Below are 144,179 nucleotides of genomic sequence, written 5' to 3'. Positions count from 1 at the left end.
AACATTAATGGCAGTGCTCGATGTTGCTCATCAAAACCCTCTACAAAGCTTGCATTATTATCACAGCATGTCCCTTATCATGGTTGAGCTCTATGAGTAGTTACAGAGTGGTTCTTGAGTGTAGTGGAAGAAATTATACGCCGACAAATGATCCCTCAACAGAAATATAATAGAAGTGAGAGCCAGCTCAATGAACGTTTCCCTAGATATGATCTACATCCATAAATGTCATAGATCATTGAAGCAAATGGCCTTCAATGGGTGGACTATTCGCCGACATTCTCATCTTGTGTTTGCTCTTCAATACCATGCCTGAAAAATTACAATCAAGTTGGAACAATGACAATGGAATTTTCTGAAAGTGATGGAGCAGTCTACGCACGTGTGGGTGGTCCCACCCTATCTGCCAACTGGCATACGCTAGGATGTCGACCTGTCAGCAAGAGGTTTGACGTCAGGCTGAGATGGAGTAGTAAGATGCTGCTAAATCCTTTTATGGGGCCTTCTTTGGAATTTTGTTCCATACCCGACCCCATATAGGTGCAACAATGCTTAGTTAGTCTATGCCTTTCATGTGATGGAATGACGTCTCTGCATACATCGTTGCACAGTCCACACAACCTCCACATTTATGTCCATTCGTCCCTAGTTCTTCAACTTGTTCTAACATGATGGCAATGTAATGGGGAATTGAAGTGACCAAATCAACAAAAAGGCATGGGAACAGCACTCTGATTGCAAAGATCATGACTTGGAATTTCGAAACAGCATGCATGTAGGAATCCGAGGATTTGAGAGAATGGACCACTTTACTCAGCTTGTAAGTCAAATAAGGAATTACAGTTCAAATTTTACCTCGGTCGGTAATAGATGAGCACTGGCCTTTTATTCATATCCCGTCATCCTCGATAATTTTAATTTGATGCCTTTCGATATGTTGATTAACCTTCTTCTGCTTCTGTCTTCGCAATACGAGACCCACCAACTGTTTTATGAGCATTGTTGCAGTTTATAGAAAAAGATGTTCCATTGAACCTCGATGCCGCATTGTCTGATCAGAAGGCCATGATGTCAATTTATCTTTTTTTCTTTTACTTTTTTATAATGAGGGAAGATATTTAGGCGCAAAGCGCCAAATCAAATTCATCACGATGTGTATATATGATGCTTAGAGTTTATAAATGTCATATGAATACAAAGTTTTTCATAACGACAGCTTGACTTTGTGCCCCAAAGTGATCCAAATTGTCCTACTAGTATTTGTCTTTGCAGTTCTTTTACAGATTCAGCATTGCTGTTTTGCATTTGTTAGAAAACTTAGGCAGGTGAAGAAGGAGCTGTTGCCTATCTTGAGTTCCTATGGTACGTTCTCATCTAATAGTTGAAGTGCATATCAGGTTGGACTCAGGCCAAGATAAATCTTATGGTTCCCAATCAACCAGACACTCTATGCCTATCATGTAGGAACCCTGGATATGCCATCACTTCGTTTTGGGCCTTTTTCCTTAATGTTAGATGGTAATCTTCAGTTAGTGATATTTGTACAGGAGTCAGGTGACTTCAGGTACGTAGAAGTGAGATCATTCCTTTTTTGAGATGTAACCTGAAATCCAGATTTTCCCAGGGATCTAATGATAATAGCTTTTTATGACAATGTTTGCGCAAGTTGTACTAAAGAAATTTTAGAAGAAAAAAAAATGTTGTTAACAATTCGTTTTCATTAATTAGCATGAGTTTTCCATGAATCGCATTTTCCATTGAAAAGGTGAATTACTTTTTCTATGCTTGTTTTGGTGGTGATATAAGTTGCAAGGTTGAACCCCTAAAGCATTTCAGGTATCTTGGACTTGACCTCAAAGAAAGGAAACGGTAACGAGAGCATGCATGCATGTATCCGACATCCAACGGACGTACTAAGTGAAATCTGAAAAAGATTTATAGAAAATCTCAAACGTATGAGTGTGCTATTATATGTGAGTATACGTGCATGGGTGTGGTGTGTCCACTGATTTGGATAATAGATATATAGCAAGATACTAGAACTATATCCTATCACTACAGTCCACAAAATTCACATTTTATTAGGAAGTCATTGTGGGTGCTCAAGTCTTTCGAGTCAAATGGTGGGGTTAGTTGAAACTCCACTATATTACGGGAGAAAAAACCATGGTTATAGTCTTTGATTTCATTGGTTTGCTTACAACAAACAGATTGCATTGATTGGCTAAATATATGCTACGCAATTGTACTTGACTATGGAGTTGTCCATATAAAATAAAAATCCCAACCAAGATAACTAAAAAGTGAACATAATAATGTTAGTCCAAAGAGTTGCATACTAGCTAGGGTATCTTGAGTAATTGGAGGAAGGCATGTTTGGTAATAACAATTCTTTTCCATGCAATAAACTAAGGACAAAAGAGGCATCCACTTTGTCAAGAGTACAATTCTCAAAGTGAAGGGAAAGGGTGGTGGTCTTGGCAACCATAATATGACGAAAGATTCTCGTGGGCTACTTGGAAATCAAATATCAGCAGAGATGTGCATTGGATTAGCAAGGCCACCTACTGCTTTTTTTCATTTGATGATATCAATGATACTGGCAACGACTAAAGTATCTACTCTATAAGATCTTTAATTATTTTCCCTCTTGATAGGCAAAAGCGGAGGACTTTAATCATGATATGATCTTCTAAAACTTTATGCCATCATGAGTAGCGAGGAAAAGGGAGAATCAGTATGCTCTGCAGGATATCTCGTAGGCCAGTGCTGCAAATATCTCATATCTTTCTATCAGCAACCATGGTGCCCGGTTTGTGGTGCAACCAAGGCATGGTTAGGGCATGAGGTTGGACCAATGCAGGTTAAACAAGCATAATTAACTGACATGAATATGCATGGCATATAGTGCAGCATGGCCATGAAGCTATTATGGATTGATGAAAAACAGAAAAAATGCAGAAGAGTCCCTGCTGCAAAAATCATAATGGTTTAATTCATTGTGACTTTATTAAAAATTGAAGTCATGGACCTTATTTGAGTAGGAATTAATTAATTATCATTTATGATAATGTATATTGTTGTTTTAGAGATAATTTAAACTATACAAAATTAATTAACAAAGCTCAATCGGTACTTTAGCCTCATATCAAGTGGAAATATATGAGTATATACTATTTTATATAGCTCAAGATAATATGAACCAAGCTATCAATTATATTGTATCTCCAAGTAGCCAGCAGTAGTAACACAATCCAATATCTTAGTTATGGTTTTAAATGATGGCGTCGTAACATTAATATTGATTTTGACCACATGTTTTAAGTTATCGTGGTAAATATCATAAGCAAATGTAATAGCTATTATTTCTCATTATTTTCCATTATTTCTCATTATAATAGATCATTATAACACAATATCATAAGCAAAAAATCCATTCAAAAATGATTGTATTGTCCAAACATATATGTTAATGTATCTAACAGGAAATATAAACCATTATTTTTTATTATTGCTTGTTATTTCCCATTATAACAACGCTATAGTAGCCATATAGAATTCATATTTTGAAATAAATAATGCCTATTAAAAATATTATAATTCTCAATAGCTGTTTTGAACCATCATTAATTATTCTTAGTAAAACTGGCGGAGATACAACTCAAACACGCTCAGTGTAAATATATCTGGCAAAATCAAAAAATAGTCTAAATTGTAAATAACAGTTGATTATAAAATTTTATAGACGGCCTGTAAATTTTTACTATGATGAGTCACATAAGATGCCATCTAATTAAGACTAATATTTTTGAATATATCCTATACATAAAAATTGAATCAACTAACAAGGCATCCACGAAATAATAATCCCCGACCCATTATTATTTTAAATCTTGTCATTGCTATTTATAATAGTGTGTCAATCATGTTGACATGAAGCAAAGAAAGTAGAGAACAAAAGAAAGTTCCTTCTCTCTATATTCAATGCAGAAAGCTAACTCAGAAATACACTACCGTCATCTCACCGCGAGAAATCAACCAACTACCTCTACAACTATGGAGCGGGTCCCACGAGCCAGAATAGAAATTATCTCTCCAGACGGAGGCGGGGCCGAATCTGACGGCCCAGCTTTTCCCTCTTGACTCGTAAGGGCCCAAGTACCGGCCCTGGGACCCACCCATCTCTGGAGTGGGCCCCGCTGAATCTCTTGACAAACTATTCCTGACAGGTGGCGCTTCCCCACTGCCCTTAACCACCCTCTTGGCTTTTAGCTGCCTTTGCGTTAATGTAATGCATGGAGTCCTACGTGTTTATCAAAACTTATGTCCCAGCCTAAGATTCTTCTACTCCAAGTTGCACCTCCACAGTCCAAAAAACGCTTATTAAACGTCAGTGGGGTTCGACGTACCAAAAAAAAGAAAAAGAGAAAAGAAAACGTCAATCAGGTTCGATGATAATAGAAGATATATATTGTCAATATATTTTTTTTTCTAAGGCTGAAACCTAGAAAAGGTTATCCCGTTAGAAGTCTTAGTTTGGCTTGCATTCTTATTTCCTATTCCAAGAAATAAGCACGAACTCAAAAACATAAAAAAAAAAAAGGAAGAAAGAAAGGTTGCAAAGCTAATATGGAGCTTTTTTCGTATTGCTTCACTGACTAACAACCCATACAGTGCAGATACAAGCTGTTAGTCAAAGGAACAATTGAAAAGTTACATTTGTTTAATTATAGTGCTCTTTGTTGAAGTCTTTAGGGTTTTCAAAGGATGTGAGAAATTAACATTCTTCTCTCCTGGTGGAAACCAGGAAAGAGTAGCAAGTAATTGGAAGGAATTATAATAATATATGGATATCAGATAGCAATCCACATCTGTCTAGGTTCATGAACTTGAATCACTTCCACATATACTATATTTTAAGACATCTGCTGATTGTCATTCCTAATTGAATGGTAGCTATCCAATCACCAAAGAAGCTGCCTTTAGATTAAAAATAGACCTAGCAAGTGCTAATGGTCTCACTTAGGGTTAGGGTTTGTATATATGCTTCTTTAAGATGGTGCGAGCTTTGAGAGGTGAGAAGAGGCGTTTTATCTTTTGAGTTGGAAGTTCCAGAGACTGATGGTGAAACCCACTCTCTTGCTTGAGAGTGAGAGCTCTTGGTGGGGCGGCATGTGCATGAAACATTGGTTTCCTGAGAGTCTCCCCTTTTCATGTTAAAAGAAGGGATAGGATAGCATTTTGGCGCTTGTAAGCTTTTATTTTATAGGCCTTGAAATGACCAGGACCATCTTTCCACTCTTGGCCTAGGCAAAAGCCACCAAGTGCAACACACTAAGTTGATATGAGAATATTGGTACCATCCTTCCACGTATGTGATATATAGGAGTGTGTGCAATCGGGGAGCCTGGTGTCCCTTGGCTACAGACGGCGGACGAACGCCATGGCCACGTATTAGAACGCGTCTTAACCTTGTTTTTTAAACGATAAACCTCCATGTCTCTCGAGGCACTCCTCCCTGTGGTCGGTGGGCGGCTTCGTTAGCACTCCCAAAGCAAGCTTATTAGCAGTACTTCCCTTGTGCAATACCACCTTTTAACTTAGACTAAGAGAGTGAAGGAAAAGTGTTTTAATTAATCACGCGTGGGGAGGCCATGAAAAGTCGAAATCATGGGACGATGAGCTACGCCGACCAGCTTCGGAGAGCTTCTTTGTGGCTTCCTAGGGACTTTTTGAGGCTCTTGGGCGTGCCAAACCTATGGTATGCTTTTCGGAAAGAGAGTTCAAAAGGAGGAATGAGAGGGAGGATTAGTTGTTAAACACTTTGGTGGGGGCCCAATCTCAAAAGAGGGGCTCCTCACAAGTCTTTGTAAGCTTGGATTTCCTTAAAAACCTATGGACATGACTCTTTATTATGCTCATGAACTAGGCGTACAAACTACAAAGTATAGTTCTGGATTCTAATTGATGATTAGAGGGGTCCCACTAGATTTCCGAGGGTTGGTAGGGTGTGTATTTTTTTTTTGTTCATTGAGCCTCGTATCCCTTGGAAGCGTATATTTTATCTTATACCCAAGTTGTTGCCTGCACATGAAGGTTGACGGCGCCATGTGAGTACAAATATTTAACTAGTAGTCATAATTGAGTCAACATTAGAAAGTGACAGTCATATGTTTAATAACTTGCACCAGGAACGTGGTAGGGAACCTTAATCACAACCATTCAACCAAGGCTGCATGGTTGTCATGTACTACTACTACAAGTGTAAGGATGCGAGCTGGTTCCACCACATAATGGAATCCTAAACCCATAAGCTATATAATGATGAAAGAAAATCTGAATCCAAAGGAAAAGTATAGGATCCAAGCAAAATTCGATTTGCATGCAACTTGAATTGATGGTATATCCCCACCCTGTAAATCATGCTAGATATTGGTCAAATGCTTTGATGGTTAAAGTTAGTTATGGTGGCAGCTTGAGGGTTAGCTGTTAGTTCGGCAGCTTTGTTTGGTATCGTGGTCCTATGCTGTCCTCATTTTTGTTTGGTATCTTGCAAGCATCAACCAACTCCTAAAACATCGCAAAATCTACCAACTCTACTTTTCTAGTTTATATTCTGAGATCCATAGATCTTGTCCATGCTAGGGAGAAAGGGGGGGCAATCGAGTACTCCAACCAGAAAGAGGTCTTGATATAGAAATCAGAACCCAATTCAACTTCAAAACTCAAGTCATTGAGTTTTTGGACCCAATCATAATCCTCAATATAATTTTCTAACTAGAAATTTAAGGTGTTTAATTCATCAAATGGATTGATAGCCACTACAATGAATACAAAATATCAGATGGTTAGCCATATGCTCTCATCACATGGCACGTGAGAATACCGAGATTCAACTTATTTTTAGCACATTGCCTTGAGAAATATAGAAAACCGAAGCATAGATTTTTCACTCATTCCTCAACTTCTCCTCATTTGACTCATCCTAAACCCACATACGCCTTCCAGTATATGTTAAAAAATACAAGTGCATGAATGTGGGTGGCCTCACCCCCCACTCTATCACAGGATCGGGTTGTATCTTTCATGTGAAACAATGATTGATCTTCCTTCACGACGTCAACCATTGGATCACATCTCCCATAGCTCTCAAAGCATTCTGAACTCTTTCTTTCATCCATCTGTATTGATTTCAAAGCGACCGTCGTGCGATCCAATGATTAAAATCATGAAAAAAAAAAGGGTGAATCATTCTTTCACTTCATACCCTCTACTTTGACCATCTCCCGATGACCAGGCTCTCCTTATTTGGTCGGTTTATAACTGTTCAACTACCATGTGGCACAATATATCTTATTCTTATTCCCTTCTTTCTTTATTAAACTAAGTTTCTTGGAGTAAGAGATCGTTAATCTCAGACAGTTACAAGAGGGGAAGGGAAGGAGAGGCACGTGGTTGTTTTTAAGGGGATTTGTGCACATAGGAGCTCTCATTTTATCTAGGAGATCCATTACCGAGGTGCATCACATGGTAAGCAAAATATAATTTTGGAGAGATGAGAGGGCATATATAAATACGTGCATCCATTTCTATGTGCTATTCATTTATTTATTAACTTAGTGTCACTTGTTGGAGAAATTATTGCCTACAGTAGTGCATGCACCATGTGGCCGAGCATGCAGCCAATAAAAGCTACTAGTTCCTAAGAGCCTCGTTCATCAGGCACGCATCTCAATGCATCATTATAAGAATCAACAACGGTGATTAGCTGCGTACATAGCGATCAGAGTACATGCAATGTAGGCAATAATTTCTCCACTTGTTAACCATTCTCTAGCACACCCAGACACATGACCCATGTTAGGGCACTAATTCTCCTAGAATAGATACGGTGTCTATGATTTCAACATTTGAAATCAAGCATGCTTTGATTGGTTCATGCACTTCCTGCTAACCGAGGTTTGTGCTTAAATATTTTGATATAGTGGTAGGATCACGCTTGGATGGTCATGAGTCTCGATAGTGGAATTTATTTCCTATAAGGTCAATATATGGTTTACCTCCCGCCACGCATTTCTATTAATTATCTTTGATCATGATAAAGTGAGTCCACATGCCCCGCTGCATTTTACATCTAACGTGGTCAGACTATGACCATACATTTGTTTGCTTATAGGTTACTGAAAAACATTAGGGGGCGTTTGGTAACCCCAACATGATCACCACGGTGATCTAAGATCTCCGGTAATCCGAATGCTGGGGTGATTTGATTCCGGTGATCTAAGATCAATGTGTTTGGTATGCCATGATTCAGTGATTAAAAATCTTCGGATATCCATGAGTAACTTGTTTAGTATAGTATGGGGATCCAAGATTACTGACCACATAATACCATAAATACCCTTGATATATCTTAGATGGATTTTTTTATGTATTTTTAATTCTCATGAATTAAAAATGTAAGTCAATATACTAATTCTTATAATAACTCTATAATTTTGTCACATATTCTACTTTTAGTAGCCCTTATCATATATTTATTAATCATATAAAATATATTATAATAAAATATTAATATATTTATCAATATATTAATTATTAATATATCCTATAAAAATATATTTATTACTCCTATAAATTATTAATCTTATAAAAATATGTTATTTTTCATTATAGAATTAATATTTTTATTTATACTTATAATAGATTTTTTAATACTAATAATTATTTTGATTAGAAAAGTAAGGTAAATAGAAGTAATATAGTAATATATTAAATATTTTCATTACATAAATATAAAAAATAGTAATATATTTCTACTATAATTTAAAATTATCCTTCAATAATAATGGGATAATAATATGATTAGTAATATATTATAATATAATATATATCATTAATATAATTTATAATATCAATAATATATATATATATATATATTGATGGTATATTGATATATCAATTTTTTGCTAACTTGAGGGGTATTTTTGTCTTTAACTTTCAACCCAGGATCACTGCCCTGGGGTGATCTTGGATTCCCGACCTCAAGGACGGGTATCCCATCACCGAGTTGGAGGGTGATTTGAGGAGTGGAGGTGATTTAAGATCACTGCCATGTAGGATCACCATAGTGCAACGAAACACGGTGATCTCATCACCTCCACCCACATCACCCTTGATCCTAGGACGATCACCCCATACCAAACACCCCCTAGGGAGTGGTGTATGCTCTTGGAGCGGCTGTGGTGGAGTTACTTTAATTTTTGTGTGGTGGCTGCGAGATTTCATCGAACAAAAAGTAGGAGTCAGACCATGGGAGATCGTAGTGCCAATCTGGCAAAGGGGCCTTCCAGGGGCAAGGATCGTCCTCCGCTGGTGACATATGCGAGTGTGGTGCAAGGATCCTCCCAGCTCTAGACAAGCCACAAAATTTTGTAGGAGGAGCTAGAGAACCTCCAACACTATTTTATGGTAGTGTTGGAGTTGCCGAAGAAGAGGGTGGGGGCGTCAAGGCAGGCATGGGAGATATCGGCATTGATCATCAGATGTCTCGAGCGGAGGGTTCTAACCGATTGTGTCGCTCAGAACTTCAAACCCAAGGGGAAGCTGGATTATGAGGTGGAAGTCTTTCCAATGGTTGAGGACAACAGTGCATGCCGATTTAGGAGCGAGGATGACTGGAATGGAGCACTGGACGGTGGCCCTTAGCTAGTGGTCGGGCAACTACTAACGATGGAACCTTGGAAGCCAAATTTCGTCCCTGGCGTAGATATGATCAAGGTGGTGGTGGTGTGGCTCCAGTTACCCCGCCTTCTGCTGAAATAAAGGGAGAGAGACTCCATCCTCGACATCGCAGTGGTGGCCGGGCGACCCTTGGCCTTGGATGGCTTCACGGACCAACAGAGGAAGCTGGGTTATGCTAGAGTCAAGGTGGAGATAGATGCATTGGAGACATTGAAGCCGAAGACCCTCATTCAAGGCTCCTCTAAGGTTTTTGAATAGGTTTTTGTTTATGAGAATATCTCGTATTTTTGTTTCCAGTGTGGAAGGATTGGCCATGAGGAGGAGTGCAGATCCCCCTTGTCTTGGGTGTCGACAGAGGCCGGCAACCTGTGGAAGGGATCTTCGATGCCAATGGTGGAGGAGACAGAGCATGAGAACCCTTCTTATTTGGATCTGGAGCAATCTGACCAAGAGTGGCGACCGATGTTCAGCCCTTGGCTTACCACAGCAAGGATCCATCAGCTTAGGGCTACAAAGGGCTATGTGCGGCTAAGGAAGACAATTGAGCCTAACCCTGAGTCAGCATCGGGGCCGAATTTCTCACATTCGGGGATGGATTCTTCACACTCAGGGTCTAGTTCCTCCTAGAACTGACTGAGCTCGCCACCAGATTCTAGGGGTGCAAATGGGACGGGTCATGACTGACCCCGACCGAACTCAGTTTCTTGTTCGAGTTCTAATTTTGGACCCAAACCCAACCAAATAGAAGATCGAGTTAGATCGGATCCACTGCTAAAATTTTTGATCCAACGGGTCATTCGGATCGAGTTGGATCTATGTATGACCCGAATCCAACCCAAATTCTTACATACATAGATCCAACCTAAAAATATTTAGGTCCGGATCGAATCTGGGTCGAGTCAACCTATCCATGGCTTTAGAAATTGTTTGCACCCCCGCGAGCTGCGGCTCGCGGGCCCAAATAATTTTACAGATTTGGATTGGGTTGGGTTGGATCGTAGGATTAAAGATCCAAAATTATCCAAATTTAAATAGGTCAAGTCTGATCGGGTTAGGTCTGAATTCAGTAAATCCAGACCCAACCTAAAAAATGAAACAAGTCCAATTTTAGGACCTGACTCGACCCCATTGGTCCTCCAAAATAGGTTGGATCAGGTCTAAGCGAGTCGGATGGGGTCGGGTCATGGGTTAACCCAACCTATTTGCAGCCTTGCCAGACTCTGACGGCTAGCAGAAGCTGGCAAAAATCGCTTGGCAATAGTTGCCCCCAAAAGCTATAATTGTCGAAGATTCGCTGCAACCCGATGTGGAGGAGAGTCAGCCCATGTGTGAGTTGGATGCGAGCCCTAGGCCTTGGGCTAATGTGGGCCAAGCCCAAGGGTGACCAGATGGGCCGAGACTTCAAGCCCGGGAGCTCAGAGCTAGTGATGATTGAGTCAGACGCAAGCTCAGGCCGGCACAAAAGGGCTAGGAGCCTGTCGCCTTCACGAAGCTCGGCCGAGTCGGAGGGTAAGAGGCTGGAACTACTACCGACGATCTCCACCCAACCAGACTTCATTTCTAGCTCGGCGGTGAGGGGTAGCGAAGCGCCCCTAACTTTGACTTCAATGGCCGACAGTGATGGGCATGGGAGCCTAGCGGCGGTGACAACTAAAGGTGATGTCAATGGGCTACGTGGAGGGAAGGGAGGGTGCCGGGAGGATGATGCAACTAATTCGAGGAAGGGAGGGGGCTAGATGAAGGGCGGACATGTGATGGCTGTAGGGGGAATGAGGAATGCGGATTGGAGTTGAGGTGGGAAGTAGGGTCCATTTGGCCACTATTCAGAGGTTGAAGGCGGCAGTGTTTCGGGAGATGAGCAACAGGGAGGATCCACCGAGATTTTTCATGCCGAGGAAGGCTGAGGGTGGTGTCGAGCACCCACTGGATGGCCCATCTGTAGCATCATGAAACTCTTATTTTGGAATTATAGGAGGGTACAAAACCATCATTCCCAGGCTCCTTCAAAAGGCTGGTGTAGCTTCATAGCCCAGATGTATATGTGCTCCTTGAGATGCAGCTATCCAGAAGGAGCCTCAAGAGGGCTAAGCATCACTTTCTATCCTTCTAGAGATCTATGCTATTGAATCCAGAGGTTTGTTGGGTGTTATCCCTACAGTGTGGAGAATAGGATTTGCTAATGTAGATGTATTTCATAATTGCAATCAACAAATTATTATGGTGGTTTCTGAATGCAATGGAGATTCTTGGCTTTTGTCGGCTTTCTATGCTAGCACTGACTATAGAGAACGTCGAGGATTGGGGAGTGAGGTGACTAGCCTGATCCAACAGGGCATCACCACCCTGACGGCAGACGACTTTAATTGTATCAAGGGGGCCCAGGAGAAGGGGGCAAGGCATTTGCTGCTAAGACCAAGGTTAGAGAGTTTCAAAATTTTATAACCACCAATGGTCTAATTGATTTAGGATTCACTGGTCCAAGGTATAGTTGGTGCAACAACCACCAAGGCCAAGCTTGAGTATGAGAGAGGATTGATCATGCCTTCTCTACAACCAGGTGGATCCAATAGTTTTTGGACTATCATGTGTGTCATCTGCCCCACATTGCTTCGAATCATTATAGTTTTGGTGGAGGATTGATCAAGCCTTATCTATAGCCAGGTGGATCCAATAGTTTTTGAACTATCATGTGCGTCATCTGTCCTGCATTGCTTTGGATCACTGCCCAGTTTTGGTCGGCACTGAGTCTTCCCCTTCTTACTGCCCTACCTCCACTTTAAGAAGATATGGCTCACTTATTCTCAGTCTTCGGACATTGTGTGACCAATCTAGCGGACGACAGTTTGAGGTGACGCGATGTACCGCACATCCAAAAATTGGAGTTAACTAAATATCGCCTGCAAAAGTGGAACAAAGAGAAAGTGGAGAATATCTTTAGAAGATTGGAGGAAATAGAGGCCAATATTGCACACCTCCAGTCTGCAGAGGAACAGAATGGGGGCCTATCCTAGGAGGAGTTGCATGAGCTCAAGTCAAAGTTGGTGGTACACCATTCTCTCCTACGCAAATAGGAGACCCTATAGCGGCAGAAGTCTAGAATACAGTGGATCATAGACAGCGATCGGAACACTAGATTTTTTCCCCAATTTACTATCATTCGGAGACAGAGGAACCGGATCAAGAGGTTGAGGGACAATAGCTGTTGGATGGTAGATGATGATGATGCCTTAAGTCGGGAGCTTATGCAGTTCTTCAAGTCAGGGTAGACGGCACAATATGGGGTGGACGTCACAGTATGGATCTGGTGGGCAATCGTTTGGGCCATCACCTACAGTGAGGGTCTCTGCTTTGGAGAACACTGCCCTCACCAGTCCAGTTGAGACCAAGGAGATCCAGGAGGCCTTATGGTCACTAGCAGAGAACAAAGCACCTAACCTGGATGGTTTTCCTTCCTTCTTCAGGAGGTACTAGACTATTCTACGGTACGAGGTTATAGTACCCATCCAGCAGTTCTTCAGCACCTATTCGATGCCCAGAGCCTAGAAAAGGACTTTTGTTACCCTCATCCCGAAGAGACAAAATGCTTCTAAGCTAGGTTATTAGAGACCAATTAGCTTGTGCACCACTTTATACAAGATTATTGCGAAGATTTTGGCAATCAAATTGAGAGATATTATACCTCACTTTATCTATCCAGAGCAGGGGGCCTTTGTGGGAGGCCAGAGTATCTCAGACAATGTTATGATTGCTCGAGAGTTTCTGTATGATCTTTAGCGGGCATCGTGCTGACGAAACTCGATGGCGGTCAAATTGGACATGGAGCGTGCATATGACCAGATAAGCTGGACCTACATTAGGTGGGTCAAGAGTTGTGTACAAGCGCCATCCTTCTCTATTTTGGTGAATGGTACACTAATGGCTTTCTTTGAGTCCACTATTGGCCTACGACAAAGCTATCTCCTTTTGCCCTATATGTTTATTATTTGTGTTGACGCCATGTCTAGGGCCCTACGGGATGCCTCCCTAGCACAGGTTCTTGAGGCCTATAGGCCTACCCCCAGTGAAGAGCTAATATCTTATCTCCTTTTTGCTGATGACTGTATGATGCTTGCCTGTGCCATGAAATGGAACACCCTTACAATCCAGAGGACTACTGTATGGCATTGGGGCAGAAAGTCAACCTCACCAAATTCACAGTCTACTTCAACCCTAGGACGAAGCCCCAAATCAAAGTGTACATTAAGGAGTCCTTGGAAGTGGGTGAGCAGGAGGACGGATAGAGATTTGGGGGTGCCTACCAGGAAAACGACTGCAGAGGGGAAACTGCAACAATATGGAGCAGAGCATCCGGCAGAGGCTTGAGGGTTGGTTGTGGAAGGCATTATCGATGATAGGTAGAGTCACCCTAGTGATGGTTATCTTAAGCTCCATGCAAGGGAGGTGTAGATATTCAGAAATTTTCTCTGGGAGAGGCATGGGGGCAGGGGAGGTGTGCACTTAGTGGCATAAGGGACCGTCTATCAGTCTTACGAAGTGGGGGATTAGATATCCAGTCGCTCTTGATGAAGAGAGAGGTCTTGGTGGCTAGACATATGGCGAGGTACTTACTCAAATCGGAGGGATTGTAGAGCTCCATAATGAGGGGCAAGTATAGCTTGCGAACTACAGTTGTAGAGTTCCAGGCCGGTCGACGATGCTCTTCCATTTGGAGGGAGATGTGTTCTCAAGCACCATTGGTGCTCTCCAACATCATATGGTCACTCAGAGATGGGAGATCCATAGATGTGATGGATGATGCCTCGATGTTAGAACAACCAATGAGAGTCTGGCCTACTATGGTTGATCCGGAGTGTATGGAGGGCCTTAAGGTCTATGATCTGCTTCTCCCTAGGGAGAGGACATTAGATGTTGGGACTGCGCAGAAAATTTTTAAGGGCCAACTGGTGGAGAGAATCCTTGCAATGTCGATTCTTAGGTGGGGAGTCTCTAACAGGAGGGTTTAGAGATCGACCTACAGACTGAAGGTCAAAGCTAGTGATCTCTTTGATTTATATAGAGTGGAGTCCTCACAGAGGATAGAAAATAGTTGGATCTTGAAGCTTTGCATTCGTCCTAGGATGGCTTTATTCCTCTAGAAGGTGGCGCGAAGGTGTCTCTCAATTAGGAGTGTTTTGGGCAACAGAGGTTTGAGGATTCCTTTAGCCTATGATTCATGTCCGGATGAGGAGGAGATGGTGGAGCATGTTTTATTTGACTGCCCGAGTGCGAGGCAAGGATGGGGAATGTCGAGAGTTACCTAGAGCTTCATGCAAAACACAAGCTCCTTTGAGGCTTTCCTCAATTATTTGAAAGGAGCCATGATGAGAGCAACTACTATTCCTTGGGGAGTCGGAGCAACCTATCTTGCATACCATATATGGCTTGAGAGAAATGCTCGAGTATTCCAGAATAGAAGGTACGTAGCAGCTAAGGGTCATTATTGAGAGGGCTCTACTTTGGGCTACCGAGATCTTACAATATAATGTCACTGGAGATACTGTGATGGCGAGGGACATTAGAGACTCCTATTCAGCTCTTGCAGCAGCAATCCAAAAAATTTTATCTGCTGGGAACCCCCACCTTCAAGCTTTATCAAGGTTAACTTCAATGGTAGTGTATCGAGTGGCAGAAGTGAAAGCAGAGATGGCTTTGTGATTAGAGGACTTGACTTTAGATTGGTGGCAGCCAGAGGTTCTTGCAGTTTTGTTATATCCATGCCCGGTGCGGAGCTGAGGGCTGCATGGAAATATATCCCTATGCTAGGCGCAGCTTGGGGGCGGAATGCATTTATCTAGAAGGGGACTCTACCACTATTATCGAGTGGATCCAGGGTCAAGCCAGAAAGGACTATGGGCATCCACTACTGCAGGACATCCTCTGGTTGACGAGGGATTGCGCAGCATTCCGAGCAGTCTATGTGTGCAGGCAAAAGCAGCTGATTGGGTTGCATCCTTTGTTGCTCAGCATTCTGGCAACATTCTCTAGAACAACTAAGAGACCATTCCTCCACCCTTAGACCACATCTTGTTTTCTAATTTTATTACATGTATTTATACTAGAAGTCTATGATCCATCCATCATATTAAAAAAAAAATACAAGAGAATTTCTAGTAAAATTGAATTTTTACCAAAGAAAGGCTTTGAATTTACATGGCTTCAAAATCATGCATCATTAATTACTCAACCATTAAGTTGCTTAGTGTTGAGATTGATTGGTGTAGAGTAATAGTTCGAGCGTTATCAAGCAATTTGTACGTACAAATGATAGAAAAGTAATCCACAACAGACGCTTGGAAAAAGACCTACTTAGGTTTGCATATAGAACCTCCTATCAACGGAAGGTTGGTGCAATTACTAAGATATAGGTTTTTTTATTCATCTTTTGTTATGAAAATAGTCTTATATACAAATAACACTGATATTTTGAAGAGAAAGAAAAAGAACAATCATCATTTTTATCAAAAACCTAGGAATAATTACATATATGCCACCCATTTGGCTGTACCTACTTGAAACCAAAGTAAACTAAACATGCACTAAAATGTTCCATGAACGCATGCAAACATGCACTCAGTTGAAGACAACTAACTGTGCCACCTCTATTGTAATTTTGGAAAGGAAAAAAAATCAACCAAAACAGGGAAATAGCCCAATAATGGTCGTAACACTTCCTCATGTAGAAGAGGTTCCAGTTTTGAAATTTGGAAAGGTGTCCCTCCTAATATTTGGACCTCAATAATTTTACCCGTTGAGTATTCTCTCCCTTTCACCTAAATGAAAAACGAAGAAGAAAAATTAATTCCCATGCCTGCATCTCCTAATTAATTAACAATCCTAAAGTGAGGCATTTGGGTTAGTGATTATATAACGGACTGATTCGTGCTCAAAAATGTAATCCTCTATCTAACTTGATCCTCGATTCTTGTTTGGCTAAACTAAGTTCAGAGACTTTCATTTCGATCTTTCCATGGTTCGGCGCGCCGCGCATGGTTAGCAGCAAATCTACGCATGTTACCAAGAAATCTAAGAATCCCCTCTTCATATCTAAGATTCGTGGCCATGTTGGCGCTGTTGACCAAGTCTTGTTTCGTCCGATACGAACTAGAATGCATGAGCACCACATGGAATGCAACCGCTAATAATAGGAGGCACACACACACAGAGACAGACAGAGAGAGAGAGAGAGAGAGAGAGAGAGAGAGAGAGAGAGAGAGCCTCATCATGTGGTAGAACATGTAATTATGCGTTAGCTAGCTCAGAGTGTTCCATTCCCTTTTATGATGTTAGGCCACCTGGCCGCTGGCTTCTTTTACAATGAAGAGCTGGAAGATATGTTATGTATATAGTCAAGTTGAAACTTTGCCACTTGGATTGAAATAGCCTCAAGCACATAGGCAATCTTATCCAGTTAGGAGAACGAGATGGAGAAAATATCGAGTGCATTTGTATTCTGGGCTAAAGAAAGACATGAGATAATAGATTATATATTTACATTAAGGAATAAACTTTGTTCCACGGAAAAAAAAAAAGAAGAAGAAAAGATAAAGATGGCACATCGTATAATGTTGATACAACGCTGACTTCTTGAGATCAAAACTTCGTTTGTTGGCAAAACTGGAAACAGACTTCGACCGTTGCAAGCTAAGGTCTACAGTATCCATCTACGGTCTTCTTTTCCAACTCCCAAAAACCATGCTGCGGGACCTTGGGTGGGTGGGTATCTTTGATTAGTCCAAAGATATTTTTTGAATTTTTTAATCCGGTATCATCCAAAAAAGGTTAGCTGAAAGTATTTTTTTAGTCAATTAATCCTACTTAAATACCTAATATCTCTCCGGTGAATAACTGAATTGGGACTAAACACCCATCCATACGGATCCTCATAATGATATCCAAGCATCGAAATTGAGGCCGCCATCACAAAATCATGACGACTTAAAAAAATCTTACATACATGATTCAGCAAGCTAAACATCGAGAAACTTGAGGTTTTAGTCCTCTTGGTTGCCTCAATGGAAAGTGGGCAGGCACTTCTGTTCTAGCTTTCCTTCGGGCACCTTCGTCCCAAAACGGAAGCTCATTGGGCCCATGCTGTAACAACCCAGGACCTCATCCAAAATGTTTAGTCGGAAGGTATTATTTAGGTTCCTTGATCCTATATAAGTATCCAAGATCTACCCAACGAATAACCGATGTGGGGCTAAATACACGCCCGCATGGGTCCTTACATACTCTCCCTATTCAAGTCTTAATATTTTCGTCAAGCTAAGGGTTCAAATCCATTCAAATTTATTCACAAACACCACAATAGGCCTGTGGTCGGCTCCAAGAGATCCATGCTGCAGTGTCCCCTAGTCCACATAGGTTATGGGTTGGGTCCGCTGTGATACCATTTGTAACAACCCAGGACCTTACCCAAAATGGCTAGACGAAATGTATTATTTAGATTCCTTGATCCCGTATAAGTACCCAAGATCTACCTAGTGAATAACTGATGTGGGACGAAACACACACCCGCACGGATCCTCACATGAAATGTTAACCAAACATAGGTTCACATCACGCATGCTAGGACATGCTAAACATATGCATAACATAGCTAGCTAAGTCAAGTGAGCAAGCTCGCATACTATGGTTACCAACCCAAAACCTATGAAGACTCATAGGCCGATCATGGTATTTGTGATTAGAATTAAATGGATTTAAACCCTTAGCCTGACGAGAACGTCAGGACTTGAACGAAGGAAGTATGTGAGGATCTGTGCGGGCGTGTGTTTAATCCCACATCGGTTATTCACTAGGTAGATCTTGGGTACTTATACAGCATCAAGGAATCCCAATAATACCTTTCGGCTAGCCATTTTGAATGATGTCCTAATAAAATAGTATCAGAGCGGACTCAACCCATAACCTATGTAGACTAGGGGACACTGTGGTACGGATCTATTAGGGCTGACCACAAGCCAATCGTGGTGTTTGTGATTAGATTTGAATGGATTTGAATTTTTAGCCTGATGAAGACGTCGGGGCTTGAATGGGGGGAGCATGTGAGGATCCGTGCGAGCATATGTTTAGTCTCATATTAGTTATTCGCTGGGTAGATTTTGGATACTTATACAGGATCAAGAAATCCAAATAATACTTTTCAACTAGCCATTTTGGCTGAGGTCTTGAATTGTTACACATGCAGCGTGTTCTACCATACGAAACTTGTAACAGAGGCCATTGCAGAATCCTTCGAAATCCTGATTCAAGCTTAATAGGGTATTTGTACATCTGAGAGATCTCTCCAACCAGCTCCTAATGTAATGTAGTCTCGAACCTTTGGTTGGCACAAAAGAGAGGCCTCTCATAAAACGTAGTGTACCTGTACCTATTTTCTTGGTATTTATACAAGTTAATGACACACCATGGGGAGATTGATGCTGAAGATGGTAGCATCTGCACCAAACTTCTTTTATTCTTCCATATTTTCAGAAGCAATAACATTTTGCTGCCAAAAGCCATATAAGATTTTACAAGCAATTTTTTTTTAAAAAAAAAGTTTCATTATTTAGTCCAGTTCTCTTTTTTTTTTTTGGATATTTGGAAACAAAAATTTCAAGAATAGTGGAAAGGAGTACCAAACAAGCCCTAAACTTCATATTTTTTCCAAAGAGTCTAGAAAACAGGGGATAACATATTAATTAGTTATAGTATCACATCTATTTGTATGACACATTATAAAATAGTCAAATTGGATGCCACTAGCCAAATTTTATTTGCTGCATATCATCTCCCATGAGGAAAAAAATCAGGTGACGAGGAATGCATTAAAGGTCGTATGGCTCAAGATGTTATTTGCGTTCAATAAATTGGTCGGTTAAAGAGTGTGCCTATATTATGTGCATGGACATGCACATTAGACATGTCCATGCACACCCATGCATGCCCTTATTTGCTAACTAATCAATCCCAAAACCTTCAGCTAATATGAAAAAGGACAACAGTATATATTTTCCAGGCTTCACATCATTCACTATAATGGCAGATAATGACCTTTAAAATGGTCGCTTTTTATTTCTTAATATTTCCAGTTGATGCAGACCAGGCAAATGGAAGCCATTCTTTTTAAAAATTATACCAGTAAAATAATCATAGCATGGACCCTTTATTGGAGGGGTGCCAATTTCTTTTCTAGACCTTTCTCTTGATTCTCGTTCCTGATGCAGCAAAGGAAGATCCACCTGTCCTAAAACATGCATCAGCCAAAGGCAAAAATGTCTCTATCAAGTCCCACGTGGACATGGCGGCCATAGACATCAAAGTCTTCTCTTCTGAAAAATTCCAATGATTGCTCTAGAAATCTTCGAACCCCTAAAAGATTTATCTTTCTCTTTACAGTTTCAGATCATGTACATTCACCATGGATGCAAGACTAAAGAATAAGAACAAATTTACATGGCCCCATTCGCCAGAAGGACACTGGGTTTATTGAAAAGAACACGATATCACATGATTTTACCCATTTTCTGAATTACAAATTATAAGGTGCATGATTGGCTAGAAAACTTCATAAAAGCCTTTTTTTCTGGAGAAGAGATAGAAGCCTTAAATTTCCAAATTCACGTATTCCTTTCATGATCTTTTTTTTCCTGTGTTTTGATCTCCTTTTTACATCAATCATCAACTTTAAAACTTTACAAAATGAACAAAAGAAATAAAATTGTGTTTGAACTTAAAGCACCCTAAGCTTAGCGGGCCAGGCCTTCCTGCCTGCCTTTCCAAAAGTATTTCGGCAAAATTGCAAGGACTAAGCTGCAATAATAAGAACACATCTCAAGTAGAGAAGCAATGTAAGAATTGTATGAGCTTATAAATGGACAAGCAAGCAGACCTCAGATAAGCCGTGACATCCCATTTTAAAAGACCAGGATGCATCACATTTGTTATGGCCACAAGGCCCTCAAGCGGCCACACCTGTTAGGGCTTGCCGTGGTATATTACAATATCAGCATGCTGATTTTCTTTCTGGGAATAAAACTCCATGCAGGAACCTTCATGGCATGTAAGTTATGAACATCATGTACCAATTCACCGAGCAGCGGTAGTGTGTGCTCATGCAGCCCGACACATTCTGCAGCTTTTGGTCCTATAAAAGAGCTCTTGATCGATCATGCATTGTGTGGTATGTTCCCAAAGACTACGCATGCTCATAAGTGGAAAGCCGAGAATCTGACAGAACAGAAAACAGTTGTCTCCCTACAAAGAGCTGCAACAGTTGATATGTTGAGAGGTCAGAAAGCTGAAATAATAGTGGCTGCAACAAATGTAAGAGTTTGTTTATGCACTGCATGATGCAATGACTGCCATCCATGAGCAAGCTTTAGAGGGGAGGGGATGGGGGATTGGGTTGGGGGGGGGGGGGGTGCGACATGCAACCTCACAATGAATCAAGAGCTCGGCCTCAAGGTGCAACGAATAAGCCATGTGGATTTTCTTGAAAGGTTCATAAATGTTGGAGATGCATGTTAGAATCAGGTAAACAGAATTTGCTAAGATAACCTGCAATACCAAATATTTACTTACTGATTATTGTAAAGAAACATATGGATTCATACAATGGTGTGACATTTGAGCATAAACACAACAACGACATGCAAGAAAATTAGCTTGTGTATGCCTCTGATGTAAGGCATAATTTAACAAGCAAGGTGCATACATCACATTTGCTTCTCAAAACCTGCCTCATTCAACAGCCTCACATATAAACCTTACGGCATCATGAGAGTCTCTCACTCTTGAAGGGTAAGGGAAGCATCAACAAAGCCTTCCAACAGTGGCACAGAGTTAACCAAAAATTTCAAAAGCCGAGAAAGTCTCACCCTTCTATGTACATCCAAAACTTCTCAGCTCTTTCATTGCAACTCACCACCCAACAACAGCCACCCTCCCTGGGTCTAAGGTAATAGGGCTTGATGCCTAGCGGCTTCCTTTTACGGGTTTTCTACCGATCTCACAGGTTCACTCCCTTGAGGATTGTTCCTCGAGTCGTGATGCTTTGATTGTCGTCTTTCGAATTAAGGATTTTTCCGGCTAGTGTTCAGCCAATGGCTTTTGTCTTCGGGTGCCTCGCCTTTAAGGCTTCGTTCCACTCCTCTTCTTTCGCTCTCATCTCTGCCTTTCATCCACATCGATACCCCCGATATATCTCTTTTCCCACTCGTTAGGGCAGCGGTTGAGAGGTAAAAGCTCAAGTTGAGGCTGTTTTCCGAATCGTGCGCCGAAGCAAGGTAGTTCCTTTTTTCAGAGGAGCTAGGCAGGGAAGAGCCTTTAATTAAGGCTGAAGAATAAGAAGATGCCCATTTCTATTTAAGAAAGGGCGATAGGAATAAGAACACAAGCTTTTAAGGCTGAATAAGCCTACTTCCATGAAAGAAAGAAGGAAAGGGCTCATAGAGGGTTTGGCTCTACTCTACTTAGGTAGAGAAAGAAGATGAAAATAAATGCCATTCCAAAGAAAAAGAGGTGGTTAAAGAATGATTTAGATTTAAACCAGTAGCCAGGGCTGGCTGATAAATAAGAGGGCGACGGATAAGGTCGGAATGGCTAGCCAAGCAAGGACAGCATGGAAGCAGGTTTTTGTTGCCTTTGTCGCGAAGTTTGAAGTTTGTTCCTTATCTAGAGCTGATCTTTCCCGAAGGAATTTTTTCCTCGCCTATCTTTGGCTGCTTGTGAGGATGCTTCTGTTGGACCTAGTCGACCCCATGCCCGTTTCCCTTTCTCCCTTTCTTTATGTTAATTGAGGGCTCAAAAGACTAACCAAAATGTAATGAAATTGTTTCAAAGTCTTACTCTTTCTTGACGATATCATCCTGCAATTCCTTTTGAAACCTCTATAAATTCATCCAAGCATACCTGGAATCACCACAATTTGAAATAGTTCTTGGTCAGACAACTAACTAAGACGGTAACAGTCATAGGCTACCGCTCCCTTGCTTATGGTCAAGTTGGTGGTCCTTCTCAGGTATCATCGTCCCGTGTGTCCGAGAGGTCGCTAAGAGACTCATGGATAGTTTGAAAAGAACAACGCCTGTCTTCGCAAGTCATTCTCGACCTTATTAACTTCAAAAGAAATGATCTGGGAGGAGGACTAGGCGACGCAAGAATTCGTATGAGTGATAAGCTATATCACAAATTTGAGTAATATTCTCAACCATTGGTATAGGGATATAGTTGATTCCCCTTACGTATATAAAGGGTAGTGACTAGCGCATTCCGTAAACTAGTTTACGGCTCGGCTATTAACAAGATAAGCATACCAACAATATGCTTGCCATAGATGACCACAGTAGCTAGATGTATGAACCCAAGTTACATAAGAAAAGTGGCAGGCCAGTACTATCAAAGTCATCGTTGTTTGGCATTTGTGAACATCAACTAACCTTATAGAAGTCAAAATGTGTCAGGTCAGCTCTGCGTTGGGTTGTCAGATATGAGTCAGGCCAAAAAAATATTAAAAATAACCAGATTATAATCGGATTGCAGTAAGTAGATCCAAAACATGAGCTATTCTTGCAACAACCCATCATCCAAATAAGAATAACAGAATGGAAAAGAAACAGCCCTAATTCCATCTCTTCTGAAGCCCTTGAATCTTCTTGCTTTTTTCCTTCAAATCAGTGGATTTCCCAAGTCATTACCACAGCCAACGAGCCTACCATTTCTTCAAAAATAATGTTCTCAATTGCATCCATAGAATGTTAACCCAAAAAGCAAGGGTCTCACATGAGCAATGATTTTGGCTTTGATAAGGCAGTGGTAGAAGAGATTGAGAGGTGCAGTGACATCTTAGAATTCAGATGGGATCTTATAGAAAAGGAGAAGAGAGGGAGATCAGGAATGCCGGGTGAGGGTATCCATTATAGATGAGGCCAAGCATTGGTCATTTTTTTCATTCTTTCTTCTTTTGAAAAAGGGAGACAGAGGGAGGAGATTGGCAGATATGACATTCAAAAAAGAAAAGAAATAAAATTTGGAGAGGCAAACTTTTTCCCCTCCCCCTCCTCTACACAAGCCAAAAAGAGCATACGACACTAAGAGTTGGAAAGAAATGGAGGAGGACGTCAAATCTAACCCAGCATGAGGAAGAGACAAGATGTCTTCCCTTTTACCTCTTGGCTTTCTCCCTTTGCAATTCTAGGTTGAACAAAAGATCCAATCTAGACCACCTATGGTAGCCATTCTAGTATGAACAGAAGACCCAGTCAGACCACCCACGGTAGCCTTTTGACCGTCCAGCTCACCCCTCAAGACCCAACAGGTTGAAGAGAGGCAAACCAGAACCCAAGCTGATTTTAACTGGTTCCACTTTGCATAACCCAAAATCAACCCAACTATGAAAGGTTTTTAACCAAACCTGATTATCTGGGCCAAATGCAAGCAGATAGGCAAGTCCAGGACATAAATTGGTACCCCCTAAGTTCTGGTCCTCTAATATTAACTATGTTTTTTTTTCTGGTGGAACTCTAACAATAAGTATATAAGCTAATGATATTCAAGTATTTAATAAATAGAACTACTGTAAAAGATGAAAAAGTAGATAGAAGAACGGCAAATATGTGAAAAGAAAACGGGGAAAAGGAATGAAAATGAAAAATGCTGAGGCTAAAAAATCAACATCTAACATATTAGGTAGCTAGTATAAGAACATTTGCAGAACCTGTAACATTATTCATTTCCAAAAAAATTTTCTAAGTTTCCCTATAGGATTTATTGTAGTTTATATGACAATAATTTAACTCTCACTTACTTCGTACTACTCCAAGTAATAAAATATCCTGTACTTGAAGGCTTAATGTCCTAAGGTAGATAACCTGTCAAAAGACAATATGGCCTGAATAAGCATCTAAAAAACTTTAAGATGCTTAACGAATTCCTATAACAATCTTTCTCAAGACATCTCATAAAATAGCTCAAGGTAGCCCAATGCAAAATCAAAGGAGAGTACATCAACTAACTAGCAAAAGCAGGATGACTAATGTTATGCTTCGATTGGTGAAAGTTCAAAAAATTTTCCAAAGGCCAAGAGTTTAAATCTCGATAGTGGAAAAAATAAGAAAAAATAGGACAGACCAAGTTGGTAAGCTGCCAGGGTGGCATAGAATATACAAAGACCAAGCAGAACAACAATTAACAAGAATTAAGAGAAAAAATGAAAAAATAATAAACTAAAAATAGGCGTCTCAGGGCAACAGGCCATCCTAAGTGTCCGGATGCAAAGCTCCAAGTGGGTCCCGGTCTCTTCTGCCCAAGATGGACCAAGATGATGCAAAAGACCATAAGATCTAAAAGGAAGTAAAAAGATAAAAGTGTTAGAAATTAAGCTAGACCTTTTATTTTCCCAAGTCATTTATGATGTGTTGTTTCCCTATGTTTGTAATTCCTAAAAGTCAAATGTCTTTTGGTTTCCCAAGTGGCATGGGGAGATGGTTTTTCTCTTTATCAGGTGGTTATTTGATGCTTAAGGAATGCTAACGAGATTAATACTCTTAATCTCGGATTAGCTTTGGAGGGCCTATATAAGGGTCATGTAACTTGTTGTTTTAAATATATGAGAACCTGAGAAGAAAAGTTTATTTGTAGTACAACCCATTGGCTTGCTATTTTTTTCACTATTCATCAAGAGAACAAATTTCTTCTCTTGTTTTCTTCCCACAAAATTTGTTTGATTCCAATAAATTGGTATCAGAGCAAGGTTACAAGTTTATCTTGATGTCTTCCCATATGTTGCAACCACAACTTCCCAAATTCACCAGAAAGAATTATAGCCAATGGAGTATTCAAATGAAGGTTCTTTATGGATCCCAAGAATTATGGGATATTGTAGAGAAGGGTTTTGTCGACTTCGATAATGAAAACTCTCTTACTCAACAACAATTGCATGAGTTGAAGGACAATCGCAAGAAGGACAAAAAGGCGTTGTTTTTTATTTATCAAGCCGTTGATGAGGTTATCTTTGAGAGGATTTCTCAATCTACCACCGCAAAAGAAGCTTGAGAAATTCTATATGTTGCCTATAGAGGATCTGAAAAAGTTAAGATGGTTCGTTTGCAAACTCTAAGGAGTGAGTTTGATATGTTGCGAATGAAGGAGAATGAGACGGTTGAAGAATTCTTTAACCGTGTCACATCTATCGTCAATCAAATGAAGATAAATAGTGACCAAGTTGAAGAACAAACAGTTGTAGAGAAAATTCTACGAAGTATGACAAGAAAATTTGATCATGTTGTTGTGGCCATCGAAGAATCAAAAGACTTATCCACTCTAACCATGGAAAGTCTTTTAGGTTCTTTACAAGCTCATGAGCATCGTATTGTTCAAGCTACTCCACCCTCACTTGAGCAAGCCTTTCAAGCACAAACTTCAATTCGAGGTGGCCAACGTGGGGGGCGTGGAAATCTTGGAAGAGGAAGAAACATTAGAGAAAGAAATCAAGTACAAGAATATGGATCATCTTTCAACACAAGAGGAAGAGGAAGAGGAAGAGGCAGAGGTCGATCTTCTCTATCTCAAGTTCAATGCTATCATTGTCAAAAGTTTGGCCACACTATCAAGTTTTGTAGAAAGAAAATGACAGAAGAAAATAACAAGGAGACAAATTTCATGCAAGAGAAAGATCAAACTCAAGAAGAAGGTACTCTCTTTCTTGCCTGTTCGGCACAAGAATCTAATTCTCTTGATGTTTGGTATCTTGATAGTGGTTGTAGTAACCACATGACGGAGAATAGAAATGCTTTTGCAACTTTGGATGAATCTCTCCAAAGTGAAGTCAGAACGGGTGAAGATAATAAGCTTTTGGTGAAAGGAGGCGGAGATATTCTTGTCCATACCAAGAATGGTGACATTAAGCGTATGGCTAATGTCTTCTATGTTCCTGGCCTAAAACACAATCTCTTAAGTGTTGGGCAACTTTTAAAGAAGGGGCACAATATTCAATTCAAAGATGATTCATGTGAAATTAAAGACAAGAACAATGCTCTTATTGCCAAGGTGAAAATGACTCCAAACAAAATGTTTCCATTGAAGATGCAACATGGAGGTCTTCCTTGCTTCAACACCATCATCAAAGATTCATCATGGCTATGGCATCTGCGCTATGGGCACTTGAGTTTTTCCACTTTAACTCATATGTGTAAGAATCATATGGTGCGTGGCATGCCTAATCTCATTATGCATGATCAAGTTTGTGAAGGATGTGCACTTGGGAAACACCATCGACACTCTTTTCTGGTAGGAAAAGCATGGCGTGCATCAAAGCCTCTTGAATTGGTACACTCAGATCTCTGCGGACCTATGAGGACAACTTCTCTTGGAGGTAACCGATACTTTCTCACATTCATTGATGACTTCAGTAGAAAAACATGGGTGTATTTTCTCAAAGAAAAATCAGAAGTTCTTGATTTTTTCAAAACCTTTAAAGCCTTGGACGAGAAGCAAAGTGGTTTCATGCTAAAAACTTTGCGTTCCGATTGGGGTGGTGAGTACATTTCCCATGAGTTTGTGGATTATCTTTAAGCAAATGGCATTTGGCATCAACTCACAACTCGATACACTCCATAACAAAATGGCGTTGCCGAAAGAAAAAATAGAACCATCATGGAGATGGCTAGAAGCATGTTCAAATCAAAGAGAATAAGCAATCATTTTTGGGCGGAAGCTGTGGCATGTGTGGTTTATCTCTTGAACCGTGCTTCATCCAAAAGTGTTCAAGGGAAAACTCCTCAAGAAGCTTGGAGTGGTTTTAAACCTTGTGTTAGTCACTTACGAGTATTTGGTAGTATTGCTTATTCGCATGTGCCGGATGAGAAAAGAGGCAAGCTAGATGACAAATCTGAAAAGTGCATTCTTCTTGGTTATTGTGAAAATTCCAAAGCCTATAAGTTGTTCAATCCCATCACCAAGAAAATTATCATTAGTCAAGATGTCAACTTCAATGAAGAAGAATCTTGGGATTGGGATGGTGACCATAGGAATGAAGAATCAATCATGGTTGATGTTAATGAAGACAAAGAATTGAATGGTGGTGATGGTGCAAGAAATGAAGAGGATATAACCCCACTTTCCTCTTCATCTTCTTCTCCATCCTCATCATCATCCTCAAGTGATTCAAATGCTCCAAGAAAAACCAAAAGCATAAGGGACATTTATGAAATGTCTAGGAGACTCTCTGAAGAAGACATGACTAATTTTGCTTTATTTGCTGATGCCGATCATCTTACTTTTGAAGAAGCATCTCAAGAAGACAAGTGGAGGCATGCTATGGATCAAGAAATTGATTCTATTCAAAGAAATAACACTTGGGAACTCATGGAGCTTCCAAGTGGTAAGCATTCTATTGGTGTGAAATGGGTATACAAAACAAAGCTAAATGCAAACGGAGAAGTTGAAAAACACAAAGCACGACTTGTTGCAAAAGGGTACAAGCAAAAATATGGAATTGATTTCCATGAAGTCTTCGCTCCCGTTGCTCGCCTTGAAACAATCCGCATGGTTCTAGCTTTGGCGGCGCAAAGAAGTTGGAAAGTTTTTCAAATGGATGTCAAATCGGCATTTTTGAATGGAGTTCTAGAAGAGGAGATATACATTGACCAACCACCGGGTTATGTGAAGAAAGGTGAAGAGAACAAGGTTTGCCGGCTCAACAAAGCTTTATATGGCCTAAAACAAGCTCCAAGGTCTTGGTATAGTCGGATTGATGGGTATTTTCTAAAAAATGGCTTCAAAAGGTGTCCTTTTGAGCACACACTCTACTCAAAGGAGAACACTCAAGGTGATATTCTTATCATTTGCCTCTATGTTGATGACTTAATTTTTACCTGCAATAATCTTAGCATATGTGAAGATTTTAAAAGAAATATGATGCATGAGTTTGAGATGACCGACATGGGTCTTCTTCATTTCTTCCTTGGAATTGAGGTAAAGCAGAATAAAGATGGGATTCTTATATCTCAAAAGAAATATGCACGTGATTTGTTGAAGAAGTTTCATATGGAAAATGCTTCACCTGTAAGCACTCCAATGGAAGTTGGGTTGAAGCTAACTAAGGATGATGACAAAAGAATGATTGATGCAACTCTTTATAGAAGTCTTGTTGGTAGTCTTATGTACTTGACTGCAACAAGGCCGGATCTCATGTTTGTTGTAAGCCTAATAAGCAGATTCATGGAGTCACCAAGGAGAATCCATTGGGAGGTTGCTAAAAGAATCCTACGATATGTACGTGGAACAATTGATTATGGCATACACTATGCAAGAGTTTCAAATTCAAGCTTGGTTGGCTACAGTGATAGTGATTGGAGTGGAAGTATTGATGATAGCAAAAGCACTTCTGGCTTTGTCTTTCATATTGGTTTGGGTGCTATCTCATGGGCATCAAAAAAACAACCTATTGTGGCACTCTCTACGGCAGAAGCGGAGTATATTTCCTTAGCCTTGGCGGGTTGTCAAGCATTATGGCTAAGGTGGATTCTACAAGAACTCAAGCATTCTCAAAATGAAAGAACAAAGCTGTTTTGTGATAATAGTTCGGCTATTGCACTTACAAAAAATCCAGTCTTTCATGGAAAAAGCAAGCATATTCAAATCAAGTATCATTTTATTCGAGATTTGGTCAAAGATGGAGAGATTGAGATCAAGTATTGCAAAACGGAAGATCAAGTGGCGGATATTTTCACCAAGGCATTAAAAGTTGATGCATTTAACAAATTGAAGAAGAAACTTGGCATGGTCAAAGTTTAGCTTAAGGGGGGATGTTAGAAATTAAGCTAGACCTTTTATTTTCCCAAGTCATTTATGATGTGTTGTTTCCCTATGTTTGTAATTCCTAAAAGTCAAATGTCTTTTGGTTTCCCAAGTGGCATGGGGAGATGGTTTTTCTCTTTATCAGGTGGTTATTTGATGCTTAGGGAATGCTAACGAGATTAATACTCTTAATCTCGGATTAGCTTTGGAGGGCCTATATAAGGGTCATGTAACTTGTTGTTTTAAATATATGAGAACCTGAGAAGAAAAGTTTATTTGTAGTACAACCCATTGGCTTGCTATTTTTTTCACTATTCATCAAGAGAACAAATTTCTTCTCTTGTTTTCTTCCCACAAAATTTGCTTGTTTCCAACAAAAAGCAAGTGCAGTGTTACAGAAGATAGTTGTGAATGGCTCAAAATAAAGACAAGATAGGAAAGAATATAAGAAAGATAAAGAAAATAGAGCACCTTGATGAATGGCTGGTCCTTGATGGGGAATGCATCAATAAAACTGTCTTTAAGGAGCAGCAACACTTGAAAACATCATCAAATATTTTTCATGTCATACATAGAAAGATCTAAAGAATAATTTAAAAGGAAATTGCTGCTTACTAGCAGATGCATGATATGGTAAGTGTTTGCCAACCTTATCATTATTTGATTGCACATTAGTGATGGTATGAGACCGAAAATTAGAACAAAGGGATTCCTGGTAGCCTCTTATGACACCTAAGAAGTGACCAGCAGCTTCAGCCTGCACTTTCACCCATATTATTAGATTAGGAGCAAAGACATGAAGAATAAAGTGCAGTAAATACAAACTTGTAAAGAGAGGTGGCAGACCAATATAAAAATTTATAATAGGCCAAAACCCTCACCGTATAAAATCACACAGTACAAGAAACACAACATATGCACATAGAATTTATTTGACATAAGATAGCATCTCATCTGTCTTAAATTCATGGAATATCATAGACTGAGATTGCCTACTCAATCTCAAGTCTAAAAACAATAAGTGATGTCTCACTTTGGAAATAGATCTGCTAGTTCATCAAAAAATAGACTTACAAAAAGGAAGAGAGAAGTGGAAAGTGCATAGACAAAACATTCATAATTAAAATTGCAATCTCACTGTGCCTCATTTTACCAAGACAAACCATATTGCTAGCAATGTAGATAGCATACTCTTTCCATATAAGTGCCCTTAGCTGCAAACATCCGAAAGCTACAAATCTACAAGAAAACAACAAAGTTGGGAAAAACAGTCCACAGTACCAAAATATAGTGATGAACTCAGAGCCAACATCTTGCATCATGCTCTTCTAACTAATAAGAATCTAAGATGAAAAGCCATAATTCAGATTGCCAAGGTTCAAAGTTCATTAGCCCAATTAGCATCAAGAACCAGAAAAGTTCTGAAAAATCAGCACATAATGGATAAAGCAAGAACGAACACCTTGATTTATGATAAGAATGTCCAGTTCAATATTCAAATGAGATGGTTGATAATTAGAACTTAGGAGCCATCAATTAGTGAAAGAGATGGGGAATTGAGGGGCATTTCTGAAGCTACATGTAAAGGTTTGATTGTTAGCATTAAGAGTAATTGTAAGATAAGATGGGGCAATAGGGTTGGAGGTGTATTATATGAGAAAAAATACAAACAATATTCAAATCGATAAAAATTAAAAATGGACTCATGTCCACTATATCAATATAGTGTTAGTTGCTAGATGAAGAGGTGATGGTACAGATGACATTACGGGTGTTGATCATATAGGGCCACAAAATAGCAGTATAAGAGAGCCAAAGGGTGTCTGAGAGAAGAGAGCTCTTATTCAAACCAATATTAACAGAACATGAGATGAAGGCATTCAGATTGGTTGTAATGGCATGTGGGGAGTTTGAACGAAATAGTTGCACAACAAAGGTCAAAGGAATTGCAACCAGGCGCTTAAAGCTACAAGGTGTGCGTGTATATATATATATAAAGTACACACATACTAGCAATATCCTTTCAAGTTTCAATGACAAAATACAAGGACTATACATCTTTGAGGAAAGATACAAGGATTAAGGACTATGCTAGAATGTACAAAATGCATTCTCAACGGAAATAACAACGAAAAATAAGCCTAAAATGAACAGTCAAAGAGATACAGTACTGTCATACCATAAAATAGATACCAGAGTACGATCATTTTTGTATCTCTTGAATCAGTTATGCAATAGAATGAAGAAGGCAAACATAAAACTACTACAACTAGGAGGTTAGGGTGGAATAGTGCCATGAATCCATGCCTCACAGTTGCTGGTCTCCAGGATTGAAGAAAAAAAATTATGGTACTTAGTGAAACTTTGAATCTCACATCCACCTTGCTATGTCTGACGTGGTTGTGAATCAGGGGTGCATCAGAGACTTTAGATAAGTATCAAATTCTTTGGTTGAGCTAATAAAGAGTTTGGAGTATTCTAACCTAAGTTGCTAGAGAGAGGGTGCAGGAGTAGGTATGAGTGCAGGTGCGTGGAAGCGAATATATTCTAAAAACACTTTTAAGTAAGGAAGCACTAAAGAAATCCGTGTAGGCTCGAGTTTCCGAGGAGTTTCCAAAGCAGGTACAGTATCCTATGTGGAAGTTTCATGCTAATAAGGTTCTAACAATCCAACGATGACATGAGAACTTAGAAACAAACCTTTATTGTATCTAGAGATCAGTAAGGATGAAGGAATTTTAAAATAATTATCCAAATGTCATGTTTCCCATATTGCTGAGCTGACGTTGGAGTTGAGACGAAGATTATGTCCTAAACAACCCCTCGAATAATAATCTCTTAATGTTTTCAAATTTCAACAATACAATAATTTAGAAACTTATATAGTTAAAACTGTTCTTTTTTGTATGTGTCTCCTTATCTTCATATTTCCTGTTGCTGAGCCAAAGACTCAAATATGTGTCCACATCAATTCCTCATTCATGTCCATGAAACACTGATAGTTGTAATACTGAAAATAATGCAGTATTGATCAAAAGAGAAAGCCCATGCATAGAATATGAAAGTATGAGAGGTGAAAATTTTAAGGAGGATTTGTGACATCACAAGGATAGTTAGATATGAGCAGATCAGAGGAAGTGCTTATGTTTCACAAACAAAGATTTAGTAGTTAAGAACCCTAAATAGTATGGATACGTAAAATAAAAAATTACCAACACAGCACAAAAAGGACATAGACAGTTTTGTGTTTAAAGTTGACAGAGGGAAGGCAAGATCCAGACATCAAAGATAAAATCTAAGGATTGAAAAGACTAATTGATAGAGGAAGTAAACCCTTGATAAGTTTGTGGCAAGGAATGACTCATGATTCGGGCACTTAATTGTTTGAGATAAGTTTGAGAGGTCCATAATTTAAACTGAAGTACTTGAACTAAATCTCCTGATAGGCATTGGTTCCAAGTAATTTGCAAGCAAGCAGACACAGCATATCTTAAAAGAATTGAACATGTAAGATAGGAATGAAAGAATATTATGAGCTATATCTTGATTCAAAAGGGGAGGCAATCTGAAAAAATATGGTATGCTTACCTGTCCAAAAACAACTTCATTTAGATCACTCAAAGATAGTGTTCTCTCTATCAAGCGAGCCTGCATCATCCAGTTCAACAAATATGTGATACAATTTATATGGAAAAAAATTGCAGGAAAAAAGTCTGTTATATACTAAGAGACCAGGCATTCTTTTCTTGTTATGCATGAGATCCATTATATCATGTTAAAAAAGTTGAGCATTAGCTACAAGAATGTAGAACATTAAATGTATTCTGCACTTTAACTTTTCTTTTCCTTTTCAGCTGGGAATAGAATATAATTATAAGAACTAGCAGATACATCTAGAGCAAGAATATCAATAATAAATGATGACAAAAAGTTGTCCACCTCATTCATAATCAATGTCGTACATAGCATTACATTCATCTTTTACTTTTGGCACTCAGGAAAGCACAAAGAGATAGAACTGCAATAGCCTCCTTTAAAATGAACAGTGGATGAATTCAAGAAAACATTTTTTATGAGGGAAAAACTCATAGGTTAGTACCTATCATATTAATAAAGGCCCAGATGGAAAACCACAATTTCATTAAAAAAAATTCTGAAATAGGACATACTTCATCCTCAGCCAGTTTATCAACAGGGCGTACCAACCACTAGAATGTAGGCATCCTAACAAATTTGCTGTGTATCTTCATCCTAATTACAATAATCAATCTGCCAGTCTGGCACATTTTACCATAATAGCTATTGCAACTTAATAAGAATGACAATGTTTTTATACATGTAGAGTAACAAAAATAGAAGTGTATCATCTGGACAGGGTATAGCACAGTTAGAGAAGAGCACCTTGTCGCATGAGATTGCTTCCCACTCTTTTAGCTAATTTCTAAGAGTACATGTTCTATGGGAAGCCACAACAGCAAAACAATAGCCTCACTGCATTATCCTTACCGCATCAACATGGAAACAGCATCATGGATCCTGGTTTTGTTATGAACCTCTCAAGTTAGAATCCTGTCCCCCAACCCTCATCCAACTAGATCTTAAGTTTTGCCTGTTCTAATAATCCTGAATTAAGGAGTCATTGGCTTTAGAAGCCCTTCTTCTATTTCAGCACACATATAATAAACTTCTTAAAATATTTCCTACACATCACCTTTAAGTTATAGTGCCTCGACTTCTTATGAAATATAATCATATGCTGTCATCACAGAATTCATTTAATTACTCATGAATTTTCATGCAGTGACCACACCACAAAAATGATTGGACCAAAACAGACATAATCAACTACAGCACATGAACATTCTTCATCTTACCACTGCTTCTATCTCTGTATGGGAGGCTTCAGATTGTTCATCCTCTCCTTTATCTAAGGCTTCAAGGCTTCATCTTTGTCTCCACGCACTATAACAACACAAGACCTCACCCAAAAAAGCTAGCCAAAAGGTATTGTTTGGATTCAAATGTTGCAAGCCAGTTGTGGGCCAGCCCCTAGCACTGGCATTGTATGTTCTGTGTCAATAGGGGTGTAAATGATACTTGAAAACTCAGTAACCCGACCCAATTATTTTATAATAATCAGGTAAAGGTTCAAATTAAGTTTTTGATAACCTTATAGGATTGAATTCAAATTCTATATATAGGAACTTATTTCTTATTGGATCAAACTCAGATTTAACTATGTCAAATTTGAAAACATAATAACCTGAATACCGAAAACAAACTATGTATGTAGTATATATAAATGTAAAAATCTAAAGAAAATTTGCTACATTATTTGTGTTAATTCTTTTTCTTCATATTTGGAATTGCACCTTTCTCATGCATGCGCTCCTTAACTCACACTTGTTGCTATTTTAGTTCTAAAATCCCAACCAACATTTAGATTTTGATTAAGTTTCAATCAAACAAAACATACATAAAAATTTAAATCAGTTAGAAAAGTGATTAAATATTTTTAAAACCCAAGAATTTACTGCTCATATCGTGCTCCTTTTATATTGTAATATGGCACAAACTATTATGATAAGAGTCTTTGTAGTTTTGGAAACTGTTAACCCTTGGCTAGTTGGCCCATGAAAATCATGTGTCAGATTGAACCACAAAAAAACTTAATCCAAACTCGAATCAAATTACTAATCGAGTTTAGATGAGAGTTTGAAGCCCACTAATTTTGATGGATCCAAACCTAAATCAGAACTCGACTTTTCTTACCGGGTTTAGATAAGGATATAGCATAGATCCAACCCAAATCCAACCCGTTGACAGCCCCACGTGCTAATGCTTGGCACACTTGGCACACTCTAGCACAGCGATATGGTAGGTAATGGCACATAACCGGTACCATGCCGGTCTTGACCATACATATCATGTTCAAATCATGCCAAACAACATTTAAACCCCTGATGGCAAGTTAATTCTACTTATTGATGTGGAGGAGATGCCATCATTATGTTATAATATGCATACATTAAAATACCATTGGGCATTGTGTACATGTGATATGTTAGTGAAAATAAATATTTACATGCATCATGTGCTCATTTAGCATGTTCAGATGTTTCTGGTTTATATAATAAATGTAGTTTTAAGGAAGTGGACCATTTGTGAGCAAATTATAGGTACACTAGATCACTCCAAGTTATCCTCCTTAACCAATGTTTAAATATTTTAAGATGGCATACAGATGCAAATAAATAGATGAGTATAAAAGAATTATGCTCAAATCAATTAAGACAATAAAGCAACTCTCTGATCCTTCAAATCGTGTCAAGTGAAATATTATGATGATCCACAAATATATTCTACAAAAAGAAAATGAATGGTCAAAATTATCTTAATCCATTATTGGTGGCAGCTTAAGTAAGCCAAGTTGTCTTTGTTTTTTTGTTTTGATGACTATATCCCCAGATAGAGCAAGCATTTCAAAGTCCAACGTAGAAATTTGTTCAAGCTTTTCTAAGATTCCCTTCACCTTTCCTAAACTAGCACATATTACTAGGGCTTCCATATTCATTGTTGCAAATAACTATGTCATCCACAAATTCTCCATCTTTTCATCCTTTGTTGTTGCAATTACAAAAGTTCCTTTCCAATACCTGACCTCGCTTACTATTCTTTGTCCCACCTCATCCATTTCTTTTTTGTGGTTCATCAAGTCTCCATATCATCAACCTCATCAGTGCTAAGTACTTTGTACGGTACAATACCTTGAAGCGCACAAATTTTGTCTAGAATAATATTCCCTTCAGTCAACAGCATGTGTCAATCTTAAGGACACCAAGCACTCATGCCTAGTTCACCCACTCTTTGACAAGAATAGCATTATTAGATCATCTAAAAACCACAAACTTTGACTGAGACCTCGTGTTCCTAGCAACTCGAACAAAAATCGCACTCCATATAAACAACAAATCTCCAAACCTGCAATCCGAGCACTAAGGCCTTGAATTGTAATTAAATCTTCCCTAGTTCGCATCTCACACCACTTCGTTCTTTCAAGATTACAACCTAAAAATGGTTTCTTGGCAAATAAAGCAAAAAATAATAAAAAAAATAAAAAGAAAGGTAATTAAAAATGCCGACGCGTTTCAAAAAGAGAAACAATCAAAGGGTTTCCGACGGCACTTTAAAGCACTCAGGAGCCAGATCCGATACCACTGCTGCTTCTGATCAGCCATCACTTCCAAACTCAAAATCGTCTTGAAACCCTGCTCCCTACTACTGCTATTATTGTAGCTGTTGCTGTTGTTTGCCGCCGGGGCCCCACCTCCATGCCCGCTGCATCTGCCGACGTCACCGCTGGAAGCTGTTGCTCCGCACGTAACCCAGCTTCCGGAGCCGGGCGAGCGGCGACGAGCACTGGGACATCCCCGATAACGACGCGGCTCAGGTACGGGCTCTTCGCCATCGCCGCCGCCGCGCCATCCTCAATGGGGTGCTCCGGCGTTGCCTCTGGCGTCAAAGCGGTGGACAAGAAGGCCCGGTCGTTGGGCTGGTCCGGGACCGTCTCTTCCATCTCGATCCCTTTCAAAATCCCTCAAACGAGGCCTTCACGAGAGGAGGGTGGACAACTGGAGAATAAGGAATGGGGAAATTGGGAGCGGGCCTGAGAGGGAGATGTTATCCCGAGGCAATCATTCTAGGGATAGGAGGAATAGGGGAGGAATTGGAGAAGGAAATAAGGATGAGGAGGGACGTGGCGTTGAAGTGTGGGGGAGGTAGGGAGGCGGAGGGAGAGGAGAGGGGGTTTCTTGCATGTCTTGGCACGTGGTTTGAAGCGTATAAGACTAGGGGTGGCAAAATATGATCCGATCCGCCAATTCGATCCGTATTCGATCCGCCATAAACAGGTTTGGGTTTGGTCTAAACAGATTCAGATCGTAAACAGGTCGATCCGTTTAACCTATTTATTAATTGGATCGGATACGGGTTTTAGATGTCTGATCCGTTTAAACCGTTTAACCTGTTTAACTGTTGGCAGGTTAAACAGGTATAAACAGGTTAAACGGGTTAAATAGGTTAAATGGGTCTAAACAGGTCGGGTTGGACAGGTTAAACAGGTTGGGTTGGGCAGGTTAAACAGGTTGGGTTGGGCAGGTTAAACGGGTCAGGTTAGATAAACAGGTTAAACAGATTGGATCGGATTGGGTAAACAGGTAACCTGTTTATTAAACAGGTTAAACGGGTTGGGTCGGATTACCTCTTTAATAAACAGGTCAGGTTCAGGTTGTAATTTCTGACCTGTTTAATCAATAAGTCGGGCTTAGGTTTATGATTTTCTGACCCGATCCGTTTATAACCCGATCCGATCTGATTGCCACCCCTAGTATAAGTCCAAAATCTCTCTGATGGGGTTTGTTTCAATTGTAAATTTTATTATTGTCACACGCCGACTTGACAGAACTTGCTCTGTAGAAAGCTAAGGCAGGGGATATGGATAAATAAAGAAATAATGATATTTAAATTATTATTGATAAATTAATAATAAATAAAAAATAGATACATAAATTTGGGATTTTATGCCGATGTTTCTGTGAGCCACCAGTGGAATGTAAAAAATAATTTATGCATCCAACTGAAGAAAAAAAGAAAATAATAGTTACTTGCAGCAATATAAAAAAAATTTAAAAAAAATAGATATGCATACCTACCTTATTAATGGTCGACAATCTATGAAAAAAGAAAAAATGGCAGCAAAGATGTGGCTGTTTTTATTAGATCTTTTATTTAGTGATCGTAATACTCTTAATCATATCATGTTTTCATATATTTATGATATTTTTAGTTGAACAAATATTAGGGCGTGTTTTAAAAAGTATTTCTATATCATAAACCAAAAAAAAAATTATATATCTAACTCATCATATCCAAAAATATAGGGTGCGTTTCTTTTATATCCTCCCTTCTTTCCTTTTATAGATATAGCGGTAGGATAGTTGGATAATTTGTTTGCATTGTTTTCTTTTATGCAACAATAATACATAGACCCATTAAAGTCTCAGGTGCATGGGTAGTAATAAGTGTGATACTGTTATCCTAAATTATATTTTTCTGCATTGTTATCCCTTTTTTAAAATTTATACTCTTTACTTTTGAATAGTTACAATGATGAATATTTCTTTCCCCCACACTCTTCCATGAACATGTATTTACATTTTTATTTCATGTTATCATCATTCACCTAGATAGTTAGTCTTTGAAATTGATGATGTAACTACTTTACCACATCCTTTTGAAAAAACGTAAAAATAAAAATAGAGAACGCTCATCCATGTAGCTCATATTAAGCAAATCCAAATATATCTACAAGACCACAACCCATGTATATCTCATCTCAAGCAAATTTAGACATCTTTATATCCTTTCAAACAAATCTAAACACATCTACTATTAGAAGCATCTAAATTATTTAAACTATTTTAATATATTTTATTAAAAGTTTCTTAGTATATTTTAGACAAGTTGAATTTTTGTGGTTTAGACATGTATGTGCGGGTGCCATGCATGACTTGGTGTCGTGACTATAATATTATATTGTCACCATCTCTTGGGCATCCATGTACTTTATTTATATTCATATATTTTATATTTGTAATCATTTTTATTTTGAGTTCATTTGGCTTGATTTTATCAAATGCTTTTACCATTTCCACACCCAAGAGACTACCATATTTGATATTTGACTGTTGTAACTTTATTGGCACAATCAACAAGTCATTCTTCTATGTGGTGCTAATCATTCGTTTTGTGAGTGGCCTAGATCAACAATTGCAGAAGTTTATTTTACTAAGAGTTGGTTGTTTGTATGATTATTCAAACTTTGAGCAATCTCTCTCTTGTGTTTCTCTACTACTATTGAGTTCTAGGTGATTGCTACAATATTGTTCAGATTTGAGTATCACCTATTGCATGCACAGGTTATGAGAGAACTAATTTATCTTCAAAGGTCATCGATCAATAAATGCACCTTGTGGGGTGAATATGTCTTTTAGCACAATGTCCTAGGGGTATCTCGATCTAAAAGCCTTTCCTCTCCCTTTTATTTTACTACATGCTTACAAGCCTTTCCCTTAAATTTTGTCTATTATTTCCTACATCTACATAGTCATAGAAATAATTTTCCTTTGATAATCTAAACAACATGAAGGGCTATTTGTATTATTTGGCAGCTATTATGAATTCTACCTACATTCATTTTGTATCCTAGTATGTAGCCTAGTGTGTACCAAGGTTGTGTTTTTCCTAAACCATTAGAGAGAAAATAGGTCTTAATTAAGGCACCAAATGAAGTTCCTGGCCTCTATTTATTAAAATCCAGTTTGATTCTTTTTAGCATACATATTAGAGGATGCATAACAGTGTGCTCTCTCTCTCTCTCTCTCTCTCTCTCTCTCTCTCTCTCTCTCTCTCTCTCTCTCTCTCTATATATATATATATATATATATATATATATATATATATATATATTCTTTGTAGGATAGTAGTGGTGGTGTTGGTGTTGGCGAACTATCAAGTGATGCACTCCCAAACTATCAGCTCAAGTTTTAACATAAAGTGCAACAAGAAATTCAGAGGTAATCATCTCTTGTTGCAATATATAGACTAGGGCAGCCATGAGAATAGTAGCTTAATCACCTACTTGACAAGTATGTGAAGCCTCGAATCAACTTAAACTAACCATTGTACTTTGCATCAACAAGGTAGAGATGAGTCATAGCTTCGCTATTGATCCATGAGATAACGACGCTCTTTATATTTCAATTGGAAAGGAATTTCATGTGCATATGACATGCAGACCGTTTAATATATCATCAAATTAATGCACAAACGCAGATGGTCATTCGTAGCCTCTTCCATGGGACTAGCATCAGTAATTATGTGGTAGAAGGGTCATTCAAGAGCAGATTTCTGCGGCCACCTTAGCTATACATCAAAAATCCTTCCAAGATTGTGGCTCTTGCATCAAATCAGAGTGCATGGGACAGCCTTTTGGCTAAGCTTTCTGTTGTTTGATATTGACATTTAAAATCTCTCTCTTTTAAGGGCACTGATATCGTTTGATATTGATATATTATTATCGATCCATAATGATATGGTATGCCCTATACTGCTCAGTACGGTACAGCAAACCTTGATTCCATCTATATGACTTCACCCTCCATGTGAGAGTGGCGTGTTGGGCAAGTCCTTGAGTCTGGTTTCAAATCTTTCGCAATATTTAGAAACACAGATTTGACACTGGATGAAGTCTGGTAAATATAGAAGATAGAGTCGAAGATCTGGTGGGTGCAAACACACGGTCTAGATGACGTCTGCCGTAACTTTGTGACTCTTCACTCATTCATCATCTTTCTCTTGATCTCAACCAATTCCTAACTTACTGCCAATTGGTCTTCTATTAAGCTCTTTGGATGGTAAAAAGCGGAATAGTATTAAACTTTCTCTATAGCTTCTGATTGATATCTGGCAGGACTGCTTATCTTTTCTTGATAAGAATGCATTCCTACTTGATCCTTCCACAGCATCTGACATGGTAGCTGACTTCAACTATTAAGCTACTTCTATCTGAACTCATTTCAGATACTGGCTTGGATTTCAGCAATCATACCCAATGGAAATAAAACATAAAAGCAATCACACAAAATATATATCAGAGATGCCACTTCTTAAAGTAGCAACCAACATATTACAATGAATGATTGAAACAAGATCATACAGTATCCAGTTAAAAACCAGTTATAAAGAAATAGGACATAGCAATACTCTCACCACGACACAATTAAAGTCTTCAAGCAACAAGAAAATCTAGTTGTCTTGAACTTCTAGGCAGTTCTAGCATGATGTAGATGAAGCCGGTGCTGGCGGCAGCTCGAGGTAGTCGAACATGTCTGCTGGGAGGTCATCAAAGATATCAGGCGTTCCCGGGTGCCCGTCGACCCTCCTGATGCCGCTGTGTCCGGCTTCTAGCCCAAAGAACGGTAGCCCCTCAGGTGGCGCCATGCATGGACAGAGCTCTGGGCAAGCATGAACACCTGGGAAGTTCACATCCCCGAAAGCTGTTAAGAGTTCAGGTGGGTCCTCAGGCAGGACTGGAAGGTCAAGAAGCGAGTGTGGGAGATGCTCAAATGGCAGATGGGGCGGCGGAAGGGTGTTCGACAGGCACTGCTCCTTCTCCATGGCTGGTTCGAGCAGGGGCAAGGCTGTCTCGATGTCGAGTGGAACTGGGCTCATGATATCTGGCATTTGAGTAATCTTTGATGCATCCTGGCAGCATTGGCCATTGGAAGAATCTCCCTCAAACAAAATCAGATCCAAGGAGTGACCCTGATGACAAAAGGAGGATGAGATAAGCACTACTGGACTTTATATTAGCATCAATAGAGTCACATATTGCTGAAGATATATGCTAACCATAATTTTTTTTTGTTCGAGAGAGAGATAGAAGTATGATAACAATAGATATTGTATAGGATCAAAGCATTGCCAAAAAAACTTTCAACTAATATTGAATTATAAGACAGATATGTAGTATATATTTTACTGAGTTAAAGTTGATTCTGACATACTGAGGTTTTAAGAAAATGATCAATTTTTTTCGGGGTGCACCTTGGTCATGCAAAAAGACTAAAACAAGAAAACAGAACAGAAAATTCACCAAAAAAAATTGGAAGAATTTGAGAAGATTAGGATAGCAAAAATCGATTAGTAAGAAATGAACAATTAATGAATTGCTTTGTGAACTGTCTTGAATGGTAGAGAAACCATGGCCAATAAAAATTTCTGCATAATGAAAGACAATTAAGAAAACACAGGGTATCATTATTTGACCAAGCAAATAATTTCAGATTTATTGTTTCAATTCAAGAAAGAGAACAATTTGCGCAAATGCTCTACCAAGAAAAAGCCCATTATCATCTACTGTCTCTTCAGACTCAAATTAAGATTGTCAGCCACAATGCAGTCTTACCTCAAAATTGGACACTTCCTGAGACGAGATGGGCACCTTCCCATGATTCTTATTCGGCTTGGACGGCAGAGGCGCTCGCAGGATCCTCGCCAGCCTCTTCTGCCTGGTGCTCCAGAAATTCTTCACATCATTATCTGTCCTCCCCGGCAGATACGTCGCGATCCTCGCCCACTTGTTCCCGAACCGCGCCTGCAAGTCGATCACAATCCGCTCTTCCTCCGGCGAGAACTTGCACCCACTTCTCCATGCAGGCACCACCACCATCATCATCATTCAACAGCCAATCCAATTCAAAGCCCAACAACATCATCAAAATTAGCCATTGAAACCATTACGTAAGATTGCTTGTGCAGAAGAAAGAACTAAACAACCAAAGGCTATGATATTAAATGAAGAAAATGAAGTAGTTGTACGTTTTCAAGTCAGGTTTGAGTTTGTTGACCCAACGGAGGCGGCAGGACTTGCCGGTGCGAGGGAGGAGGCCTTTGGATCGAATGGAGCTCCAGTCGCGGGGGCCGTGCTTTCGAACGTACTCCATTAAAATTTCATCCTCCTCAGCCATCCATGGGCCTTTCCTCATCACCATTCCTCCTTCCTCTTTGCCGTTGCTCCTGCTGCCGCTACCAGAGTGACTGCTGCCGCCGGCAATACACCGGCCTCCTCCACAGGCTCCTTGCATTGCGTAGAATGGGAAAGAAACGATTAACAGACTAAACTTCTTTTTAGTCTTGTCTTCTTTTTTTTTTACTCTCTCTCAAATTCGTATCCCACTACCCCCAGTTACCCACTATCCCCTTAACTGCCAGCCTCTAACCGTCCCCCCAAAAGCACGGCCACATCTCTCTCCCCACTCTCCACCCCCCGGAAGAATGAAAGCACGGTTCCATGGCCATAAAACCCCTTGCGGTCATCATGCAATGGAGTTGTAATTTATATTCTTTTTGGAAGAAATGTGATGATTCGTTAATAAGAGATTGATTACTTATATTTTTCTGTTTGTTGATCTGGGTAGATGAAATCAAAGGCAATTTTGATCAATAAAATGGGATAGCCTCTCGAGCATTCCAAACTTGGTTGAGAGGTGGCCTTTCATACATGACACCTTTTAATTAATGTTCACTTCTATCGAGCAATCTAACAATTGTTATACTCATTAATCAAATGGTCATCATCAGATTATCCAACTACCAAGAGGAACTGAAAGTACAAGTACATATATATATGGGTGCATATTTATGTATGTATATAGAGAGAGGCATTGGCTTGACTTATTTATACTGAATCTTCACTTAAATTTGGCTGAGTCTTGATTGGACTATAAGATCTTATGTTGATGAACCGAGTTATTGGATATGCTTTATCATATTTAAAATATTTATACATAAAATTATGTGATTAGAGATTCTTAGCCTATGCATCAAGTGTTAAAAAAAAAAAATCCAAACCATTTGATAGGCTAAGATAGCTATATGTTCACCTTTTATATAGGTACCCGGAGAATTCAAATAATTTAAGCCAACCACCATATTGTTAACATTAATAGGGTAGAGATAATTAGTCATAGATTCAAAATTAGTTTAAGGGATGAAAATGCTCTTCTAAATTGAAATGCTTAAAATGAAATTTCAATAAAATAAAAAAAAGGAGTCTTTATGTCTCGTTAACGATTTCCTTTCAGCCAACTCAGGAACAATTAGTGGAAATACATTTATTAAGAGGATCACATTTATTAATTCTTTATCTTTGCAAGAGATTAGTGGTGGCATAAATGGTGATACATACAACTATGCTTGCAAAGTTGATTAGGTTAGGACTAAAGCAACGTGTCCTAATTTTGACCTAGTTTTTTTGTTTTGGATCATTATTTAGACCAATCTCTACCCATCTAATGAGTCCATGGAAAATTCTATGGACCTGTTGGGTCATTCATGCTAGGTAGGCAAAACATAACCCACACATAATTGGATGCATTTGTTGACAAGCTATGCCAAGTTTACAATCATATATAATATAAAATTAAATGAAAATACTATCCATCCATCTAGTACTAATACCAATAATAATATGGACAAGAAGTGGAGATGGCTAAAAAAAGAATTAATATCAACAAGAGCAAAAATCATTAATATTCAAACCTTCAATTTAAAAATAAATAACCTCGATATCCAAGTTTAAATCTAAACATCTAACCAAACGGGTTAAGTTGTGTCAAAAACCATCTAATATCTGATCCATTTAATACCTTGTTGGTACATGAGTTAGGTTTAGTTTAAGCAGGAAAAGAATGATACCTATCCAATCCATTCTCCCTAATAAGTTTTCTTTTTCATTTTTAAATTTTTATTTGACCCGGACCCAATCAATGGGCCTGAGGAATCTGATAAGGCTGGGCCTAGTTGGGTTGAGATCGGATGCGTTAATCCGATCCACTCTATGCGGGATGCGGGAGTGGATCGGCGCTTAGAAGCCGGGGGGATCCCCCGAGGGTGAAATTTCTCCAGCCGCGCGCCGTCTTTCCGGCAGCGCCCGATATGATACTCCCGTCGCGAAAATTCCTCCCAGTTTGCCCTTCTCGGACATGGCTCGGCCTCGCCGGGGCCTCGCCGCGCTCCGACTCCTGGCCCCTTCGCCCGCTCTCTACCCTTTTAAATCCTTCGCCAATACCCTCTCGCGCCTCAACTTCCTCTCTCTCCGGCCCCTCTTCTTGCCTTCTCCTTCCTTCTCCGACGGCGAATCCTCCACCTCCGAAGCCGAAACCTCCCCTTTCCTTCCGGTTTCTCTCCCGTCCGACAGCATCAACCCAACCAGCTATAGATTCCGCGCCGCCAATCCCACCGGAAGAAGGTACTCCTTCTCGAGAAAGTGGTTCAGTAAGACAGAGATGATCCAAAGGTTAACATCCATCCTTTCGAATCGAGGCTGGGATTTGAGTTTCTTGAATTCGCCGAACGTCGAATTGGATGAGCTGAATGTTATCAGGATGTTGAACGATCTGTTCGACGGGAGCTCGGATGCTGCCCTTGCTTTCTTTTTCTTCAGGTGGTCTCGGAGGTACAACGCATCGAATCATGGGCTCCGAACGGTTTGTTCAATGATCCATATTTCGGTTTCGGGGAATATGAATCACATAGCAGTGAGCTTCCTTTGCAGTATTGTTAGAAATGGCGATGGTGGAAAAGAATGGCACGAGTCGGTATTTGACATCTTAAGGGAGACTAGCAGGAACAGAAAAGTTTTGGAGATTGTTTATAGTATGCTCGTTAATTGTTATATTGATGAGGGCACGACGGAGATGGCGATTGGGTTGGTAAATTATATGAAAAAGTTTAGTTTATTCCCAACTATTGAGGTGTACAATTTTCTTATTCGGAATCTCCTACAGTCTAATCAATTAGAGTCTGCATGGGAGGTTTTTACAGAAATGCCAAGCAGTGGGGATGGATCAAACGAGTCGATCATAAGCTTGTTCATCCATGAATTCTGCGCCCGTGGTAGTTTTGGGTATGCATGTAAATTGCTTTCTGAAATGCAGAATTATGGTGGAAAAGCTGATATTGTTGTGTATACGATGGTAATCAATGCTTTTTGCAAATGGGGTCTTCTAAAAGAGGCAACTGCTATGCTTTATAAGTTGATTGAGATGGGCTTTTCTCTTGACTATGTTCTTATTGCTTCCGTTGTTGATGGTTATTGTAAAGCTGGAAGGCTGGTTGAGGTAGTAGGTCTTTTGAACTCTTTATCTTGTGTTCCTGATGTTTTTATATATAATAGTTTTATTTTAAAATTATGTAGAGATGGAAACATGGAAGAAGCCAATAAGCTTTTCAATGAGATGTTTGAAATAGGTGTAAATCCAGATGCTTTTAACTACACTACCATTATAAATGGCCATTGTAAAATATACCTGATAGATCAAGCTCTGAATACTTTCGGCCTGATGTTGAAAAGAGGGGTTAGGCCAACTATTTTAACTTATACGGTGTTGATTGATGGCTGTTGCAAGGTCGATGATCTTCAAGGGGCTGAACATATATTAGATGTGATGAAAAGAGAGGGTATCCAACCTGATGTTGTAGCGTATAACACATTGATCAATGGGTATAGTGAGAAAGGCCATATGCATAAGGCATATGAGCAGATAGATATGATGAAGAAGGATGGTATATTCCCAGATGTTGCTTCGTATAATATTCTTATGCATGGCCTTATCAAGAGAGGCTTTATAATGGAATCAAGAGAAATGTTTAATGAGCTTGTTAGGAGGGGTTTTGCTCCTGATAAAATTGCATTTACTAATGTTATCGATGGTTATTCTAAGGAGGGAAGCCTAGAAGAAGCATATCTGATATGGTGCAGCATGAATGATAGTGGGATAAAACCTGATGTTGTGACTTGTAGTGCTCTTCTTAGTGGTTTTTGCAAAATGCGTCGTATGCAAGATGCTAATGTTCTATTTCATAAGATGCTGGATTCTGGGTTGGAGCCTGACTTGATATTGTATAACACTCTTTTACACGGATATTGTAGGGAAGGCGATATTAATGAAGCTTGCCAATTGCTCATCATGATGAAGGAGAGCGGTATTGTTCCAAATGATATCACATTTCAAGCTCTAATTCATGGTCTTGAGAAAAATGGGGTAGAAAATCCTGTAGAAAGTGCTGCTATAAAAGTACGAGAGATTTTCTTGTTAAAATGTGCAGGCTGATGTTCTTGGGTTGATTAATGAAGCATTACAAAAATGTTTCCACCTTCAGCGTTCAAAACCTGGGAGACAAATTCTCTGCCAAGACTGCTGAGTTGCAGACATCTATGAGAATGTGATTCCCAAGGAACAGCTTGACCAGGATAATTCCCATGCCTTCTGAGGTTACCTAGAATGTAGGCCAAGTGATTCTTAGTTGAAAAGTAAGTACCAAAACTTGCAAAATAGTTTTCTACAATACTGCATGTAGCTAGATCTTATAAATTTGATTCCATGTATTGGACAGTCCATTTTTATCCTGTTAAGCTGAGTTTGACCTTATTATCTTCATAGTGTAAAACTTTATGATAATATAATTTAATATGCTTTGTCCATTTTCTCATATGATATAGTCTTATTTAGCTTCTCATGCCACTGCAAATCTGACCCATTAACTCGATTAAGTTTAGCTTTTCTTTTGCTTTTTATTACATGAGGAATTCTAAGACTTGTCTATTTTTGTTACTTCATCAGTTACTGTTGTGAAATGTTAGAAGAACCAATGATATTTAGTTACATACACCCAGGATTTTTTTTTTTATGGAAAAAAAGGAATAATAATTGGAAACTAATTTTTTCAATATTTTTGTTTTGAAAGTAGGATTTCGTTGTGTTGGTTGATCAAAAGGAAGCTTTTGTTGTTATATGATCATTAAATGAAAGTTGAAACTTGAACATTCTTCTTACGCATCTTATCCTCTTGTTGTCACCTTGCTGCTGGCTACTTGTGCATTAGCAGTGGTTATGGTTAACTATCGGATTTGTTCTTCTTCAGTTTTGCAATCAGCCATCCTTATTATTCCTCCCAACCAAACCTGCTGAGTTGATTGGACAATTTCTGTGAACGGGTCATGGGCAAATAATTTTCATGAGTGAAACTCTTCAAAAATCCGATGGTAGGTGCCTTTTTCACCATGCTTTGTAAGTTTAAAAAGTGTTATGCAGCATAGCGACAATCAGTGTCTTATTTGAGGTAGGATCACAGGTTTGGGTTGAGGATGTGGATGTCGCTTGGATAGATGGCGAGTTCATTGAGGTCAATGGCAATGAAATTAAGGTCAACTGTACTTGTGGAAGGATGGTTAATACACATAATCAAGGACTCTGTTTAGTTCTAAACTTCAGTTTTTTTGTTTATAAGGTTGATGCTGGGTCCTATATCTGCCTTGGTTGTTAGCTTGTGCAGTAAAGTTGATTCCCTATTTGTGGCAAGATGTTTCGTGTGCTAATCTTGTTAAAGGAATACATGAAAGCTTTTAATCTTGATTACTTGTATTCCTTAAAATAATCTCTGTTCTCCTTCATTATATCATAGATGTTGTTAATCATTGATAAGATGTTGGCTTTTCACTGCAGGTCACTGGTAATTTGTCCAATGTCTATCTGAAGGATGGTGAACCATCACCTTATGGTGTTGATGACATGGCAAAACAAACTTATTTGTGCTAACCAAGTTTTCTGCAGAACTCAAAATGAAGATACAACATTAACAAAATCTATGTAAGTACTGAATAATGCAGAAGGATTTTTTTTCGTTTCCCCCCAAATATGATCTTCTTTCATTCTAAAGTAAAGTAACCAGATAACTTGTTGTTCATGCTGTGTGCATGTGAAACATGTGCATTACTATTGTATGGTGGTGGTTCTCATATATTGGAGGATGTGTTTTTTCGGTTTTGGCATCCTCTATTAGATATCTAATAACAAATGCCAGTGGATAACTGTGCTACCAGACTTACATTGGAAATATATAGATTGCTGTGAACCCCTTTGAAGACCCCATCTCTGTGAACGTCATATAATGGAAGAATATAAAGGGGCAGCATTTGGTGAGCTAAGCCCCATCCTTTTGCTGTTGCGGATGCTGCATATAGTATATGCTCTTATGCTCCTTTTAGGTACATTAACAGCACCTCAAGAATATGTTCTACTATTGCAGACTTGTAAGGAATGAGGGAGTAATCCAATTAATTTTTCTATCAGAAAGCAACAGACTGCTTATGTGGCATCTTGCTCTTATGGGAGGTAGATCTGCGGCTGAAGGGCATACTGTGGACCAACAATTTCCGTAGGTGGGATATCATCCAGTTCCTTCTGCCTCTGATTTTGGAATTCAACTAAAATGGCTTTGTTTTCCTTGAAAGTGATATTATTCTCTGCATTGTGTGCATTTCTAATTTTTAAGGTATCTTGATTCCTTTCATACTGAATCATTTGAAGATGCAAAGACTGTCAGTAACAATAACTCAAGATTGGGAATCTCTTGTTCCGATCCTTCAGATTTATTTATTTGTAAATTTATATATCTTTCAGTGGCTTGATGTGCATTGTAAATTTCTTGCATTTATCAGTCATCTCAGCAAATTTTTTGAGATTCAATCTGATCAAAGGGGAAGGATTTCTCGACCTGCCATCACAACATACCTGCTCGAGAGGTCTTGTGACTATCAGATGTCTGATCCGGGAGAAATTACTACTCTTTTTGCATGCTTCGTTCAGCTCTACTGGAGGTATCTTTATCAAAATTCTTAATTTTTCTTATGCTACTTGGTTTTGTACCAAGACAGTTATATCTTTCAGACTATATATTTTGTCATGTAGATGCGAACATGACATGTTTGGCCAACAAGATATAGGCTCAAGGGTTGGCACTCCTTTCCTATGGGCTTGCTCTTGGGGAAGGTCCATGTTTTAAACCCTGGTGGTGATTATTACCATTTTTTCTCCAAAAGTAAGTGTAAATGTTTGAAACTTTATATGTATGCTTCAGAATTTAGTTTATAAACTGGTTGATTATAATATGAGCTTAAAAAAAAGGTGGTCCAGTGCACGAGACTCTCGCAACTGTGAGGTTTAGGGAGGGTCAGATGTATATAGCTTTACCCCCGTGTGCGGAGAGGTTGTTTTGTGTTTCAAATCTGTGACACCTAGGTTAGGATGAAGCAACCTTGCCGTTGCCTCAATGCAAACCTCAATATTGGCGATAGTACTCTGTGACATCGTGATGGCTTGTAACATGGTGACAAAATGGATGTAGATGATTCCAAAATTTCGCCAACATCACACCATCATTTGAAGGCAATAAAGTGGCAGGACATGAGATGCCTTTGGTCAAAAGACATTAAAACAACAACAGATTTAGGGGCTGTTTGGATGTTAGAATAGCTGATTGAGTAAAATGTTCCCTATAGAACCGCTATTCTTTGCTGTGAAGAAAATTGTTTAAAGATATCCTATCCCTAAAGAATAATGAGGATCACAAATATACCTTGTTAAAATATAGATAGCAACTTCATGAGACTTGATCTTTTAACCGTTGTCATCATCTGTTCAGGGATGGGGTCTCTTCCCCTTCTTCCGATCTCCTCCTTTTATGCTCCCAACTCCACCTTTGGCGACAATCCACCTCTGGTAGTGCCATCGCTGGTCAGAAGCCCCTCCCTGGCCTTCCCCATCTCCAACCAACCCCTTATCTTTTTGTCTTTCTCGCCGCACTTTCTGTGCTCCACCCTCAACTGTGGTGGTGTTTATGCTGGAATTTCCTTCTCCAGCAGCATTGTCTCCAGGAGTAGCCTATGATTCACCATAATGTCAGCCAGAGGTGCTGTGTGGAAGGGCAAGGACATGGCTGGAGCTTGCTGACCTACTTGGACTTCTCATCCATTGCACGGCCAAGCCATCTGGTTGTCCATTCTGATTATCCACGAGATAGACTTCCTTTTTGTTACTCATAGGCATGTAAACCCCAATCTTAATCCATTTACTTAAATGGGTTGCTCATTACTACCGATGAATTTCCCTCTCTCTTTTTGCCAACCTGAAGAACTTTTTTTTCTTCTGATGATGCTTTTATTCTATAGTAGTAAAATTCTTGAACTCTTGTAGTTTAATTCATGACTGGAATGAAGGCATATTACTTCTCCAATATCCTCAATACTTCTCTTACTCCTAAACACAAGGCCTTCGGCTATGTTCATACTATAATTCCTATACTTGTTTCCATGATAATTATGGAATCCTGTTTATTTTCCTATTCCTCTATATTCATGTTATCTAATGCAGTCTTAATTTTTTTCCCCTTTCATCTGGGTTATTGTTCCCTGATGATTTAATCAGGTGCCATACTTGAGCTAACTATCTTTGTAATGGCATAGTTGTATCTGATATCACACACCACTTAGATTTGCTTTCTTATATTGAACATATTTGATGTCTGATTTTTAGGATGCGAAGACTTGCCAAGATTTGTAGTATATGAACATATTTGATGTCTGACGTGATGTGCAGAAAGATATGAAGCTGAAGATTTTAGGCTGATCAGCAAAGTAGCTGCAATTGACTTTGATGGCTATTTGGGGAAGAATTGCAGCACTCAGTAGATGAAATTCTCATAGAGTTTAGGTCATCAGGTGGGAAGACCAGAAAATAACAAAATGTGAATATATTAATGATTGAAAGAAGTAAGTTCCATTGGTTGTACTCTGAAGAAACCTTCTATTTTGTGTAATGTTTGGGTTGATCGTTAATTGGAATGTCTAAGTACTTTGTCAAAATAGATGGTCGTTGTGGTGATTTTTATTCTATTTATGTGATTTATTTATTTTCCTCATTTATCCCTTTTGCGGTCACTGTTTTACCTTCTACATTCTCATTCTTTTTTCTCATCACATGCTAAAGATTTAGGTATGGAAATACAATGATTTTTGTTTTTTTGGGGGGGGGGGGGGGGGGGGGCTGCCGAATTTAGTCCCACATCGGCTAGTAGCGGAAAGGTTCTGTGCCTTAATTAGGGGGCAAAGCCCTTTCCTCTCGAAGCGCCTTTTGAAGGGCAAAACCGTGAGGGGCGGGGGACCAGGAATGGCCCATACCTCGGGAGGAACACGGTCCTCTTTCTCTGCTAGCTTAATGTGAGCTATGCTGTCGCGCGAGGCTCCGGCCAAAGCGCCGTCCCCGCAACAGATGGCGCACCAGGTAGGGGGTGCTCCCCGCCGCAGGCTACCCTCTAGGACTGGGAGGCGCACTGAACCTTCCCGCTAGGGGGGCTATATTGTGGGGTGGGGGGGGGCTGCCGAATTTAATCCCACATCGGCTAGTAACGGAAAGGTTTTGTGCCTTAATTGGGGGGGCAAAGCCCTTTCCTCTCGAGGCGCCTTTTGAAGGGCAAAACTGTGAGTGGCGGGGGACCAGGAATGGCCCGTACCCAAAGCGGACAATACCTCGGAAGAAACGTGGTCCTCTTTCTCTGCTAGCTTAATGTAGGCTATGCTGTTGCGCGAGGCTCCGGCCAAAGCGCCGTCCCTGCAACAATTTTTCTTAGCACATGGTCTAGAATCCAAAATACTACTAGCTCTTTAGATTACTTGGGTCACTTGATTGTCTCGCAAAAATAAATTTGGAATCAAATGTCAGTTCAAAGGCTGCATATAGTTGCTTCAGGTCACCAGCTTTGGTTTTTATCTAGCAAAAACATATCAAGGCAAATTTTCGGCGTGCTACGCTACAGTTGCTGCAGTTTTTACCTTGTTATATCTCCAAATGTCTGACATTTCGAGTAAATCTATAGATTTTCTACACTTTCGACATTTATTACTCCATTAAAATGTAAAAAAAAAAAAAAACTGACCTTGTTCGGGTTTCAGCCTGAGACTTTTATGATAAAATCATGTGATGCATCATCTCGGTTCTCTTTTAGTACTCCGAGAAACATGCAGTGTCTCCTGAAGGGAACTTTTTAAGGAGAATCCTGTCAGTTAGGCCACCTGCCTGGCATACAAATGGCTATTCTGGGCATAGCAAACTGCTTGATCTATCCCCTTTCTCTTTGCTTGTGTTTCCTGAATGATTCCTCAACACAATAAGTTAATTTATCATAACCTGAACTTCCATCTTTTCCCAAAGGCTGACAATGAGTATAGCCTTTGGAGGAAATAAAATAGTTTCTCAAAAGCTTTTGCCTTTTCTTTTCCTCCTCTTAAGTCTTCTGGATACTATTGCACTATGGTCTTGTTAAACTAATTCGGATTATGCTATTTAATAATGTTAAGGATGTCTTCAGTTTAAGATCATGGATGCATTTGTTTGTTTGTTTGTTGTTTTTTGGGGATGCAGGCACAGAGGCATGGGGAAAGGGTTGTGTGTAAATTATATGAAGCTTATTGTTAACAGAGAAATGGGATATTGAAAAATGATTTAGGAAGCTCAAAATTTTTATTTCGTGGCAACGCAAGGTAATCATACAAACTGTGTAACTTGTATGTGCAAAGAGTTTCAATGAAATTTTATGGCATCACTCTTATAATAATTGCTCAAGAACTTGAATATCTTGTACAAGCTTGCTATGTTTCATTCCCATCTCATTTATCTGTTAAGGCTTGTGAAAAAACCTTCTACTTGGAATTGTATTGGAGTCTTTCCCAGAGTTTTTCCTTGTTCTGGTAACTATATTTACCAATTCACTATTCTGGCATTTGTGTTACAAATAAGTATTCGAAGCTTCTGTACCAGGTGGTAATGATAACAAGCTTGTTACTCGTTTTGTAGTAAACATTACTCGGCGGCTGCTCTTTGCCTGCTGCAACCAACATTTAGTTGAATTAAATGAATTAAGACCAAAATTTATTCTCTTCTAAGAATAAAACCCCATCTAACAATGGGGTTCAGAACAATACTATTTCTCCTGCAGGAGCTGCTATGGCAATTGCTTCAACAAAGTTGATGTGGTTGCTTGATTATCTGACATTGTTGTGGGTATTTGTATTACATTATGAAAACATTTAATAAGGATTGAGAAGCTAGTATGACAGCACTTGACCTATCGCAGGTACTCCATTTATCTACTATGCAAAATAAGTGGTTTTTTTACTAATTTATTGCACTAGTTAAATGGCTATCAAACAGTTGATTTGTTATACTACTTTATGTTGAAATTTAGCACTTGAAAATTTATTAGCATGCATCCTTTTTAGTTAAAGAGTAGTCGATTATGTTTTGCTCTTGCATTGATACAAGAATGTACACTTTAGTTCGATCCCGTCCTCTAGGATTCAGTCAGGCTTTAATCCATCCTAATCCTTCAAAATAAATAAATAAATAACAAATAAAATAGTGAGTTAGTTATTTTCAAGAATTATATTATCAGATTTGTGTGATTAGAAATCTTATTGATATGGGTCCATCTATTTACAGGGCACCCTCAGCCCCACTTTCCCAATAAGGAATTTCATCTACCTTGGGTTATCTTTGGACTGAAATTATGAAATGGGAATAAAAAAAGGACAGCCAAAACTTTGGAAGACAAAACTCTGAAAATGGATTTGTAGAGGTTATCTTTTATTCCTCCAAATTGGGGGACCAAACAGATGTATTTAGGCCCTGTTTGGGGGAGCTGTGGGCAGTAGAGCTGTTGGAAGTAGAGCTGTTGAAAGTAGAGTTGTGTGAAGTATAGCTGTTATAAAAAGTTGTTGCTGTTTGATAACTATATTTGTAAAGTGCTGTGGCACTTTAACATATGTTTGGTAAACAAACTGAGAAAGTACTTTTGTATGACAAAATTACCATAAAAGACATTGCATAGTATTATACAACAGAACATAATAAAACATAACATATATTAATACATAAATATACGATATAGTATAATATTATTATAATATAAAATAATATTATTATAATATAGCATAATAGTAATATAATTATTAGAGTAAATTAATTTTGATCATATAACATAATATTAAATTATTTAACATAATATATTAATGTATTATGATATAATGTAATATATATTATATTTATAGTATAATACAATAATAAAGGTATAAAATATTATAATTATTAGTATAAATTAATTTTTCATAATATAATACAATATTAAATTATTTAAAATAACATATTAATGTATTATGATGTAATGTAATATAATATAATATTTATAGTATAATACAATAATAAAGGGAGTCTGACGGGTAGGGTTCTTGGCTCCAGCAGATTTTTAGGTTTATAAAGGGATAAACTATATAATTATTGTATTTTAATATGGGTATTTTTGTCAAAAATACAGTTTTCCGATAAAGCTGAAAACAGCATTTTCGGAAAACTTCCCGCAAAAGTTGAAACAGCTTTTCGGAAATTTAACCAAACGCCATTTTTTATCTAAAAGTATTTTTGGAGGGTCAGAAAGTGCTTTTTGGCCCTCCAAAAGCTCCCCCAAACAGTGCCTTAGTCCCATGTCAATTATGTACTGAGTAGATCTTGCGTACTTATACATGGTCAAGAAATCCAAATAATATCTTTTAACTAGCATTTTTAGATGAGGTCATGGGTCTTTATAAATGGTATCAGAGCAAATTCAGCCCATGATTTATGGGAACTAGGGGACACTGTAGTAAGTGTCCATTCGAGTTGACCACGACTCAATCATGGCATTTGCGATTAAATTTGAATGAATTTCGACTCTTAGACTTTCAAAAATGCTAGGGCTTAAATGAGGAAAATATACGAGGACCCATACCGATGTGTATTTAGTCCCACACCGACTATGCATTTGGTAATCTTGCAAGGATGCCAGAGCTTAAACGAGGAAAGTATAAGAGAATCGGTGTAGATATGTATTTACTATTTAGTCTTATATCGACTATACACTGGCTAGATTTTGAATACTTATACAGGGCTAAAAAAATCAAAATAATATTTTTTTGCGAATTTTTTTTTAGTGAAATCCTAAGTCTAACGCATTAAATTCTTGTAGATGGACATAGTCTTGATTCACCCAGTTGTCTTGTATTCTTTTCTCTGGGTTGTGGCTTCAATTATTTTATGAGCGGATGCGTAAGATGGGCTTTATTTTAAGCAGGCGAGAGACATCACAGTTTTATACGGTGGACCTGATTTTTTAAGGTATGTCTAGGTCAAGCTGGGTCCGATGGAGTCCACTAAAACTTTGTAAATTCCATAGTTTATTCACAAATCGGAATCGAACATGTTTTTGCTCAAATTTAAGCATTACCGTACGTATTTAGAACGAAACGTACCGGAAAAGAGCGTGACTTGTTGGCTCAATGAAACACATAACAAAAAATTAACAAAAGGTCCCAATATTTATGCAGTACCACAGCGTACAAGACATGGGCTATATTGAGCATTGGATGCCAACGCATAATGATCCTCGGATGCTCCATGGAATTAAGGCTGCAAATGGGTCGGGTCGGGTCCTGGGTGACCCCGATCCGACCCGGTTGCATGTCGGGTCCTAATTTTGGACCCAGACCCGACCCGGTTGAAAAACGGGTCGGGTCGGGTTGGGTCCATACCTACCCCGACGGGTCATTCGGGTCATGTCGGGTCCGGGTTTGGTCGGGTCCGGGTCTGGTCGGATCCGGATCGGGTCCAGGTCGGATTTGTATTTTTAATTCAATATTTTGTCAACTCCAATACGGCATCACCAATTCACCATCAGGTGAAGCCTTTTGCAAGCTCAACAATTCCTCCTGAAAGCATGAAAATAAAGGTTTCTCCTTTTTTTTCCAGAGTATAATTGATGCTAACCTTTTCCAGATCACATGCATTCATCAACAGAAATTTAGGAAGTATCTGCAATTCTGCACACACTTAGAAGGTTTCTGCCTCAACGATTTCTGTATATACTATACACATAGAACTTATCTATCTGTTACATTCAAAACAGGTTCAGAATACGTTTCACCAAAAAAATAGAAGGCAAACTGATCAACCAGGTTCAGATCTAGCTTCTTCAAAACACGTTTATCCATCTGTTACATTCAAAACCGGTTCAGAATAAGTTTCACCAAAAAAATGAAGGCAAACTGATCAACCAGGTTTAGATCTAGCTTCTTCAAAACACATTTATCCATCTGTTACATTCAAAACAGGTTCAGATCTCAAACAAAATCAACTTGTCCAACATTTAGACTGCAAGTACCTGCATCTAAAACATTTTAACAGGTGCAACTTCCCATCTAAAACATAAACATTTGAACAGTTGCAACTTGGAATTGCTATTCATAAAGAATCAAAGCTGGTTACAGCATTAGCATCACAGAATTTTTCAAAGCAAAATTCAACCCCATATGACAAAGGACAATCCAAACAACAGCATTACAACCTGGTCACAGTTTTAGGATCACAGCATTACAATTTACAACATCACAGCAAAATTCTACCCCATATAACAATCCAAAAGGATGCATCACAACATCAACATCATGTTCAGTGAAGATGACTTGTCCCATTAGTTAAGATAGATTACCACCATCCTGCATAAAGCAAAGAAGCAACATCAGTTTGCGATCATTATACTATAAAATTATAAAGTTTAAGTATCAATGAGTACACTTTTATGTTTGTGCGGGAGCTTCGAAGTTATGCTATCTTTGCTGGTTATGTAAACAGGTTTGTCATGCAATGTATACATCCTCCTGACTTGAACACATGGAATCATAAAACGAGTAGGCCCAAATGATGCTCCCCAAGTGTGGCACGCCCCTCCTCCAAATCTCCCGACTATCCCCGACGACCCCCACCTCTCCCTCTCCCTCTCCCTCTCCCTCAAGTCTGGCGTCGTTGCCCTGTTACAAGATAAGCCCCCTTCGCCGGAAGCTCCTCCCGGCCTATGCTAAAAAAAAATACGGAGGACTGGAGGAGGGACATACCTTGGGACGCCGAAGAATGGGAGAGGGAGATCCGCAATATGCGAAGCCGGGAGATCTAGGGCACCGAGCACGGAAGCGGTCTACTCTTCTCCAAATGATCCTCCGCCGCAGCTCAAGATCTAGGGCACAGCCGCACGGGAGATCTAGGGCACCGAGCACGAAAGCGGTCTACTCCTCGTCTCCTCCAGATGATCCTCCGCCGCAGCTCAAGAGTCAAGACCTAGGGCACGGCCGCACGGGAGCGAAAAAGGGAGGAAGGGGTCCAAGCGGTGATTCGGTGAAGTGGATGATTTATATATCATCCGTTTCTACTTTCCTTGCGGGCTGCGGGCCTAGCAATGCGGCCCAATGGCCCTGCTGCCCCTGCAGGCCTGCATGTCTTAAAAAAATGATCCAAAAAAATTGGGTCGGGTCGGGTCGGGGTGCGGGTCGAAATTGGGCGGACCCGACCCGACACGAAAAATAGAATGGGTCCAAATTTAGAACCCGACCGGGCCCCGCGGGTCCTAAAATTCGGGTCGGGTCGGGTCTTAAGCGGGTCGGGTCGGGTCGGGTCATGGGTCGACCCAACCCATTTGCAGCCCTACATGGAATAGAAAGTTGGAGTCAAATTATTGGTTCCATGATTAAGATTTTTAGAGGAACTCCATTTTCCACCATGTAAAAGAGAGAACAAATGATAAAAACCATAACCAAGGAGATGAATTCCAATTTGGTGATTAGTTTAGCATCTAATTTGCATGTTGCTCTCGAAATTTAGGTAGAAAAAATCTCATTACAATCTGTTTACCAGGCTACTATAACTAGTTTATATCTCATGCGGGAAGATAATATAATTTTGCTACTTCATGGGAGTCATCAATCAGACGGACCTGATTTATTGGAATCCACCAGCTTATGTTGTAACAAAGATTAGGCTTCTTTTTCTCTAAATTTTAGCTGACTAATTCGAAGTCAACATGTCATTCAACTCTGGATTCATAGCCCGAGGCACCTTTTCTGCGCGCGGACACCAACGGCTAAGATCGCGCCGTGCTCGAAACCCGTCGTATCTTGACCATCCACTGTCGAATGGCAGCGGACGCGCAAAACGTGCCAAGGCGAGCTTCAGCGCCCCCAAAAAGTCAGTCTATAATAATTAATTATCGGAATGCCCTTCTCTCACTATGCGGCTGGATTTGGCTTTTTTTTATTATTATTAGTATTTTTTTATTAAAGTTATCTCAATAGCTCACGGAATACCGGCTCTTCTTCTTCTGACCATAAGGTATACGGTATACCCTAAGGGCTCGTTTGGTTCGCGGGAAGCATTTTCCTTCCTAGGAATATGATTCCTAGAAAATAAATTCCTAGGAAGAGGATGCCTAGGAAAGTACTTTGACATGTTTGGTTGACCATGGGAAAGTGACAAATTTCCAAGATGCTTATGTTTGGTTGGCCATCCACTTTCCTAGGAAAGTTATATATAATTCCTATTATGCCCTTAATAAAAATTAGGTTTTTAATGCCTCTTTAATGCTTTTTAATGCTGAAGGGACTTTTTAGGAAAAAGTAAAAATGGAGCGATTCCCGCCTCATGGGAAAGTAACTTTCCCATGTTTCTCATGGGAAAGACTTTCCCATGAAATGTGGGAATCACATTCCCATGGGAATACAACTTTCCTTTCTCTCTCCTTTGAAAACTCCAACCAAACAAGAGGCATTTCATTACTTTCCCGTTGACCACACTTTTTCCCCTTCTTTTTCCGCGAACCAAACGAGCCCTAGATAGTTAGCCAGAAATTTGGTATATTTCAAAGCCATCTTATATTATTTTTTTTTAATAAACTTATTTACTGTCGTAAGATGGCTGTCTTGTCCTCCGTCTTCAAGAGATTAGTATCCATCGGCTACGGCTAAATTGATTAAAAAAAGTGGCAACTTTGTAGATTTTTGAAGTACAGTATATATATATATATATATATAGAGACCAATAGTGCTGCAGGTTAGATAGCATCATTATACCTAATTACACTGGGTCGATATTTTGCACGGGCGTGATATATATTCTGTCAGAGCTACTTGATATTTTCTTTTCGGCTTCATGTGAATGTATTTATTTGAGATTGGACAAAAAATCAAATTATTCGAATGCCCATCTCTCATGACACCTTGGCTTGGTTGTTAAGTATTCAATAGTGACAAACATAGCATGCAAGCTGCTAAAATAGTCAGACAGACTAGCGTTGGTGGCTACTATAAAGATGCGAGCCATTTGCACTCCTATGTGGCTTCATCAAGATCCATTGATTCTTGCACTTATGATGTTGTTGATCCTGCAATGGTCTGAGATGATCCAATTTTGAGATCACGATGTTGCTAATCGACCAATTGGTAGGCCACTGACCTGGGCATTGTTAGTGGAAGCATCACGAGGATGTGCGAGTTTATCAAATAATTGGATCTTTAAAACCTTCCTGTCTTTTTGGTGTAGACCAGTTTGTAAAGCTACATAAAAATTTAGAAAGCTACTAGAGAGAAGGGTGGCTTGTAGAATCATCGGAGGATCCAGTTAAATCACTTACAATATGATTCACAGAGCAACGAAGAATAGGAATGAAATACCACGGCAATTACTGGTCTTGTGCAGTGTACATGAAACTGGATCTCTTCAATTGGAGCACGAAAATAATTTAGACTTAGATGATCTTAGCTGTGGATATGTGGAAGAAGCTGAGAAAACTCTTCGAGATATATATTGACAATTTTGTGAATCTAGGAGATTTGAATAAAAAATACTGAATTTTGAAGAGGAGTTTAATTGTTGGAAGATCTATTTTATGTTATTATGAGAACTTCATCTAGCTACCTAGGATATTCGTCGAATGATTGCTCTCACTATTTATCTATATAATGTTTTTAACTTTGATATTTCAGCAAAAACAAATGGCGAGACTTCGTTTCGTGATTTACTTCCTACCCCAAAAACCCCAAACCATAATTCTAAAATAGAGAATGAATCCAAATGCAAAATACAAGCATCTCCCCCTGCTCCCAAATATTTTTATCTATATTTTATTTGGTCTTTTGATGCCACGGATACAAATAGATCGGGTCGGGTCAGGGTCAGGGTCAAGGGTTAGATTGGGTCATAAGTGATCCCGACCCAATCCAGTTTTTTGTTCAAATCTTAATTTTGGACCCAGACTCGATCGAATAGAAAATTTGGTCGGGCCCACCGCAACAATTTTTGACCCAACGGATCATTCGGATCTGGTTTGGGTCAATCTATCCATTGCTTCAGAACTTATGTTTGCACCTCGGTAGTCTGCAGTTCGCGAGCCCAAATAATTTTACAGATTCGGATTGGGTGGGGTCGGATCATAGGATTGAAAATCCAAAATTATCCAAATTTCAAATAAGTCGTGTTGGATCTGGTCTGAATTCAATAAACCCAGATCCGACCTAAAAAATGGAATAAGTCCAATTTTAAGATCCGATCCGGCCCCACGGATTCTTCAAAACAGGTCGGGTCGGATCTAAGCGGGACGGATTGGGTCACGGGTCAATCCGACCTATCTGTAGCCTTACATAATTATATAATTATCTTCTTGTCCCTTTTTTACATCATACTCCACAATCAGTTCTATAATGTGGATTATGCACAGTCTTGCTCAAAATTCTTCATTTTTGCCTTTCATTTATCAGTAAGTCCTGTTCTTGAGCCAACGGAATCTTTACTGTTTATGTGATCAATTAGTATGATTTGGATGATAATTTTAGTTAATTTGACTCGAACAAAAGCTGCTAGTTCTACACAACAATAGTATATACATCCCAATAAATAATATAGAAAATATTCAGAAAGAATAGTGAATAACACATATTATTTTAGGTGCGGAAGGAATACAAATATTTACCATTGGACTATTCTATCTTTTAATGGTTCTTGAGATTCCTAATCAACATGTATTGAGACTTCTAATAAAAAAATTAATCAATATATATTATTTTTTCTAATGAAGACTTAGGTTCTATTTGGGGAGCCTTTGGAGGGCCAAAAAGCACATTCTGACCCTCCAAAAGTACTTTTGGATGAAAAATAGTGTTTGATAAAAAATTTGGAGCTAGAAAGCTGACGAGAGAAGCTCCATTTTGAAGCTTTTCGAAAACACTATCTTTTCTTGGTTCTTGAGATTCTTAATCAACATGTATTGAGACTTTTAATAAAAAAATTAATCAATATATATTAATTTTTCGGGTGAAGACTTAATCAATGTATATCAATCTTTCTAATTACGCTCCCTTCCCAATGAAGGAAGCCTAGTGATACGAGAAAGGAATTGTCGGGCTACTTTTTATCTTTTCTTTTCTTTCTCAATTTGTAACTAATATATTTTAACATTCCCAATAAATTAATTTAATTGACATAATTAACTAATCTAATTAATGTGATGGAGAAGTCTTTTCTCTCCGTCTTTTCTATTTTCTTATTTCCAAATTAGAGTTTCAACTTTCATAAGAAAAATTAATCGAATCCACTGAAAACATGAAAAATTAAAGAATTTTTTTTATTTTAATATTTATAACAGATCTCCACTATTTGATCTCTTAGCAAATATTAATCAGGGCCTAATTTAGTTGCCAATTCTTTTGTGGCAATTGATCTATAAAACTATGTTCTGCTTTTCCAAAAGTCGTGAGCAATTGCTTTTCAAAGTTGACCTTTAAAGATACAGCTTAAAACTTTGGGTATGTGCACCTAAATAACATGTCAAGAATTATTATTATTTTTTATATAATTTTTTTTTCCATCTATTTCTTTAATAGATATATAGAAGATATATATCTTATTTGCTTATTATATCATTTATCTAAACTAAGATCGTCAACAACCTATGTCCGTGGTACTTCAAACCAAATCAATCTTGGCTCTTGACCATCCAAAACCTTCTTACCGAAGCAAAAATAAAATAAAATAAATTAAAATAAAAGGAGTCATAAGTGAATACAATATCCATTTATTATTAAAAAGATTTTCTACTTTTAATTTTTTATTACACCTTATTTGATTAAATCATACAAAAATTGAGAGATAAAATCACACCCTTTTATTTTATGCCATTCATGGTTTAGAATAACAACCATTGTAACATAATAATGCTCATAATGCTCTATAACAAGGATAATGACCACTGTTTAACTATTCTTTCTTGTGCATAGAAACATTATTTTTCTCAAATATTCATATTAATTGAAATAATAATTAAATATATAATATTATAATTAAATAATACTAATATTTGATCTTCCAAATATTGCCAATCTAGTATTTATTTCAATCTAATGACAAACGTTGCCGAACTTAAAAAATTAATTTGTAGCTACCAAGATGGTAGCCCGGTAGTAAGGGGGCTTGGACTCCATCTGAATTGTCCGGGTTTAAAATATGCGGGCGTCGATTAAATTAGGGGACCGCATGTCCTACAATCGGATGGCTCTATATGAATATGCTTTCTTTCCATTAGTATTGAGGTGGCGCTAGGGTGACGTACTCACATGTGGATGGCCTAGTGGAGTTTTCCACGAGTTGGGAAGGGTACGCGGAAATTTGCAACCCGCATCAAATATTTTTTTGATGGAAGAGGGCCCCAGTGGGGGCTCTGGTGGGATTACGCAGTTATGCCGCTCCCCCTCCCCTCCTATATTTTAACCCAAAAAAAAATAATTTATAAGAAAACAAGCGAATTTCTTGCCGCTGCCCAAAATGACCATTTTGACCCCTGACCAGCTTTACGACACCGCGTGCCCGCTCCCTTCCGCTTTCAACTCCCTAGATCACAGCAACGTATTTATCGGGCCGATTAGGTCCCAGGAGCCGCAATTCTCTCCTCCCAAAGGGCTAAAACGCCGGAATTGGACACCCTCGAAGATCCAGGGCGAGCCAAGGACGACCGCCGAGAATCCCCACTTTTTCGTTATTTAATGCCGTATCTTGTCGTCTCGTTCACGTGAGAAAGAGAGAAGCAGCGGAGAATGAGATACAGAGGGAAAGCGGAGGTCCGGGCGAAAAGGGTGCTTTGGCGGTGATCGAGGCCGCGGAACGGAAAAAGATCTCTTTTTTCCGAAGGCTGAGCTCTCTCCCACTCTCGAGCTATCGTCGCTAGCTCCGCAAGAAGAGAGGGAGGGGGTTTGGCTGTTCCGTTGATCGAATCCTCGGAGGTGGGGAGGTGGAGAAGCAGATATTGGGGGAGAAAGAAGGGATCTGAAAAGAAAACAAGGAGAAAGATTCGATCTTTTCTTGGATCTTGGGACTGTGAAAATCTTGTTTTGGTTCTCTGTTTAGTTGCGCTTTTTTTTTTTTTTTCTCTTTTAGTTTTTTGTTTGGATGGTGTTGGCGGAGGGCGGATTGAGAAGGTTATTGGGATCTTGACCTCTTAGGTCCCGAAATGGTATGGAATCTTCCATCATCTCCTGATCTGGTTGATTCTTGAATTTTACTTCTTTTAGTCGACTGGGTTTAATTTCTTGAGAACTTCAATGGATTTTGAAATGCTTTACGGTCTTTTGGGAGGATCGAGGAATTCAGTAGTGTATGATGAACCGACCGAACCTGAAAGAAAATTTATATGTAGAAGATATATGAACTTCACCTCACAATCGAGAATTCAATTTTGTACCATATCATTTGTTTTTTTAGTGCTTTCTATCAATCATCTTCTGCAAGTTTGGAGAATTCTCTTATTAATTCTAGAATTTTTTTTTAATCAGCTGTTAAATAGCTGGTTTTGCCAAGATCCACGACTGATGAAAGCTAATGTTTTATTAGATATATAATTAACAGTATATATCTTGCATATTTCCACAATGAGTGCTACCTATTGTTACTTCTTACTGGACAGGCTGCTGCAATTCATATTGAAGTAGGATCCCACGTTTGGGTAGAGGATCCAGATATAGCTTGGATAGATGGGGAGGTCGTTGAGGTCAATGGCGACCGGATTAAGGTCAACTGTACTTCCGGAAAGATGGTGAGTACTCATAAGTAAATTCTTCAAACACTTTCTTTTTTTTTTTGTTTATAAAGACAATGCTGGTTCCTATGTCAGCCTTCAGTATTTGCTTGTGCTATAAATCTGATTCCTTGTTTGTGAGAAAAGGCTTCCTGGGCTAATCTTTTTAGACAAATACATAAAACTTTTCATGTTTATGAATATTAATCCTTCAAATAATCTCCATTTTTCTCTATTAGATCATAGATTTTGGTAATTGTTAACAAAGAGGTTGGCTCTTCTCTGCAGGTCACTGCTAAATTGTCCAGTGTCTATCCCAAGGATGCTGAAGCATCCCCTTGCGGTGTTGATGACATGACAAAACTGGCTTACTTGCATGAACCAGGAGTTCTCCAGAACTTGAAATCAAGATATGATATGAATGAAATCTATGTAAGTAAATTTTGAATAATGTAAGTGAGATTACATTTTCTTTGATCTCTAATATGATCTTGCATCCTCCACCCCACATCCTAAAGTGAACCAAGTCTCGATGTCATGCATGCATCTGGTAGTGATTCTAGTACTGGGCCTCATATTAGAGCCCTTGTTTGTTTAGTTCTGGTATTCTCTATCCTCTATTAAATATTTAGCAACAAATGGTGATGGAAAACTGCAATACCAGACTTACACTGGAAACATATTGATTGCTGTGAACCCTTTTCGAAGACTCCCTCATCTTTATGACAGCCATATGATGGAACAATATAAAGGGGCAGCATTTGGTGAGCTAAGCCCCCATCCTTTTGCTGTTGCAGATGCTGCATATAGGTATCTCTTATGCTTCTTTTGGACATATTAAAAGTGTTAACTTCTCTTGTTTGCATCACGAGAGTGCGTTCTACCAATGCAGAATTATGATGAATGAGGGAGTAAGCCAATCAATTTTAGTAAGTGGAGAAAGTGGGGCTGGTAAAACAGAAAGCACCAAATTGCTTATGCGTTATCTTGCTTATATGGGAGGTAGAGCTGCAGCTGAAGGGCGGACTGTGGAGCAGCAAGTTCTGGAGGTGGGATATCAGCCAATTTTTTCTGCCTCTGATTTTGAAATTAGAGTACCAAGGCTGTTAATTTTTTCTTGAAAATTGCATTATTCTCTGCATTGTGCACGTACCAATTTTTAAGTATCTTCACTCCTTTTATACAGTCCAATCCTGTCCTTGAAGCATTTGGCAATGCAAAGACTGTGAGAAACAATAACTCAAGGTACAGTTTCTTTCTTCATGATGCTTCCCATCTATTTATTTGTAATTGTACATATCTTTACATGGCTTGTTGCCCACATTAAATTCCTTTCATGTATCAGTCGTTTCGGCAAATTTGTTGAGATTCAATTTGATCAGAGGGGAAGGATTTCAGGAGCTGCTGTCAGGACATACCTGCTTGAAAGATCTCGTGTCTGTCAAATATCCGATCCTGAGAGAAATTACCACTGTTTTTACATGCTTTGTTCTGCTCCACAAGAGGTATAGTCTCTTAGATCTTTATCAAATTCTTATTTTTCTCATTCTTATTGGCTTTATATCAAGATAATTATTTCTTTTGCACTATTTCTTTCTCCTATTTAATTTAGTTAAAAATAGATGGTAGTAGAATGCTGCAATCTCTGTGGCATGTGACACAAATCAGGCAGGTTGTAACAAATGCTGATGGAGCTATTAAGTGGCCATTGGATGAATGCTTCTATATGGAACTGAGAAACTGTAATCTGGCATAGCACATGTAGTTTCTTATTTAGGCTGTCAATATGCTGGGTCAGGTCTAGGCCAAAAGCAAGTTGGTTTTTAGAGTTCAAGCCCAAGCACAGCTCGGCCCGAATCAAGTTCAAGGGTCGGCCTGACCCAGCTGTGGCTGGGCCCAAGCTGGGTCCCTATTCATTTTAAGTTGAAAACTTGGCCTGGCACCATCCCAGAATAATTCGGGCCTCTTGATTTTGGTCTGAATTAGGATTTTTGGTTGAAATTTCTAGGCCAGGCTCATTTTTTCTTGGGCTGGGTCATTGGGCCATTCGGGCAAGTGTGGTCCATTCATAGCCCTATTCCCATTTTAAAAGGAAAGAGGTGAATATGTTCCTTTTTCTTTGTGCTATACAATATGTAGAATTCCAATGAAGGGCATGCATTTGCCTCTCTTTTAGCATCATGTTATAGCTGTGAATAGAAATATTAATGTGGATAAGAAAAAAATCTAGAATATGTTGAAAGAACGATGAATAATTTTCTTAGCTTCGATTTCTTTTGTTGTGCATGAAGATAAATGGATTCATTATTTGAAGTTTTTTATTGGATTTTTGGTGAAAATGAAATGAAGAGTTTTTTGATGTATCATTCATACTTAATACAATGCCTAGGTACTAAGTATTAATTATGGAGCTGTATTATCTATGTACCATTTTTCCTCAGCTAAGTAGCCTAACACTATATATAACATAGCATAGTATGTTATACTTTGTTATATGATAATATGATATAATATAGTCATTGCCACTGTGGAGATCAAAAACATCTGCCTATGGTATTCACTTTTCAAGAGTGGCTTGAGGCCAAGACAAATGAAAAGGTAGAGAATATAAGAGAAATATAGAAAAAACATGATACAGAGAAACAAAGGCAGAGGGAAGAAAGAATTCAGAGTGTTTTTGTCAGACTGTGTTCCGTTCTTTATATCTCAACTAGGGCATCCTCTTTGTAGTTGAATGAATAACAAGCATACTGCTAAGCGAGAGTTCAGTCACTTAGGGGGTATATTACATTGTACAATATGCTATTTGGTCAAATGATTCATGTATTAAGACCTAATAGAAGAATGACAAGTCCATGGTCCTGTTATGCTATGTTTTTCTGTTATGTGTTTTGTATTTACAGGATAGGCTGCTAAAAGGGCCTCTTTGGTCGGGCCTTCGGCCCAGAGCTGAGGCCTACTATGGGGACTAGATTTTTTGATGTGTCTGTACACGTATAGGTTTCCCCTTTCCTAGGGTTTTCGGGATTACACCTTTATATTTTGGGGTTTTCCGGTCGTTAGATTGAGGGATTTTGTATTAGTGTTCTCCTCTCTTTACTTCTTCGCCATTAGTGAGGCTTTCTTTGATTGTCTCTACCTGTGGACATAGACCATAGCAAGGTCCGCCGTACCGGTACTAGTCGGAATATCGGTGGCGGCTTGGACCGGTATGGTACCGATCCGGTCCAGTCGGTACCGGTACCGGTTGAATGGCCAGGTTTTGGGTTCCGGCGCTTTTTTTTTTTGAAGTTTTGTTTCTGTTGGATCTTATTTTGTAAAATTAAGTAAAGTTTGATGTTTTTTATTGTTTTTCTCATGATTTTTGATGTTTCTATATTTAGGTTTAGGGTTGAAGATAGATGATGCATCTTGTTGGGGGAAAACCCAAGTCATCCCGGAACGAAGGCGCCCGACCAGGGAGCGCCGACCTCGCGACGCTCGAGCTGAAGGCGCCCAACTGGGCAACTAGCTCGGCTCGGCACCCGGCCAGGTGCCGAGCCCTGAAATGCCTTGTCCAAATATTCGACCCCGGCCTGATTCCTTGAGGGAACCTGACCCTAGATATCCAACTCCACCGTACTCTGCTACCGTCGTTAAGCCATTAATGCGCGTGGCCTTTGCAGGCCTCCAGTGCACTCAACCATTAATGAACGCGGCTCAAGATGATCTCCGGATCGCTCGACCATCAAAGCGTATGGCTTTTCCTGATCACCGGTTCTCTCAACAATTAATGCGCTTGTTATCTACGGACCCCAGGCCCTCCACAGCGGGCGGTTGAACCACTCCACCAGGTCCGATCAACCACGACAATTCGCTGACTCCGGTCTGATCCGGTCTCATCCCCTACGACGCCATTAATGAACATGATCGTGCTCAATTATCACAAAGAGGACAATCTGCCCCGTCACATCACAGGTAACCCAACTCCCTCTATAAAAGGGGAATCCCTCCATTTGAGGAAAAAAAAGGAGGAAAACTCTAACTTCTTACTGCTATCTCCACTCTTATATTGGCCCCCTCTGACTTAAGCATCGGAGGGCCGGCGCCGGAAAGCCCGGCCACCGGCTTTTTGCAGGTCCTCCGGAGGACGCCACCAGCTGACGTACCGCCACCCATCGTTCCAACAGCAGGAGCTCCTCCCCCCTCAGCCGACGGTCACCCCCGGGTCCAATTTCCAGCAACACATCTTATTACTTCCTCCCATTCCAAATGATACAAATGATAAAATGATACACATAAAATATCTTCAAATTAAGATATAATCATTTACATATATTTAAAGCATTCTCGGATATCTAAAATCGGGACGAGTGCCAATGGCTCTTGTAATATCCGGATCATAAGTAATTAAGTATAGTCAGAAGGAGGCAGATCAAGCCAACCAGAAGGAACGCGCGCCAAGTTATGAGAATTGTCAGATCTCTCACTCATGCTCTGGGTCTGAGAGGTGTCTTCTGACTGCGTAGGAGCCCATCCGAATATGGCGGAAGCAAAATCCAACGCCCTCCCTGACTGAGGTTATCCTCAAAAACTCTGGATCTTGCCTGGTGCTCTCAGAACCGCCCCTCGACTCGTAGAAAAAGAGCCCAAATCGAGCCTTATACCTGGCCACCTTTTTCTGTTGGCACTGATCATCCAGGCTTGCTTGCATGATAGCCTGGATCTCTGCCTCCTTATCTAGATCCTCAACCTTCTCTGACTTTCTGGAGTGATAGAAAGGTGGCTCTGCCGCATGGTGTTCCACCTCCGCCTTCTTCTTGGAAGCCCTCTCCTTCGCTTCCAACGGCACCATTCCCTCCAGCCCCAGTTCAGCCGGTGTCTCCTGCAAGCGGATTCTCCCTCCGAGGTCAAGATCCCCAAGCTCAGGCCTCCCCCTGGAGGGAATACCCGGTGAGAGGTCCTGGTGACTGGCCACAACCGTCAGAAGCCGAGTCAGTCCCAGGGCAACCTGTGCCGGAACGGACCGCCGCGGCGATCCCCCAGAGTGATGAGCTCGATAAGAAGGTCGAGAAGCTGGAGTGCCAGATTTAGGCACTCCATGGAAGGAGGTCGGGACGCGATGGTGACTTCGAGTTCACCACGAGGTCCTCCTTCTCCCAACAAATTGAAGATGAGCCGGTCCCGCCAAGATTCAAGATGCCTCAGGTGGAGCCTTACAACGGTAGGACCGACCTTTTTGACCACATGGAAAGCTATCGGGCCCTAATGGCCCTGCAGGGAGCCTCGGAGGCCATGCTTTGCAAAGCCTTCCCAGCAACACTCCGAGGAGCAGCCCGGCTTTGGTTCACCGGGCTGAAGCCAAGCACCGTCTCCTCCTTCGAGCAGCTCGGCAGGCAATTCGCTAGCAACTTTGCTGCCAGCCGACCCCAGCGGCGGACCTCGGGCTCCCTCCTCGACATAAAACAAAAGGAGGGAGAGTCCCTTAGGGAATATTTGGACCGATTTACCGCCGCAACATGGGAAGTCCGGGAGCTTGACCAGTCAATCGCCATGTCAGCACTAAAGACTGGGGCCCGGTCTTATAGATTCCTCTTCTCCATCGAGAAGAACTTCCCTGCTGACCTCACTGAGATGTTGGTTCGGGCGCGGAAGTATGCGAAAGCCGAGGAAGCTGTCGCCGTTAGACGGAGCGGGGCCGAGCAGACTTCCAAGAAGCAGAAAAGACGCCGCGAGGAGCGCGGCCACCCTAGAAGCCCGTCCCCGCGCCGAGCTAAGAATCTGCCTCGTCTGAAGAGTCCACCCCGATTGCGGGGACCACCACGGCAAAGGTCCCCGCTCCGCCCGAGGTCTCCACCACGGGCCCGCATACCCAATGGGAGGTACGAAAATTACACTTCCCTTACTGCTCCTCGGGCCGAGATTCTCATGGAGATCGAGGGCCGGGACTATTTTCGGCCCCCGCCCCCGAGACGAGATCTCGGAGCTTGGCGTAACCCCCGGAAGTACTGCCGTTTCCACCGGGATCACGGCCATGATACGGAGGACTGCTTCCAGCTCCGAGACGAGATCGAAGCACTCATTCGCCGAGGAGTACTCGACCGGTTCGTGCGAAACCGGCGTGAAGAGAAAAGGCCAGCGGAGAATGCCGCACAACCCGAAGATCCAAATGCCAACAGGCCCATCGCCGGCACCATCAACACCATCCGAGGCGGGGCCTCGGTCGGAAAAGCTCCAGAGGAAGGAACCCCCCCGAAGCGCCTACACGCCTCGGAAACCATCTAGTTCTCAGATGAGGACTTGGAGGGAGTCGAGACTCCCCACGACGATGCTGTGGTCGTCTTGATGATTATGAACAAATTTGATGTAAAACGCATCTTAATTGATAATAGAAGCTCGGCGAATGTTTTGTATTCAAGCAACTGCGAAGGATGAACGCCCCGCTGGTCGGATTTACTGGGGACTCAGTCCTTGTAGAGGGCGAGGTCGATCTCCTGGTCACGGTCGGGCTCGCCCCCTCGGGAAAGTACCGTGAGGATGGGTTTCCTTGTGGTGCGCCTGCCCTCGGCTTATAATGCCATCCTTGGACGACCAGGGCTCAACGTTCTTCGAGCCGTGGTCTCGATCCGCCACCTACTCATGCGATTCCCCATCAGCCTTGGAGTCGGCGAAGTCCGTGGGGACCAGGCGGTGGCGAGACGATGCTACATGGTGACCCATGAGGCGAAGCGACCGGTCAAGGTATCGGTGCCAACAACAGACCAGCTTTCGGCCGAAACCTTAGAGGCACGGGTCGGCCCTCAGAAGAATCGGTAGAGCCCGGTGAGCTACTAATTCAAGTTTCTTTACACGAAAACTTTTCCGAGCTAACTGTGCAGGTCGGCTTCGGCCTCGATGATCGCGAGAGAGATCGCCTCGTCAGCTTCCTGCGCAATAACATGAACGTCTTTGCTTGGTCGCCCGCGGATATGCCAGGGATAAATCCGGAGGTCATGGTCCACCGACTCCAAGTAAAACCAACCTGCAAGCCTGTGCAACAAAAGAAGCGAGGTGCCGCCCCCGAACAACAACGAGCAGCAGCCGAGGAAGTTGATAAACTCCTCAAGGCTGGCTTCATCCGGGAGATATCCTATCCAGAGTGGCTCGCCAATGTGGTCCTCGTCAAAAAGGCTAGCGGAAAATGGCGTATGTGCGTGGACTACACCGACTTGAACAAAGCCTGCCCAAAGGACAGCTTCCCACTCCCCAGCATCGACCAGCTCGTGGACTACACCTCAGGACATGAGCTGTTGGCATTCATGGACGCCTTCTCCGGATACAACTAGATCCGGATGGCGCCAGAAGATGAAGAAAAGACGGCCTTCATCACCGACGGGGGTACCTATTGCTACAAGGTGATGCCCTTTGGTTTAAAGAACGCTGGAGCAACTTATCAAAGGCTGGTCAGCCGAATCTTCAAAGACCAAATAGGTCGAAACATGGAGGTCTACGTTGACGACATGTTGGTGAAAAGTCGAACAGCGAACGACCATGTGGCTGACCTCGACGAAGCGTTCACCACGCTTCGGAAGTACCAGATGAAGCTCAACCCCGCGAAATGCGCATTCGGAGTGACCTCGGGCAAGTTCCTTGGTTTCGTGATAACCCAACGGGGAATCGAAGCCAATCCTGAAAAGATCCGAGCGCTCCAAGAGATGGTACCCCTAAAAACAGTTAAAGAAGTACAGCGGCTTACGGGACGGGTTGCAGCTCTCGGAAGATTTGTCTCCCGATCAGCCGAGCGCTGTCTCCCATTCTTCACGGCTCTCAAGCGGCCGAAGAACTTTTTGTGGTCGGCAGAGTGCCAGCAAGCTTTTGAAGAGCTCAAGCACCTTCTCGCTTCTCCTCCTTTGCTCACAAAGCCTCAGCAAGGTGAACTCCTTTACCTGTACTTGGCTGTTTCTCCTGTAGCAGTGAGCTCGGTCCTGGTTCGGGAGGAGAGCAAGCTCCAAAAGCCGGTATATTACACCAGCCGGGTCTTGAGGGATGCTGAGACCCGATACACCAAGATGGAGAAGACCGTTTATGCCTTGGTCGTCTCAGCTCGAAGGCTCCGGCCCTATTTTCAAGCCCACACGGTGGCCGTGCTGACCGACCAGCCAGTGAAGCAGATCCTGCAAAGATCAGACCGTGTGGGTCGAATTATTAAGTGGGCCGTCGAGCTCGGGGAGTTCGACCTCGAGTACCGACCCAGACCGGCAATCAAGGTGCAGGCACTCGCCGACTTTATAGTCGAGTGCACTGTGCCGGACGAGGCCGAGCCCGAACCCGAGCCCGCGCCAATAGAGCAGACCTCGAGCTCGGCATGGGCCCTGCACGTCGATGGTTCTTCGAACTCGGAGGGTAGCGGAGCGGGTCTCATCCTCACCAGCCCAGATGGAGTGGTTGCCGAACAGGCTCTACGCCTCGAGTTTTCCGCTTCCAACAATGCGGCGGAGTATGAAGCACTCATCGCCGGGCTCAAGTTGGCCAAGGAGCTAGAAGTGAAGGACCTGAGGGCCTTCAGCGACTCTCAGCTGGTCGTGAACCAAATCTTGGGTGACTTTGAAGCCAGAGACCCCACAATGCAGGAATATCTCCGGAAAGTGCGGGACCTCACCTCGACCTTGAGTTCTTTCCGCATCCAACACATTGCCAGGTCGGAGAATCTCAAAGCAGACCAGCTGTCAAAGTTGGCGTCCTCTCGCATGAGCGAACTTCCCAAAGCGGCGACACTGGAGTATCTCCAAAAACCCAGCACGGAGGAGACCGAACAGACCCTTTGCATTGAGGTTGAGCCGAGCTGGATGGACGAGCTCATTAGCTATCTGCGAGATGAAGTCCTCCCCAGTGATGAACGCGAGGCTCGCCGAGTAAAGCGTTCCGCCGCCCGGTACATATTGTACGAGGGAAAGCTTTATCGGAGATCTTTTACCTCTCCCCTCCTCAGATGTCTCCGCTCGACAGAGGCGGATTATGCAATGCGTGAAGTCCATGAAGGGATTTGTGGAAATCATCTGGGGGGACGAGCACTGGCACATAAGATTTTGCGTCAAGGATACTACTGGCCGACACTCCAGAAGGATACCCTGGACTTCGTCCGAAGGTGCGACCGATGCCAGAGAAACGCCAATGTCCAACGCCGACCCTCGGCCCCGTTGACCTCTATCAGCTCCCCTTGGCCTTTCGCCCAATGGGGAATTGATATCCTGGGACTATTTTCTCTGGCAACCGGGCAAAGAAAATTCCTAGTCGTCTCCATCGACTATTTCACTAAATGGGTGGAAGCCGAGCTAGTCGCCCGGATCACCGAGCAAAAGATGCGGGATTTCGTCTGGAAGTCAATAATCTGCAGATTCAGACTCCCCCGCATCCTCATATCAGACAACGGCCGCCAGTTCGACAACGTTCGCTTTAGAGAGTTCTGCTCCGAGCTTGGCATCGACCACCGCTTCACCTCGGTCGTGCACCCTCAGACGAATGGAGAAACTGAGGTAACAAATCGTACTATCTTGCAGGGGCTCAAAGCCAGGCTCGACCAATCCAAAGGACAGTGGGTCGAGGACCTGTATAACGTCCTGTGGGCTTATCGGACCACGTTCCGTGTCTCCACCGGTGAAACTCCTTTCAATTTAACATATGGAACGGAAGCCGTCATCCCACTGGAGATCGGACTCCTCTCTCCGAGGGTGGAGCATTATGACGCCAACTCCAGCTCCTCGCAGCTCAGAAATAACCTGGACCTAATCGAGGAGACGAGGGAAGCCGCCCGAGTTCGCATGGCGAGGTACCAGCAAAAAATAGCGCAATACTACAACGCTAAAGTCAAAGTCAAATCCTTTAAAGCGGGGGACCTCGTCCTTAGAAGAGCTGAGGCCTCCCGGCCGGCCGAGCAAGGGAAGCTGGCTCCGAACTGGGAGGGACCCTACCAGGTCGCACGCATCCAGCGACCCGGGGCATACAAGCTGGAATCTCTTGACAGGACCCCCATTCCACGAAGCTGGAGTTCCGAAAACCTCTGGGTGTACTACCAATCGAACCCCGAAGGGTCCTCCATTTCAATCATAAATCTCACATTTCTGCAGTGACTTATTCGCAATTGCTTAATTGTGCTGAATTTCTCCTGATGTCTAAATGCTGACTCCCAGACGACCCGGCCCAGCTCGCATATACGACCCTGCTCGGATACAACCAGAACCGAGCGAAGCCGGACGCCTTCGTGAAAAATTCGGAACGCCGATATCAAGCTCGGCTCGATCTCCATCTTCTGTCGGGCTCGGCTCGATCGTCAGCTGTCGAGCTCGGCTCGATCTCCATCGGCTGTCGAGCTCGGCTCAATCTCCATCTTCTATCGAGCTCGGCTCGATCTCCATCTTCTATCGAGCTCGGCTCGATCTCCATCAGCTGTCGAGCTCGGTCTCGATCTCCAAATACTTTGGCACTTGGGGAGGCAGAGTACTGCCCTCGTGGCCCTCTGTGGCGCTCAACGACGGGGTAATACCTTCGCGGTCCCCCCGCGGCGCCTCCTCGACTACGGTCGGGATGCCCCGACGAGTCGACAGTGAGCCCGAGCTCCCTCGACCTCGGGATGACGGGGTAGTACCTTTGAGGCCCCCGGACAAACGTTCGTGATCGCCGAAAACGATCGTGGTCGCCAAAAATGTTCGTGGTCGGCAACACGTTCGTGGTCGCCAAAAATGTTCATGGTCGGCAAAACGCTCGTGATCGACAATGTTCATGGTCGACTATACGTTCGTGATTGATAGTAAACATCCCTGATGGCGACCAATTCTCCTAATGCGCCGGCGTCCCTAGGAAGTGGACCCCGAGCAGGAGAGCACCCTCAAATGGCCAAGCAAAACTGCCAACCACAGCAGGGGATGCTCGACTCTAACGGTACAAAAGGTACATTTTAGATTATGATTACATTATTTTATTTGCTCCTGCAAAGACTAAGTGCATAAATAAAATCCCGACTAGCGCCAGGGCGCTCGGCCGGGCCGATCGTCGCCGGTCCTATCCGCCCCGCATGCACTGCTCCACGGCGAACTCTAGCCTGGTTTATACCGGCAGCCCGACGAAACCCTGTCCCGAGCTTTGGGACATCGGACCTGCTTTAAGTCGGAGAGGTCCGACAATCCGCCTCGGCAACTCGAGGTCCGAGCTCGCGGAGTTTGAATAAAATTCGAGTCGGGTTAGTGACCTTTGGTCCTAGGGCTCGGCCGAATTCCGAGCCGAGCTCGAGAAGGCTTGACGAGCCTAAGCATATTCCTTTGGACCTAAATACCGCAACATCGCTGGTCGAAGGTCCGAGAGCTCAGGGACTCAGCAAATATGCCGAACTTAAACCTAGGTCTAACTACGTAGCGGACGAAGTTGAGGTCGCAGAGCCCAAGTCCATAGAACCTAAAGCGGATTCGATTGAAGAAATCCAGATTTACTGAGGATCGGAACTTAAACCAATCACACAAGTTAGAAGCGGATATTCATTTAAGAGAGAGCCCGAAGGCCAAGTACAAAGTCGAGGCTTGGCCTTATAACAATGTGAAGGCCATCCCTATTTACAAAAATGATAAAAAATGTGAAAAATGGTCCTAAGGCTCGGCCCTATTGTCTTCGGCGACTTCGGGGACGGCTGGTTCCTCCGCGGCCAAAGTCTTCGCGCGGCCGTCTTCAGTAACTTCGGTTGTAGCCTCGGGCGCTTCCACTTGACCCTCCTCGGTGGCCAGTGATGAGAGCACAAAAGTGCGACCTACATGTCACTAAAATTAGTGTTATTGCTAACCGATAATGATAAATTCACTGGATTAATATTATATTTAGGTTTGACACAGATTATCATAAATTAGAGATAAAATGCACATTGAGTACAAATTTAACTTCAGAAGGATCTCTTCCCAGACCCGATCCGGGTCGGGTCCGAGTCGGGTTCAGGTCCGAATTTGGTCCATTTTGTTTGTGCTTTTGGGAAAGAATTTTGGACAACTAATTTGGCCATATCATACCTATGAGGTGCTGGGTGACCCATGACTTGAAAGACTTGCAATTGACCTCCAGTCAGAACAGATGACCCGTGACGAACTAACTCCCATCTCAGGAGGGCAAAGAAAATCATGGCATGTTTCCCCCATCTCAGCAATCAGCCGTCATCCGCATCGCAACGCCCGCGTCCCCAACGTGCCAGGCCGTCCATCTTCCACGGATCATCCCGTGCCCGTCCGGCCTCCTCCACATCGAGAGCTCCCGAGCCAGCTCTTCCCTCCCGTGATGCTAGCAGTGGTCCCGCGGCGTCTTCTCGCCATCAAGGAGCTGCTCCAGCCCCGCATCCAAGGATCACGCGCCCATTGATTCTCCTCCCTGAGTCCTAGCAATTTCCCATCATCCACCGCGGCAGCCTCCAAATGATCCGCAGTGCCCCACGGATCCCGCACCATCCCAGCGTCTTCAACGCGTCTCCTTCCTTCCGCGATCCGAATCCCAGCATCACGCCCATCGCCTCCTCCCATCTCCTCTTCTTCCAGCCACAGCAACAGTTTACTGGCGCAGCTCCACCCTCTTCCGGAATTCCAGCCTCAACCGTGGCCATAATCGGCTCCTCCTGTGCCCGTCCGACTGCAAGCGTGATCCAAGCATCACGTCCTGCCGTTCGTCCTCCTCCCAGCGCCCGGATCCAACGTTCTCCTCCTCTTCCAAAGCTTCCGGATTAGCATCCATTTCCTCCGCCTCAGCCCGCGTCTCCAGCCGTCCGCATCTGATCTCCACGGATCCATCCCCACAGATCACGCTCGCCCGTTTCTCCTCCTCTCCATGCTGTGGCGATCTATAAATAGGGGAGGGCGAGGGCGAGGGTGAGGGAGCTGGGCAGGGTGGTGGCCGGCGGGTCCAAAGGAGAAGAAGAAGCTCGGCTGGTTCAAGAAGGAACAGGGGAGAGGGATTGTTTTGAAGGAAATGCTCTGTTTTCTCTTTTGAAAACAGAGCATGTTCTAATATTTTCTTTTTCTTTTTGTTTTTTTTAAGAGTTTTATTTTAAGAGCATGTGTTTTGGGGTTTTTAGTTTTATTTATGCTAAAGTTGTAATTTCTATTGTTTTTAATTTCCGTTCTTCAAATTCTGTAATCTTTCTTCTTTTTTTTATGCAATATATGAAATTTTCTTTTGTGCAATTTATGTTCCAGGTTTCAATCTTCTTAGCACTTGCTTTCATCCATTTCAATTCATGCCAAAATTTTCCTTTGAATAGTTAAACATTTCATGAATTTATAAATGCTCTTTGATTTCTAAATACTTGTTTTTTTATTATTTTTAAATAAAGAAAATTCTCCGGTAGACTAGAGAATCCATCAACATCCTCATAATAATGTTTTTCTTTAGTTATTCGAAATTCGATTTTGAATCCGAGTGAATGTTTTAATTTTTATGCAACTCCAATCACCTCCCTGTGGATTGACCTCTTACAACCACTATTCTTCGAGTAGGAAAGGTAAGAGTAAAATTTAAATTAACTTTTGTTCGTCGGTTCTAACAACGATCTGTCTAGCATATTTTTAGGTAGACAGAAATCGGACGAACAGCCAGCTCAGCCTCTTCGGTGGCCTCGCCGACCGCCGGGGTACCCGCCTCCGACTCTTCAACCCCCGCTCCCGGTTGAAGCAGATCAAGGTTGAAGTCGGGGAGAAGTCGCCGTAATTGGTTACGGAAGTCATTAAAGCGAGGGTGAGCCCGTTCACGCCCTCCTCTTCGAGCAGGTCGCGAAACTCTTCCGATTCACGGAAGAGCTTGACGACGTTTTGGGCCTGCTCCCGGGCCTCCCTCTCTCGAGCTTCGTGATACCCGGCCTTCCGCTCCAGATTCTTCATTTCCCGTTCGCGGGCGACGAGCAAGGACTGCGCGTCGGACAAACGGGCCTCGAACTCTTGGGCCTTGAGGTGAACTTCTTTCACCTCCTGCTCGCGGATGGCGAGCGTCGACGTAGTCTCGGCCAGACGCGCCTCTGCGGCGCGCACTTCGGATCTGGCCAGGGCATGTGCGCCCTTCTCCTCTTCGAGCTCGGCGGTCAGAGCCCGAATCTCATCCTCGGCCGCCTCCACCCTCGTCTGGAGCACTTTTTGCTCGGCCTCGGATGCGAGGCACCTTGCCTCAGCCTCCTCCTGCCTGCGCTGATGCCTTCGGGCCCGGTCCCGGTAGTCTTGGACTATATGCATCAGCGTCTCGATCTCGTGGAGGTGCTGTAAAAGAATTTTCAAGAAACAAAATCCAAGCCAATTCGAAACAACCTTACACATGCGAAGGCAAACTTACTAGGACGGCAGAGCAGACGGTCGTATCCATGAAGGCACCATAACTTATGGATCGGATCTTGGCCTGGTCGGCCGAAAGCAGCGCGACCCGAAGAACCTCGCGCGCCGTTTGGGGATTGTCGAGAGCCGAATCGCCCTTGAAGACCGCCCAGCCAGGAGCGTAGGGCATCCTCTCCTGGTGACCCTGATGACCCGACGGGCCCGGTTGGCTAGGCCCTCTGGGCTCGGCGGATGCAGTTCCGCGGCCTCCTGGCTGCTCCCCGGCTCGGGACTGGGGAATTGAGGTCGGACAGGCGGCCGATCCGATTGCCGTGAGGTTGGGGCGGGGCACGCAAGTGCGAAAACCGTCGTAGAGCTCATCCCTCCTTGATCGGTGCTCGGAACTTCCTGCCGACCAGGAACTTGCGAAATCGGCGCCGGGCACGGGAGCGCCATCGTAGCTCCAGCAGAGCTCGCGCCCCTAGAACTTGGGCCCTCCCCCCGACCAGCTTCGGAGTGCTCGGCACGAGGAGCGCCCTTCTCGGCGGCCACAACAGTCGAGATCTTCGCCTTTTTCTTTTTCGGCTCAGGCGGTTCTCCCGCGAGCTCGGCCGCCCTTTTTCGGAAACGAGCGTACAGGACGTCGCTCTTGGTCACCATTTTTGCAATATCTGCAAAGACGAACAAAAGAAGTTAGCCAAATATTGCAAAAAGGGGGGGCAAAGGAGAATTCCTTAGTTACCACCCTTACCCGGAGGGCGCGCCGAGCTCAGACCAACATTGATCAAAGCATCCTCGTTCACGAGGCCGTTCAGAAGGATGCCATCCCCGAGGCTGCGGATAGTGTCAAGGATTCCCTGGTCGCGCGAGGAAAGCCTGGAGAGTTGGTTAGCGATCTTGAGCCGGCTCCGCCTCCACCTAGGGTTGAACCCCCATGGTTGCTCGGAACTCAAGAAAAAGAATTTTTCCTTCCAACCATGAATGGATGACGGGGCGCCATGAAAGAGTGGCCGACTAGCCCGAAAGGCGATGTAGAGCCACTCTCCGTCTCCCGGATTAGACTTAAGTGAAAAAAGTCGCCGGAAGACATTCACGGAAGACGGGATCCCGTACGCCATACACAGGGACAGGAACCCGATGATTGTCCTCCATGCATTCGGAGCGAGCTGCGCAGGGACGATTTCGTACTCCCCGAGCAACTTGTTCACAAACCCATGAAGAGGAAATCGTAGGCCGGCCCAGAGTGCCTCCGAGTACACTCCGATCCGGCCTACAGGGGGGTTCGTTACCCGGTCCCCCAACCCAGCGGGTTCCAAACGGAACCCCCGCAGAGGAAAAAACCATTCCTCGACCATCTCAACCTCTAGCTCGCTCATGGTAGACCCGAACTCACTCGGACCAAGATCCATTGGGAACAGAAAAAAGAGGAAAGGGGGAAGAAAGTTCCGAGCAAATGAAAAGGGAAACACCTTAGGAAGTTCGCCGGAGGTAATGGCGGAACGGCCGTTTCGGACTGAGAAGAAAGTGAAGGTAGAAGAAGACAATAAGAAAGAAGCCGGAGGCCAGGTAGGGGTTTATATAGATCCCTCCAACGGCCCAGATCAACAAGAAAGAACGCCGCTCCTCGTTCAGATCGTGACACGTGTCGGCCCGAGAGTCAGAGCGCCGCATTAAATTCAGGCTGACGCTTCGAACACAGAAGCGCCTCGTCGGATCGTGTGGCCCCATCATGAGCCCACGATGCGAGGACGCTTCGAGAAATGAAAAAGCACCCTAATAATGAAACGTTTCGGAAAAGAAGAGACGCCGTCCATTAAAAGCGCCTTGAAGCGCGCGATAGTCCGAAATTTTCCTAACCCGCGGTAGCCCAACTAAAACTACTTCCCGCACTCGAGCTGGTGGCCAGCTCGAGCTCGGAAGTCGGGGGGTAGTGTTGGGGGAAAATCCAAGTCATCCCGGAACGAAGGCGCCCGACCAGGGAGCGCCGACCAGAATGCGCCGACCTCGCGACGCTCGAGCTGAAGGCGCCCAACTGGGCAACTAGCTCGGCTCGGCACCCGGCCAGGTGCCGAGCCCCGAAATGCCTTGTCCAAATATTCGACCCCGGCCTGATTCCTTGAGGGAACCTGACCCTAGATATCCAACTCCACCGTACTCTGCTACCGTCGTCAAGCCATTATTGCGCGTGGCCTTTGCAGGCCTCCAGTGCACTCAACCATTAATGAACGCGGCTCAAGATGATCTCCGGATCGCTCGACCATCAAAGCGTATGGCTTTCCCTGATCACCGGTTCACTCAACAATTAATGCGCTTGTTATCTACGGACCCCAGGCCCTCCACAGCGGGCGGTTGAACCACTCCACCAGGTCCGATCAACCACGACAATTCGCTGACTCCGGTCTGATCCGGTCTCATCCCCCACGACGCCATTAATGAACATGATCGTGCTCAATTATCACAAAGAGGACAATCTGCCCCGTCACATCACAGGTAACCCAACTCCCTCTATAAAAGGGGAATCCCTCCATTTGAGGGAAAAAAAGGAGGAAAACTCTAACTTCTTACTGCTATCTCCACTCTTATATTGGCCCCCTCTGACTTAAGCATCGGAGGGCCGGCGCCGGAAAGCCCGGCCACCGGCTTTTTGCAGGTCCTCCGGAGGACGCCACCAGCTGACGTACCGCCACCCATCGTTCCAACAGCAGGAGCTCCTCCCCCCTCAGCCGACGGTCGCCCCCGGGTCCAATTTCCAGCAACACATCTTATTACTTCCTCCCATTCCAAATGATACAAATAATAAAATGATACACATAAAATATCTTCAAATTAAGATATAATCATTTACATATATTTAAAGCATTCTCGGATATCTAAAATCGGGACGAGTGCCAATGGCTCTTGTAGTATCCGGATCATAAGTAATTAAGTATAGTCAGAAGGAGGCAGATCAAGCCAATCAGAAGGAACGCGCGCCAAGTTATGAGAATTGTCAGATCTCTCACTCATGCTCTGGGTCTGAGAGGTGTCTTCTGACTGCGTAGGAGCCCATCCGAATATGGCGGAAGCAAAATCCAACGCCCTCCCTGACTGAGGTTATCCTCAAAAACTCTGGATCTTGCCTGGTGCTCTCAGAACCGCCCCTCGACTCGTAGGAAAAGAGCCCAAATCGAGCCTTATACCTGGCCACCTTTTTCTGTTGGCACTGATCATCCAGGCTTGCCTGCATGATAGCCTGGATCTCTGCCTCCTTATCTAGATCCTCAACCTTCTCTGACTCCCTGGAGTGATAGAAAGGTGGCTCTGCCGCATGGTGTTCCACCTCCGCCTTCTTCTTGGAAGCCCTCTCTTTCGCTTCTTTGACCTTAGCGAGATTCTGCCTCATCAGGCAATTCGGGCTCGTAGCAACTTCACTGTAATTTCCGGCTAAGTGTTGCTTCAACCTAGTTACCTTTTTCTTGAAGACCTTCTCGCAATAGTTGCACTGAAACTGGTGCTGTTGCCCCTCTCTCCCGACTCTTTACCCATAAGACTAACTAATATCTTGCTGCATGGGGTTGGTTTTTCTTGATGGCTCCATTCCTACTATAAACTACATCATATTAAAAAATCAATCCGAAATAGAAAATTTTGACATGATCTCCTTTTTTTTTAGCAATTTCTAAACTTTTTTTTTTAAGCTACTTATTAATAAAATTAAAGAAATAAGATAGGAGAAACAATCCACACCTTAAATAGTCTTCACTTGATTTTTTGGAAAGGACTTTCTCCTTAATTTGTGGGCTATCTCTCAAATTTGCGCTTCTCTGGTTATCCTTCAGAGACTCAGAGGCTCGCTGGATTTGTGTTGGACTAAATACTCATTCGATTTTTATAGCCGAACGAGAGGAGCGAGCGCTGTGGCCTTTCGGCCACGCGCTTCGACAATTTCACGGACTGTGGCCGAAAGGGCCACAGCTCGTGACCTGTAGCCGAAAAGAAGCTGTGCGCTGTGGCCTTTCGGCCACGGTAAAAGAAGTGGCCGTTGTTGGCCACTTCTTTTAAAAACCACAACGCCGCATTGTGGATAAAAAAAAATTAACGTACCGGTGCAAACCGGTACCAGCCGATACATGACTAGTACACATGCATACCGATCGATTTCGGACCGAGTAGCTCTTGGAACCAGTTTCCACGCTGCTCCGGTACCGGTTCCAGGCCGGACCGGTCCGATATGGCCCGAACCGGTCGGTACGGACCGGTTTGGCGAACCTTGGGCCATAGGCCAAACTACATGAATCTCTATGTTCTTCTCTCTCTCTCTCTATGTATGTGGGTGTGTGTGTGTGTTTGCTGTTTCTAGATATTCTCCTTGCACAGCATTTTCCAACTTAAAATCTCTAGTACTCTCCCTCAAGCCTGCACATATACATATGCCGTTTCCATTTGGCAACAAAGGATAAGTGTTAGGGATTGCTAATTGACTTTGGTGAGAATGCCAGCAACCTAATTCCATTTTTCATATAAAGGTTGTTAATCTGATTGTTTTTAACTTCCTCATGGATGTAGTGGAATTTGTTTTCGTGCATGGTTTCCTTGTACGAAATTAGATTGCTTGCAACATCAGTTGCATCCTAGTTCTCTCCAACTACTTCATAGGATCATGTGAAGTGACCCTATTTTCTTCCATCAACTTCTTCAGCCATGTGAACTCATCAGTTGTATGAGCCAAGAATGCTGAACCGGCCCGTACTGGCCCGTTCAACCCATACTGAACCGGTCCGGTCTTTGATCGGTTCGGTTCAACCTTAAAAAACGATTCTGGCCCGGCTAGAACTAAGTGGTACCGGGCCAGAACCGGCCGAAACCGGCTGGTACTAGTTGCGTACCGGACGGAACCAGACGTTTCCATCCGGTATGGCTAGGAACCGGTCGGTTCGCACCTGTTCAATTTTTTTTTTTGCTTAAAGCCACGGCGCGGACGCGCTGCCCGTGTCGTGGCAACGTTGTGGCCAAAATTCGGTACCGGTTTGATTCGGTCCGATCTGGTACCGAATTGGTCCGGTAGCCGACTAGTATGCTTACTGATACTGGTTTGACATACCTTGGTGTGAGCCATCACCACATGGATGTAGTGACCCTTGCAGTGAGTTTGACATTTCTCTTCTTTTTTTCTAATCCATGCAACATGGTTTTCTCCAATGATGGTGCAATACCTAGTCTAGGCCTGTAATCACAGTGAATCTAGCAAAAGATGCTTTTGACAAAACTATTGGGGCAAAGATTTGTCAGTTTTAACTTGGTTTATCTTAAAACACATTTTTGTAGGACTATGTTTAGTGAACCTATTTCCTTGCATCAACTTCATCATCTACAGGAGCTAATGAGCTATATGAGCCATTATTCTATACTCTGCTTTTGCACTAAATTTGGCAATCAGACTCCTTTTGCCCATGAATTGACATGGCTTTTTCTAGTGAAAGTGCAAAACCTAGTGGAGGCCTTCTATCATAAGAAGATCCAGCCCACAATGCGTGCAAAAATCTGTCTAGGCAGTGGTTTATAATCATCTGTAAATATCTTTGTTTCATGTAGCTTCCTTTCAATTATTGAGATACTAGATTTTGGCATGTGCAATGCATGTGAGAGGTGTTATGGATGGATATGGTCCTCCAATGTGAACTAACATACTCAATTTTGAGAGGTGTACTCTTGTATCTTTCCCTCAAAATAAGAATTGAAACTAAGTAGGGTATGTTCATTTACTGTAGAAGTGGTTTTAACATTATGGAAACATGGCAGGCTGGAGTTTGGGTTTAATATAGGAATAGATATGAATCGCGACATTCGATCTGAAGTTTGAGGAGAATGGAGGGCAAGGAATCAAATAACATCGGAATGGGATGGTACCACTAGTACTGTACTATTTCGATGGAAAATCGGCATCGATATGCCAAAACTGATGGGACATGGCAGGCTGGAGTTTGGGTTTAATATAGGAATAGATATGAATCGCGACATTCGATCTGAAGTTTGAGGAGAGTGGAGGGCAAGGAATCAAATAACATCGGAATGGGATGGTACCGCTAGTACTATACTATTTCGATGGAAAATCGGCATCGATATGCCAAAACTGATGGGACCGTTATATACTTGGCCATATTGGTCCATATGGACAATCTATATATTGGTACCATACCAGTTCGTATTGGTTCCTTTTCATTTTTATTGATTCATAGTCTCAGTACGTACTGACTGTACCATTTAGAGACAAAATCGGTGCGGGGTTTGGTACTAGTATTTGAAACCTAGGTGCATAGGCTGATCTAGTATGGTAAATGTTATGTTTGTCATTGCTATGGCTAAATACATGAATTCGACCAACAAAACATTCATGCAGCCCAAGATCATTCAACAATTCTTTGTGATCTACTACTACATTTATAGCCGAATACATAGGATGCTTTGCTAAACAAACTCAGCATACCTATCTCTGTTTGCGATAAATCACCTACTTGAATGCTTACTCTGCTTTTGGATCTTGTCACTTCAATGCAGAGATACTTAAGAGTCTCTAGGTTTTCAGCATAGAATCTTCTTTGTGTAGGAAGCCTTCCAACTTCTCCATCTTGGATATTGCCACTTCAATGCATGGGAAATACTGCTTGATAAATCACCTAAGACACCTTGCGACGTGTTCCTTTGACAACACAGGTTTAGGTGACCTGTGGAACTTGCTAATGCATGACAGAGGGAGCAAAATACCAGTGTTGGCTAATGCAGTAGGTGGAGCAGTTTCAGTTGAATCAAAGGACAGTAACTAATTCTTTGTTGCAAGTTAATTGTAATTTTCACATGATAGTGTTATAGAGCTTCTACAGGTACAGGACTCATGTTGTAAGCCTTTAGGTGTTGTTTATTTGTTTATTATTTTTTAAAATGGGCTTCTTTAGCGCATGTTGGTTGAGGATCCATTAGATCTTACACTATATAATTGGACAATTTGTCATGATGCAAATTTTTTAAGTCCATTATCCCTGCCACAAGCTCCTCCCTGATCATGACCATCTTGACATCCATGATCACCATGACCTTGTCTTTCATCAGTCCACTTTATGCAAAAGGGATAAATGTATATCCATGGTGTGGATGTTGGGTGTATGAACAAGCACGATAGAGGTGAGCATGAACATTGCTTAGTATCGGTACTTCATTGCTTGAAGAACTTGTCCCTGCAAAAGTTGATGGAGAAAATTCAACCCTGGGATGATACTCCCCACTTAAACTTTTGATTGTATCTATTCGGCTAGTCATGATCTTTTTTGAGAGTCTGATAGACATTGAGCTCTGCATTCATACCTCTGAAGGTACTAGTTTCTTCGGTACTAAAGAAGAGAAAGAAGAAAGAACAAGATATATATGAGTGAGTGAGAGAAAATAAGAGGATGAATACCTCTTCAGATCAAGCCATTTTTCCATATCTTAGTTAGGGCATGTATTCAAACTTCGAAGCATGGTCTGCCGTACCGGTCGGTACAGATCGGTACCGGCCGGTACATACCGGTAATGGATCCTACCGGTATGGTACAGTTACATATTTCGGTACCAAACCGTATCGACCGGTACCGATGCGTACCGGCCTATACCGACCGGTACCGATGCGTACCGACGCGTACCGATCCGGTACTGGCCCATACCAATCCGGTACCGGACCGAACCGACCAGTCCGTACTGGCTCCAAATTTTTTTTGGGCTTTTAGCCCCATCGGTACCGTACCGGTTCGGCTCGGTTTGGTTTCAGTACCGATGCCCACCGATACGTCGGTACAGTCGGTACCGCGTACCTTGCTTCAAAGTGGAACAATGACTAAAATACTGGTAAGTTGGGTTTGGTCAAATAGTAGGCATATTCACAGTGTCATCCATGAAACTAGGTTGAATTGTAACTCATTCATAGTAGACAAATGACAAGCTCATAATCCTCTTAGATGCATTTTTCCCCCTATCATAAAATCTTCGACAGGTACAGGGTACAATGATATTTAATTCTTTGTTTGGTGGTTGTGTAGGCAATAGCTCAACAGTTTTACTCATTATTGGAAATTTAACTTTATTTACCTTAAGTTTGGACAATAGAATTTATGGAATTGGCAGGGTTTAGGCTGCCTATAAGTTATATATCTAGAACAGCATGATTCCTTGTTTGGGATAATCTGCTGGCCCAAGATCAGAACAAGCATCAAAAAAAAAGAGGAAAGACAAACTTGAGGGTTGCAAGAAGAAACAATATAGGAAAGAAGAAATTTTTTATCAAAAAATCACAGGGTACACCTGGATTCCAACCTCTTGGCTCTTGGTCTTCGTAAACAAAGATGATACCAGGTATACAAGCTGACTCACTTTAGTACATAAGAGTCAATAGAAAACTTTTATTTCACTGAGTGTTTATAGAATACTTTTATTTCACTGAGTTAGACTAAAGTCATGCATGGTTCCTTATCCTAATGCCATAGCACCACTACTTTCCCTCCATGACTTAAATACTAAAGAAACCCAGTCATCTCAATACTGCGTCAGAACTCATACCACAATAAAGGATGACTATTAGGCACTAGCTAAACCCAATATCTATCTTTAGTCTTGAAATAACCTATTCCACTGCTAAATCAAAAAGACTTCAAGCTGTATCTGACCCAAGGAAATGAATCCCGGTAAATCTAGGATAAGCAACAATTGTTAACAGTATTTCCTCAAATGATTGATTTAACTGTAAAAGTTTCAGTCAGAAAATTATATCAGATTCTTGTTCATATCTATATTGTTCTGTCGCAAAGTTGCTGATTGGAGAATAAGAGTGTCATTTCGCATTAATCTCTCATCTACTAGCATTCGTCTCTTTTGTTCTCTTGAGTACTGCAATATGCAAAAAGGTAAACTGGTAGAAGCTAAAACTTTTGCAAAGAATATAGAAGGAAAATAAGCTGATGTTTGGAAGCAAGAATATGAAAAAAAATAAATCAGGTTTCGGATTTTTTTTGTTAGAAAAAAATGGATAGAGAGGAGATAGACTGTTGAGACAAGTGATTAGGTTTCATAACCCAGACTACTTTCAGGTTTCCAGGTACCATTCTGTGGTAAGCATGAATCACCATCCTTAACATTCCCGCAACATGTCAACTAATCTCAAGCACATTTTGTGGAACCTTATTTTCTTATCAACTATTTGAGTGAATCACGCAGAAGGGCTGACTGATTTCCATGCTGTGCGCTGTATAATGCTATTCAAGTAAACAATTTCTGTTTCCACGACTTCTGTATTATCATTATTCATTACACTTGTATCTTTAGGTTCTGCATTTGAATTCTTGAGTATTGCTGTTGACTGATAAAAGTTTTCATCATGTTCTGTCAACCAATTTGTACTGCAATTGGTTGTACTGACATTTTAAATGCAAATTTGTCAGGACATTGAGAGGTATAAATTGGAAAATCCCAGAACATTTCATTATCTTAAACAGTCTAACAGCTTTGAGCTTGATGGGGTAGATGATTCTAAGGAATATCTGGCAACTAGGAGGGCTATGGATGTTGTCGGAATTAGTTCTGATGAACAGGTATGATTTTTGGCTGTGGTTCCACCAGCAAAAAGGCCCCTTACCCTAAATTATCGATCATTTGCTAATATATTTTTCCTCTTTTCTTTGTCACATTCATTTTATTCAGGATGCAATATTCCGGGTTGTAGCTGCTATTCTTCATCTAGGCAATATTGAATTCTCTGAAGGAAAGGAAATAGATTCATCCGTACCTAAAGATGAAAAGTCCTGGTTCCATCTAAGAACCGCTGCTGAGCTTTTTATGTAAATCCCCTTTTATATAAATCTCTGTACTTGTGAATTTAAGATTTGATCTATATATTATTCTGAGCAACTACAATGCAATTTTCCATAGGTGCGATGTAAAGGCGCTTGAGGATTCATTGTGTAAGCGTATCATTGTAACTCGTGATGAGAGCATTACAAAAAGTCTAGATCCGGAAGCTGCAGCTCTTAGCAGAGATGCCTTGGCAAAGATTGTTTACTCACAGCTATTTGATTGGTAAGCATTGATGCCATTGTTAGGTAGTTTGTTTTGCAAAATGGTGTGATAGTAGTTCTTTTAATATCTAGTTCAAAAATGATTCCCCCTCTCCCAATTTAAGATGTTATCCCAGTTCTCATGCTGCTTTTTTTGTTGTTTATCGCAGGATTGTGAATAAAATTAACAACTCAATTGGTCAAGATCCTAATTCAAAGTCCCTGATTGGGGTGCTGGATATTTATGGCTTTGAAAGTTTCAAGACAAACAGGTGCTTAACCGGTATGCTTTTGCATTCATTACTAAAGCTGTCAAAATCTTGATGCGAGCTGCATCAATATTTTGATGCAATGTGTAAACTTCTGACCTTCTCAGTCTTGAGATCATTGATAGAGATGGTTTTCACATGTTCTTTAGTACATATACCAACATCAAGGAAGTTTTTCTTAGTTATGTTCTAGTTTGGGTTTGCATTTGGTGTGTTCAACTCATTGTTGAGTGTCTACAAGATAAGAGAACAAGGATTAGGTTTTAGGGCTTGGTCTGAAGCAATTTTAATTATGTAAAAAGGAGGTAAAAGTTAATTAAGGAAAAGGAATATGTTGTAATGAATAAAGGGTTCTAAGAGGTAATGGGCTTTAGGTTCATGTAATGGAAAAGGAAAAGAGGTTGATATCACTTTCTATCTGAGAGAGATTCTGAATAATGGTTGTGCCAGAAACTTTTCTGAACAACCTATTGCTTAGCCAAGGTCTCTTTATTTTAGAAGGTTTCTTTTTTCTTTTCTTTTTTCTTAAAACTGCTGTTTCCTAGTCAACCATGTTTCTGTGTTGCATATCAGTGTACAGATTTTTCTGAAAAAAACTGAAGATATGTTTATTCTTTGATTTGGTTTATACTAAGGGCATATTTGGTTATCTAGAGAACTAAGGAAAGGAAAATGAAAAGATTTTTCAAGGATACAGAGCAATTTAGTCAAATATGGAAAAAAATCTATTTCTGCAATCTGTTAGTTTCCAACAATGAAAACAGTTAGAGAACTCAATTTTTCAAAATTGTTTAGTTATCCAGACATTTTCCAAGAAACCGGACATGTCTTACAAATTTTATTTTAATTTAATTTCTCACGTGAACATTTTAAAATCTTCATTTTTTTTTTCATTATGTCAGCTTATTTGGAAAAGTATTATGTATGCATATATAAAATGAAGGTAACAAACTAATTTGCTACAAGAATTGTGGAACTCAACCAATGAGCCACACTGTGAGTTGTGGGAAAGGGTGATAGAATAATGATGAAAATGACGAGTCATAGAGGACCATTTGGTTTATACTAAGAAGGTCCACAACACGGTCTACTGTGCCGGTATCGGGCACTATATCGGTTGTCCGGCAGCACGAGTTAGTATAGGCTTGCGCCGTGCCGTGTTGTGCTGGACTTGTAGCGACACAACCGAGGAGGCAGGAGAGAGCGAATGGGAGAGAGGAAAAGAGAGAAAGAAGGAGGCCGACAGAGGCTACAGAGGGCAGGAGGTGGAGGTGAAGGCTACGGTCGGATCCCTATTTTGTTCAAAACGGCCGTTAAAAATTTTTGCAAGTTTTAAGTGAAGTTGGCATATCGTTTGCTGACTTCACTTAAATATCGCAAAATTAAAAAAAAATTTAAAAAATAAGTGAAGTTCGCAATGGGTTTACCGACTTCAACTTAAAACTGCAAAAATAAAAGGGGTCTCCTTTGGTCCCTTGTTTCGAAAGAAATAGGGGACTGGAGGTGGAGCCCCTTCTCTGCGTCTCCTCGGCCTTCGCCTCCTCCGCGCGAAGGCTTTTCGGCCTCTGCTAGCCGTCCTCTCTTCCTTCCTCTTCCTCTCCCTCCCTCCCTAGCTCTCTCTCATTTCTTCTTTTTTTTCTCCTTCTTCTCTGGCGATGACGTCTTAGTTTGGTTGCTGGAACTGTCTCGGTCCGCCGCTGGTACGGCTTGGGACGCTTTGAACTGGGTGGTTTGGGACTGTTCTGCCAACCATGGTCCACAAGACGTGCCGACTTCACTTAAAGAAGCGAATTTTTTTTTAAAAAGAACGGGCCTTGTGCTGACTTCACATAAAAAGGGGACCGGAGGCGGAGGCTCCCCGGCCTTTGCCAGCCGGCCCCTGGCCGGCCTCTCTTTCTTCCTCTCCCTCTCCTTCCCTCCTTAGCTCTCTCTCTCATTTGCTCTTTTTTCTTCTCCTTTTCCTCCACTGGCGACGACATCTCGGTTTGGTTGCCGGAACCGTTCCGGTGCGCCGCCGGTACGGCTCGGGACGCTCCGAACTGGGCGGTTTGGGACGGTTCTGCCGACCATGGTCCACAAGATATGCCGACTTCACTTGAAGAAGCGAAAAAAATTTAAAAAGAACGGGCCTTGTGCCGACTTCACATAAAGACGCGAAAAAGAAATAAAGAATGGGGCCGAGCCCCTGTTTCGAACGAAATAGAGCTCTACCCAACAGAGCTTGTGGACGATCGGAGGAGGAGGGGAGGGCTTCTAAGCCCCCCTCTCTCTCCCTCTCCCTCTCCCTCTCTCTCCTCCCTCCCTCTCTCTCTTTTTCTCACTTTCCTTCTCCCTCTTCCCCTTCATCATCGATTTCTCGCTTGGCTCATCCTGATTCGCCGCCGATATAGCTCGATATGTTCGACAAACCTTCATCTTTTGACCAATACATATGTGTGTTCTGATAGCAGTTTTTACAATTTTTATTACACATGGAGGGTCATGCAACCCAGCTTTAATACATTTCAAAATGGGTGGTGGTGATACAGACCCTTGTAGCCCCTTGTAGCCCTTTGCCTATGTTGACCATTCTAGGATCTTGTCTCCTTAGGCTGATTTCCTCAGTTGTCATTACTCTTTTGCAATTAGTATTTGATAATCATGGCACTGTTTTCTCTTGTTGTCACCAGTATATTCTTTTGACATAAATATCTCACTTCAATGGTTCCTGTTTAAGGTTCTAATATATTCATTGTTTGCAGCTTTGAGCAATTTTGTATCAATCTCACAAATGAAAAACTGCAGCAACATTTTAATCAGGTTTGAGAATGGAAAATTCTCTTGCAAACTTTAGTTCCCTATTGGATAAGCTCCAATATATTCAGAATATAAATTTGTTTTATTTACTCACTAAAGTAATATCTGATTCTGTTTCTTTGAACAGCATGTTTTTAAAATGGAGCAGGAAGAATATACAAAAGAAGAAATCGACTGGAGTTATATTGAGTTCATTGACAACCAAGATGTTCTCGATCTTATTGAGAAGGTTCATTTTGACAACTTCATTATAATATTACCTACATAATTTTTTTTTAATATTTTGCAGTGATCTTTTAGTAACTAGGTTATATCACATAATAGTTGTGTTGGCCTGTTGGGTTTCACAATGCCCAGCTAATCAAAATTTGAAGAATTTCTAGGATATCTTTGATGTTCTTTATGCACTGTCAAACTCACTATCGTATTTTTCCCTCCTCAAAAGCAATTTATTAACACAAGGGGTACTAGACCAATCAGAATAGGAAGACAACAGAATTGGACAATATATGGAACATCAAATCTTTGGTAAAAGATTTAACGATTCTAAAAATAATGAAGGGCCATCCTAATTAAAGATTCACTCTGTTGATATTAATCTATATCTCTGTAGATGCCTAAAAATAAATAATCATATATTTTGGAGGTCTCTAACCTATGCATCAAGTGGTGCAAAAATCAATAGTTGTAAGGACATGCTATGATATTTTGCTTGGATCCAAGCATCTAAAGTCATTCAATTTCAATCTATACTAGTTTTAAGATGTGTAGATTAATGATAAATGATCTGGATTTTCAATTTACATAGCCTGTCGTATTTAAGCACACTAATACAAGTGATAGCCTGTCATGTACTTAAGCACACTAATACAATTGATACCATCTGTTTTTGTATCCACTTAATGCGTGGGCAGAGGAATAGCAAAGCCTATGGTTTTTAATTTCTATATATTTTTAGTACTAGAGTTCATGATCAACGGCTTGGATCCTCAAGTAGGAGGTTCCGTCATCAATTTCAAACTTCAATTTTTTTGGAAAGATTTAATGTTTAGTGTGTAGGCTAACCCAATAGAAAAAATATTTGGGAAAGTTCTGAAAGTCAAAAGGTTGTTGATACACCTATTTTGGCTAGAGCAATTTGGATTTACTTCTTTAGGAACTCAAGGAGTGTCCAAGATATATCGATCTCTCTTTTCAGAGATGTTAAATGCCCATTTTACATGTTTTTTAGCTGACTAGTCATTATGCCTGCCATTTCATCCTCTCTACTTCATATTTGTTTATCTCCATGTGTATGTTCTTTTGCTTTTGATGTTCAACTTAAACTTGACAACTGCTAGTTATTAATGAAAAGCATACAGTTCATTAATTGTTGAATTAATCCTACTGAATGCACAATATGCTTTCTTTGCTGCAAGATGAGAAGCCTTGATCATGTAAATACTACATATTTGAAGTAATAGCAAACTGGACATGTTCAATCCACATTTAAGGAAAAAGGTAAAACAACATAAAAACATAAACATAAAATTATGAAACCAAACTTGAAACACTATAGAAATAAAATATAAAAATAAAAATAAAAATTGGGAAAACATAAATTTATAAATTAAAATTTTTAAAATATAATTGTAAAATTTTAAGAGTAAATGAAAATGGAAGGGGGGTTGGTGATAAATTTGAAAAGAAATTTTTGGAGGGGAAGAGAGAGAGGTGTGGGCAAAAGATTTATTTTATTATTCTTATGATCTCTCTTTCCCTCCTTGTATCCCTTGATTTTTCCCCTTCCTTTTGTTCTCTTTTTTGATTGAGTAGAAGGTACTTTGGTGTTGAATGGAGGGAATTTGGGAAAAGAGTGAGAAATAAAATATAAATGAAAATGTGTTACAATTTAAAATTTCTGCCCTTTAATATTTTATAGATTATGATCAAGAGTTTATGAGGAAATAAAGAAGAGAAAAAATGGATTAGCCCATGATTGAGGGCATAAGGTTTAATTTCATGGAAAAAGTTAAAGTAAAAGCTAAAGCATATATGAAAGCATAGCTAAAATGAAGGTAAGCAGGAAATGTTTCTTCCAAATGACATAACGATCTGTCATATACCAAGATGTAAGATGGAGATTTGGTCCAATAGATAAGAGACTTCTCAAAGATCTTATTCTATTTTGCTTTTCAGATCTCCCACCAAAAGCATATTGAGTGTTAAATTCCAAATTTTTAAGAAGCGCAATATCCACTGTTTCACAACTCTAGACAATTAATCAATGCTGACTAAGTTTGTCCTGGAAGCTTTGTGCCTCAGTGGTTTAATTAGTCTTGAATCACATATTGGGCATGCTATTTTATATTGATCTTAGTCATCTTACCATGTTATACTGCTAAAAGATAGGAAGCAAAAAGTAGCAAGGAAAAAATCTTTGTTAAGAACCATCATAAAATTTCAAAAAATTGAAATATATATTTTTTGAAATGCATGTGTGTGGATATAAATTTGTTATCCCATCAATGAGTTTTAGAGACCACAACTCACAATTGATTCATTTCTGAAGCCAATTCTTCTGAAATGTGTTGGCTGAATGTCTTGCTTACTGCTTCAAGTCTTGCTTTCTATTTTTTCACTGGGGGCTTCTTTCGGGGAGCATCTCACATGGTTTTTCCTTCATATTATTGTCTACATCTGTGCTGATATCTATCAGGTATCATGCCTTTTGGAATGGCTTCACGAATTATTATTTTTAGGAGTTCCATGTAAGTGCTGAAACAGCAGACAACCTCTGAGAAAGAGTTGATTTATTTGTTATTACCGTCAAAATCCTTTTCATGAAGTGCTTTGGCTCCTGAATGTTAGGATACCATCACATGACGTGATCTGATTTTTTGATGGTTTAATGCATTATTTGACTGTAAATGGCAAATTTCTGCCTTTTGAAATATGAAAAATTTCTTTGACCAGTTCTGACCAGTTCTTTACTTTGGTGACTAGCATTACTCACGCTACTCTTATCAATTTGACCAGTTCTTTACTTTGGTGTTTGAGGATAAATATGAAAAATTTCTGTGAAAGGGGAGGCATAGCACTTTCTGGACATAGTTAAAGAGTTTCTGTTTATTTTTTAGTCATATCGCCTTTTTTTATTGAATTCTACTGCAATGTTGAAAATGTTTCTGCAAAAACTATCACATATTTTTGTATATTATCAGGTTTCGTTAAAGGCAATCTATGAAGCCTTTTTTTTATTTTATTTATATGTATTGATGTGCGCCTTGCTATGTGCCATCTGTTAAGAGGACCATCTACCTGTGCATTCTTGACACACTTCTTTACATGCATACCTCCAGTGATAACTGGATTCATTAAATTTATGCATGTAACTATCACTTTCTCAGGTTCTTATGTTGTAATTTTTCATTTTGACTTTCAGAAACCTGGTGGGATCATTGCTCTTCTGGATGAAGCTTGGTATATATGAGAATACTATTGTAATTCTTTCACTTAGAAAAACTTCCAATAAAACTTAATATATTAAGATGCTGAGACAGCTGGATTCTTTTTTTCTTCAAGCATGTTGCCAAGATCAACCCATGAAACATTTGCCCAGAAGATCTACCAGACTTTTAAAACTCATCAGCGCTTAAGCAAGCCCAAACTAGCTCGCTCTGACTTCACCATTCGTCACTATGCTGGTGATGTAAGTACTTCCTTGTTTCTTTTGCCTCCATGTTTACCATCTGGATGTATAAGTAATTATAAGGAAAATCCTCTTTTCATCTTTCAGGTCACTTATCAGACAGAGTTGTTCTTAGACAAGAACAAAGATTATGTTGTTGCTGAGCATCAAGCCCTCCTGAGTGCTTCTAAGTGCCCCTTTGTTTCGGGTCTATTTCCACCTCTCTCTGATGACTCATCTAAATCTTCAAAATTTTCATCAATAGGCTCAAGGTTTAAGGTACAACTATAATATATTTTATTAGATGTGCACTTCATACTCAAGTGGCCCAAGTTATCACAGAAAATCCATTTGTTGAGTGTTACTGTATCTCCAACTTTGCAGCAACAACTGCACGCTCTGCTAGAAACTCTGAGTGCTACTGAGCCTCACTACATCCGCTGTGTTAAACCTAATAATCTTCTTAAGCCAGCAATTTTTGAGAATATTAACGTTCTGCAGCAGCTACGATGTGGAGTAATTTAAGCACCTTCCTTTTCCACTTCATATATTCTCTGCTTAATTGATGAGATCTGCACAAATGCCTATGTTGATAGCTGTGTTGTAATTTTCTTTAATATAGGGAGTGCTGGAGGCTATTAGAATAAGTTGTGCTGGATATCCAACACGACGTACATTTGATGAATTTATAGATCGTTTTGGCATTCTAGCACCGGAAGTTTTGGATGGAAGGTAGCTACCGGAATACTTGAGACATGTTTCCAGGCATCTTTGAGTATAAACTGCTAGCACATATTTATTTATGTGCTTGTTTTTTGTTGTAGTTGTGATGAGATCACTGCTGCAAAGAGGTTGCTAGAGAAGGTGAATCTTAAAGGCTATCAGGTAAATATGGAAGTCAACACTTCTTTGGAAGGTTCAAGATTGATTTGACTCAATATATTTAATTATTGACACATTTCTTGCAAAGACTACTATCAATGTTTCTCTCATAAATTACATTTCCCCATTTCTTAGGCTCATGCCTATTTTAGTTGGCCACAAATTAAACAAGCTCACATAGAATGTGTGCTGATTCTATATATAAAGAAGTTTCTTGTAAAATTAAAAAGGTGTAAGAAGACACAGAGGAATGATAAAAGTGCAAAGGAGAAGAGAGGGAATGGGGATCCAAGGTCTATGTTTTTCTGTCATATTATTGTAGTACTATTCTTTTTATTACTAGCTTCTTAGGGATGAATAGAAAAAGAATAACGACATATGCAACAACATATGCTGCCCACAAACCTCATATGCACTATGTAGTCACTTGACTGCCTACATACACAACCGCATTTTAAAAAATTGGCCTTGACTAGGTCCACTGGCATAGTGGATTTTGAACTAGGCTTCTTACTTCCATGAGAACTCTCTTTGAGTAACCATCCTCTTACTGCTTTGGCTGATACCCCCTCTCTGACTCCCCTTGGAGGCCTGGCTAGTCCCATCTGCGGACCTTCCCTAGCTCCTTGGTTGGTCTCGATGCCTTGCTTGGCTTTGGAGGCATGAGCGTCATGCTGTGGACCAAACGTTTTATTCTTCAACCTAGTGTTTTAAAATGCGGGGCATGAGGGTCACATATATGGTTGTATATGCCTATGCGGTCCCCTGACCGCACTGCATACCCTCTATGCAATTACCATATACGGTCATACTCATGGTATGCCGTAACGGCCTGAACCGAATGGTATGGAGCGTACCATACCGGTTTGGTACGGGTACACAGTACGGATGGCGTACAGACGGTCGGTAAGTCAAAAAAAATTTCGTACCGTACCGTACCGATATTGTGCTAGCGTGGCACCGGTACGGAGTTCGGTTGGTTTGTCTAACACTTTTCGGTTTCCACACATGCAGCAGGATTATTGTTGTGCGGCTGCATACACATATCATTGGCTGTTTGCATTTGTGGGCCTTTTTAACACTGTGCAGTGGCATAATCTAGTCGGATGTGGGTTTCATATAGCTTGGCTATGTCTATATTAATAATATCAACATATCAATTATGTTATCATTATTACTACTAAGGATTAAGTACTATGTTATAAGCAGTAATTGCTAGATCTATTCTTGTTAATATTGCTATTATTTGTAAAAGATGTAGCCATGTTATTATATTTAATGTATTTTTAAATATTAAAGTACTAAATGCATATGCGTATGCATATGTAGCTTGCATAATGTATATGCGCTATGCAGTCCCTTGACCGCCCGCATACAACAGCTGCTTTTTAAAATATTGCTGCCAATCACTATCATCAACATTCTATCTCTTGCACCCTGACTTGCAAACAAGTTCTACTCTTCTTCTTGGTCCATGTCCTGCACCCTCGCCACTCATGCTGTGAATATGGATGGTCGTGGAGGATCCCCCAACTTATCTAACTTTATTATGTCCCGAGCTACCACATCTGCAACCCGCCCAAACATTGGTTCCTTGTTGTCTTGGTCATGGTCATCCTTGAATGTGTCATCTTGCTTCTGCTCAATCCCTTCCACTGATATAGTTTAGTTGGAGCCTCATGCTGTGGTGGAGATCGCTAGGTTTTTTAGCCTTCTCATGTTGGGGTTTGTGCATTGTTTGCTATGGATTAAGTGAGATGCACGCCAATTCTTCTTGCACCCATTGGATGAGGTGATCTCAAGAAAACCTAGATGGCATTCCCCAAATTATAGAAGAAGCATCCAGTAAACCCTTGGTTATGCATTAACACTAAAAAAAGCGAAACTAATTTGATGAGAATACTTCTGACATCATCAATATTAACCTGGTGAAGATATGCCACACTGCCGACTTCACTTTTTTTTTTTAAATAATAAGTGAATTAGGCAGTGGTTGCCGACTTCACTTAAAAAATTTAATAAAAAATATAAAAGAGGGGTTGAAATCTTTGTTTTCTTTCAAAACAGGGGCTCCATCCTTGTTCCGACGCACAGAAGAGAGGGTTTCGAAAGCCCTCTCTCTCCCTCCTTCGACCATGTTCCCATGGCCCTCACTCGCTGCCGCCCTCACCTTCTCTCCATCCCTTCTTCCGTCCCTCCCTCTCTCTCTCTCTCTTCCTCTCTTTCCTTCTTTCTCACCCGCTCTCCCTCTGCCGCCCTCTCCCTCTCCCTTAGACCAGAAATCTCATCCTATGGACCGGTTTATTGACTACAGAGTGATCAGTCTTGTCCCTCTAGAATCTGATTCTATGTTCTGCTTCTCTCCTTTAGACTCTCCCAGTTCTCTCTCATCATTTCCTGAATCTCTAGGGGCACCTTCTTGCACCTAGTGACATCACTATAGCCACTTACAGGTTGCTTTTTGGTCAGGTGGCACCACCTCCTTACTAGCGAGTAGCGACTCCATGGTAGTTACCTGTCTACTAGTCCTGGTCCTATCTCATTCTTCTATGGAGTCATCCAACATCAAGTTCCTTGACCATCTTCGTGTTGGGCTTGTGGGGACCCGTGCGGGCGTGTTTAGTCCCATATCGGTTATTCACCGAGGAGATTTTGGGTACTAATACAGAATCAAGGAATCCAAATAATACTTTCCGGCTAGCCTTTTTGGGTGAATTTCTGAATTGTTACAAATGGTATCAGAGCGAACTAGGCCTATAGACTATGGAGACTAGGAGACACTGCAACACGAGTTTATGAAGGTTGACTACCTGACGAGGACGTCAGGGCTTGAACGAGAGGAATATGTGCGGATCTGTGCGGGCGTGTGTTTAGTCCCACATCGATTATTCGCCGAGGAGAGCTTGGATACTTATACATGATCAAGAAATCCAAATAATATCTTCCGGCTAGCTATTTTGGGCGAGGTCATGGATTGTTACAGGGCTCCATCCAAGGTTCACCATCTCGGTACCGGACCCCGTATCGGTGCCACACTGCTACATTAGCATAGTATCGATACGGTATGATACAGAACTTTTTTGGCATACCGAGTGTCGGTACGTAATCCATACCCGATACCGGTACCATATCTGCACGGTACGGTACTATCCATATCGTTCGGTTCAGGCCGGTATGGCATATCGTGGCTCCATCTAATCATGACTCACTTGCGTACTTGCAATCTTCGACCAAAAATAGTAAAACGGATGCGAATTTTACAGTAAATTATATTGAATTCAACTTAATGTTCTTTAACATTTTTCAAAATTGATAATTTTTTAAAATTTCCAAACCAATCTAAGGCATGTGTTTGTCTCATGCAATTTGTTCATGCCTTCAGGTTTTTCAAACTGCATTATATTTTTTTTGAAAATTTTTATATTATTTAAAATATTTTTCCACATCTAACCAATTATTCTAAATAATTATAATTAATAGAATTAATTCGGATAATTACTGAAATGCATGCTAAATATCTTGGATGATAGGTATATAAAACTTCCCCAAATTCTTTAAGATTTAATTTAATATTTATTATTTTATAAATTTTTATTAAAAAAATAAATTTAAAATCTAGAAATTCTGAAAATCAAAATTGGTATGACAATTGAACATTGACATTGGTATGACAATTGGATGGGGCTCTGTAGGAAAAATCTTAGATATAGAAAGGGTCCTACACTCCTACGGTTAGATACACATCTGCAGCCATTACACGTAGCTGAATCCATGTAACTCTGCATACTGAAATAACATAGAATTCTCAACATTGACCATCTAATGATGAACTTTATACCTGAATCAGCATAGAGAACAGCTGGGGCTTCAATATGTGAATGAAAGAAAAGGAAAAATTGAAGAGGATAGATCTCACCTTCTATGATATCAGACATATATAGTATTGAGATAATAAAAAGGAGGAAAAGAGAGCTAGAGAAGCCATTTGATGTGAATCCTCTGAAGTCTGATCCATTGATCTGGGCCAGACTTCCCGGATGGCACTCACTCCTATTCTCAAAAAGGAAAAAGGGGCACAACAAGAAAATTATACATGATCCTTTTTATTTTTTAACTGTAAACCTGGTTTAAAGTCCAGATGTTATTAACATGTATCAGTAAATGGTGAAAATGCTCAACCTTCACCCTATTTCTTATACCCTTTCTCACCATTTATGCTCTAACAATTTTCCATAGAAGACATACACAAAATTTGTGAAACTCTTCTTCAGAAAATTTAAAAGAAGTTTATTCTTAACTCCTCTGCTAATATCTATTTATGATGTGGTGAATGTCTCAATATGTTTAATCATTAGCAGGCAAATTGTAAAGTTAAGTCACCACATTAGGGACTATCTTTTGATTGTAGCAGAGCTATTTCTTTACAAATTTTATGTACCCAGACTGTCGTCTTACTTACCAAGTTCAAACTTCCAGATAGGGAGAACGAAAGTGTTCCTTCGGGCTGGTCAGATGGCTGAATTAGATGCTCAGAGGAATGCAGTGTTAGGACGATCTGCCAGCAAAATTCAAAGGAAAGTTCGTTCATATCTGGCTCGTAAAAGTTTCATATTACTCCGGAAAACAGCTATACAGCTTCAGGCTGGATGCAGGGGTAATAAATTTACTGTTATCTGTCTGTTGCAGTTAATTCTTCAGAAAATTCCTGGAGTTTGTTGTCAGAGTTTTGTCAGCTAGTGCAGAAAAATTATTATTTTGATCCAACAGAATTAATTTAAGTCTTATTGCTATTCAAGGACAAATTGCACGGCATTTTTACGAAAACATGCGTAGACAAGCTGCTTCATTGAGGATCCAGACATATTTTCGTATGTATCTTGCAAAGAAAGCATACCAAGAACTGTCTTCTGCATCAATTGCCATTCAGGCTGGTTTACGTGGGATGACTGCTCGCAAGGAACTTCATTGCAGGCGGCAAAAAAGAGCTGCAATTGTTATTCAGGTAAAAATGAGCCATTACCCAAATGCAGATTTTGTCTATTTTTAGAAGATTAATAATACAATTCTAGTCTTTTTTGTTCTACTCATACAGTAAGATGAAAAGCCTGTATAAGTAAAAAATATTGCTATTTATACCTGTAATCTGTATGACCTATCAAATTATTTTCCTACAAAATACACCTGACTTTTATGGTTTTCTAGCACTTGGTTTGATTTGATCTTTATGCTAATATGACAAGAGGGAGTAAAATTCTGAGATTTGGATCGAACACACAAAATCGGTACATTTATGCCTTTTGTTATTAAGTTGTCAGTTACACTTGCAAGTTGGACTAATGTTAAAACATCTTAGTTTAATCTTGTGGGTACAAAATTTTATGGGATACATGCATTATTGGATCTTCAATTTCTCTTCAATATTATTCATCATTTGAAATGTGTTGTTTACTATATGTAAATTTATCCCTTCTGATTGCTAAGCAATATAATTATCTTCTGCCTCTCATCATCCATTATGAATAAATGTATGTCTTTTTTCAGAGTCATTGTCGCCGATACTTGGCACAATTACATTATTCGAGGATAAAGAAGGCGGCAATCACCACTCAATGTGCTTGGCGAGGAAGACTTGCAAGAAGAGAACTGCGCAAGCTTAAGATGGTCAGCATCTGTTTGTTCATCTTATGGATCTAATTTTGGGAAAACATTTTGCTCGTTCATTTTTATTGAGTTTTAGTGAGTATCTGGATGATGATAATGATAACATCACCATTTAAGATGGGAAGGTTTGGTCTCACGACTCTCACCATTCACTAGTTCTTTTTAACATTGTTAATTGCATTGCTTCTTGCAACATTGCATTCTTTGTTTGAACGCTTTCAATTATTAGCTTAATTTTTTAACGTGATTTCAATTTTTTACACTCAATTAACAATTTGGGTACCTAACCAATGGTTATTTTTCTTGGATTGCTCTTTGATCCAATTCTTGTGCATGTAATGGACTTGTACAAATAGTTGTAATTGCATTAGCATGACCATGAGACACTAATTTCAGTTTCTAGAAGATAACATCTCCTGCCTGTCTAAATTCCATTCTAGCAATATATATATTTAGAATGACATAGTTTCACTTGAGTTCACTTGATTACAATCTGGAAAAAGCTTCATATGCCATCATCTAAGATTAAGAAGCACATTCTAGGGATTATTAGTATTTTATTTTTATTGTTGAAGTTATAGGTAGAAGCTGCTCATGACGGGATGTCATGAACATGATCTTTAGTCAGAATGATATCATGTTTCTGATGGAATATTTATTAAAATGATCAAAGTTTGATATAGTATTCTTGGTTGCTTACCTGTACTTTTTATCTTCAGGCTGCAAAGGAAACTGGTGCTCTACAAGCTGCCAAAAATAAGTTAGAGAAACAAGTTGAGGAACTAACTTGGAGGCTACAACTGGAGAGACGGATGAGGGTAAATATATGCACCACTGCTTAATCTTGTTCATTCCATTAATTATTTCTTCAGCTTTTTGTCTACGAGTCCTAGACAGTTAATTGAAGTTTTATGTTGACTTTTCCCCCTTTTGGGAGGGAAAGGGAAGGTCCACCCAGCAGTCCAACTATTTGGGAAACACCTCCCAAGTTACAAAATGGGAACCTCCTCCATTTGAATGAGGGTTGTAACCAGTGGGCTATTGCCCTATTCACAAATTTTATATTGAGATGGCTTTGGTTGGAGAAATGGTGGTCAATTTTTCAATTAATGTTGTACAAAATGTATGTGTGAAACTTCATTTTCGTACCTAATTGTGGCATTAAATGCTATTCCATCTTCCATAATTGAAAATTGATTACTTGTTCAGGGTCAGTCTATGCCTCATTCAATTTCTGTTATTTTTATCGGATTTAGATGGATATCTTGAGAAACTCTTTATTTCCAGCAGTCCTCTGCATGGAGCTGGATTCTGTAGTATGGGAAAATTTTGATGGGGAATACATGGATTACTTGTTATCGGAACAATTTTTTTATAAGCTGGAATTTAGTCTTTGTTATATTCTGTTCCAAAAGAAAAATACAAGCGATAAAGCTACAGTTTTCCGGAAGCAGTTTTGTATAGTTCAACTGATATATAACACTGAATGCTAAATCTGAAACGTCTCCACCATAAGAGATGTGTGCTTGTTTAACTTTTGTGGCTTTTTGCATAATTACATGTTCTATAGTCAAGACAGAATATCTGCGAGCTATCTGTGACTTTTATTGGCACTGAAAACTGTCTGAAAGTGTGCTGTCTCTGGAACCTGATCATCAAAGCACAGGATAAGATTTTGATTGACTGACTTGATAGGAACATTCAAATGGCTGACTGGCTTCTATTTATGATTTTATGAATAGTGTTGATTCTTTGAAGTAGTCACCTGGATGTTCCTCACTTCTGATATCATCTTTTGTGATAGTTAATACATTCTTCTTCTTTGTAGGCGGACATAGAAGAAGCAAAAATGCAAGAGAATGCAAAATTGCAATTAGCCTTGCAGGAAATGCAAGTGCAATTCAAGGAGACTAGAGGCATGTTGATAAAAGAGCAGGAAGCTGCCAAAAAAGCTGCTGAAAAAACTTCTGTCATACGAGAGGTTCCAGTTATTGATACAGCTCTTATGGATAAACTTACTGCTGAAAATAAGAAACTGAAGGTGAGTCTCACATAAATTAATGGATCTTTTCCTTCTCTCTCTCTCTCTCTATTTCCTCTACCATGCCAGTGCTAGCAGTGAAACAATTGTCTGTGTTTCTTATCTTTATGTTTTTAAAATGTTTTGTGCATTTGTGTGGATTATTTTAAATGTTTTGGGAGTTAGAGTGCGTCTACATACACATATGTACATATACATGCTCCGTGGCCGTCTATATAATATAATAGTCATATATATATATATATATATAATTAAATTTTTTCAACCAAGGTACGCCACCGTGCTGAACTGGGCGGTACGAGGCGTGGCGTATGGGTTCGATACCGGTATGTGGTAGGGAGGCATGCTGATACTTGGTACGCCGAACCAGCCTCCGTACCGGACGTACGGACAGAGTAACAGGGTGGCATCGGTACAGGGCCCGGTACGTAGATGGCGTACCTTAGTTTCAAGTTTAAACTTTCAAGTGCCACCCATGCTGGTCCATGCCAGCTGGCTTGTTCAATATAGGGCCAAACAGGCCACTATCAGCAGCCTGCCTGGGTTGCATGACACTTGTGAATTCCATTTTCACAATTTTAATAATAAACAATGGATATTATATGTATGTAAGTATGTGTGTTTCTCTATTACTTCAGCATGGTGCAGCTGGTGCTGCAATGGCAGGAGACCAGCATGGATATCTGAATTCTTGCTATTGACAATGTGGTGTCTTTTTGGAATCTATTTTTTTTAGCAATTTTGGCAATGATACTATTGTGAGCTTAAGGTTATAGGAGAGAAAAGTAAGTACATTGTAGGGACAGAAACACAGAATCAGAAGTAAAGATGATAATAATGATGACAACAGTGATGGCAATGATGATGATGGGGAGCTGGAATAGAAAGAAAATATGAGTTTTTGTGGCATGTTATAGGTTTTGGCTGTATGTTGAAAGCAAATAAAGATGGATAGAAGCACCAAACTAATCTATGTCATCCATCAATGCTGCAGTAAACCAAATCTTAATCTACCATATGGTGCTAAATAAGGAACGACTGCAACACACTGGGGGGTGAGGCCAGGTGAATTAGATGGAAAGATATCAGGAGATTTTGTGGCGGCAAATTTAGAATGTTGGTAACTGAAATGGTATAATTAAACTCTAGTTAGATCCAATAAGAGTGAGACATGTTGTTATTGAATAATGGGGGAATCACATTAATGAATGCGCATGATGCATCTGTTAACATTCTCCATTTTTTGATCAGGTCACTGAACAAATATATAAAATATGCATAGATTTAATTTTTCAATTTAGTGCTTAATTTTCAATTGTGCAATTTGAGTGGATTAGGTAGCCACTTAAATATCTAATGACAAAAATGCTAAACATCGTTGCTCCATTCTCCTCTGCAGCTGTGGTGATCAATATGTGCTGATGTGGAATTTTTGAAATCCCTTAGCTCCAACTCAAACTCACATATTTGCTTGTGTTGCACCAATTCCCAATTGCTACATAGGACCAGGGGACTGAGTAGGGAATGGAGTGGTGATAGGTAATGGTACACATCTAAATGGACGTTTAAGTGGAAGCCACCTAAAAAGTTAGGCCCCCATATTTATGTAGCAACTATGTATTTAGCAGCCTTTTTCTGGTAATTTTGACAATGTCTTCAACTCTTCATTATAAAAGTCAAATAAATTTTAAATTGGATACTGCTATCTTGTGTGGGAGTAAAGTTCTTGGTGCTGGGGTTTTCCATGCTTCTCTCTCTCTCTCTCTCTTATATTTCTTGTCTGGGGTTGTTTTACTTGTGTGGGAGGGTGTGGGTTTTCAATAGTCTTCGTGCTGTCTTCATGTGTATGGGCTATGAGTCTCAGAATGAATACTGCTAGGTGGTATTGGGGTACAGTTTTTGGCAATGTGGTTTACAATGCTGGTCTTTCTTCTTTCGCATTGTTATTTTTCTTGTCTCTTTGTGGGTGTTATTGTCATTGTGTTATTTTTTCCTCACCAAATGTCATACTACAATTTGCAGGCTTTTGTGAGTTCTCTTGAAACAAAGATTCAAGAAACTGAGAAAAAGTATGAAGAAACAAGGAGAATTAGCGAGGAAAGACTAAAGAAAGCTATAGAGGCAGAGTCAAAGATAATTGAACTTAACAATTCAATGCAAAGGTTCTTGTAGTTTCTGCAACTGTATTTCAGAATATCAATATTTTTATATGATAGGAGAGTAGTCACCACAATTTCTTTGATCAAAATGCGATCCATCAATTTTGGATAGTTGATTGTGTATTTTCTTGAAGCAGGCTTCAAGAGAAGCTGTCTAACATGGAATCTGAGAACCAAGTTCTACGTCAGCAGGCCTTATTGAATTCACCTGTAAAACACATATCTGAACATTTATCAATCCCTACAGCACCATCAAAACATGTACTTGTGGATTCTAAATTATTGCTAACGTTTTTCTTTCTTGAAGTTCTATTTTCCTTTGTTTCTTATGTACTTTGTTTTTTGACTTGCAGAATTTGGGTAACGGTCGCCATGATATTGAAGAGACTAAGGTCTGGAATGTATATCTAGGAAGATATTTTCCTCGTTTTTCTATTGTTATGTTGCTCTTTTATCACCATTATCACCATCATCATCATCAATTTTTGGCAGGAACCTCAGAGTGCACCTCCAGCTATTAAGGATTATGCCAACTCTGATCCTAAGCTTAGGAGATCTTATATTGAGAGACAGCATGTATATACACCAGTTATTTTCAAAATGAAATAAGTTTTTAATTGCATCACATTAGTTTGTCTATATAAAATGATCAATTTTGGAGGCAAATTTTATTCTCATGCAGGAATGCGTTGCTGTCCTTATCAATTGTGTAGTTCAAAATATTGGATTTAGTCAAGGAAAGCCAGTGGCTGCATTAACCATATACAAATGTCTTCTTCATTGGAAGTCCTTTGAAGCAGAAAAAACAAGTGTTTTTGACCGACTTATTCAGGTGATTGGTTCGGCAATCGAGGTATGTGCTGCTCATCAGCTAAATATATGTTTGTCTGGTAATATAATCATCCTTATAAAATCTAGGCACAGAGAGACAATATATACATTCATGCATGCATGGATGTATGTATGTAGGTACATGTATGTGTCTATGCATGTTTATGTATGTGTGTATATATATGTACATACATATGTATGTGTGTGTAGTCTTTTAATGCTTATTCAAAAAAAAAAGAATTATAAAGATATTTAACAAATAAATTAATGAAATATTCATGAGTTTGCAAGTTGTTTAATTTATTTGCTAGGCTTATTTAAGATGTTTTAAGATACTCAGATCGAAAACTATGATATTTTTATGTTTAAAATTTAATCATATTATGCTTAAAGTATCTGTACAAACTTCGTAACTTTATATTAAAGATATAAAAATCATTTGCTTGAAGCACCACGAAGATGTTAAGGGCTTCACTAAAAATGTCCGACACCTAAAACTAAGAGTTTCCAATATGACATTTTAGCCAAGGTTTCAAATTCCATGTCATGGAGGCGTCCTAGTTTTTCCATGGAACAGGATGCTGTGTTGTCCACCTTGTCCCAGCAGTGGTCCCGATCATGCAATCCTGTAGATATCCTCCGTCTCTCTCCTCTTCTTTTTTTTTTCTTTTCCTTCTTTCTTTTTTTTCTACCTTCCATTCTTCCTTTCCTTTTTCTTTCTTTTTCTTAACCCTTCCTTTATTTATTTTTCCCTTTTTCTTCTTCTTTCTCTTTCCTTTCATCCTTTTTTTCCTTCCTTTCCTTTTCTTCTCCTTTCTTTCTTTCCTTTCACTTTTTCCTTTTCTTCATTTCCTTCCTCTTTTTTTCTTCTCTCCCCATGTGGATGAGTTTCAGAGTCTTGAACCTATCTTGGTCCCGTTTTCTCATAGAAAAGGGATAGGACAGTCGGGGTGCCCCCCATCCCGCCGAGACTTAAAACTCTTGACTTCACCTAAAAAAGTGCATATTGGACACTTTTTGTTGATGTTAGCAGGACACTTCAAATTGGAGTGCCCCATTATATCATGCCATATCCTACCATGTTCAAGTGTCCTATAATATCAACCAAGGACCGCCGGACTGGTACTGGGATCCGTACCGGTCGTTGGCTGGTATGGTTTGGTACCAAATTGAAACTGGTACATATAGGGTGTGGAACCGGCATGCCCAATTTTTTTCACTTTTCAAGAATATTTAATTGGTAATCACTCTTTTTGAAGTTTTTCAATAATTTTAAGTCTAATTTGATATTTTTTTTGGTGTTTTCTTGATGTTTTTTGATGTTTCTTTGATCCCGTTTAACCTAAATGATGCATTTTATTATTTTAAAATGATATAAATTATAAAATAATTAGTGAGATGTTGCATGCTATAAGCAACAACATAATATATTCTCAAATCAAGTAGCGACGTAAAATTATAAAATAATACAATCACTTACATATATTTAAAGTACAATATACATACTGATATCTAAAATCGACTGGAGTGGCGATGGCTCTCGTAGATATTCAGATCATAAGCATAATTAGAAGGCACATCAACTCACTCAAACCAAGTGGAGCTGTAGTTTTATACATTCATCCCATAAGATTATAAGCACTCTGGGATCTCTCGTTGAAGCTCTGCCTTTGTGAGGTATCTTTTGGCTGATAATACGACTGTGGAGGGGCCCATCCGAATATGTCGGCAGCAAAATTCGATCCGTGAGATGCTTCGGGCTGTGTAGGGTAGTAGCCATCGAAAGATGCCTCAGACGCACCATATCCATATCCGTATCCATATGGATCATAGGATAATAGAATCCAGTATACGACTCGGAACTTGATATGTCTATGGATCCCACTCTACACGCGAGGTCATCTGCAGCTGCATCGTATTCTTCTGAATGACTTCGAGGAGCCCGTCTCCTATATATAATCGTATCCTCGGGGCTCTACTATATCATTCACCATGGTCCCTATCCTGTGTAGCATGCATAAATTGGGACTCACTAGTGAATCGAAGACCGCTCTGCGGTTGTCTCATAAACAATGGTCTTTTGTCCTCCACTTTCTCTATGGCCAGCAGATTTATGACCACTAAAATTATCATCGTTGCTGCCACGGTGGCATTGTGGCAATAATGCCACAGTAGCACTCAACCGGTTCACACCGAGTCAGCATTGAACCGGCCGGTTCTGTCCGGTCCAATAGGGGTTCCAGTTGGTAGAGCCCGGAACCAAATTAAATTATTGAACCGACCCGGTTTTGCACCGGGGCGGCTCGGTACTGCCTGATCTGGGCGGTTTGGCCCTGTTCGGCAGACGTTAATATCAACACTTTCAAGCAGTTTAAAAATAAAGTGTCCATGTAACACAGGTTGAGATCTAGTTGGCAACAATAGATACATTAGAACCTAATACTGGAAGATAGGAACATGGCTTACTTGCATTATTATGGGATAACCCATGCACAAGGGGGAATATACAAGGACTGTAATTTTACATGCCTTATTAAGAATGCATATAAGGCCTATATTACATGAGCTATCATCATCTTGATCATGCACTTATACATGACATATGCTTGTAGGCTTCATTGAAAACCCTAGAAAATGAAATAAATCTAGAATCAATCAAAGGCTTCAATAAAATTTGGCATTTCTAGCTTCTGATTGAATGGAATAAGAATGATGGAGAATGTCAATAGATGAGGGATGCAAAGATCTTGAACTCTATTAGTGTTTTCAATGACCCTCCAATCTTTTCTAGATAATTGTCTATTCGTCTCACTCCTTTTTTTTTCTTATTTCAAGTGCACACAATGGTTGGAGATGAGCTGGAAAGGGGTCCTAAGTTGTGGCATCTTGGAAATTCTCTTATTTGTGTGGCAATGCAAGACAATTTTTTTAGTAAATCTGCTTTATTTTTTTCTTCTTTTACATATTATTTGTGCTCTATTCTTTATGTGCTTGTGAAATCAAATACGTGGTATTGGGAGATAACTAGGGATGTCAGATGGAATCGGCTCCAAATGACTGTTGACAATATGTGAATAAAGAACAATGATAACTCATTTAAACATTCACAGGATGTGGCTCATGTGTATGGGACCACATTTATTGGTTGGTGGATGCTAATGAAATAGCATGGTCTAAAATCTAAATCATTTTTCCAAATATTATTCCATACCATTCTTGTGCCTTAATACTCTTATTTTGAGAGGCATATGACAGTGATTACTTAGGTATGAGATATCAGGCTTTATATATTTAAGAGCAACAAAGACTCATACTGGGTATAATTGAATTATGTTAATTAGAATCAAGGAATAATGAGGAATATTCACCACTTGTTATTCAATTATGTGAAATTAATATGTAGTCTAAGGCCTCACATTTCTATATATTAATTTCACATAAGTACCCATCTAGACTATACTATGTCAAAGTTATTCCTTAGCATTTATTATGTATGTATTGACTCATAAACCTGATCTAGTTAATTTATCTTATTTTTAAATTGAGGAAATTCGGAATTAATTAGTTGAAATAATGTAAAAACATGGAAATCATTTTAATTGTAGATGATACTCTATTTAAAGAGTGGGTTTGATGGATAATGAAATATGGATGTGTTTGTTAAAGCAATTTTTAAATTAACCGACGTCCATTTGTTAATGGTTAGATTGGATGTGTCTGGAATTTGATTTATGTTTATCTCTTATATTTAGGAAATATGAAACCAATTTAGTTGGAGAAGTGTCATGCCCCCTCATGAAATCGAGAGAGAGAGAGAGAGAGATGACAAACTCATAGGGCACTTTCTTCCATCATGAGATCATAAATAACACAGCGGAATAAAATCAAAGCAACTAAAATCCATATTCAAATAATTAATAAATCCAAAAAAAGGAAATATCCAGAATTTTGTTTATATGAGTCTTACACCAACTATTCTTCAAACACTAATCAAAATAAGACACCTATGACATATTTTCAATATTGAACAACGGAAGCAATGTTAATTCTAAGCTAAATCGATATGATCAGTTCTCGCTTCTAATTACATGCCCATAACAATAACCGTCAACAATTAATTCTCTAAATCCGTAGGAAAAGAAGAGACCAAATAATGAGCTCAACAACCTAGTAAGTAATGAATATCTTAACTAGATGATAAATTATATAAATATTCTTATTGATAATAAGCATATAAACAAAATCATTATATTTTAATAAACAAATCCAAAATATCGAATATTGCTCAAATATTCATATTCATGTTCATAAGTCTACTTTGAAAATATCATGTTCAACTCAACAGTTTTTTAACTATGACCATATTATCTCTGTGGTAAGGCTTATAGTATTGCATTTAACTCCTACGGAGTAGGTTTATTCTACCGCACTTAAGCCTTGTAGAGTCGATTCATAGTATCGCACTTAACCCCCTATGGAGTAGGTCCATAATACCGCTCCTCTACAGAGTAGGTCTATAATATTTAACTATTATGAAGTAGGTCCATAGTAATCACGTCTCGGAATAGTCAAAGAGCCGACATTTAACCTCTATTGGCAGGATCTATAACATAGTCTATGGTCGGTGGAACCTATCTAAACTGCCCGATTTGGGACGTCTCGAGCTATACCGGCGGCGGACCGGGACGGTTCCGGCAAAGAAACTAAGACACCGTCACCAGAGGGGGAGGGAGAGGAGAAGGAAAAAGAGAGCGGTGGAGGGAGGGAGGGAGGGAGAGGAAGGAAGAGAGGCCAATCTGGACTGGCCGATGGAGGCTGGGGAGCCTCCATGCGGAGGAGGTGGAGACCAAGGAGACGCGAAGGCAGGGCTCCACTCCGATCTCCTGTTTCATTCAAAATAGAGGCATGGAGGAGGCCCCTTTTATTTTTGCGGATTTTAAGTTGAAGTCGAATTTTTTTTACTTAAATTAAAAAAATTAAGTGAAGTCGGCAATGGGTTTGCTGCCGACTTCAACTTAAAATCCGTAAAAATAAAAGGGCCCCCCTCTGGGCCCCTGTTTTGAACAAAATAGAGGATTGGAGGCGGAGCCCCACCTTTGCGTCTCTTCGGCCTCCGCCTCCTCTGCACGGAGGCTCCCTGGCTTCTACCAACCGGCCTTTCTCTTTCATCCTCTCCCTCTCCCTCCCCTGCTTTCTCTTTTCCTCTCTCATTCTCCCTCTCCCTCGCCTCTACTGTGTTGGTACTGGGCTGGCACGGTACAGCGTAGGGCCGTACCGACCTGTGTCGTCGGACAACTAGTACGGAGCTCGGTACTAGCACAACAAACGTTGATATAGTCATATTGAGAGTGCAAACTTGAAGCGTATTAAATCTCTTTTTATACAATAATATATTTCATATTTCAATTAAAATATGCATATTCCATGTAAAATCTATAAATGACATGCACAATATTCCGTAATAAAAGTATTACTTATGAATTATAAATTTACTTTCTATTCGAAATGCAGTGTCATAAAATTCATAAATCGCATGTAAATCAATTATAATTTATTTGATGTCAAAGATTTATATTAATTAACTGAAAAATCTAAGAAAGGTGGATCATTATTTACCTTGTGAGTACACAGACATATCCAAATAATTTCTGAAAATTCTCTCAAAAATTTCTATTTAAGGACTATATTGTAGTACCCCCTTGTTGGACTTCTTGTCCAGATGATCACATGCCTACATAGAATCAAGTCAATAATTACAAAATTTTAGAAAAATAGGAGGAAGAGTTGAAGGAAACGAACAAGTAGGAGTGGCGATTAGGTCGGATTGGGTCATATACAGATCGGATCAAATACGGGTCAGGTCAGAAAATCCCAAATTTGAATATGATCTATTTATTAAACATGTTAGGATTTGAAATCTGAACCTGCCATGCAAGGTTCGCGGTACCGATGGTACCGACGTACCGGTCGGCTTCGGTAACGGTACGGTACCGGTGCCGAACCGAGCTGAACCGATAGGGCATATTCGGCCTGGTTTCGACCCCATCGTCGTTTTTTTTTGGAGTTCTTTCACTTTTGGATATTTTTTTGATGTTTTTATGTTTAGGTTTAAGGTTAAAACTAGATGATGCAACTTATTACTTCCAAATGATTCAAATAATGAGATGAAAAACATAAAATATTTTCAAATTAAGATACAATCAATTACATACATTTAAAGTACTCTCGGATATTCAAAATCGGGTCGAGTGGCGATGCTTCTCGTCAATATCTGGATCATCAGCGTAATATGGAGGCAGATCAACCTATCCCTCTAACCAAGCGGCATTATAGTCTTGTATGCTCAATCCTCGAGGAATGCGCGTCGGGTCATAAGAACTCTCGGATCTCTCGCTGAAGCTCTGGCTCTGAGAGGTGTCTTGATAAGGGGCCCATTCGAATATGCCGGCACCAAAATCCGACCTGTAAGACCTCCGGACTGCGCAGGGTAGTAGCTACCGGAAGATGACTCCGATGCACCATATCCATAGGCTGGCTAAGGCCGCAGATAATAGGAAGACTCGGAACTTGATACATCAATGGATCCGACTCCACATGGGAGGTCATCTGCAGCTGCATCCTAGCCTCTTGAACGACCTCGAGGAGCTCTTCTTCGATATGCAATTGTATCCGACTGGCCTATATCAGACGGCCTACCGTGGTCCGTATCTTGTGTAGCATGTGTAAACTAAGACTCACCGGTGTATCGAAAATCTTCCTCCGGCTGTGTCTCATAAGTAGTACCATACTGTCCTCCACTTCCTCCATGGCTAGTAGATCCATCACCACCAGAACCTTCATCGCTGTTGGTCCAAGTCTCCTCCCCGACACTCTCCATTGGGGCCCTTTCCTTTTATTTTCTTCTTTGCTGGGATTGACGCCCTCCTGATCGAGTCGACTGGGTACTAGAGCATCCTCGTCCTCGCATGAGAGGATCATCTCTCTGAACGGAAGCATCGTACCAGTCATGCGGTGACTGGCTCCCCTCTAGCCACGTCATATCAGTTGTAGGAGTGCGTGGAATGTTGCGCTCAGCCCATTGCTGTGGATCGACCATGGCCTCGGTGGCTATGATGCTGGCTGGTCGTTGAGGCGAACCTGGCTCATCAAGCTCGGGCTCGTGCTGCTGGGCCGCAAGTCAGTCGAGCATAGGATTATCATCATCATCTGTAAAAGTCCTATAGATGGTGTACTTGAGCTCCACTTCCTCCTGAATGCATTTTAGCCTCAACCGCAGATTGTAGTGCACATAAACTAGGTCGTTGAGGCACTTTTGTGTCAAACGGTTCCTCTGTTTGCTGTGGATGAGGCCGAAGGTGGACCAGTTGCGCTCACAGCCACTCGAGGAGACCGTTTGGGAGAGGATCCGGATAGCTATCCGCTTAAGATTTTTTGCGGATCCGCCAAAATGAATCCACCATTCAGCTGCAAAAATATTGAAGATAATTACATTTTACATATATGATGGCCTCATAGTTGAAGATAATTCAGATGCAGAGGTGTCTTGCAGATTTGTATTGTACCTGGATTCATAGTTGTCTTGCTCACGACAGCTGGTCGCTGCCCAAAGTTATGGCTGCCCTCTAAATAATTTGGTCTGTGGAAAGAAGCTTGTTGTAGTATGTCAATAATATAAGATCCGATATATTTATATATGTTATTAAATCATAGTTATCTCTTCTATACATGATGTGGCGACTTCTGGATCAGGCTCCATTTTATAAATAACATTACGCAGAGCATGAAGAAGTTCATCATCCATACCAATTCCACTCTCGTACTGAAACCGGGGATTCAGATAGTATGCTGCACATAGATGACACCATCTTAGTATAATTATACAAATATATCAATCAGTATAATTATCAATATTATCGCTTACCTGCTAGATGCAAACTACCCATTTGGGCTCCCCACCGCTGCTCAATGATGTCGATGTACTCCTAGGCATGAGCTACATCTGCCTCCATGATCTGAGCCTTTGCCTTCTCCATCATGTGATACAAAAAGCCCATCTGGGGATACCTCTCGCTATCCACGGCCTGCAGCACTTGATATAATGGTTTGATAGCCTTGACTATCGCATTGGCCCGCTGCCAGAATGACTGCCTGTTTACCAAGTCTTCTATTCTGCTTCCTTCAGTGCCGGCCTGAGCATATCTACTTTCCTGTTACTCGGGACTGACAAACATCTGACGTAGGGCTCCTTTCTTCTCGATAAGGCTATCAAGTGCAATGTAATTCGTAGCAAACCGTGTGACTCCTGGTCTAAGAATTTCTCCCCCTGCATACTTTCTCATTAATGAAAGAACCCAAGTATGGCTATAAATATATCTGGTGATGCGTTGGGCTATCTCCACCGTATGTTGCACCCTACGGATCTTTCCAATGTCCATCAGGATGAGGTCGATGCAATGTGCAGCACATGGGGTCCAGAAAATTTGTGGTCGCTGCTCCATCAAGACCTGCCCGACCAACTTATATTGCGGCCCGTTATCAGTGACGACCTGCACGATATTCTCCTCTCCAATCTGATCAATCACCTCCTCTATAAGTCTGAGGATGTATGAAGCGTTGTGCACCTTATCCGAAGCATTAACTGACTTGTGGAAGAAGGTCTTCGTATCAAAGTATGTTAGAAAGTTGATGATGGCCCGCTTTGTTGGACCGGTCCAACCATCACACATCAGAGTGAGCCCATATGTGGGCCACTTGCTCTTATATGAGCCAATCCAATTCTCTAGCTCCTCCTTATTGATGTCAAGAAGCTCACCGTAGATGTCCTTCGGGCCTGGAGGATCGACACCGGGACCGGCAGACTGTATGGCAGAAATGACAGACTTGTAGTATGTATTGTCTGCAGCATTCGTTGGAATGTGGTTGAAGTGGAACCATGATCCAATAGCTCGCCACATATCCTTCTTCCACATTGTGTCTACCCTTTGCTGCTTCGAATTTCTTCTGGGGAAGGCATGCAGATCTACATAATGGATTGACGCACCTGGTGGAATCCCTCCGGAAGACTTCTTTCGGCCACCAAAACCACCCAGGATAGATGCAATCCGTTACGTCCTTTGCCCTCGCTCTCCTTGACCGAGGTTGTCCTTTGAAACTCTGGATCTTCGAAAAACGAGGGCCCGACTCGAAAAACGAGGGCCCAAATCGAGCCCGATGCCTCGCCACCTCCTTCTGCTGCCACCGATCATCCAGACTCGCCCGCATGGCAGCCTGGATCTGTGCCTCCTCCTCATCTGGACCCTCGACCTCGTGTGACTCCATCAAGTGATAGGAAGGTGCTTCTGCAGCTTGGCGTTCCACCTCCGCTTTCTGCTTGGCAGCCCTCTTCTTAGCTGCTTTGATCTCAGCGAGGTTTTTCCTCATCAGCTGACGGGTGCTCGGTGGACACTCCGAGCATGCAGATATCTCACGAGAATTACCGGCTAAGTGTTGCTTTAATCTGGTTATCCCTCCTCCTTTGAAGCACTTGTGGCAATAATTGCACTGAAACTGGTGCCGTTCACCGAGCATCTTTCCATGCTCCCAGCCAATATTACGCTCTTGGGGTTGCCCTCTCCTTGATGGCTCCATTCCTACGATCACATTAATTTTTTTCAATTTCTATTTTTTTATAATTAAAAATTAATTTTTTTAATTTTTTAATTAAATTATAAATTATATAAATTCTGTAAAAACAAAAGCTAATGTCACCATTAATATCGTCCATATATCGACAATATATAAAAAATTCAAGATGAAATGGAATCATTGAATCATTTTCTATTTTTTGGTAATTTTTGACTTAATTTTTTTAAGCAATTTAAATGAAATATTAAAAAAATAATGTAGGGGAAAGAAATTTTACCTTATTTAGTTTTTGCTTGATTTTTCTTCAAGAAAAATGACGCTCTCCGACCCTTCTAATTTTTTTTCATGCCTTTGTCTTTGCCTTTCTCTTCTTTTCCTCCTTTCTCTCTGTCTTTCCTTCACCTAAGCTGATGGATTTGGCTTTAGCATTCGGTCGGCTTTTATAGTCAACCGTTGAGGGCTTGAGGCACTGTGGCACTTTGAAAAGTGCCACTGTGAGCCACAGCGCGGCACTTTCGAAGTGCCGCACCGGCCGGCACTTTCATTTCAAGTGCCGCACCCGCCGGCACTTTCATTTAAAGTGCCGCACAAACCGGCACTTTGAAAGTGCCTCTGGCCAGCGTTGTGGCACTTTCAAAGTGCCACAGCGCTGGCACTAAAATCCAGCACCGAACCGCTGCGAACCGAGCGGTTCGCACCGGTTCGAACATGTACCGGTGCGAACCGGTTCGCACCGGTTAGATGCACAAACCGAATGATTCCGACCCATATTGGGTCGGAACCGTTTTATACCCCTGTACCGGACCGGTGCCAGTTGGTATCGGTCTGGTACGGGCTGAACCGACCGGTACAGGTCGGTTCAGCAGACCCTGCTGCCATGTTTAATAAACAGGTAATCCGACCCAATCCATTTAACTTGTTTAATAAATGGGTAATTTGTTTAGCCTATTAACCTGTTAGCCTATATAACCTGCTAACCTATATAACCTATATAACATGTTAACCTATTTAATAAGTAGGTAACCTGTTCAACCTAACCTGACTCGACCCGATTATTAAATGGGTCAGGGGCTAGACCCTGAACCTGACCTGATTATTAAACAATTTAAGCGGATCAACCCATTTACGAGCCGAACCTATTTAGCCCAAACCTAAATCTACTTTTTGCATGTCGAACACGGGTTAGGTTGACGGATCGGGTCACATTTTGCCCGCCCTATGAACAAGGCTAGCCGGATCGTGACTTCTGGCGGTCTGGGTTGGTTTAGTCAAGTAATCCAATCGGTTAAGTCGCAAAATAAGAGTCAGACTAGAGTATTGATAACACAACAAGGGTTGATGATGTGGAGTCCAATGGTGCCTGATGAGGGCCAACATGTTTACAACGACCAGGGTGGTTCATGGCTCTTTTACCAAGGTTGACCAAAATCATAAGGGAGGGACTCTCTGGCCGGGTCCAACTTGAGAGAGAGAAAGTTAGCAAAAGGAGAGAGGAGTGAGAATACGAGAGCACGGGTGAGATAGGGTTGTGTCGCCTCTCCTAGGAGAAGGGAAGTGGCCAATGGTGGTTAGCGGTGGTGCTGGTGGTTGCAACCGGTTGATCAGTGACAAGCGATGGCTGCAGTGGTGGTGGGAAAAGAAGAGAATCATGGAAAAAATTAGGGGAACATGGCTTGTTGTCGAGCTGAGCCTCAACCCACTTGCCGGCGGCTAGGGCTCTGATGTCAGTGGCAATTCGTCAAGTGAAGAAGGTCGGAGAAAGGATAGCGCTGATCGGTTCCAAAAATAGGGAAAAGGACTGGCGAGTTGCAAAAGAGGGAGGTGGTTTCCGGCTTAAATTTCGGTGATTTCTTGTCGGAAACCAGGCTGATGATGGTGCTTCTCAATGAGAAATGCGGGGAAAGAGAGATTCGAAAGGGTGGAGGTGAGGTCTACCTCGTCTCCGTTGAGGATTGGTTGTTTCCATGGTAATGGTGGTGGACAGGGCAAAACTTGAGAGAAAGAGAGAAGAAGAAGAAGAGAGAGAGAGAAAGAGAGTGGAGTGTCACATCATGGGATGGTGGGAAGGCTTAATAACTGATGGAGGCTAGGTTTCCTAGTCTCCATTGGTGATCGGAAAGGGGTTCTGCGCCAATTAAACTTGAGAGTAGACCGTTTGGGGCCACACTCCAGCACCGCCAGGCTGTGCCATGCCCTACCCTCTCGGCCGGTCAATGGACCATGCCTGTGTTTAAGTTAGGCCTGTCAATGGGATGGGCCTCACAAGAAGTCTTTATAAAACCTAAGAGGTCCCACTCTCTAGCCCATGGAAAAATTCTTTGTAAGCAATAACCATCACGAAAAAGTGTATGGGTATGCAGAATAGATCCTGAAGGATGACTATTTGATGGTGTTTGGGAGACATCAGGTCAGCCTCAAATTATTACATGGTTAAGGATACCTAGCAGTATCAACCATCCCTGACTAATGTGTCACTGCGAGTTGTCTTCTCAATGTTTAGAAACCAACCCTGGCATGCGTAAACGCCAATGAGTTGTGGACTCTTCGAACTCAAGGTTAATGCCTCCTGTATGGAAGTGTTTTGTAATGCACATACATGGAAAAAATCATGATAGAAAAGTTTATTAATATAGAATATTTTTTAGTGTAATTGCAATAGAATCATGCTGCTTAGACACCTTTACTCCTTTCGCTGATTGTTATTTATAATCTCAGATCTGCATTTCTCTTCACTATCACCAAATTTTCTTGTTTGGCATCTGTTTCTGTCTTCAAAGGTGTCGTGTAAATGCTGTAACATGACTGAGGCAATGGGGATCTGTTGCAATTTCCTCATCTCATTTTGTTTCTGGGTACTTTGCCATTGCAATCATTCTGATAGAAATCCATGTTGCAGAATAATGAGAGCAATGACCATTTAGCCTACTGGCTATCCAATACATCTACTTTGTTACATTTACTTCAAAGGAGTCTAAAAGCAGCTGGTGCTATTTCAAGTCGGAAACCATCCCCTCCAACATCATTGTTTGGAAGGATGACACAAGTATGCAATTACATTTAATATTCTGATCTTCCTTTTCGATGCACACATGGTTACTGCAGTCAGGCTTTATCTTGGATGCATATTGGCTGAACTCCATTCTTTTACATCATTTAATATGGCATTCTCTATAGGGATTCCGGTCCTCTGCAAACCCTGCTGTTGATGGACTGGACGTTGTACGGGAAGTTGAGGCCAAGTACCCTGCCTTGCTTTTCAAGCAGCAGCTCACAGCTTATGTGGAAAAGATGTATGGAATTATTCGTGATAGTGTGAAGAAAGACTTGACTTCCTTGCTTTCTTTATGTATCCAAGTAAGATGACTGACTGAATACTAATTGCTTGTTTTTTCTTATCATCCATCTTGTCCTGTTTTGTCCATGACATCTAACTACTGCAGGAATTCTATTTCGAATATCAGTAAATAGTTTGAGAATGTGACCATTCAGGAGCAATTTATCTGGAGTTGATGTCATGAGAGGCATTTGCATTCATAATTTCAATATACAGCTCAAACATTGATCGTTAGCTGAATCTAGTGCAAGTTTGCCATCTCGGTACCGGGCCCTATACCAGTATCATCCTAATACTGTGTTGGCACATCCGGTATGGGGGCCGGTTCGGCGTACTGACACTTGCTACGCCTACCGTACCACCTACCGATTTGATACCGGTATAGTATGGTCGGTATGCACTAGTACGACAAACCATGACCAAGTTATTCTTTGGGATTGTCTTTTTCTTGCTTTCTTCATTCCTTTCTTTCTTCTTTCTTTTTAAATAAGTATTATAAATATTTTATCAAGTGGAGGTAATTTCATTACAATCGTAAAGAGAAACCAATGAGCAGTGTTGCTCAAATGACATATATAAAGGTAATTGTTACTAAAGATCCTCCTATTCTTGACCCCCTCTTACAAGTCTGCCATCAATTCTTTTGTGACTTGAAAAAAGCAAGAGAAAATAACACTATATTTACATGTTTTCTCCCAATTCCATTAGTAGTACAATGAACACCTTGCTATTATCATCTTGTGTTAGTGCCACTTAGAATTCCTTCTTGACATACAAAATTGATTCTCACATGGTTTATGACATGTTTGATTTGCAGGAATGGGAGGTGGGAATGGGCATCACTTTGAATTCCATCCCATTCCCATGTTTGGTAACTTGTCTAGACACAAGAATGCTGATTGCAATGGGAACCTGATTCCGGTAAAAAGGGTTAAAACCACAATTTGGGGTGGGGGGAGGGGAATATATTATAAAAATATTAGTGTATCATATTGTACTTTATATTGATAATGTATTCATATTGATTGATAAATTTTTAAATTATATTAATGTAATTTATGTTTTAATTATTATTATGCTATTATAGTAATACACTATTATACTTATGATTATTGTAAAATCATAATTGTATTATTATGTATTATAGTTGTCTAGTTAATTTAATATCCTTAATAATACTATTAATCAAGGTTGCAATCTCGGTGCTGGGTACCTGTATTGGTACGTTATCAGTTCGCTAGGTACCGAATTGCGATAGAAGGGATAAAACCACACTTTTGGGGGGGTTGAGAATATATTATAAAAATATTAATATTAGTATATCATTTGTATTTTATATTGATAAGGTATTCATATTGATTGATAATTTTCAAAAGTATATTAATGTAATTAGTGTCTTATTAGTATGTTATTATAGTAATACACTATTATACTTATGATTATTGTAATAGCATAATTATATTAGTACATATTATAGTTATCTAGTTACTTAAATATTCGTAATAATGCTATTAATCAAGGTTTGCAATCTCAGTACCGAGTATCGTATTGGCATGTTATCGATTTGATGCGGTACGATATGCACCTCGTACCGAAATAACTCTCGAATCATTTTTCTCACTTTTTATCTCGGTATGCCTCAGTATGTACCTCGTCACGCCTCTCTACGGGATAGTATGGAGCCTGTACCAATCCAAAAATGAGTTTCGTACTAGTTTTGACCCGCTACGATATAGTACCAGGTGGTTCAGGGCGGTAGGCAATCCATGCTAATAATATTATAATATAATATTATATCGAATTGGTACTCATTTGTGATATAATATTATTAATGATATTATTAATAATACTTATAATAAAGTAATATGAATAAGACTGATATAATATTTTTGTATAATATTTGTAGTATTAACATTATAACAATATTAACTCATATTATTATATTGGATGTTTTGGTCTTACTTTTAATAATATTAGTATTGCAGTAATATTATTATATTAGTATACAATAATATTAATATTAATGTATTAACAATAATATATAATATTATAGGCTACAAAGTTTGCTTTAGTCCCTCGAGATTGCTTAGACTTATCCAAACACGGAATTGGAATTAATCATCATCATAATTCCTAGTAACTGATATCCTAGGAGTGGGAAAGCTATTATTGATTTTCGTTCTTTACAACCAGACATTGCCTTAAGGGTCTGCATTGTCTATTCCAATGTCAACAGGTATAGTAGATTAAGCGTCAAATATAAGTTTTCTGCCTGCTTGAGATTTAATTACACAAATGATACCATGCATACTATGCTACAGGCATCTCTTAACACTCCAAAATCGTTGGGGCCTCTGTGAAATAGAAAATGTAAAACTCAATATCAGAATCATGCTAGTCTGACAATACTTTTCAATCCAGGTCAAGATTCTTAATTTTGGTCAGGTCAAGCCAAAACTGTACTTGTTTTTGGGTTCTGGTCAATTTCAGTCAGCTTAGGCAGAAACTTATTGATTTCGGCCGATTCTTTGCAGTTTCAGTCAACAGCTTTTGAATATTTGTTATTCTGAAAACTTTGGCGCTTAATGGGCAGATGTTGGAGAGGTACTTATTTCAAAACTTTGATGATTGAACCTAACAAAATTCTCAAATTAGCATTAACAATTAAATGCTAAGCACCATCTACACAATAACAAGTATATTTTAAATAAATAAATATAATTTTCTGTAACAATATAAAACCAGTTAAGTGGACACACAATCTCAAAAATATAAGATGGAAATGATGTATGCAAGTTCTACTCAAAATTGGAAATCGAAAGCTTCATAAGTGGTAAAAATTTAATAACTAGGTCCTTTATGTGTTCACAATGCAACTATCGCTAGACTTTATGAATTTTACTGATATCACATATCTGATACTAATATTAGGATAAAACTATCAAGGCTATACAACAAAAGTATCCTTTTAATGCAAAATACTAAAAAATGTAGTGTGTCATAACTTATTTTTCTTTTATTATTCTAGTTTTAATTTTGAATGTTTTCTTTATTTATTTTACTAGAACTTCATAACCTACAACAAAATTGCCAAAATTGGAACCTGACAAGCCTGACTAAAGCAAAACCATGACCAATTATTCAAACTTTGGTCCAATAGTGATCCCACACTACATTATGGAAGATATACTGTCTTGGGGGAACATTAATCAACATCATAATAACTCTTATCATATACAGTTTCATCCAAGGTTTGCCGGACCGACTGTACCGACGTACCGATAGGCACCGGTATTGGTACAATACCAGTGCCGTACCGGTTCGAACCGGTACCGAACTGGAGATGCGCGTGCGGACGCGACGCGCAGACACGAAAAAAAACTACGTGCATCCGCGCACGGACACGTTAAATGCCACAGAGTGCGAACCGGCCCAGTTTGCACTGGTACCGGCTTGTACCGGTGCGTACCGAGCCGGTATGCACCAGTTCAAATACGGAACCAATTGGTTCCGGCCTGGTTTCGGTCGGTTCAGCATATCTTGGTTCCATCTATAGTCTCTTGTCAAACAATGGTCCATGCCTGTGCTATCAACAAACACCTTCCTCACTGGAGGCACTTGATATCTTGCCACCTCATTTCTAAAATCTTTAGAGAAATATATTTCACTTTAAGGAAATAAAACCACCTTGCACCACAATTCTACATCATGTGCAGATGTAGTTTGTCCTTAGATTGATAGAAATGGAGTTAAGAGTATATTACAAATCTGAAGCTCCCATGAGGATTTCCTCAGCCAGCACCCACCAAGAACACTAAGTTGCCTATGGAATTCAACTGACTGACAAAAGTATTATTACTAATAAGTCCCATATAACCATTAGGAAAAACTTTTGAATCTTTCTTTTAATGTTATTCATATATTTTAACTTTTATCCTTGACATTGTTAGCATATAGCAAATGATCCTGCAGATGCTTGCCATAAATATGCTGAAAATTTGCTATGTACTTTGTTTATTTACATAAAATCCTCATTAAGATTAGTAAGCGTGCATTCGTATGTACCTTCAAAGCATGATATTTTGTGACTTTGGACATCACAACTGATTATTTTAGAAATCTGTGCATTTGATTGTGTAGTAGAAATTCATAAAATCCCATAAATCATGGAATTCAGAATTTCTATTTTTATGGAACTTTCCAAGTTCATGTTTTTCTCATTCCTGTGATCCTACCATTTTAACCATTTTAGATCTTTATCATTTTGACAGCCAAACACCTCCTAAAATTCTCAAGTCTGACAATTTAATAACTCCGAGAAAAAGATAAAATCATGATTTGAACATTTAAAACATCCAAAGGCAGCCTAAGAAAATTATATCATAGCTGAGTTTACAATTACTTTCATTCGGTTGGGAATAAGATCCTTGAAAACGTTCTGAAAGTGTCTGTCCTTTTAACTACTTTTACGTCTCTTTTGTATCTAGACACTGTTAGGAGATTGTTGTTCTGTGTTTATTTGGCATAGTACTCTGCTGACTACTTGCATTAGACTTCATACCTTTCTCCTTTTGACTTGCAACTTGCTATACATGCTTGCCTATTTGAATCTTATCAGAATTTTGAGCCTTTAAGACTGATATCTGTATTGCTGATTATTTATTTGCGAACTCAAGGCACCAAGAACAGCAAAAGCAAGTATGCTGAGAGGGCGTTCATTTGGGAATTCAACTCAAACTAACCACTGGCAGAGCATCATTGACAACCTCAATAATCTTCTCAAGACACTACAAGAAAACTATGTAAATATTATCTCCACAGATTGGAGCAATATATATATATATATGTGTTATCTATAAGCAGTTGGCTGATTGTTGTTGATATGATGACGTTTAGGTGCCAACAGTTCTGATTCAGAAACTCTTTACTCAGATTTTCTCATTCATCAATGTTCAGCTCTTCAACAGGTGACCATATTTTTTACTTTTGTTCACCCTTAAATTTGTGGATTATTTGATGATATGTTCTTTTCTCTGCTACTTCAGTCTTCTTCTGCGCCGTGAATGTTGCTCCTTTAGCAATGGAGAATATGTGAAATCTGGTTTGGCTGAATTGGAGCTGTGGTGTGCACAAGCAAAACCAGAGGTGATAAACTTAATATAGAGTTTGACATATATGGAAGTGTGTGTGGTCTAGATTGTGTCTGGAATTTTTTGGTCTCATATTACAATGTCTCACATTACAGTATGCTGGGACATCCTGGGATGAACTTAAACACATAAGGCAAGCTGTGGGTTTCTTGGTAAGAAGTCCACCCCCACCACGCCACCCCCTCCTCATATGTCTGGGTTGACTTCCTCATATTGAGTTGATTGGTGCTTGCATTAAATTGAAATGCATTAACTTGGAATTTTATATGAGGCTTCTGCAATATGTCCATAGTTATGAGCTTATTTATGACAAAGTATAAACCAGAAGATCATGCCCATGCCAATGATCCTTTTTTAATTCACAGAATCATTTTTGCGGCTTTATAACATCCCGACCTGTTCATTTTGATCTTCGTATATGACATCTGACTGATTTGCTCAGTGAATTTCTGCAACTGTTATACAAGTTGTTCTACTTATCTTAAACTGACTAATGTTACCTTCACAAATTGGAAAACTAACCATACAGTTTGAAAGGAAAAACTCTTTATCATAGGTCCATAACAAGGACTTCCTTTTCTCATTCATGGTGTTATTATGAATTAAGTAATGTTCTTTAGTAACACTTGGCTATCATAATTTTTAGTTATGGTACTAACTTATGCAATTACAAATTTATAAATTCCATTGATGGGTTGTCATGCCCCGACTCGAGATCGCGAGTCAGGAGATGCGGCAACTGCCGTATACTCATAGGAACTCTCCCCATAAGCATGCAAGGCATCTCAACACGATATCATAAAACAAGCAGCGGAACAAATTTAAATAACCAATGGTTAAACTTTAATTTAAATAACTAGAAACAATTGTTAATATCTCACATAACCAACAATATTCAAAAGATCTTACATCAAACTCTAGTCAAATCTTGATCTAAAATAAAGATGTCAAATTCTGCCTCTAGTTACTCTCCCTGAACATAACCTCGTGCCATCTTAGTTCATAGAATCCGAAAAAACAATAGAATATAGAATAATGGGCTAGACCCCCCGGTAAACAATGAGCATTTTAACTAGATTAATTAGGCAATTAAAATAAATTATTATTTACAAAAATAAGTACATGGAATTCATTAGTTCAAAACCAAATCCAGATATGCTGCCTTATCAAAATATTATGTATGCCAAATTTAATCTGTCTTAAAATCTAAATTTTGTTCATAAATCCAATTTCTTTCAAAACATCAAGTACATTTCGTTAACCATGATCTACGACCATATTTTTTCTATGGTAGGGTGATGATACCGCTCATTTTCTTGTGGTGTGAGTGTCACGCATCATCTTGCGACAAAGTCCTTCACGACCGCATATCTGATTGTTGTTTGCTGCGCATCTTCTTACAGCATAAACCTTTCAGGAATAAGCAAGTGCCAGCATATTAGCTCCCATTACCGGGGTCCTTAACATAGGCTGAGAGTCCATAATCATCTGGAATCAAAACTTGTTTCACAAATCACATTTCATATTTCAGTTCGATAAGAATATATATAATCATGCAGTATCAAAATCGATCGAGTGTAATACATAACAAGATCAATACTTCTGATAATGCACCATCATAATATTCTAAACTAGAGCATATTTTCAATAATAAAGTACTAGCTATCAAATTCATGCATCATCATTAGTACGATTCAAAATTTATTAATATAATAATTTTATAATTTGCTGATAAATCTAGAACAAGTGAAGCATTACTTACCTTATAAATACTCTGACAAATCCAAATAATTTTAGATTTTTTTTCAAAATCCTCAATTAATAGATCATATCGTAGTATCCCATTGCTGGACATCTTCTTGTCTAGACAATTATACCCCTATACAAAATCGAGTACAATAATTAGAAAGAGTATGGATAATTATAGAAAGATAGGATTGATAGGTAGTGGCATCCCACGGTCCGGCCAGCCTAATCACAAAATCCAATCGATCATAGAATAAGGGTTGGACCAGCACAATAATAACACAAAAGTTAATGGTGATGGAGTCCAGCAGTGCCTAACAAGAGCTAGGGTGAGGGGACGATATGTTGTCTGGTCACTAAGATGATTCAGGATGCCTCACTAGGGTTGACTCATGCTGCAAAGGGTCCCACTGGTGGGGCCCACGAGTCATGAAGAGAAGAGAGAGAGAAAGAGAAGAAGAGCGAAACTAAGAGGGTGGAATAGAGCTGATTAGGTGATAGTGCCCAACAGCCGGGGGCAGTCCGATCATGGTAACTTCATTCGATCAAGATTAGGCTAGGGTACAACTGGCTCGAAAAGAGATTGTAGAGGGGGAGAGAATCAAAAATATATTTTTTTCCTTTTCTTTTTTCTTTTTTCTTTCTTCTTCTTCTTGGAAAAATATGGAAAGGGGAAGGGGCCTCATGGGCTTAGTCATGGTCTGCTGTGTCGGTACCAGGCATTGGACCAGTTGCTTGGCGGCACAGGTTGGTACGGGCTCACGCCGTGTCGGGCCGAGTCTGTACTGACATAGTAGAGGAGGCGGGGGAGAGGGCGAACAGGAGAGAGAAAAAGAGAGAAAGGGGAGAGGGAGAGAGGAGGTTGGTGGAGGCCGGCGCCCGGCAGGAGGTGGAGGCCGCAGCCAGGTCCCCTGTTTCATTCGAAACAGGGGTCCGGCTGCTTTTTAATTTCATAATATTTAAGTGAAGTAGGCAAACGGCTGCACCTCTTGCCCAGGTGCCTGACGGCTTTTCGTTGACCTCCGCCACCCTCCTCTCCTCTCCCTCTCCCACTCGTTCTCTCTTTCCTTCTCTCCCCCTCAAACAACTGGTTTCGTTTTCGTCGCTGGAGCCGTCTCGGTCTGCCGCCGGGATGGTTCGATATGACCGAAATCGCTCGGTTTGGCACGATTCCGCCGACCCTGGGCTCAACAGTTGTTGTGGCTAGTGAGAGTGCTGGCCACGGAAGCACAAAGCATGGTGGCGCATCGACCAGCCTGACAGGAAGCAGCCAGTGATGATGGCGCATCTGGTGAAAGAAAACTTGAAAAAAAATAGGGATCGACTGAAATGCAAAAGCAAAAAAAATATCCGAGGCCGGATTATGGTGATAACATAAGGTCGCAGTCCACAACATCACTAAGCAGTTGTAAGTGGTCAGTGACAGTAGCAGCCAGCGAGGAAGAAAGAATAGAGGCCATTTATCAGATCTAAAAATAGGGGAAGGAGGTTTTCAGCGGAATCCGATCTTCCACCGGAATCTGGGTCAGAGGTAGTGGTCTATTGTCAGAACAGAAAAGGGAGGAAAGGGGTGAATAGGTAGAGACGTCATTACCTCTTTTCTGACAAGGATCAACCACGACGATGATAGGCCCAATAATAGGGCACCATGAACAAGAAAACAAAGAAAGAAGAGAAGGGGGAGAGAAAGAAAGGGCTCTAGGTGAGTTTCTGCTCAGGTGATCGTTGGGAGATTTATAGGCAGTGAAATCTCCTTTCCAATTGAAGTTTGAGGAGGAGGTGGAGTCCAGCTCCTTCTCCGCATCGAACAGGGGTTCCGCCCTCTTCTTCATTTTTTTTTCTTCTCGATGCAGGCCTTGGGGTGCTGTTTAGGCACCAGCCTGTGGGCCTAAAGGCCGGGCCATGCCCAAATAAAATTTCAGGCCGGTCAAATGGACCAGGCCTGATTCATTCCTAAGCCAAAAGGCTGGGTATTACATGGGTCCACTGAAAAAAAGGGGAACAAATGAAATAAGAAAAAGATCCATTGATGGGAATGTGGATCAAAGGTAGATCAATAATTGCACTGAGAATATTTATTTGCAATCAATTAGTTCCACTGGATAGATTATTCCAACTACATTGCTTATCTTAAAAAAGTTGGCGGGTTAAATATGATTTAGTTTTTTTTTTTTTGATTTATTAGCTGTTGGTTAGTTGGGTGTAGCCAATATATTTGGGATGGATTAGGAAGCCGCTCAAGAATTGTAAGGTCATATGTAATATTACCTGACACATTTGCCTCTACGTGTCTCATCAACTACAGTTAGCTTCAGTCTACCATGCTTCCCAATAGTGAGCATGGATTGAAATAGGGGCTAGTGCGCATATACATAAAGGAGTGGTTACAAAATTTGGATTTACTATGACTAAAATAGTAATGATTATTTGCAATTTGGGAGTTTTCTTTTTAAAAAGAAAAAAAAATAGTAGATGATGATCTCAGAGACTGAGTAGCATAATCTTCTTCATTGGTTAGCCACCTGAGAAGTTTATGGAAAATAATATACATTTATTTGTCAATCGTTCTTTGTGAATTTACCTACTTGCTGGTCTATTGTTTGAATCCTTCTGGAAAAATCCTGGCATTGAAACAAAAGCTCCTCTTCATTTTCGCTCGGAAGCGTTAGTAAAGAAAGTAGTCATTTAACTTCCATATAGATAGAAACACTAACATACATATTGTGGACCGGCTGCAGAGCTAACCTTTGTTCTATTGGTTTGGTGGTTGCTACCAAGACGATTTCTTTATGCCCTTATGATGCATTATATCATGACTTTTGGCTGTGGCAGTAGTGTTATGGTTCTAAATCATGGTGACTTATATTGCATCATGTCAGAAATGATGTTCATATGTCAATCATATATTTATTAGTGTCTGCATCAATCTGGGATACAGATTCTATTCATGATAAGGTGAACTTCCTGGTTAATTCCTGAGATGGTAAATTCTGATATACAAGTGGAGAACCATACACGACAAATATTATCTGAATATTGACTAGCAGGGTGTCATATAATAATTGTGTCTAGATTGTAGATTTCCAGAATATGTAAAATCTTTTACATAACTGTCTTGTAGGTATGGCTTGACTACAATTTCAACAATCTGTTTCAGTTCTATTTAGTATTGACCATCTTTGACAAGCATCAAGATTTAGTTAACAATGAATGGACTCATTGTTTATCTCATGACTGTTCTATCTTCTATGGCAATATACAGGTAATATTTCAGAAATACAGGATTTCATATGATGAAATTGTCAATGACCTCTGCCCAGTGAGCTTTCAATCTCTCTCTCTCTCTCTCACACACACACACATGCATGCATGCATGCACATGTTGTTCTGCAATCTGCACAATATATAACTACTCAATCTTTCGGTTCTTTCAACAGGTCTTGAGTGTCCAGCAGCTTTACAGAATTTGCACTCAGTATTGGGATGATAAATATAACACTCAAAGTGTGTCTTCAAGTGTAAGTGCAAATTCTGCTTCATGTTTAAATACAAGAGCCTTCTATTATCTAGGGCATGTCACACAACATTGCTTAGTGGTTTGTCATGCTTGTTCATTTGTGTTTTGAGTCTACTTACAGCCTCTAGTGAGCAGCATGCTAGCATCTATTTTAATTTAAGTGTACAGTATTATCTATATTTGTTGAACAGCTCATTTGTTCCAATATTCCCTGTATGAACTCATGACATCTTCCTACAGGTCCTTTCCAGCATGAGGATATTAATGACAGAGGACTCCAATAATGCTGCTAGCAGTGCCTTTTTGCTGGATGACAATTCCAGGTGGAAAGAATTAAACTATTTTCTTTAATTATGGAAACTTTCGGTTAAGACAGTTGATGGCTTACTACAAGGTATGCTGTGCTGGTACCAGAAGCCGCACCGATTACTCGACAGTACGGATATGGTACCGTGCTGTTCTGTTCAGGGCTTGTACCAACATAGCCAGAGCTGGCGAGGGAGGGGGAGATGGAGAAGGAAAGAGAGGAAGAGAGGGAGAGGGAGAGAGGGATGGAGAGAGAGTGAAAAAGGAGGGGGAGAGAGAGAGGCTGAGCCCTCTCTCCTCTGACCGCACGAAAATAGAGGTAAAATCCCTATTTCGTTGAAGAGAGAGAGGAAGGGAGGTAGAGAGAGGGCTTTTGAGCCTCCTTTCCTCTAGCCACACGAAAATAGGGGCGAAGACCCTGTTTTGAAACGAAACAGGAACTCCATCTCTTTTTTTTTTTTGATTTTTTTTTTTTTTTATGTGTAGTCAGCACCGTGCCGATTTCACTTTTAAAAAGTTTCCAAAAAAATAGGGCCGGAGCCCCTGTTTTCGTGTGGCTAGAGGAGAGGGGTCTCAAAACCCTCTCTGCCTCCCTCTCTCGGCCTATCTCTCCCTCCCTTCCCATCTCTCTCTCTCTCTCTCTCTCTCTCTCTCTCTCTCTCTCTTCTCCTCTGTCCTTCTCCCTCTCCCATGTTTCGCCGGGTTTCTCGAACCGAGGGGTAGAATCGGGCGGTTCGGTGCGGTACAACATTCCATGGTTAACTCTTTTGTGCTTGTTTCTGGTGCAGCATTCCCTTCTCAGTTGATGGCATATCAAGTTCCCTACAAGATAAGACCTTTTCAGATATAAAACCACCAGAAGAGCTTCTCAAGAACCCAGCCTTCCAATTTTTACAGGCATGAGGATACGGAACTCAAGCATTCATTTGGTCTATTTCATTTCTGAGTCTTCATTCCCAAAGCAGATGTTTGTGCCTCTGCTTGTTATGTTGTAAATCCACCCCATTTCCAATATTTTTTTTCTTTTCTTTTACACTCTCCTTGTTGGGCTGTATAATTATTCTTTGCAATTAGGTCTTCATAATTCCTTAGGAATTGGCCGATTGGATTGCGATGAGTTTCCTCCCACCGTGCATTATATCTGGTCTTTTACCCGTAGGTAACATTCTTTATACTCAAGTGGAAGCATTCAGTCTTATAAAATTTTGGGAGGGGATGAATCCATATTCTCCTTTTTTATTGTATGAGGCTTTGATTTAGTGTTAAAGCATACGTATTATTAAAAACATTTTTTGTATTTTTATATGGTGGTTCTGTTCGCCCTTTCCTTTTTCGATGCAACTTTTACTTTTTTAATTAACAGTCAAAGCAGTGGAATTACAAAAATTGTCATTTCCTTGCAAAATAGATGTTGCTCACAGAAGTGTGCATGGTGATTGATTTTTTTATTTAATTAAGTATTCTGGGGCACATGAAGATGTATGAACTACTAAATATCAACCGCAGGTTCACAAGAGAGAAAAAAACAAGAAAAGAAAAAAAACACCCAAAAGTTTTTATCTGTTCCCCGCATTCGTTGCATTCATTTAGTTCCAGCACTAGCATATTCCATTGATGAAAACTCAGCCACCTTATCGGTATAAAGGTGTCAACCCCCAAGCTTACAGCTGCTACTTTAAAGTCTTCTTGCTTTGCTTATGTAATTCTTGTAATTCATAAAACATTTTGGATCCATGGTTGCTGCTGTATGCAGCATCATAACAACCGTTTCGTGCAGAATTCTACCTGAACGCCTGCCAATAGGTGGAAGGATCCCTGCTTTTTTCCACAAGAGAACTGCACCTGCCTTTTTTCATTCTGCCAGGCTTTAGTGTGAGCTTGGAGCATCAATCAACAAATGAATGCTAAGTTTTCTGATAACCACCTGAAGCAAGTTGATGTCAAAAGCCCTATGCGTTGCTTTTTGGTGGATGGTGGCAGAATCCTCCATCAGAAAGCCATAATGAACGATGCTGTTATACTAGTCAGTCTTCTCCATTAGTGCAGAGCACCTTTGGCATACTGGTTGAGAAGCCTCTCCTAGTTTTCCCTGCCATCCTATGTTATAGCTTCACACCACGTCAGTAGAATTCTAGTTTGGGTCGGTGTCGAGCTCATGGATGTAGTTGATTGAGGTCATTATCAGGACGCGAATTGCCATTCTGCTGTGGATTGGCTCGTAGTCGGCTAATTCACTATAGGGCTCGTTTGGTCGCGGGAAGTATTTTTTCTCTTAAGAATATGATTTCTAGGAAGAAGATTTCTAGGAAGAGAATACCTGGGAATGTACTTTTGGCATGTTTGGTTAAACATGGGAAAATGACAGATTTCTAGAGTGTTTATGTTTGGTTGACCATCCACTTTTCTGAAAAAATTATGTATAATTCTTATTATACTCTTAATAAAAATTAGGTTTTTAATGCCTTTTTAATGCTGAAGAGCCTTTTTGGAAAAAAAATAAAGATAAAGTGATTTCTGCCTCATGAGAAAGTAACTTTTCTATGTTTTTCATGGAAAAGACTTTCTCATGAAATGTAGGAATTATATTTCCATGGGAATACAACTTTTCCATCTCTCTCCTTTGAAAACTCCAACCAAATAAGAGGCATCTCATTACTTTTTCATTGACCACACTTTTTCCTCTTCTTTTTCCGCGAACCGAACGAGCCCATAGTGATAGAGAATCAATGCATAGTGATAGAGAATCAATGCAAGATCAACAACTTGTAATATGGTTACAACTGATAGATGCAGCAATGCAGGTAAAGAATATTATGTGACAGCCTCTATATTTTGTCTTCTCCCGAAGTCATGTTCTATGTATTATGCTACATATATGGTTACGGCTGATAGATGCAGCAATGCAGGTAAAGGATATTATGTGACAGCCTCCATATTTTGTCTTCTCCCGAAGTCATGTTCTCTGTGTTATGTTACATTGTTACCTTGATGAAACCAAACAATTTGTTTGGTACACCTCAAAAAAAATTGTCGGTACAGATTATACTAGCCATAACAAAAATATAATGCTAAAATGTCAAGAAATTTTCAATAGAAAACTACATCTAATATATAATCCTTTTTTTATCACTTAAATTTATTTTGAATAGTATTTATTCAAAGTTGCAGGCACAAGGGCCTACTTTTAGAACACTTCTCGACTCTCCTAATTAGGTAGGCACTTTTCTAAATAAATCTAGCTGAAGGACAGTCATTAAAAGAAAAAATCTGCTGAGAGATTTTTTCTTTATAATTTCAGTCTTTCTAAACAAAGTTAGCTGACAAGCAAATTTTTTAACATTACAAATATAGATCATTACGAGAAAATTTCTCTCACAATCAAATTATAGATTACAAACTTTAACATGAATCAAGCAAACTGATGAATTCTCTCTCGCGCGCGCTCTCTCTCACTCTCACTAAGATAGAAGGAAAAGGAAAACCAAGCTGAAATTGAGGTGGAGGAAAGATTCGGACTGAAGTCACTGGTACCCCAACACCTAATGACTTCAATTGAGATTGTAGGCAACCTTAGCAGATTAACGAATTCATCAAACCTGGATTGGGTGCTCCATAAAACATTGGTTCATTGTGTCTTAGAGCCCGAGTATATCTAGGTTTTCTATGATCTGGTTTCCAAGTCGCCCACAGAATTAAAATCAGAATCTACAGGTTATCTCATGAGGAAAAATACAGCAAGACACCTTCAATTTTATGCGAGAAATAGTTTGAGCCACAAAATTTAGAAATTTTCAATTAGTCCCTCATTCTTTTTTGTGTGTCAATGTGGTTTGATCGTCTATCTGACCCCACACACTTTTAACAGACGGGCTTAAAAGACTAACTTACCATTTCTTCCAAATCCACTAACTGTTTCAGGGATAATAAAAGGATCCTAATTCCTTGTCCCTTAAAGCTCTTGACCTCGGCCACTCTGCCATCTATGGTAGCCAGAGCCAACACCTTTCTCCTCCTCTCCCTCCCCCACTTCAAAAATTAAAGGCTTTAGAAAGTTTGATGCGCAATTCAACTTTGGATGATCTCTATCCACCCTTTTTGTAGTAGTTAAAGTGGTTTATATTCGACAGCTAAAAGACCGAGTCAGCTACCTTTAATACCCTCGTCAAATCCCTCCCCAAGATCATCTCCGCCAGCCTTTGTGATTGGAGTGATTCAAGTTCGGCATGGCCGGAAACCTCACCCTATGAGGAGGTTGACGGCGTCAACAAGTACTTCGCAGCCGGCGACATCTGAGAGAACCCGATATCCCATTTAGGCATGGTTTCTCGAACCCCTAGGCTTTGCCAAAAAGAAGAGAACCCGAACGCTAACGCAATGGTTATGCTAGAGAGGAAGGGCATTTCAGAAATAATAGAGCTATTAAATTATCGCGTGTATCAAAACTAATGCACGATGCTTTCCAAAGAGGATGGACAATACGATCATATTGAAATAAAAATAGTTTTGAGGGGCCAATTGAAAATTTTTAAACTTTTCGCATCAAAGTGTTTCTCGAGTAACGTTCAGGCCAAAAAATTGTTATGGTCCGAAGACAAAATTGTCTGCTGCTATCCAGTGTGAAGACTAATTGTCGGCAGCTATTAGGTCTCCATGGCTGACATAGAAGCAGCAGTACAGTACCTTCTGTATTGAAATTCTTTCAATCGTTGCTGTACTATGACCATGTTAAGCTCTCACAACCGCATATCAAGCACAACCTCATATTTTAAGTAGAAAAATTTGGAAAAGTTTATGATTCATTCAGCTTCATCCATTCCCCAGCAAAAGGGAACATGACAATGTCAAACAAAACTCGGAATAGATCTAGATGAACAATAAAATAAAGTACAGAAAGCAACAGACATGTTCACCTGCAAGACAAGCTGCCCTTCCCAAACTTAGACAACACTGTATACATGGATTCTGTTTCCATCCAACGCAATCTAGTTGCCAGCCATTCTTCATGCTTCTTCATGTGACGACTACCTAGCCAAGATGTTGAACTAATTATTTATCAAACAATACAGAATTTATATATAAAAGAATATAAAATGTATTGCTAACCTGAACCAGATATCATCATGAAAAAAAAATTGTGATAAATATAGAGGGATGCTTTAGTCATGAAACAGCATGGCTTGTTTGTGTCACGTCTTCAGCTTCAGCTTTTGCATCTGGGAAGCCCTTCAGAACCTGGTAAAGCAAATAACTAAGCTTAGAAAGCTATACAACATGTGGGAAAACAAGAAAGAGATAGAGGGAGAGACTGTTACTGTTTGTTTTCACCTGATACAAATGCCAAGATGCAAATGCATCAGTGGCAGCATACTGGAGTTGCTCTCTTGACAACACATCAGTTTCCCAATTTCCCAGTCTTATTTTGTGAGGCTTCTTCAACTGCAGTAGCAGCAAGAAATAGCAGATATGAAGAGTACAATACAAATGCAGATTAAGAGTATCAAAAGAGACTAGCAAATTCCCTGACACAATAACTATACAATTTGCATATGTGCCTGTGTGCGGTGCACACGTGTGTGCAATGGATGTAGGGTATGCATGATAATTCTTTTACCAAGTGCAAAATTAGAATTATGTGAGATGTCAGAAGCACTTATATTGGGAAACAATGTTTCTGAAAAATTCGAAAAGCTGAAGATTGTTGTTGTGCTAGTGCGATCTATAAAACCAATAGATCAAAAGAGACATTTATTATAAAGAAATTTTATATTGCCAATGGAGCATAGTACTGATAATTTTTATTCAACAAGCTCCACACTTTTGAACTCCTTCACTGCAACAGTTTATTATTAAGTAGAACATCTTGCCTATATTGAAATAGGGAGCTAAGAGCTTACTAACAAGATTGTCCTTTAAATAGTTCTGAAGGACAACCATCAGTAACTCTGGGAAGAAAAACATGAGATCAATTTGCATTTGGTGCTCTAATTACTTCTAGTTTGACAGCTAGCCTTTATGATAATTGCTTACCCATGATAGAAATAAAATCAATTTTGCTACTTTAAGCATTTGCTGCGCTCTATTTGACACTCACTGATACAATATCTATGATATATCAACTAGTATTACTTGGCTGGCATAGACTGATATGCCAAAGTGTAAAATAACATGCCAAGATACTACCTCATTTAGTATCAGTAATGCAATTCCACTTCACCCAAAAAGGCCAGGATTGGTTAAGGACTATGAATCTCAGATGCTCATGGCATATAAGGCCTCTGCTGCCTCATGAAGGGGCAAAGTCTTGAAGTGGCGCTTCATAGTTTGAGGGATCTCCCAGTCTAGGCATCGGAATCTCCTGCAGCACCACCATGCCACATCCAAAACGCAAAAGGTTTTCTCATGCTGCAAACTGCCAGTGCTAATTTCCACAATGCCTCCAACCCATAGACATTACAGGCGTCTATTTCATCCGTATCATCTTAGACCAAGAAAAGAGGGTCTTTTCCTAAAGAGAGTGGCAAACATCAAAAGAAACCAATAATGAAAGGAAACCACTTCTATTTTTTTCCTTTTTCAATCGAACCTGAAACAGTTTTTTCCTTTTACTTAGTTGGCCTATGTTCCAATATCTCTCTGTTAGATATTCACTGAAATCTCTGGATTATTTCAGCTATTTTTAAAATTTTCCCAAACTTCAATCACTGTAAAGATAAATCGACATCTCGATTCTCTTCTGTATTGTCCAACCACCAAGATAAATATGATATCCGAGATCAAAAACCTTGGCCTTGACCCAACATGATTCGTTTGTGCATCAAGCATATGTATGTTCTTCAAAATGAGCCTCTCTAAGCATCTCTATCCTTGATTATTAGGCATCATCACATGGTCCACAGCAAAAATTTAGCCAGATGGCTTATGTCTATAAGGTCAAATATAGCATCATTATCCCTAAGGTACCTAGAATGCAGAACAGACTTATTATTTTATTCCAAGGAACAAGACTGCCGTAGCTGCAAGCATACTCAAGAACCTTCTATTTAAAAACAATTTAAGTTCAGCTCTTTTTGCCATGGGTTGAAATTCCAACTGACGTGTAATATTGTAGATCTTTGGCCCCACCCAAATATGAAATAAAATATCAAAATTATTATGTATTTGTTTCCTCACTTTAAATAAAATTACTACGTATCTAAATTTTAGATATTGTGTTTTGTTGTTTATTTGATAATATGTGCACAAAATGAAACTTCTATCTCTTTTCCTTCATTTAAACCCCCATTTAGCAAGTGAGGGTGAATATAACACAATCCATTGTATATGCTGGCATAGTTTTCTAATCTATGTTGTTATATTTTTTCCCATTTTTCCTATTCCACAATGAAAAATCAAGTTTTAAGTTTCAGCCAATTTCGACAAACACCAATCGTGAATGACAACCAATGGCAAAAAGTTCAGCCTATAGGCAAGCATTGGAGATGATTTGTTAAGAAAAAGATCTACAAAATACTTAAAAGTTACTTGTTCATTAGTGATCGTGCTACCTAACAGACACTATAATACATTTATAGCTCCTTTCTGTTATTCCCCAATCTCTTATAACAATTATTTGATATTTGAATTTAGCTTACTATAACTGTTTGCGCATCTGCCATCTCTATGTTCTCTAGCTCAAAATTATTAGGGCATGTAAGATTAAATCACAATTAAACATGTACGAATTTGTCACAGCACATGTGCTTGCATGCTTGAGGACTTAAGCTACTAAACTTATAGCTCAGTTGTTGGTAGAACCTGCTTGCATGTAATCGTTTCGGTTAAAGAACTGAGACCCCATTTCCTAGGATCTCCACCAATCTTGAGATTTGCAAGGCTTGACAAATCCTCCACAGGTTCTACACAGATATTATAATCCTTTGAAATCTTCGAGGCATCGTTGGCTACACCTATTCCAACCTTCATGTAATGACAAAACATTGTCAATGAAAGAGAACATATAGGGACATCCTCAAGCAAAAGAACTTACCAACTTAACAAGAAAAGGGAATAGCTAACAGTTCAAAATAGACTGCCTACCTTGACAGATGAATTACCCTCCAAAAGGGACTTCAAAATAGGAGGAATTCCAGAATGAATGATGTGTATTACATCACAACGAGAGTTGTCCATGCATATCTGCATCACTGCAGCTTTCCTTTGCGCTTCTCCTGCAGATTCCAGACCAGTAGCAAACAAGTTTTGATTTACCTCAATGTATTTCTATGCGCGTGCACAAATACAATAAGGATCATCAAAATTGAAAACACAGATCATCAAGCATGTTCTAAACCTCTAAAACGGATAGGAATCAAAAGTCAAATGTTCTGAAGAATTATTATGTGTGCAGCAAGCATGGTTTAGTGGCAATTGTTAATGATTTCAGAGGCTTCTGTCATGTACATCGACATATAGTAGGAATTCAAAAAAGGGCATTGTTTCATGGCTGCTCCCCTTCAATGACCATTATATAAGGGGGAACGACAGTCTTTATTTCTCATTTTTGGCCCACTTAAAATTAATATTTGCAAAAATAAAATATCCATGTAAGTACAGAAAATTATAAATTTTATGCTGTCAATGATGATATAATCAAACGAACCAGTTATTTGTCCATCATTTCCCATCATATCGGCTAACAGTGGTGGTTAACCATTATTGTATTTCCAAAAAATCTAGTCTAGGGCTGAACTAGGAAAATGATGGCTGCGTTTTCTGCTCAAACATTAAATAATTGTTTAGGATGGGTCTTTTTTAAGCATATTGGTGCTGTTGAAATTGGCATCAAGTGGTTCTAAATAGACATGATAGAGCGTTAACTTATAGTTTAGAAGCAACCAAATTTGTTGAATTTTGCTTATATGTGTTTTAAGATTCTAGGTTAAAATTTGACTGTTCAGTTTCTTAATTATATGGCCTTCAAGATGTTACAGCATAATCTATTGACACACTTTCTTGTTCACTTGAAGAAGAATTAAGAGTCCTCCAAAACATATGATTTCCATTTTGCTTTTACATATTTTGAATACCGCAGTTCATGGTCATCTGCAGATCTTTAATCTGAAAGGCCGTGCAAAATTTTGCACCACTAGAGTTGAGGCTTCAGTCCTATCCTAAAGTTACTAGCTCAAGTCTCTACTCATATATGATTTTGTCTGAATAAATATGACACTGCAGCATACCTTCTACAAGTATTTAGTATGCATAAAATTGAGCAGGCAGCACATAAAGGTTTATACTCATAAAATCATTTAAAATGCAACCTAAAAGGAAGAAAATAGACTGAACAGCTGAAGCCACCATTTATATTTTTAGCTAAGGAACCAACCTCTTTTGAACAGAGGTCTCCACTCGATATCAAATCCAAGAGAGACTTGATCAGAATTATCCTTCATGGAATTAATTTTATCCAAAATCTCCTTAGCAGCTAGCTCTACTTCAGGAGCTGTCCTACTATATATAATCTGTCCCTGAAAAACCATGGCTGGATATTTCATTTTGAAGTTTTCTGCAACCAGAAAGACATTGAACAATCAAATGATCAACTATTGGTTAAAAAATATCAGTCACTAAGCAAACAAAGGATTATTTAAACTATTTAGATTAAAAAATGATGTCAAGCGGGTTTTTCTATTCCAAATCTTATTAGACCATTAAGATTGCAAGAGCAGCTGTTCCAGCAACAATGCATTAATATCCACATAGCAGGGAATCATTTTAATAAAAATAGTAAACAGATAAAGGTGTCTAATATATCCTTTAAGATATAGCATTATCCTAGTGCCAAGAAGCTGTTTGAAGAAAATTATTATTAAATTTCAACAGAAAATTGGATAAAATTGATATCCTATGAACTTTAAGTTGATCAGCACCAAACCCATAACATATATAAAGTCAAATAGATTTTGTTCAAAAAAAAAAATAGAATAGAGAGGATCCAATAGCAAAGTTTTAGGATCAGATCCTTGTCATTTTTCAAAATAGTCCCTTGAAGTTCAGGATGGCTTCATATCAATACCATGGCCTCAGCCACTTTTCTTTTAGACTCTAATCAGTTGTGTGCTGTTCTCCAATTGAAAGTATCCATAAGTTAGGAGGATGGAAAACAAGACTCTTTTCTCAGTTGCAGTGGGCTGGAATCAGCAAGATCTGTTATCAATGGGCACCAAACATATCAATCCAGTGTTTTTTAGCTACTACAGTACTTGTTCATCCTCACATAAAATTGATATTCTGGTTGTACTTCCAATGGTGGAGGGGAACGTGGTAATTTGTTGGAAATGAGACTCATCTGAAGGCAGAGTTCTCAGGCTACAACCCAAATGAGATTTTTTATACCAAAATTGTAGAGTGTGGCAACAAAAGAACAAATGTGCAATGGATACAATAAGAAACAAAGAGCATGAAAGCATCTACATTATTCAGCTTAGGTGCAGTAACATGTTAAAGGCCGATCTTACATGGTATAGCTAACAACTAGTTTCTGGCTGGATCCTTGGTTTTTGGATGGATGGCCAGCAGACTCATGGTACGCAGGCTATGTTAAATTGTAGGTTGTAGGGACTATTCTTCAACAGATTTACGGACCATGATAGTGAGGTATCACACCTATTCTGTATACCAACAATACCATTTGTTGGTTGAGGAAGAACAAGGATACTTTAAATTTCATATTGCTCATTATAAGACACAGCATGGGCTCCAACAATCACAAGCTGGCCATCCCAAAGCACACCAACACGCCAAGTGTTCAGAAAGCTTATATAGATCGATTACTCTTATAACAGAATTGCAGCTAGAATGGGTGTAATTTCACAACAATTTGTGGTCTTCATGAATAAGCTTTGGAACAAGGAATAAACTATTGTCCTTCATGTTTGTGCCAATCAGCGACAAACACAGTATGTACATTTAGCATACAATATCAACATTTGGCACACTGCAGAATGGACAAGTACATGACATTAGTGAAGAATACATGAAAAGTTTGCAAGGTGCACTAAGGAAGGCCTACTATATTCACATCTAAACTGCTTTAAGTTGATTTCAAGCAAGGTTGAAATATCAAGTATTGAACCCATATCAGTCAGCAAAGGGTAGGCAAGGCAAGTGCTGTCAGCTGTATCGACGAGTGGTGTCAACTGATATGCTTTGACACGGCCAATATGCCCTTGGTATGGTTTACTTTGGATTCATTTTTTTTTGGCCTTTCCTTATACTTCATTGTCTTAATACTATGATTTTGGAATATATATGATAAGGATACTGATTTAAGTGTCTGAGTCATAATTTTTGATGTGTTCTGAATTTTTTTATAATTTGTATTGCATGTTTATGTCATAACTTCACACACCCTAGAATTAAAGATACATCTAAAAGATATGCATACTAAAATTAATCATTACCACCGAACTTTAGTTTGCGGCTAGGATTCCGGTTGGAGTCACCCTCAAGGGATGGGGTGGGAATAAGGGTAGAATTATGGGGATTATCCCCTCCTGTCTCAAAAAATATATAAACAAATGGTGCACAATAAGCTTTAAAAGCCTTAGCAACCCCATTTCAAACACCACCAAGTGCCGCATTCTAGGTCAGATTAAACCCACTTGTTGTGCCCCAATTTTTCTTCTTTTTTTAACATACCTTAAGATATTACTTGAATACAACCGACAGTCTGCTACAAACGTGCAAATCATGGAATAGTAAAGGATGCCCAACAACGAGATTCAGCCCATGATTTAATACTGTCAGCGGCATTATGATTCTCCCAACTCCAAAAATCCAACTTTTATCCAAATTCTTAGTCAATGATTTACTATAGATTCTCAGATCGTAATCGCATTCAAATGCTCAAAAGAGAAAAGAATCAGCAAGGGTTTGGTCTCCTTCTACCTCGGCAAGGACGGCGAGCGAGACTCCAAAGCCCATTTATAGGAAAAGAAGGGGGCATCCTATCGGCGGCGCGGCCTCTCGACAGGGCGGCGTTGGTCTTCCCCCAATCAGGCAAACGGCGGCCCTTGGATCGCTGATCGGCGGCGTCGGGGTCGCGGGCCTCGAGCTCGCAGAGCCGCCGCTTGGCGGAAGAGGAGGCGTAGGCAGTCTCGATGGCTCGGAGCTCCTCCTCGGCGTCGGCGTCCCAATAGAAGAAGGGATTAGAAGAGGATTCTTCCTCGGATGGCATCCTCTGTTCCTCTGGGCGAAAGGAAGGGGAAATTTGTTTTCCGTTTTTCAAATTTATGAAAGGGCGCAATAAAGTTTATCAGTTTAATTAATCAAGAAATATTTTGAAGAAATTGTTCACTTGCATCAAAAAAAAAAAAAAAAACATTTTCAAAGACCTATTAGGAAAGTGAATTTTGTACTAAAAATTCAATTCTAGTTATCAATTTTACCGGATTCATCACCTTGCAAAATCATACGTCTAGAGATTCATGCAAAATTAATAATTAAGTGAATTTTATGTAAAATCTATGTTCAAATAATTCATTATTTTTTATTTTTTATTTTAATCTATTATTTCTTATTATAATTTTCCACATATAAATAAATTTTTCATTATCAAGAGAGATTTGGTTAAGTGATCTGGACATATGGTAGTTGTCATTCCCATCATAGATAAATAAGTTTGGGGGCGAGTATAAAAGATACAAGGTCCTCTAAAGCCCTTCGAAACCCTCTATTATCAAAAAATAATTTTTTCCACGTACATGTTCATTTAGCTAGAAAAATAATTTTCATATAAACACATCTCGGACATGTTTTAAAGAGATCCATAATCAGATTTTATCATTATGTGCATCGAAATATTTCACAACCACCATCTCATATGGAAAAATAAGC

The 144,179-nt window shown here is 40.2% G+C and overlaps 4 protein-coding genes, 1 long non-coding RNA gene and 1 pseudogene across 41 annotated transcripts; 2 read left to right on the top strand and 4 right to left on the bottom strand.

Annotated features, from left to right (window-relative positions):
• Window positions 1-20,367: 20,367 nt before the first annotated feature.
• Window positions 20,368-37,345, bottom strand: LOC103720155 (uncharacterized). Of its 6 annotated transcripts, none has more exons than XR_015976301.2 (5): window positions 33,154-37,311; window positions 30,215-30,322; window positions 30,037-30,101; window positions 20,660-21,034; window positions 20,368-20,580 (listed from the first exon to the last, which is right to left on the bottom strand). It is a non-coding gene; the product is annotated as an uncharacterized LOC103720155 (long non-coding RNA). The 6 variants fall into 6 exon arrangements; XR_606088.6 differs by lacking the exon at window positions 20,368-20,580 and having other exon boundaries at window positions 20,609-21,034; window positions 33,154-33,213; window positions 34,440-37,311; XR_606089.6 differs by lacking the exon at window positions 20,368-20,580 and having other exon boundaries at window positions 20,609-21,034; window positions 33,154-33,213; window positions 36,781-36,918.
• Window positions 37,346-41,253: 3,908 nt separating this feature from the next.
• Window positions 41,254-43,373, bottom strand: LOC103720160 (putative transcription factor MYB58 pseudogene; annotated as a pseudogene).
• A 1,632-nt stretch (window positions 43,374-45,005) lies between these two features.
• LOC108511749 (Pentatricopeptide repeat (PPR) superfamily protein) lies at window positions 45,006-54,925 on the top strand. 23 transcript variants are annotated; one of them, XM_088718277.2, is made up of 8 exons: window positions 45,051-47,500; window positions 48,112-48,232; window positions 48,693-48,836; window positions 49,091-49,234; window positions 49,320-49,408; window positions 49,688-49,846; window positions 49,938-50,067; window positions 51,624-51,889. In XM_088718277.2, the coding sequence occupies exon 1, from the start codon at window positions 45,171-45,173 to the stop codon at window positions 47,298-47,300; it is 2,130 nt and encodes a 709-aa protein (XP_088574403.1). In that variant the 5' UTR covers window positions 45,051-45,170; the 3' UTR covers window positions 47,301-47,500; window positions 48,112-48,232; window positions 48,693-48,836; window positions 49,091-49,234; window positions 49,320-49,408; window positions 49,688-49,846; window positions 49,938-50,067; window positions 51,624-51,889. The 23 variants fall into 23 exon arrangements, with proteins under 23 accessions (XP_038979502.2, XP_089785752.1, XP_088574400.1 ...); XM_039123574.2 differs by lacking the exon at window positions 48,112-48,232 and having other exon boundaries at window positions 45,006-47,500; XM_088718278.1 differs by lacking the exon at window positions 49,938-50,067 and having other exon boundaries at window positions 45,011-47,500.
• An 8,881-nt stretch (window positions 54,926-63,806) lies between these two features.
• LOC103720153 (myosin-6-like) lies at window positions 63,807-132,608 on the top strand. Of its 8 annotated transcripts, none has more exons than XM_039123563.3 (39): window positions 63,807-64,431; window positions 64,882-65,010; window positions 65,281-65,424; window positions 65,657-65,802; window positions 65,885-66,041; window positions 66,179-66,237; window positions 66,338-66,497; window positions 88,706-88,855; window positions 88,965-89,101; window positions 89,193-89,339; window positions 89,488-89,589; window positions 92,328-92,385; window positions 92,510-92,611; window positions 95,807-95,844; window positions 95,947-96,073; window positions 96,161-96,331; window positions 96,437-96,568; window positions 96,675-96,784; window positions 96,877-96,937; window positions 101,411-101,588; window positions 101,731-101,936; window positions 102,476-102,595; window positions 103,315-103,413; window positions 104,424-104,636; window positions 106,659-106,798; window positions 106,933-107,056; window positions 107,149-107,187; window positions 107,288-107,371; window positions 107,478-107,648; window positions 120,147-120,293; window positions 120,425-120,604; window positions 125,261-125,386; window positions 125,481-125,551; window positions 125,630-125,729; window positions 125,830-125,886; window positions 130,743-130,799; window positions 130,918-130,998; window positions 131,238-131,320; window positions 132,092-132,608. In XM_039123563.3, exons 1-39 carry the CDS (start codon window positions 64,429-64,431, stop codon window positions 132,204-132,206), a joined length of 4,524 nt encoding a protein of 1,507 aa, XP_038979491.3. In that variant the 5' UTR covers window positions 63,807-64,428; the 3' UTR covers window positions 132,207-132,608. The 8 variants fall into 8 exon arrangements, 7 of the variants coding, with proteins under 7 accessions (XP_038979491.3, XP_089785748.1, XP_089785749.1 ...); XM_089929622.1 differs by having other exon boundaries at window positions 131,238-131,391; XM_089929623.1 differs by lacking the exon at window positions 96,437-96,568.
• Window positions 114,804-116,627, bottom strand: LOC149768096 (uncharacterized). The gene is made up of 2 exons (XM_089929349.1): window positions 115,841-116,627; window positions 114,804-115,110 (listed from the first exon to the last, which is right to left on the bottom strand). The coding sequence occupies exons 1-2, from the start codon at window positions 116,593-116,595 to the stop codon at window positions 114,804-114,806; spliced, it is 1,062 nt and encodes a 353-aa protein (XP_089785475.1). The 5' UTR covers window positions 116,596-116,627.
• Window positions 132,609-136,081: 3,473 nt separating the features above from the next.
• On the bottom strand, window positions 136,082-143,580 carry LOC103720152 (3'-5' exonuclease-like). Of its 3 annotated transcripts, none has more exons than XM_008809738.5 (7): window positions 143,232-143,580; window positions 140,668-140,847; window positions 139,380-139,510; window positions 139,098-139,259; window positions 136,629-136,739; window positions 136,407-136,535; window positions 136,082-136,324 (listed from the first exon to the last, which is right to left on the bottom strand). In XM_008809738.5, the coding sequence occupies exons 1-6, from the start codon at window positions 143,518-143,520 to the stop codon at window positions 136,464-136,466; spliced, it is 945 nt and encodes a 314-aa protein (XP_008807960.2). In that variant the 5' UTR covers window positions 143,521-143,580; the 3' UTR covers window positions 136,082-136,324; window positions 136,407-136,463. The 3 variants fall into 3 exon arrangements, with proteins under 3 accessions (XP_008807960.2, XP_008807962.2, XP_088574391.1); XM_008809740.5 differs by having other exon boundaries at window positions 136,082-136,328; window positions 143,232-143,574; XM_088718265.2 differs by lacking the exon at window positions 140,668-140,847 and having other exon boundaries at window positions 143,232-143,578.
• Between the last annotated feature and the right edge of the window lie 599 nt (window positions 143,581-144,179).

The sequence above is a fragment of the Phoenix dactylifera genome, chromosome 3, assembly GCF_051530095.1.
Source record: "Phoenix dactylifera cultivar Ajwa chromosome 3, Ajwa_hap1_PhDact_Kaust_v1.1, whole genome shotgun sequence".
Classification (NCBI taxonomy): Eukaryota; Viridiplantae; Streptophyta; class Magnoliopsida; order Arecales; family Arecaceae; genus Phoenix; species Phoenix dactylifera.
Note: the sequence above shows the minus strand (reverse complement) of the source record. Positions and strands in the feature narration are given on the sequence as shown.

Coding starts and splice junctions, on each gene's coding strand:
- LOC149768096 (XM_089929349.1), bottom strand. CDS start 116,595: ATGTGGAAGAAGGATATGTGGCGAGCTATTGGATCATGGTTCCACTTC. Junction 115,111..115,840: donor CAGATGTTTGTCAGTCCCGA/GTAACAGGAAAG, acceptor GTAAAATGTAAT/TATCTTCAATATTTTTGCAG.
- LOC108511749 (XM_089929626.1), top strand. CDS start 45,171: ATGGCTCGGCCTCGCCGGGGCCTCGCCGCGCTCCGACTCCTGGCCCCT.
- LOC103720153 (XM_088718261.2), top strand. Junction 102,596..103,314: donor AACTGCGCAAGCTTAAGATG/GTCAGCATCTGT, acceptor TTTTATCTTCAG/GCTGCAAAGGAAACTGGTGC. Junction 125,730..125,829: donor GTGCACAAGCAAAACCAGAG/GTGATAAACTTA, acceptor CTCACATTACAG/TATGCTGGGACATCCTGGGA.
- LOC103720152 (XM_008809738.5), bottom strand. CDS start 143,520: ATGCCATCCGAGGAAGAATCCTCTTCTAATCCCTTCTTCTATTGGGAC. Junction 139,511..140,667: donor GAGACCTCTGTTCAAAAGAG/GTTGGTTCCTTA, acceptor TGGAATCTGCAG/GAGAAGCGCAAAGGAAAGCT. Junction 136,536..136,628: donor CATCTTGGCATTTGTATCAG/GTGAAAACAAAC, acceptor TTGCTTTACCAG/GTTCTGAAGGGCTTCCCAGA.